General features: G+C 43.7%; 1 protein-coding gene across 1 annotated transcript; it reads left to right on the top strand.

Annotated features, from left to right (window-relative positions):
- Positions 1–53363: 53363 nt before the first annotated feature.
- On the top strand, positions 53364–143705 carry ORC5 (origin recognition complex subunit 5). Its single transcript, XM_056846993.1, has 14 exons — positions 53364–53474; positions 58262–58354; positions 59050–59247; positions 66229–66303; positions 70337–70448; positions 73472–73602; positions 75455–75503; positions 76526–76616; positions 81278–81327; positions 81423–81535; positions 86023–86070; positions 89480–89590; positions 138448–138560; positions 143157–143705. Exons 1-14 carry the CDS (start codon positions 53364–53366, stop codon positions 143200–143202), a joined length of 1341 nt encoding a protein of 446 aa, XP_056702971.1. The 3' UTR covers positions 143203–143705.
- Positions 143706–144179: the final 474 nt, after the last annotated feature.

Here is a 144179-nt window from a genome sequence, read left to right as displayed (position 1 = left end):
CATCTTGGATGGACATTATAAACAAAAGCCAAGGGACCAACGCTTATGTATTTGTTGTTTGTATTGTTTTATCAAAATTAATTATTTTTAGGTTGTGGCAGGCATCTCTCTCTCTCTCTAAAAATAATTAATTATTTTTAGGTTGTGGCAGGCATCTCTGAAGATGCCTGCCACAGCTGCTGGCGAAACGTCAGGAAGGAAAATACCAAGACCACGGTCACACAGCCTGGATAACCACAAGAACCAATATTTTTAGGTGGTTTATATTATTGTAATTCCAATTTTATAGCCTGACCTTTATTAGGTAAGTTATAATGTGATATATTTGCTGATGGTGTTTTGTAATTGCCTATGACCCTATACAAATAAATTTATTCTTTTGTGGGACTAATCTCCCTGGAGAGAGAGTTCCAGAGCTTTGATGCCATGACCAAGAAGGCCCTCTCCCAGGTTGCCACTCACCTAATCTCAAAAGATGGGGGCACCCAAAGCAGGATGATCATAGTGGTCAGGGAGGTTCATAAGGGAGTATGCAGTCCCTCAGGTATGTTGATCCCAAACCATATAGGGCTTTAAGGTGAAGACCAGCATTTTGAATTGTGCCTGGAGACAAACTGGGAGCCACTGTGGATGGGCTAAGACTGGACTGATATGGTCCCCAGCACAAGAGGTCTCCCATCTTTTCAAGCTTATGAGCACGTTTGGAATTCTGACCCAGGGTGGTGAGCGCAACTACAAACTGACTGCTGCAGCAGCCAGAGCCAACAATAAAACGGCTGCCACAGCAGGTAGAAACAACAACAAAATGGCTGCCACAGCAGGCGGACCCAACCACATAATGGCTGTAAGTAATTTTTTTAAATACTGAAAAACTGCTCTGGGGAGGAGGGAGCGGAAGGGTTAGTTTCCATCCAATCAGCACAGTGCACAGCTGGTTTCTGCTGCAGACAAACAGAATTTTTGTTTTGTCCTGATTTTAAATTATTTTAATTGAGAATTGTTGTTTTAGTTAATATTGTTTAGAGTGAATGCTTTATTGTATTTTACCATATTGCTGTTGTTACCTGCCCTGAGCCCGGCCTTGGCCAGGATAGAGGGCTGGATATAAATCTAAGAAATAAATAAATAAAAGTAACATTTGATTAATATCCTGAGCTTGGTTTGTAGGAAGAGTCTGTGTGTAAATAATACAGTGGCATCTTAAAAACTAATGATCAATTTCTTTATCTCTGACACTTTAAACACCCATTTCTCTAAACATACACTCAGGGCAATTACTACGTAATATAACATATAATAAAAGAAAACTAATAAAACACTATCTTTTGCACCAATGCCAATACAATAAAACCAAGTTTAAAAACACTGGGACCAAAGACACTTCACAACCTGCTTCAAAGAAATGTGCATCTAAATAATTCAGTCTGATATAGCCTCCCAAAAAATCAATAAGGTAGGGACCTTCTTGGCATTCTCAGGCATGTTGTTCCACTAGCTCAGGACCACATCAGAAAACACTGTTTAGAGCTGACATAATTCGAACCTGCCGGCATGACGGTATCTTCAACAGGCTTTCTTCTGCTGATCGAAGCTGCTAGAGTGGAGAGTATTGTGAGAGATGGTCCTGTAGATATGTGGGTCTCGGCCATGAAGAGCTGTTGCCAATCAGAGTATAACTCAGTATAAGGCAGTTCATGTGTTCAGTCAGTCTACTCCTTGGAGGAAGAATTGGTTGCAAGCCTGGTGGACAAACCAACAATGTCCATCCATTGAAAGTTCTGCAATATAAATGGAGACACTGAGCTTATGTTTGTATGGCCTCTAGCCTGCCCCTAAATATGGCTGCAAGTAAGTAAGTCATAGTTGGATATAAAAACCAGCCAGGAAGTAGTTATGGCCCACAGCATGATATTTCACCAGTAGTCTCTCTTCCGAAATTAACATGTACATGTAGCACAAGTTCTTACTTCATTTTCATGACACGGGGAAGTGGAGCCTTTGAAATGCCTTTATAAAAGCAGAGCTCTCTTCATTATTCATAAACATATCTAATCTTTCCTTGGGACTACTGGAAATGTGGCAGTGGCATATTTCTCAGCTCTGGCTATTTTTGGCTGCTATGACATTTTGTGGTTTATGAACACATCTATTTAAATTGGTCTGAGGTTTTTCTAACTTGTGCAGAGCTCATCTTGATGAAAGCAGTATAATCCAAATATTCCTTAACTTCAACCTTTTCAGGTTTGGGATACACTTTTAGCTTTCAGTTGGCAGCATATGGCCCCCTGAATTAGCAGGACATAACAAGACAGTCACGTGTCCAGAAGAGGGGGGAGCCAGAATTACCTCACCTGGGCCAAGCCCAGGAACATGGGTAGTAGACCAAGAGAGAGCGGGACAGGAAGCACAAGCCAAGCACCACGAGGCACAATATAGTGACAAATAAGCTAAGGGTGAGCACTGTGGAGGAATAGTCTCACAGCTGAACAACCTTACCTTGTCATCTTGCTGTTTTTCTCAGAGAGTATGTAAAGAGAGACATAGTGCCTTTGCTCTCTACATATGGTCACTAGTAGCAGGTCCTTCGAAGTAGTAGCTAAAATTGTCGGCTATGTAGGGGCTTGAGATCTTCACAACCCATCTAAGCCTGGCTTAACACATGTTTCTTTTTGACTTGTCTCTGGATCAAGAGCCTTAACTCATGAAGAACCTGGTGCTGTTAAATCAATAAAGAGACTGTCTGCAGCAGGACCATTTGAGGCCTGGCATGAGGACTTCGTCAAGCCCTGTTTCATCACAGCCATCCTGGCCAAGTCCTCCAGCAATGTCACAAAGATTAAGAAGAGCAACATGGACTCATCTTTTCTTCAAAAAATGTAAGAACATTGTAAAGCACCTTGGGTGCCAATATAGGCAGAATGGCAGGGACCGAAAGTAATTACAGACTTCTTGGAGTGACTGTAGCTCCTCACTCATGAAGGAAAGGACCCCTGCACATAACTGTCTCCTATTTCCAGGCACTAGGATGGAACCCTGATGTTGGGAGTCCAAGCAGGAGTTCTGGCTCACGGTAAAGCCCATACCCATAAACACTGAACAGTTTTGATATGTTCTGCTCTTGGTTCATCCATTGTTAGATGTTTAAAGCACCCCCCTAGGGTTGCCAGCTCTGAGTTGGGAAATATTTGGAGATTCTGGGGGTGCAGCCTGGAGAAGGTGGGGTTTGGGGAGAGGAGGGACCCCAGCAAGGTATGGACTGGAGTCCACCCTCCAAAGCAGCCATTTTCTCCAGGGGAACTTATCTTGGTTGTCTGGAGAACTGCAATAGCGGGAGATCTCCGGGTACTACCTAGAGGCTGGCAACCCTACATAGAGTCCACATTCTAAAGTAGCCATTAATCCAGGGGAACTGATGAACTTAGGCATCTCATGAGAAGGAGGGCAGGAAGGGATGAGCCAGTGCTCGGCTCTCATAGCCCTTTCATATATGCCCAGGGCAATGCCAACTGCCATTTTGGGGTCAGGAAGGTATTTTCCTCCAGGCCAGATTGGCCAGGGATCTTGGAGGATTTTTTGCTTTCCTCTGGGCATAGAGCAGGGGTCATTGGGGGAGTGGAGGGGGGAGGTAGTTGTGAATTTCTAACGTTCCACAAGGGGTTGGACTAGATGACCCTTGAGGTACCTTCCTGCTCTGTTTCTATGTTTCTTTTACCCGGAGACCAGTTGTAATACCGGGAGAGCTCCAGCCATCACCTGGAGACTGGCAACCCCATCCCCCCCTCATATTATGTTCAGTTTTCTAGGCCCAGTTGTTGTAAACAGTCCTGAATGCTACTTACACAAAAATGGCTGGATATTAATCTGCAAGCCTCTGTATTAACAAGCTATGAAGAAGTAATAAGAGTGTAAAAAGACCAGAGACCCATGGAGCGGTGTTACCATCACCATAGCAACAGAGGGGCTGCTTGCTGATGAGCGATTCCTGTTGATCAATAGGACTTAACTTTTGCACCATGTCTCTTTTTTGTTTTCTATTATCTCCTGGTCCTTCCACTGTCCCTATTCAATAGAAGGGCAGGCTGATGAGATTTCCTTCCCCACTGATGGGAAATGACATTGGTGCCTGTTTTTGTATGGTAGTTCTCTGGTACATATCTAAGGCAGGAGCAAAATTATTATTTACAATGTCAGTGTAATGTGCCATCATAGCTATTTTGATTTCAGTCTTGGAGTGATAATAGTTCATTATGCTTAGCAATTAAAAAAAACAGCAACAGAAAAGGTTGATCTGACTGGCACACTGATCTTGAGCTCATTTAATTAAAAGTAAGTCTCCCTGGCTTATTTCTGAGGGCAGAGATAAAAGGACACTCCCAGAAACAGAAAAACAATGAGATGATTGTTGGGTTAGCATGGGAAATAGGGGGACACCAATAAACAAAGGAAAAGACCAGCTATATATTAAAAACTACCCATTTTTAAAAAAGTTTGTATTTTGATTGAAACAGCACTAAGTCTGGTGACATCTTAAAGACTGACAAAATTTCATTCATTCAGAAGCTGTCATGGACTACAGCCTGCTTCTTCAGATCAATGCATAGACACAAGACTGATCCCCACTATACAAATGTTTCATATGAGTTATTTTAAAAAGTGGGAACAAGGGGGCCATAAAATGCAGGAAGTCCAGTATGAAATTTAATTTGTAAATTTCAAATTTAATCCAGAAAAATAGAGAGGTGTAGTTATGCACAGCCAGGTGGGGAGTCTTGAAGACAAAGAGTTGGCTTTTATACCCCAATTTTCTCTAAAAGGAGTCTCAATCTGGCTTACAATCCCCTTCCTCTCCCCACACTAGACAGAAAGATAGAATAAAGCTGCTGTATGAACATATTTGGTCCAGTCTGAAAGATTACATTATGCAGTCTTCCACACATTCCTTCTCCCAAGCTAGTGATAAAAACAGCTGCCTGTATTCGCATCTTTTAAAAACCAGTAAGTGAACTGATGCTAACCTAGTAACTCAATACTGACAGAAGCTGAACCATAGTGACAGCCCAATTAAGATACTCCCAGGAGTCTCCAGAGAATTCTGCTCCCTTTTAATTTTAGAAACAGCAAGCGAGAATGAGATGACACTGGGTGAAAGGACTCACTGTGCTTCACAAAGGAAAGGTTTCAGTTTTGGTCCCTGGGCCATGCAATCTCTTTTGACAAAGACAGCTTGGAAATTACCTTTATTGTTACTTACATCCAATAGCACACTTGGCTGGAACCGCACTACAGCACTTCTCTGGGGAACGAGGCAGGGCTCATAAGAACCACCTGGAACTACCAAAACAGAGTTTGGATGATACAGAGTGAATTAGTGCTCCAAGCAAACCAGGAGGGATGTCATTAGGTGGCTGCCATTTTGTAGAATAGGCTCAATCCTGTGCATAAGTGGTGCTCAGTGACAACAATTTCCTTTCTTCCTATCCCTGCCCACGCCAAGTCCAGGAGTGAGCTAGGGTGGTCTAAAACATCACACCCTGCTCTATCCTACCCTAAATTACTGAAGACTCTACAAACATCATATTGGCCTGTGCTGGTTAGCAGGAGTGGACTGAGAAGTGAAAATGGCACATCAAGCTGAGCATCTCCTGTGGTGCTAAAACAAGCACTTCAGGAAACGCTCACCTCTGCAGCACCAAAAATGAGCATTAGCTCACCTATTGCTTCCTCCACAAACTGGCAGCAGTGCAGGAGGAGACAACTGGTGAACTGGGACCACCAAGAGCCATTGCCGATAAAAGGTCTGAACCAAATGGACCCTGAAGTTTTGGAAGAGTTGATAGTGCTTGGCTGTGTTTCCTCCTGGCTTCCATTGGGAAGCTTCCTCGTAAGTTAAATGGCCAGTCCATCCCTGTTGGTTAAATATCAAAGTGGCTATAATATATGGGTCAGTCTCACTGGGCCATTCACACATGCTGGCTGCACAGGTTTGTTGCAAACTGACATAAAGCCAGAGGATAAAGATACCTTTATTCCTCCTTTCCTTAGGCTGGGATGATTTTGCTTGAATGCAATACGCCGGCTATTTCTTTAACCCAGCTTGGCATCTTATAATAGCCTCAGACGCAGAAAAGACTGATCCTTACCAGATCTCTGCAGCGCTCAGCCTAAGCATTTCCCTTGCATATGAGATTGATTAGTTTCCACGAGATATTATGGATTGCCTTCCAGAGCGGACAACCAGGGATGGCAGTTGCCTGAGACAAACTGTGAAGAATTGATGCCTGCCAGCATGGAATCCCTTACAAAGTGTTGTTTAAGGTTTTGTTATTCTTGGCTGGCCCTTGAGAATCGTCACTTGAACGAAGCCTCAAATTCTCATTTAATTCTGCTGCTGTGCCCTGTACTTTACAATGCTGCATCTCTCTTTATAAGGAGAACCTATAGCCTAGCTCTTACTAAGGCTGCTTAAAGATGTGGGGTCAAAAATATGCATTCCCACCACAGCTGCAGAAAATAGTGCAGAATTCCTACACCATTTGCTCTGCTGCACCCCCACTTCTCCCTGTCACAGTCACACACACCCCCCAACACACCCCTTAAAGAGAGCAGGCATGGTTTAGTAGTTAGTGGGTCAGATAAGGATCGGGGAGACCCAGGTTCAAATTCCCAACTCTGCCCTCCAAATATCTCATTTCCTCCAGGAGAACTGATTTCTGTAGTCTGGAGATCAGATTTAATTCCCGGAAAACTCCAGACCTTATCTGAAGGATGACAATCCTAGGGTGTAGCCAGATGAAAACTCCCATCACAGCCACCCTGCACATTTCCCTTTGCTCTGGAGAAATTTAAGTTTGTATTTTCTCCAGAGTAAGTAAAGGGCATACAAACAGGGGCACCATTGTCTGGGCATTCCTGTTTACTGCAGACATCTCTGCTGTCCATGCAGAGAAAAATCCCCATGTGGAAGCTGCTTGAGGTGGTAACCCTGTGTTTGGACTGAAGGTGTGGGTATCACATGTTTGAACATTCCTCCATACAAAAAAAAAATCCCTTCACAAAGAAATCTAATATGTCAGGGAGAACGATAAGCTAAAAACTTAGTTTTCTAAATACAGGCACTTTTTCATGGAGGAGTATTCACTTGAGAGCCCACTTCTACAATCTGTAGTACTGTCCAAACTCACACTTACCACCTCAGTGGGTACTCGGCCTTTGGCTGCAGTTTTATTTATTTATACCTCACTTTTCTCCCCAATTGGGACTCAAAGCAGCTTACAATATTCTTTGTGCTGAAAGACCAACATCACCTTATTTTTTTCATAAAACTGAAAGGATCAGGCAAATGACCAAAGGTCACCTATCAAGCTTCATGGCAGAGCAGAGATTTGAGCATGGGTTTCCCAGATCCTAGTCTGATACCACTACACAACACTAGTTCTTGTTTAGTATATTCTGTTAGCAGGGCAAGGGTGCCAGTTTCAATCACCAAAACAAAGAAGAGATTGAAGGGTTAAGCCACCTCCTTGCCTCATGATTCTAACGCAAGTTGAGGCTACTTGGCTCTACAATTTCCATTTTATAGACAGATGGAGATGCATGATTTTCCTCAAGAATGTTTGAGCCCATGAGAGATGGTGGATGGATGTCTTTCTGCAATGCACTGAATTCCGAGTATGTCTCTAGCAGCAATCTTAAAATAACTTACCTGGAACAAAACCCCATTTTTTAAAATGAAGAGATCTGAATAAACATGTTCTGTTCTTGAATTTGAAGCATAACTATTCAGTCAATTCTCTAGATAGGGGGAAGTGATTGAACATTCCCCTACTACAGAGGTTTGCTTCATGAATTTTTAACACACAAATATAACTTATTATATGGTTTAATGTTGGAAATTGCCCTGAAGGCTCTGTTGAAGCATGCTGGTAGGACAAAAGGTAGAAAAACAAACAAATATAGCTTCAATATAATAGAGGAGAATTGCATTGAGTAGAAAATATGTCACTGAAAAAATCTGTACCCGATCTTACTGTTACTGTTTTTAGAGGAAACATTAATCACGTTCAGGTAATTAACAGTACATGCAAATAACTTACTAAATTATCAGCTTGTAACCATTAACTTAACACTATACTACAAATTATGTCTGGGTAATAGTTCCCACAAATCCTTAATAAGTGGTCTATCCTGTACTTTACAGGCCCAAGGCTTATTAATATCCCCACTTATGCCAAGATCCCAATCCCCATAACTACCTTAAACCTTGAATTCATTTGCTCAATTAAGAAGAGTAACAGTACAAAGCTATGCAGAGTTACACCTGTCGGAGTCTACTGAAGTAAAAAAAACACACAACAGGGAAACCAAATTTGGCTTTTGCAATTCAGAGCATCTACCGATATTGATGTGAACAAAAGCACATGGCCAGATTCCACTAGGATATTCTACTCATGAAAACAAATTGAGGGTGACATTAATTTGACAAAATAATGCCAAATTGACAACTTAGATGCACCACCATCCAAGATACCATAAATAAAGTAACCTTGAGAAAACAGCCATGAATGTACGCAGATGAACCATTCATTTAGTCTATTGTCCTGTCTTTACTTTCCTGCAGGTATAATTGAGATGAGTGGTATACAAGTAGTATTCCGGAAAATCCTGAGTTTCCTTGTAAGCTTTCCAATTCCATAATGGTTGAAAAGCTTTTCTTATACATGACTTTCTCTGCCATGACTGATGATCCTCTAAAATGCACAACAGGAAGAAGAGCGTGTTGGGGGAGGGAGGGGGTGATCCAGAGTGCACCTTCAGTTCGTGGGGAGAACAGCAACCGCATGAACTGAGCATATACTCTAGAACACTTCTCAGAATCCTCTGCGACACACAAGAGTTCCATGATAGACTTGCAGCTGTTCCAAGCAGACACCTATGTGGAAATGGGTTTATGAAGCTAGGAAGTATGAGGAAAAATGCTCTAGATAATGTTCTAGTGATCCAACAAAATGCATCTTTTGTAATGGAATAAAATTATATCACAGCCATCGGCCCCATTCAACATCATATTTACACTAATAGTAAAACATTCTGATTTGTAGAGTTAATAAAAACATGTGTAGTACTGGGGACAAAAAACAGCACCTCTCTAGGGATGCACAACCAGATATTGTGCTATCATTTCACTATAGTAAATCATTCACAACTGGATTTTCCTGTGTGGAAAAGACCATCCAGTTGCAAATGATCGATATATCCTAGTGACAGTCCAATGTGCAACTTTGTGCAGACGCAGGTCACAAGTGTGAACAATCTGAGGGATCTATTTGTCAATATCAACACAGCAAATAATTTATGTAGTTGTTATGAGTTTAAAGAAAGATTAAATATGTAAGAGACTAAGAATAAGGTTCAGGTAACAATTTGTTAAATAAATTTGTCTTTTTTCTTTATTGAGATATTGGAAGAAAAAAATCCTGGACAGATAGATCTTTGAGAGATAGGACCAGTGATACTCAGTGGCTCTTTTGAGCATTATTCTCCACTGGAGAACTTGTCCCATGTTTCAGGAAATTAGCAAGGCCCTTGCCCATTGAGGCTTGTGGTTGGTAGGTGGTTCCACTCTTGAAACAGCAACCACTGTGGGAACAGGTAATTTGCAAGCCTCATACCAGGGATGGAAGTAAAGGTGGCTCTTTTTGGTTGATGGTAATTGTAAAAGTGGCCACGGACTGAGCAACACTACCATAGACAAATCTGGGAAGTTCTGTCATGTGTTTCATACTTAGGACCAATGCCAATTCACTTAATTGTACTGTGCAGAATTTATATTAGTGCAAATGTATGTGTAGAACAGAGCAGGGGTGTAGACTTCCGTTTCTGGGGGCGGAGGGGTAGAACCAAATCTGGGAAAGGGATAGCTTCAAACCCCAGAACAAAGGCCAAAATTCAACAACACCTCAAAAATAATCAAGAAAAATATACATTTAAAAAGTTTCATTATAGCTAACTAGAGAGCAGCTATAAGAAGAAACAAGCAGGGAGCCCATAAGGAATTCATGGGAAGGGGGATTTCCATTGCCTCACTTGCCCCACTTCCACCCTCCTTCCACTACTGCCTTTCTCCCACCCAACCCTCTCATTGCCAATATGGCCTCCTTCATCTCCTGCTTTCCTGCTGCCTCTTCCCTCTCTCCCAGCCCCCACTCCAATTTACACTGGCTATAGGAAAGGTCATCATTTATCACCATTGATAGAGATGAGTCAACACACCAGAACTCTGAAGTCAGCACTTTAATTCCTTGGTTTCTTTACAATGCCAACTACCGAGGTTAATCACCACCTGTAGCCCAGCCAGTTCATTACTCCTAACCTCCACCTGCTCAACCTAGATGCTAGGGCAACTTTCACAGCCTGAATGCTTCTCCAGGTTCATTAAGGTCCTGTCCTGGCTGATGCACCCTTCCTATAGCTCTAAGCCAGGGGGTAGTACATCTACCAGGGTCAGGTGGGAAAAGTTCCTTCTGGATCCCATGGGACCAGGAATTAGGTCTTCTGAGGCTCCAAGAGCCTCCAACGATGCCTTCTGAGGCTTGTCACTCTCTCACCACAAAGGCCCCAAGCTTGTCTCCCTCCAGCCAACTGCCTTCCCCACTGCCTTCAGCTGCTCCCAATTATCCCTCTTCCCCTAGCCACTCCCAGTTCCTGCTTCCCCATTCCTACTCCGTTCTCTACCCCAAAGGAGCCTTTGCTCCATAGGGAGCTAGTACTGGTTGCCCTCCCCATCTGCTAGGATGGAAGTCCAGGGACATGGTAGGCGCCATCAGTAACGGCATTGTTTTACCATAGAGTTTACAGCCATCCCTAGAGAAGACTGACATCATTTCTAGGTTCATGCTGTTGGTCTAACTGAAATTTTGTTTTGTTTATTTCTCTCCCACCACTGCTCAGAGAAGCAGTGGAGGGAGGCCTGGCAATCCTACAGACTGTTCCTCCCTTGCTCTTGCACTGCTTTTAACCACTACACCATGCTGGATGCTCATGGATGCAAATCTCCCCCCACCTCCAGTGGCTGCTTTTGACCCCCTCCAGAATATAAGGCTTATGCTGGGAGCGGGGTCAGGCAAGCCACGTAAATGGCCTGGAGCTCAGGGGACTGCAGTGAACAGAGGGAATTGGGCAAAGCTGCCTTCTATAAACAGATAATCCAGAGATATTTGTAGGGTGTGTTACAAAAAAATGTGCACAATGTATTCTATACAGTTACTACACTGTGTTTTACTCATGGAAAGAAACAAGTGGTTCCTCAGTGGAACAGCCTTCTGTGGGAGGTGGTGGGCTCTCCTTCCCTGGAGGTTTTTAAGCAGAGTCTAAATGGCGATCTGTCAGCAATGCTGATTCTATGACTTTAGGGAGATCGTGAGAGGGAGGGCAGGAAGGTTTGCATCAGTGTTTGGCTGTCATGGCCCTTTCTAATATGCCCAGGGTAGTGTGGATCACCACTTTGGGGTCAGAAAGCAATTTCCCTCCAGGCCAGATTGGCCAGGGATTCTTGAGGTTTTTTTTGCCATCTTCGGGGCATGGAGTAGGAATCATTGGGGGTGTGGGGAGGTAGTTGTGAATTTCCTGCAATGTGCAGGGGGCTGGTCTAGATGACCCTGGTGGTCCCTTCCAACCCTATGATTCTATGATTTGATGAATTATGTAAGTTATTGAAACGCCACTACCGGAAATCTTGCTCAGCCTCTTTGCCTTCCAAGATTTCAGCAGGCATTCCTTTACTGCTTTCTTCCAAGCATATCTTTGCAGCTATGAGAGCTAGAAACTGATTTTAAGCAAAAGAAAAATTAAAGGCTGAATCCTGCATCAAAAACCACAGTCTTAATTTGTGTCTGGGAGGTTTGGTAAGTAGGAAGTGAGTCTATCACTATCTATCAGGTTTTTAATTGGTGGCAGGCTCAACAGCTGCTGTTCTGATGCCTTATAGCAGGGGTCCTCAAACTAAGGCCCGAGGGCCGGATCCGGCCCCCGGAGGGCTTTTGTCCGGCCCGGGGACCAAGGAAGCCAGTCCCCCCTTGCCCCCCTCCCCAGAGCTTTTCTGGGCTTCCTGGCTGTGTACGCACAACTGGAAGCCTCCCTCCCGCCCCAGTCGCCCCCTTCCCTGCTCCCTCTCCAGCCCAAAACCTCTTTCCTGGGCACACAAGGCATCTTGCTGCTTCGCGTGCCGCCCGGTCGCCCCCTTCCCCCTCCCAGGCCCAAAACCTCCTTTCCGGGGTGCGCGAGGCGTCTTGCTGCCTCACATGCCGCCCAGTCGCCCCCTTCCTGTCCTGGCGTTCCTGTTTTGGCCACAGTTGGCAGCGTTCTCACGGCTCGGGGCTCTGTCTCCTCCTGGGGGTATCCTTGTGGCCTGGAGGTAATTGTAGGGGCCCCTTGGGGGGGGGGGCTGGGCATATCTCCAGGGAGAAGAAAAAGACTTGTGGCCATTTATGCACAGGAGGTTTTGCCTTGGATTTGCCGCTCTCCAGATGCACATTTTCCCCATCCGAATTCTCAGAACTCAAAAGTAAATTCCCCCCACCCCCACCCCAGGGGAGAGTTTGGAGAATTCGGATGGGGAAAATGTGCATCTGGAGAGCGGCAAATCCAAGGCAAACCCTTCCATGAATAAATGGCCTTGGTTTTTACATGCCAACTTTCTCTACCACTAAAGGGAGACTCAAATTGCCTTACAATCCCCTTCCCATACCCTCCCACAACAGACTCCCTGTGAGGCAGGTGGGGCTGAGAGAGTGCTAACAGAGCTGTAACTTGCCCAAGGTCAGCCAGCTGGCTTCGTGAGTAGGGGTGGGGAAACCAACCAGGTTCACCAGATTAGCCTCCACTTCTCACGTGGAGGAGTGGGGAATCAAACCCGGTTCTCTAGAGTCCCCGCTCCCAACCACCACTCTTAACCACTACAGGGGGAATGCCCGGGCTTGTAAGGAGGATGCTTTTCCGGAGAGCCCCCTCGCGCCGCCTCCTCCTCCCCCGAAACAGTCCGGCCCCCAACAGTGTTTGAGAGACAGTGAACTGGCCCCCTGTTTAAAAAGTTTGAGGACCCCTGCCTTATAGGAAGGAAACATGTTAAAGTATTTGACTTCAACTTCCTCATGGCTTCACTGTGTTAGCCATCCTGACTGATGCCTAAAGGAGAGAGAGCCATTGTTAGGGTAAACTGTTCAATTTAAGAAGTTGTGTTTCATTTCTCCAGTTAATGTTCTGTTCCCAGATGGCTCCCTTGGTCAGACTGCACATTCACGAGGAACATCATATCAAGAAAAGCTGAAAGAGGAGACTTGTGCAGCTGAATACTTGGTGAACTCAATGAAATGTGCTGAAGAAGAAACACCACTTTTGGCAGAGTCTGCCTGTTTAGTGCAAAGATAAATGTTTTAGCATAGATACGCATACATGAGTACTATCACAGGCAGCCTGGAAAATGGGAAATTCCCTTCTCCAGCCATTTTTGTTGCAACTGGCATCAATAACAGCTATTTAGATGACTTGCAAGGAGGAAAAAAATCATGTCATGGCTGTCTTCAAATTCATCTTTTCTGAAATGTATACACCACTTTCCCATCCTAAAGTCCTTCCAAGGTGGCTTAAAATGCTTAAAAACACATTAATAAAATAAAAGCAGCTGACAATAAAAGTACAAACTTACAAAAATCAGCAGCTGTAAAAAAAAGCGAGCATTGTGTAGTAGGTAGAGTGTCAGACTAGCATTTGGGAGACCCGGGTTCAAGTCCCATGGCAGCTCACTGGGTGACCTTGGACTAGTCATATACTCTCAGCGTAACCAACTTCACAGGGTTGTTGCGAGGATAAAATGGAGGAGAGGAGAATGATGCAAGCTGCCTTGGGTCTGCCTTGGGGAGAAAGGTGGGGTATAAATGAAGCAAATAAAAATAAATAAATAAACAAACAAATAAATAAAAGGCATACAAGTTATTTCCTGCTAAAAACTGGTCTGACTCAAATAGACTAAATGATAGTAATGTTCCTTTAGCTCAAGTAGTGGAGTTTTAAAGATTAGGTCTGTTTTTAAAAGAAAGGAAAGGAGGGGATTGAAGAGACTTGCATTGTTCCAGTTAGAATTGAGTGCAGCAAGCTATTGTGTGGTTGCAATTGCCTAAGGCCATGAATACAGAGGAATATTTCCATCAGTTTGCACAATGGACAGGAAAGGTGCAACAATAGACTGCACCTGAAATCAAATGAAAATCTGTACAGCTGTGCATGTAGTAGAGCAGCAATCTTGAAAAACCTTCTACATTTTCCAGAGATGAGCACTGAGTGAAAAACATGAGTTGGCATCCTTAGGTACGAATCTAGAACACAAGCCCTTATAAAGCCACTTTTTTGGTTTCTCTGTAATTTGGAGGGATCTGCTGCTAGTATCCATGAGTAGAAAGCAAGGGTGCCATGACTCCCATTTCTCTTGCATGGCTGTTGAGAAGAGCAGCAGAAAAGCAAGGAAAGTCAAGGAAGGATTCCTCCAAGGCTCTGCCTCCTGTTGCTCAATATGATGCATCTCCTAGTGTGTTAACTGTCCCTGACAGTCTTAGTCTGCTGGCCATGGTCCTGACTCTAACATCACTGAGGTAATAGATCTGGCTCTTTGTCATCCTTTCACAGGGCTCTGATATCACGTAGCTTCCTGTCAGATGCTCAAAGCTCAGTGGACCTCATGTGGAATGGCCCTGGATGTAGAAAGACTAAAGACACGAGTTGTGTCAAATCCAGCTGTCAGGCTTTTTTGCTTCCAACTTCAGATTGATATAAGTCAAAACTATTCAGTTTACAAATAATGCAATAGCTTCAAATCAAAGACAATTTAGATTTGGTCAAAATGCCTAGTAGCTATTTTGTTTCAATAAGGATGATAATGCTGGCGACAAGGACACAAAAAACAGGATGATTGATTTGCCAAATTAGCTATGAATGGTGTTCAGATCTCTGGATTCAGAGAAAACTTTCCTTAATGGAAAATGGCATATGTATACGCAGTGAAACTGCAGAATACCACTCCTCACCTATTATCCTAACTTTCCCAAAATATTATTTCCCACCTATTCTCCTTAGGAGTCTTGACACAGTTGTATCCCTGCTTCAGCAGCACAGTTTTATAGACTTCCAGACTTGTCCTTTTTTGCCAAATTTTCTTCAACAACAACCCTTTTTAAAAAGAGGTCCAGAAGGGAAACAGGAAATTGCAGTTCTGATCCCCATATCTCAGAAAAGGTCATTGCAAAGCTGGCAAAAGTATAGAAGAGGGCAACCAGGATGTTGAAGGAGTTGGACCACCTTTCCTGTGAGGAAAGGCTGAAGAGTTTGAACTTTTCAGTTTAGAAAATAGACTAAGGGGAGACATGATAGAGGTTAGAAAATTGCGCGCCGTGTAGAGAGAACAGACATAGAGAATGTTTCTCCCTCTCACAAAATACTAGAACATTGGGCCATCCAATGAAACTGATGAGCAGTAGATTCGGGACAGACAAAAGGAAATACTTCTTTACACAATGAGTGATTAGAATATGGAATTTGGTGCCCGAGGATGTAGTGATGGCCACAACATAGGCAACTTTAAAATGGGATTAGACAGATTCATGGAAGATAGGTCTATCAGTGGCTACTAGCCATGGTGATTGAAGGGAACTGCCACATTCAGAGGCAGTAAACCTCTGAATCCCGTTGCCAGGAGGCAACATCAGGGGAAAGCCTTGGCCTCTATGCCCTCTTGTTGGCTCTCCAGAAGAACTGGTTGGCCACTGTGTGAGACAGGATGCTGGACTAGATGGACCAATTGTAAGCAGTCAGATCCCTCTTCCCACTAAGCAGTACCATAGAGGCACAGGGGCCAAAGACTGGCATAAAAGCAGGACACTGCTCCCCACAAAATGGATGCCACTCAGAAAGTTTTGGAATCCATCTTGTGTGTCAAGTCTGGGCAGGAAGGAAGTTGGCAGCTGAACTTTTCCCCTGGCCCTAAGGTGTGCCTGGCCGGATAATGGGGATATCTAATCCCCATTGTGTCACCCTAAGGTGATTTAGTCAGTGCTCCAAGCAGACCATAACTTATCCTATATGTACCCATACCTGCAATCAATCAGTATTAAAGAGATTAGCCCAGGCATTCTCTTGGGTCCTGATGATCCATCAAGCCTCTCCTACCATTTTGTTGAAACCCCAGAAAAGCAATCAATTCTTTGCCTCTGGCTTTCTTGCCAGCTTAGTTCATACTGCCTCAGGACCCATTTTGGGATATAAATATTAGTCCTTCGGCTATTCATAGTGTGTGTGTGACTTGGATCCATACACCCACCCCCACTTGTGTGTGGGGTCTTCCTTTGCTCCTGGAAATGCTGGTTGTTTCCCCTCTCAGTGCTGCTTTCCCTGAATGTCCCATCAAGACCGGTAATTATCACCCATCCCTGACACCCTATCCAACTTTCTCCCTTTTTTCTTAGTCAGCTCTTGTATGCTTTGCATGTTTATTTTCATTGCTTTTTTTATTGTTTTTACTATTTTTTTGTTTATTTTTTGTTTATATATTTATTGTTTTTACTATTTTTATTCTTTAATAAAACCCATTTCAATTATACAATGGCCTGCTCGTGTAAGAGTTCTCACTGGACAATCCTGGTATACATAGGTTATTGATCCCAGTTACCTCCTCTCACTCTGTCTCTAGCTAATTCCCCCTACTTAAGTGGACACTGTCTGCTGAGGGTAACACACTGGTCTCACCTGGCAGGGGTTGTATATTCTTATGAAGGTTCTTGATGGTCAAGATCACAAGATGACCCAAATACTAGTGGGTATGGACCTTGCTCTCTTTGTTCAATGACTTCTACAAATTGCTAGCACTGGTTTTATAAGCACTACTTTTCATTTTACTCCCCTTCCCAAGCATATGATCAACAATTTTCTGCACTTATAAGAAAAACTGCATGAAAGAGCTCACCTTGTTTCATAGGATGGTCTTGTGAAAATGCCTCGGTGACACGTTCCATCCCTGTCCAAGTAAAACTATTCATTTGTGTCCATTAAGCAGGCTTCACATCACCATCAAGTTGCACTTAATGGCACTTTCCTGAGATTTTCACATCAAAGTGGTAGATTAAGTAAGCTCCATGGGTTCCACTCTATTGTTCTGAAGGAAGCAAAGCACTTTTGGTAAGCAAAGTACTTCCTCATGGAAGAGTTGCTCTTATGAAAAATAGCAGGGTTTCTCACCTGACTGAAGCACTTACAAAGGACAGTGTTTGTCCTATTGCTCCAACATCAGTACTGACTAATCCATGCTGTGTGTGTTGATCTTATGTTTTACGTGCCATTCCCTCTGACCACTTCCTATTTAGTTATTTATCAGTTGAAAGGATTTCTACCCAGCTCGTCCAATAAAATGTCCCAGGGTCTCACAATTGTGTGATAAAAATACAGCAACAACATATAAGCATCTGACCACATAAAAGTGAGGAGCTTTAAATAATACATTAAAGTAGCAGCACAATAATCAAAATATCATATTGAAAAGCAATGGCAAGAATAGAACACAGCAATAAAACACACCTCAATAAGACATGCACACACACACACACACACCAATAGTAATTAAAATATTACTTTACATAATTACAGATTTTTATAGCAGCCATCAAAGCCTAGCAGCAAAAAAAGTCCCAAATTGAATTCAGAGTCAAAATTAAAACACTAACCAAAAGCCAACTGAAATTTAAAAATAACGCCAACAATGACAAGAAAGGTGGTGCTAGGTGACCCTCCTGGGGTACATTGTTTCATAATTGTGGGGCCACCAGTGAGAAGGCCTGGATAAACATGGAGTCTGTTTTGCAGCTGATCAAAGCAGATGTAGATAGCCAGCTTTATTTTCCCTCTGGGGAAAAATAGACATAATGAAAATGAATGTCCACTGAAGCCTGGTATATATCATATACCAGGGGGCTCCAGGAGAGGCTTGACGAAGAGGCTTATCTCTACCCCGAGAAGTGTGGCTTTCAACAAGGTTCTTCCACCATAGACCATTGTCTGATCCTCCTCCAATTGGCCTCTAAGTATTCTCTTCGCCCAAGGGGATGCTTATATGCGGCCTTTATGGACCTAAGGGCTGCGTTCGATTCCATCTCCCGATGCAGACTTTGGAGGAAATTGATGAACACTAGTATAGACCGTAGACTTTTGGCTTTGATTATGGCTCTTTACTCTAGAACATCTGCCTCAGTGCGGGTCGATCCTATTGGAACACTGACGGACCCATTCCCAGTTCAAAAGGGGGTAAGACAGGGATGCCTGCTTGCTCCCTCCCTGTTTAACATCTTTATTAACGATCTGGTGCCACGTCTCAAGGAGGGAACTAAACACCCCCCCCCCCCATCTTGCTGGCCATCCCATACCACTTTTACTATATGCGGATGATGCGGTTTTGTTGGCGACATCTGAAGTGGGATTGAGGTCTACTGTTAATCTCTTTCTGGATTACTGCGAGCAAGAAGAACTTACCGTGAACTACGCTAAGTCAAAGGCCCTTCGTTTTTCTGCCATCAGGAGAAGAGGTCCTCAGTTTTTTAAGGTGAAAAATGGTCAGCTTGAATGGGTTTCCACCTTCCGTTACTTGGGCATTGTCTTCAGCTATAATCTATCTTGGTCTGCCCATCTGGATCATGTGAAGAAGACATCAAGATCCACTACTGCAATGGTGGAGAAGTTTTTTCGAACTAAGGGGGCCAAGCGTATTCCGTCCGCCATTGAAGTGTATAACGCAAAGGTGGTTTCCCAAATTTTGTACGAAGCAGACATTTGGATCTCTGGTGTTGATGAAAAATTGGATTCTTATTTGAATAATTTCCTTAGGAGAATTACTGGAACTCCCAGGTGTGTTGCTGGGACTCCCCTCCTCATGGAATTGGCCCAACCCTTTCTCGAGGCATGTGCGTGGAGGACAATTAAGCTAAGGTTTAAGTTGTCCGACGCCAGTCTTCCGTCCCAAGAAGGGTTTCTCCATCTTATTCTCAAGGATCCCGCCCCAAACCCTTGGCTGACTCTTCTAGTGCAAAAATTAAAAGCACTGGGACTCCTAATTTCCGCTCCTACTGATAATCTTGTGTCATCTGAATCAGCTGTAATTTTGAAGAAACTGAAGGAGTTAGATTGGGCCAGCACGGTTTCGCGGGCTAGACGTACTTGTTCCGGTTTGGCGCTGGGGCTCCCTCCACCAGAGAAGCTTCCAGACTTTCATACTACGATTCCAATTTCTTTACGCCATCGGCTTTTCTCTTGGCCCGCCTGAATGCGTTTCCTTCTATGGTTATGTTGGGTGGGTTTAATGGGATACCCTATTCAGATCGTCTCTGCCCATGCAATATGGGTGAAATTGAAACCTTGGACCATTTGATGCTTCGTTGTCCTCGCTGGTCTCAGGACAGAGAGGCCTTTATTGCTCCAATTCTTACCAACTTGAACCTTCCTTCACATTCCTGGGTGTTGTCATTTTTGCTTGGCGATTCAAACAATGGTTTGGTAACATCGAATGTGGCACGTTTCTGGCCAAGGTTGCTGCTCTTAAGAAGAAAGAATTCTCAACTCCTACCTTTGGTAACCTCTAGTCAGTTTGCTCTGCCCCTAGTCTAGCTTAGTTAGGAAATTTTATTCCCCGGGCTGATGCCTGGTTTTTAGCATTGTTAATCTAGTATTGTTTTTATGCCTTTTATGTTCCTCTATGTCTTTTATCCCTTCTCTGTTTCCCTGTCCCTCCCTCCTTTCTTGGTCCAAGACTGCGGTCATAGACCTAATAAAACTGAAAAAATTGAATATCGTATGAGTCCTGCTGTTATAGATCCCAACTAAGTAGCTTGATAGCCAGGAGGATAGAGATTTTGTTATGGGCAACAAAAGGACCTAGATTTTCATTTTAAAAGATGCAGCTTCTGCAAACAGAAACAAAGTATAATTTTCAACAATCTGCCAGTTTATTGTAAAGTCCCTATCTTAATGCAAATACAAGATGGGAAACATCAGCAACCACAAACTTGAAATCCTGGGCCAAACTGGAAGTCCCCCAACTCCCATAAATCTACAAAAAAGGTAGACAGCATTTACCACAATAGTAAGAGGCTGCATCATATTTGTTTTATTTTATTTCCTTTCTTTATAGTCTGTTTTTCTCACTGAGAATCAAGGCAGATTACAGGATAAACAAAGAATTCCCTCTCCCCCCAAAAAACAGTATAGACAGACAGCATAAGACAACCAGTGGACAATACTATAGGACTAGGATTACAGCATTAGGGAATAACAATTGGGAGCCTGCTAGGACTCGCAGGAGGCATCTCATTTTCCTCTCACCCCACTATTTCCTCTTTTCCTTTCTTGAAAGCCCCCATAGTCTCTCTCCTTTTCTTGCTTCTCTTCTTCTAGGGTTGCCAGCCTCCAGGTGGGGCCAGGACTAGACCTCCTGGAATCACAACTGATCTGCCAACTGCAGAAATTAGTTCCCCCTTAGGGTTGCCAGCTCCAAGTTGGGAAATTCCTGGATATGTGGGGTTGGAGACTTGGGAGGGTGAAGTTGGGGAAGGAAGCAATCTCAGCATGGTATAATGCCATAGGGTCACATTCCAAAGTAGCTGTTTTTTCCAGGGGAACTGATTTGTCATCTGAAGAGCAGTTATAATTCTGGGTGGTCTCCAGTCCCCACCTGGAGGCTGGCAACCCTAGTTACCTTGGAGGAAATGGCTGCTTTGGTGGAGTCTATGGCATTATACCCGTCTGAGGTCCCTCTCCTCCTCAAAACCCACCATCCCCAGGCTCTACCCCCTCCCCACAAATCTTCCGGTATTTTCTAACCTGGAGTTGGCAACCATATCTCCTTCCCATTGCACAGCCAACCTACACTTATCTGCCCCTCTGTCTTCAGCTTTCTCCCTCCCCCCTCAGCAGCCTCTACCTAGGAAAACTGGCCCAGTTTTGTGGTGCTGGCCACTGGGCCAGGTCCACTCTCATTGTAGGGAACCCTTAAGGATTTGTGGGGTGGCACCTCATTTTCCCTTGTACCCCCCTCCTCACAATATTTCTTCTTTCTGCCCTCCTAGCAACTTCCATATTCTCTCCCCTTTCCCTGCCTCATTCTCTCCTTTTCAGCCATTCACCAACCTACCTTTCATATGCCTCCCATCTTCAGCTATATTTATTATTTATTAACTTCATTTATATCCCACAGTGGAGACCAAAGCAACTGATATTATTCTCCTCTCCTCCTTTTTATTTACACAACAACTTTGTGAGGTAGGCTAGGCTGAAAGTATGTAACTGGTCCAAAATCACTCTGTGAGCGTCCACAGGAAGATGGAGACTCAAACCTGGGTTTTCCGTACTTACTCTGAAGTCTAACTGCTTTCATAAGGTGGCTGCTGTTGAAAAGTAGCAAGCAGCCAGGCCTAGCTGAGTCATGCAAGTTGGGTGGTATCAAGTCACCCAGAGTTTGCTGCCACACCTAAAGTTACCAATCTTCAGGTGGGACTTGGAGATCTCCCAGAATTACAACTGAACTCCAGGTGACAGAGATCTGTCCCCCTGGAGAACATAACTGCTTTGGAGGATGGACTGTATGGCATTATATCCTGCTGAGGCCTCTCCCATCCCCAAATCCTGCCCTTCTCAGACTCCACCACAAAGCCTCCAGGAATTTCCCAACCTGGATCTGGCAACTCTAGTCAAGCTTTCCCCCAAGGTGCCCTCCCTCAAAGGCCAACATAGGCCTGGAAAGGACCCTGACCCCTCCCTCTGACTTTTCCTCACAAAAACAAAGTCTGGAAATGCTGTGGTTGCCTAACAATAAACACTGAGGGGATCGCTGCTTAAAGCTACAGGTGCTCCTTTTTTAACTTTTGGGTTTTTTAAACCCCCAGTGTTTTTTTTTATTTTTTAGATTTCACATTTTTCAAGGAGAATCCTGAGTGAGGGAAGCAAAACCAGTAGTCCTTCCCTGAGGGAAATCGCTCCAAAGAAAAGGGGGTGGTCCCTATCAAGTTTTAAAGAAGAAAAATTTGTAACTTTGTATTGTTCCTGCTTCCACACAAATCTTAGAAATTTTGTATCAAAGAAGCTTATGACTGTTCATTTAAGTAATGACTGCCAAGTGATCTCTCTCTCAACATTCACAAACACCTGTGGGTCGAAACCATCCGCTACATCCTAATAACAAATTATCTATTGTATATAGTTATGTGAAGTTTCTCTCATCCCTGTTGCCTTTTCATCTGCCAAGTTTAAACCTGAAACCTCTCCCTGACAATCTGACTTGATCACTACCCCAAAAGAGAAAAATAAAACTGTTTTTGTTTTAATAATTCACTCAGCCTCTCGTGTGCCATATTCAAACTTATAGTAATAAAGGGTTTCTCGATTCCTCATCTTCCCGTGTTTGAAACAGAATATGGATACATTTCCTTTCTCTGAGATGTAGGTGGTAGAAAGGCCATACTTCACCTGGAGGTTGGCAACCTCATTTCACCCCCCTTTCCTATGCTAAGTTGGCAATATGGAAGAACTTGAGGATGGTTGGGCAACCCTTTCTCTGGACTTCTTGGGTCAAGAGTAGGGTTTCCAACCTCCAGGTGGGTCCTGACGATCTCCCTGAACTGGTCTACAGATGACAGAGATCAGTTCTCCTGGAGAAAATGGCTGCATTGGAGGGGGGGGGACTCTGTGGCATTTTACCCTGCTGAGGTCCCTCCCCTCCCCAAACCCCACCTTCCCCAGGCTCCACCCCCCAAAATTCCAGGACTTTCCCAAGACAGTGCTGGCAACCCTAGTCCAGAGGGAGATTTATATGCTGAACCAGGTGCTAGGTCTGGGTAATAATTTGCTTCCTTTTGGTGATTTGCAAATGACCTTCCCAATATTTACAATTGCAGCATCTGTTGACTAAGCAATGTGGCCAGCAGCAGCATGCAAAGTTTCAGAACCCCTGAACCAGTACATTTTATTTTATTTGGACTATATCTATGCTGACTCTTCAGAGTCCTGTTCAAGGAGGCTTACAATTAAAAACCCAGTATAAAAACAAGCCATTAAAAACAAGCAATTAGACACAAGCAGCATAAAAGCTGTCCATAAAACAAAGCAAACCCATGAAAAGATGATAAGAAAAATTAATTAAAAGCCTGGGTAAAAAGACGTTTTAGCCTGGTGCCTCATTGTAAGTAAAGTAGTCACCAGGTGAGCCTCAAGGGGGAGGGCATTCTAAAGGCAAGGTACCGCCACAGAAAAATGCCCTGTCTCTAGTTGCCACCCTCCTCACCTCTGAAGGTGAAAGAGAGCAGGGCTTGAGAGGCCAATTATAGCTGGATAGTATGGGAGGAGACAGCTCTTCAGGTACCTTGTCCCCAAGCCATTTAGGGCCTTAAAGGTAAGAACCAGCACTTTGAATTGTGCCTGTAAACAGATGGGTAGCCAGTACAGCACAGGGGTAATACAGTTCCCGTAGCCAACCCTTGACAGTAACCTCTGTGTGTGTGTCCGTGTGTGTGCATGTGTGCTGTCAAGTCACAGCTGACATATGGTGACCCCATAGGGTTTTCAAGGCAAGAGAGGTTTGGAGGTGGTTTGCCATTGCCTGCCTCTGCGTGGGATGAGAGTTCAGAGGGAACTGTGACTGGCCCAAGGTCACCCAGCAGGGTTAATGTGGCGGCATGGGGAATCAAACCCGGTTCTTCAAATTACAGTCTGTCACTCTTAACCACTATTGGCGGCTGCATTTTAGACCAATTGAAGTTTCCAAACCATTTCTGAAAATGGCCCTCAAATGCATCATCTGACTCCATATTGGCCTTTGTATATACTACAGCAGCAACATTGTTTCAGTCGTAGATTGTTTTTAAAAATCTATGGAGATCCCCAGTAAACCAAGGAGCTGAATGGTCTTTAAAAAAATGGCATTATACCTCACTAAGGACTCTCCCCTCCCCAAACTCCACCCTCCTAAGCTCTACCCCCAATTCTCCAGGAATCTCCCAACCCAGAGTTGGCAAACCTATAACCTTCTCCATCTTAGGCATTCTGTGGTCTTCTTCTGCCACTCTGCTATGTTGCCAACCACAACACAGGGGTGTTTAAGCACTGGTGAAGGGCCAGCAAGCCACAAAGGAAAATTCCCTGAAGTCTGTGAAACTGCTGTATGGCGTTCCATGGGCTGCACCACCATTTTTGTTGGTGTAAGTTCACACCGGCAAAAGGGGTGTTCCTGGGGCAAAAGGGCTCAGGGAGCTGACTAATGTCAGCCATGCCCCCGGGAATGCTTCCTTCGGTGCTGGCACAAGCCCCTGCGCCAGAGGTATGCTGCCGCAGTGGCTACACCGGCGCCCATGCTTGGTGCTGCCACACTGCCCCCCCAACACTGGCATAAGTGGCCTGGTGCTGGCGTAAATGCCCATGTGAATGGTGCAAGTGGCATTTACTCCAGAGTTACACCACCTCCAAAGCGCTGTCTCCCCCCCCCCCTTTAAGATTGCACTGTTAGAGTGTCTTTTCTTATGGCACAGTTAAGATGTGCTTTTTTAAAAACAATAAAGGTGAGGGGTTTTTTTCCAAATTAAATGCAATGTTTGCAAATTGAAATAAATGAAACTCTCAGACTCATAATTTTGTTGTGATATCTATGGTCACGTTTCCCTTGGCATTGCCTGTACGTTCACCAATAAGCGAAGCAAAAAAGCAACGCACCTGCCAGCTGTGTTTATTTCCTTCCCAGCATAAGTAATGCCCTTTCTGAGAGGGTCAATGCAAATGATGTGACTCGATGGTTCATGTATCACACAGGAATAACAACATCTCCAGATCCAATTCACATTAATTAGATAGTCACGCTTACAGAAATTGGCTTCAAATAGGTAATCAGCATGGCTGGCTCCCCCATTCCCAGTCACCATGTTGGAGATAATCAGAATAGATGGCACTCGTCAAAGTTAGCCGCTTTCCTCATGCAGCACATTTTGATATATATTATATTTAAATAAGTCCTCATTTGTTGACTGTGTTTCTCCCCCACCCCAGCACCTCTGCATCTTTGCACATACTCAAAGGTCCACATATAAGAGCTAGATAAAAAGGTTATGAATTGTAGCAGGGATGCTGTTCTCGTGGTACATCACTGTTATCCCAACTATGACATAACAAGAGGCTGAAAGGGCTAAAAGAGAGTGTAAAGAGGGTCAAATACCTCCAGGATGCCTGGAAGCGATTTTAATCACAATATTTGCTATTCAGAATGTATTGTGTATACAATATTAGGACAGGTATTACCAAATCAAAGAGGATGCCAGTGCAGTTAACATGAGAAGTCATCAGTGTCTAGAAGACTTATTTTAAAAAGTGTCAGTGTGGTGTAGTAGTTAGATGGTTGGACTAGAATCTGGGAGACCCAGGTACTCTGCCATGGAAGCTTGCTGGGTGACTTTAGCCCAGACACACACACCGATGCATGGGGTGGAGAATGTGGCTAGAGGGAGCTTTTTCTCCCTCTTCTGTAATAGTAGAACTCAGTAGGGTTGCCAGCCTCCAGGTAACCTTGTGAGGTAGGTTAGGCTGAAAGGGACTGAGTGGCCCAAGGGCACCCAAGCAGTTTTTATGGCAGAGTGGGGATTCTAATCTGAGTCTCCCAGATCCTCCCCGCAGCACCAAAATCTGTGTAATTATGATACAGGTAGAGAAAACAGGGAGTAAAATACAGCAACTGGCTGTTCTGGGCCAAATGTGGTCCAAAGAAAACTGCCTACTGATTGCTCATCCTCAACCTGGGAGCCTCTCTCCAGCTATAAAGGAGTGGGGGGGGGGGGAGAGACAGTCAGTGCTTTTCACCGAGGTTCACACTCTCACTTCTATTTGCAGCTTATTTCTCTCTAAAGATAGGGAGAAATCATATAACTGAAATAGCTTGTACACAGGAATAAGACACTTTACAACACTTCATGAAATAACCAAGGAAATCTCATGATACCAATGTTCTATAATTCGTGCTCAAGATTTTACCACACTGTGGATTTAAAATCCTTTGTCATGGCCACTAGATAGTTCCTATTTCATAACATACAGGTAAATACTTCCAGGCAACGGGAAGTTCTGTGGACAACACTACAGGGCCTAATTTTCTTTGGACTGGAGACATGAGGCTTTTCAAATATTTGCTTCAGATATACAAGTACAGCATAGTGGAATCAAATAGACACTTCTTCCTCAGATAGCAGATCTTCAGATAATATAGTCTGTGTACACACCCTAGAAACAAAGACATTTCTATCCCACACACACATACTGTCTCAAATCCCACATACCTGCAGAACATTGATCTAACCGCTGCAAGTGAATTACCCATTTAAAGAATCATCCATAGTCATTTAGAAACACTGACCTTTTTTCAGTGCCTGACCACTCATTAACAAGAGAGTCATCACTCACAATAAAAATTAAGGCCCTACCTGGAGGGTTTTTGATTAAAAGGAATAGCTTCTGTTGGGCTAGAGTAGGTAGCAAAGATACATAACTGGGAATATCAGTATATCTAATTCGCAACATGGCTCCACGCGTAGATAGTTAAATCCAGAGACTGGGACCATGGACAAGACAGATCTTTTTACAAAGCTACGAAAAGTCCCAGGTTTGCAGAAAAATTTGAAATCTAAAAAAGGGGGAGGTTACCCCCCTCCCCCGTGATAGAAGCAGGTACTGTAGCTTTAAGAAATGAATGCTCTCAGTGGTCATTGCTAGGCAACCATAACAGTATTGCCAGAGTTCAAACTTTGGTTTCTTTTAGTAAAAGGCAGAGGGAGGGGGCAGGGCTCTTTCCAGGGCTGTTTTGGCCTTTGAGAGATAATTCACTGGGGGCCAAGCCCAGCAGCAACCACCAGGCAACTTGCTACCACACAATTCCATGACTCACCCAGGTCTGGCTCTTGTTCAACAGCAGCCACCCCACAAATCCAGTGTGGTGTAGTGGTTAGAGTTTCACATTAGGATCTAGAAGAGCCAGGTTCTACAGCAGGGATTCCCAACAGGGTGCCCATGGGTACCATAGTGCTTGCTGACACCTTTTCTCATGCTTGCCAAGTGTTTTTAGGAAGTTGATGGGGCCAGGTAGGGCATTTGCCCAGCAAGGCTTCTGACTGATTTCTAAAGATTTGATAGGATGTGCAGATTTTTTAAAACATTGCTATGTCAGCAGCTGCCACCACAGCACAAGGATCTACACTGTTACTTCAGTTAAGCTGTGGCAATCATTTTGTGGCTGGTTCCGCTTCCTGCAGCAGCCATTTTGTGGTAGCCATTTTGTTGCTGCACCCACTATGTTGTGTCAGAATTCCAAATGTGCCTGCAGGCTCAAAAAGGTTGGGAACCCCTGCTCAATGTTATACCCTTGATTTAGGTGAAATCCCTCCCCCAAATTCCCACTCTACAAATTGCCCCAAAATCTACAAGAATTTCCCAGGGCAGGCTGGAGTTGGCAACTCTAGTAGGTAGTAGAGTGTCCAACCTCCAGGTGGTGGCTGAAGATCTCCTGCTATTACAATTGATCTTCAGGCGACAGAGATCCGTTCCCCTGGAGAAAATGGCTGCTTTGGCAATTGAACTCTATGGCATTGAAGTCCCTCCCCTCTCCAAACCCCACCCTCCTCAGACTACACTCGCAAAATCTCCAGGTATTTCCCAACCCAGAACTGGCAACCCTAGTAGGTAGGGTTGCCAATCTCCAGGTAGTTTCTGGAGATCTCCTAGAATTACAACTGGTCTCCAGACAATAGAGATCAATTCCCCTGGAGAAAATGGCTACTTTGGAAGGTGGACTGTATGACATTATACCCTGCTGAGGTCCTCCCCCTCCCAAACTCCACCCTCCCCTGACTTCACCCCCAAAATCTGCAGGTATTTCCCCACCCAGACCTCGCAACCCTACTAGTAGGTACGGGGGATACAGGGGAAAGTGAGGTGCAACTAGTCTATGTGGGGCCACTGAGGATAGGGTGCAACTAGTGCACACTACACAACTAGGGAAAAATACTTATGGCCAAAGCCATCAAGTGAGACAAGCAGCAAAACCAAGTTCAGAAGCACATGAATGCACTCATGCCATTTCCAGTTTTGGGCAGAAATTACAAACCAGGGTTAAGTAAGCCTATCTGACGTAATACCATACCATGAGTATTTGAAGAGAAACGTGGAATTAATGTCTGCCTGCAAAGTTACAATGTGACTGACTGGTGTGGGAAGACAAAAACGTAAATTATTTACTCTGCCAACAGCAAATTGCTCATAACCCAGGATAAAACGCTGTCCCTTGCATTATTAACAATCCTGACATGGACTAGCACTCACATAGTCAGTTATTTGGAAGTTCTTCCTGTCTCGTTTTGTGATCTGCATTTTAAGTGCAAAGGTTTATTGATAGTAAAGTGTGCAGCTCAGAGAACTATGGAGCACTTACATAACAGAGAAGCCTATGCCATGATTGGGGCTGTTCCTCTTTAAGGAAGAGAGAAGGAAGCAGTACCCTGAAGCACTTTTTTGTAAAAGATGTAAAACAATATGTTGCGATCCACTAAGGAGTAATTGCTGAGGAAAGTTACAAAGCTAGCTGTTAGGAAGAGACTGTAAAATCATTCATTACTAGAGCTGCAAGAGTAGCTGAGTAACATTACAAACTATTTATCAAAGCATTTGTCATTCTCCCTTTCAAAGTCTGTGAAACAAAATAAAAGTCTAGTAAAGTTCATGTCTGTGATAGCAGAGACTCAGAACTGAACAGCACAGACAGATGTGAAAGCCATCTAGTCCTTATGACTGTGTGGGATTACTTGGTTGCAGCAAAGGTCTCGATCTAAAAATAATAATAATAATCAGGTTTGAAAGCTTTTTGTAAACTCGTCCGGTTTTAAAGTGTTATATTTGAAACAGCTGCCCCAGCTCTATCTCCCTATTGTCATAACTGTCAGGATTCTGTGCTTTTATTACCATGGTTCAGGTTAGATTCCAAGTCAAAGAAGGACTCACAACATGCAGCAGAATGTGGTGGCAGAATGGGCCGTACCATTTCAGGCTGTGGGGGAGTAAATCGCACGCTTAACTATCGTTTAAAAAAAATCATTGTAATTTTTTTTTTTTAATTAGCACACCAGCGAGAAAGGTCTGCAGGTAATGAAAGCATCATACCGCCCTGCTGTGGCATGAGGTTTGGTGCCCTTGTTGAGCAGGATTCCTGCTTAAAGAAGGGCAAAGCAGGAGGTGCTGAGCAACACGTCAAAACTGTCACAGGAGATAGATGTAGTAGCCAACAAGTCCCTGGAGGGCAGATGCACTGGAAGGAAGGAGAAGAAGAGTTGTTTTTATATGCTGATTTTCTCTACCTTTTAAGGAGAATTTACCCAGCTTACAATCTCCTTCCCTTCTTCTGGCATGGGGCTGGCTGGTGTTGGATGGAATAGCCACTGAGGATTCAGCCTTAAAAAAAAGACCAAGAATCGGAGGGGGGGGGGGAGAGGCACAAGGAGGAATGCTGAGCTGGGGTTCTAGGTAAGTGTGATGGACAAGTTAGGTTCCACCGCTCTTTAAGCAGGGCTAATGGGAGATGATGGAATGGTGGTGATAGAGATAGTTGAAAACAGTTCAGTTGGACATAAGGTTGGCTGAGTGAAGCTGTGGAATAAGAGAAACTTAAAGCTGACTGGGGAAAAGTCAACTTGTAACAAAGAATCCCAAATGGCTGTATGGGGAAATAGTTCAAAAGTTCAAATTGAAAGACAGGCTCCCAGCTGTGTAGCTAGAAGGGCCATTTGTGCTGGGGGGGGGGGGCGGGAAGCAAGGACGATTCTGGGGGAATTGGCCCAGCTTTGCTAAAAGCCAGGCAGCTATCAAGCAGCTTCCTGTAGCCTGGCTTTGAGGGGCTGGCCCAGAGCGGTAGGAGACCTGGAGCCCCAGGTTTCCCTCTGGTCCACAGGTTGGGTTGAAAAGGAACGGACAGAGGGTGGCATGCCATTTGGGAACTCTTGCTCAGCCAAGATCTACAGCAGGGGTCCCCAACAGGGTGCCCATGGGTACCATGGTGCTCGTTGACACCTTTTCTGATGCCTGCCAAGTGTTTTTAGGAAGTTCATGGGGCCAGGTAGGGCATTTGCCCAGCAAGGCTTCTGATTGATTTCTGAAGATTTGATAGGCTGTGCAGATTTTTTAATACATTGCTATGGCAGCAGCTGCCACCATAGCACAAGGATCTGCACTATGTTACTGAAGCTGAATTGTAGTAACCATTTTGCGGCTGGCTCTGCCTCCTGTGGCAGCCATTTTGTGGCAGCCATTTTGCTGCTGTACCCACCATGCCATGTCAGAATTCCAAATGTGCCCACAGGCTCAAAATGGTTGGGGACCCTTGACATAGTGTGTCAGACTAGGATCTGGAAGACCTGGGTTCGAATTACTACTTTGCCATGCAAGTTTGCTGGGTAACCTTGAGCCAGTGACTCATTCTCACCTTAATCTACCTCACAGGGTTATTGTGAGGATAAAATGGAGGAGATGAGAATAATTTAAGCTGCTTTGGGTCCCCATGACAGAAAAAGGTGGGTTATAGGTAAATAATAAATGAGGTAAATAAATCAAAATTGATGGGGGCGGAGTGACCTACTCTAGCCCATCCCAAATAGCACCTCTGCAGATAACAACTTGCTGTCAAACATGGAAGGACAGCGAATAAAATTAAGGCTGTGTTAACTGAATCCATTGACTCAGAACCAAATCCCACCGAGTTCAATGGAATTTACTCCCTAATATGTTAATTTGGGGTTACAGCCTTAGTCATGTGTTAATTTCATTCACTCTTTTCCCCTGTTTGACAATCCTAAACATATTTACTAGGGAGTAAATCCCATTGAGCCCAGACCGGGATGGGGCGGGCTAGTCTGATCTTGTCAGATTTCAGAAGCTAAGCAGGGTCAGCTCTGGCTAGTACCTGGATAGAAAAGTACCAAGGAAGCCCAGGGTTGTTGTGCAGAGGCAGGCAATGGCAAACCTCTGTTTGTCTCTTGCCTAGAAACTGTACGCAGTTGCCATAAATGACGTGACAGCACTTTCCGCCACCAAGTCCCATTGAACTCAGTGGGATTTACTTCTGGTGTATACATGCTTAAGACTGTACCGCATGCCTTCTAGTACAGCTGAAGCAAGTGCCATTCTAAAAACTAAGGAGATAGATGAATATGTTTTAGAAGAAGTGAGTAAGATTTTATAGAGGATAGGAAAATGTTCAAAGGAGTGAAGAATTTAATAAACATCTGAGAATCTGCAGGGGAGTTCCTATAATCAGGGCACCAACTGCCAGCATGCATGAATGAGCAATTGGCTGGAGCTGCAAGTGCTGGCTGTACCGACGAAAGGCTCGTTGAAAGTCAAGCATATTGCAGCCATTAACAGGGCTAAGGTGAGCTTTGAGAGGCAGCTGACTCCAAAATTATAGTTCTCATGGAGGAAATGGAAGGATTACCTTAATAAGAGAGACAGGGAAGGGGGAGCTAATGGCACACCTAGAGGAATCTCTTGGCCCCTCAGTCAGGCCTTTTGTCTAAATGCAGCTGAGCAGCAAAAAATAATAATAATAACTGGGGCCAAAGAGGGGCTTGTTGACTAGACAAGGAGAATCCAAGAAGCTTAAAGGGATCAGGATCAGGCTGGTAGTAGCAATGAGAGGGAAGAAAGGAACAGAGATCTTGTTCCCTTGCAATAGTAACTGCCAGTTTTAAGGGCATTTTGGAAGGCTTGGAGTTGAGTGTTCTAAAGTAACTTCCATTGGAAAGATCTCAGAGGGCTAGTTCACAGATGCATGAAGCAAAACCAAAAAAAGGTGGAGTGGGGGAAGCAAAAACTTCAACCCAGAAAAACAAGGCAACCAAGAGTTTGGGGGAAAAGCCTAATAACTGAATAAATTCTAATGGTTTAATTTAATATGTCAAATTAACAAAGCAAATGTGTTAAATTTACAAAGTTAAATTACCAAAATTTAATATGTTAAATTAATAAAGCAAATGATTTAAAAATCCCAATACAAATAATTTAAAAATCCAATTAAAACCAAACGTGTTTTAAACACAGTGTTTCCAAGGGTGTAATTTACACTATACAATGCCTTGTGGCATAATGTGTATAGAAACTACCACAAGATCAGTCAAAATATGTGTAGGTGAGCATAGAAGCTGTATCAGACTGCAAAGAATGCAGGCTCAGCTAGTAAAGCACTTCATGGCCTTGAACCATTCAGATAAATAGTGTACAAGATGAACGGAGATGGTTTGCCATTGCCTGCCTTTGGGTAGCAACGCATTCCTCCCCTTTTAATAGGGAGGGGAGAAAGCTGGATGGGCTGAGTAGAAAGGTCTACTTCTCTGGGGCTCTGGCTTTTCAAATAGCCAATTATAGCACAATAATGGTGTGACCAGTTAATCTTGTGGGTCTGTCTGTCTACATACTTAGATGTATTTCCTGAGGACAAAAAAGCTTTGGACAAGGTGATCCAGGCTGAGGGTATAAAGTTAAGCAAGCAGCAGATCAACATGGCTAGACAATCTGCTGAATGTGCTAGCCAGACAATTGACTTTCGCAACCAGCACTCTAGTGGCATAGGAAAGACTAATATATTTTTATCCTACCATTAGCTTTCATAGATTACAGCCCACTTGATGGGCCTTCTCCCAGAGGGATGCTTTCAAATGGGAGGCCCTTTCATGCCAGGCCTTGGAAATTAATGTTATGAGATTCACTCAAGCATAACAGTCGCAATAAATGCTCGTCTGGTTGTGCCATTTGGATATCACATTTGGTACATTTTTTTGAAGAGGGCCATCGAGTCAGCTCACCAACCCACAAAGATGACAAACTTAAAGAAAATCCTCTGAAGAAACTCTGCTCAGAAAAATCCTCCTCAGAAGAAAACAATGCTTGAAGCTGTAACACCTCCTACCTCCGCGGCAGCAAAGGAAGGACTGAGAGAAGGAGCACTTCTGCCCCTTGGTCATGTCTCAGTTTAGGCAGGAAGATCCAAAACAAGCAGAGGGGAGGCAGAGCATTCCTAGCACTGTAGAAAGTGCTAGATGTTTTCCCTCCATGGCTGGCTTCTGCATGTACAGTCCCATGTGTGCCACAAAGATGAAACCATATTATTGGACTGATTTTGCAATCCAGTTTTGTTTCATTTTTTGTTGTTTGAATTGTACCTTTTAATTGTATAGGTGGTATAGTGTTTGCTGTGCTACTGTAATTTTCTAATCCTGTTTTATTGCCTTGTTCACTGCATGCATACTGTTCTGATTGCATCTTTTCTGTGTAATTCACCTTCAGTCTCAGCAAGAAAGGTGGACTGTAAATAAATAAATAAAATAAGCACTGCACCACCACCAACTTCCTACAGTTAGAATGAGGACATGAGAAACAAAGGAGATCGGCTGGTGGCCTTGAGGCAGTTCTCTGATGTAGAAAAAAAAAAAGAGTTCTTCAGCAATGGTAGAATAGAGAGCCTAGAAGAAACAATCACACCAACCCTATAACTGTAATGTTTTTTTAACCAGTGAGACAATGGAAATCCTTGTACTTGACAGTTGTCCACCCTTTACTACTGTGCTATTTTTAGAAGTGTTGTTGATTGTTCTGCATTCCTTTATCTCTGTCCTCTCATTTCTATACTGCAATAGTGGAGGGAGTTTTCTGGAATTAACTTTTTTTGGGTCTCTATCTTTCCCCTCCCCCTTGTTCCAGGCTTTTTGCATTTTATTTTCTCTTGCACCTTTCCTCCTTTTCCTACTTTTCACATTGCTTCCTGGTAAATATCAGTCATGATTCAGCTCCTTATGAAAGGATGCATACACATGAACAGAAAGTCCTTCAGACTTGGAGTAATATCCTGGTTTTCTTGAATTTATTGAGCTTAATGACCAAAAGTGCACACTCTCATCCTCTGTGTCTTTTTTATTTATATTCCATCCTTTTCCTGATTTAACAGGTGCCTTTTTTCTCTTAACATGTTTCTGTTCTCCCACTTATTTCTCATCATTTGTGGCTTTCCAGTTTCCTCCATAGCTGATGAGTAAGTGGCTTCCAAGTATGATTGAGACATTCAAGGGTATCTTTAAGTAGAATCATCGTATATATGCTGATTACAATAAGCCACTTTAAATTTAGATTAATTTACACCTAAAGGTGTAACAAAGTAGCGAGTGACCTTGTTGATTCAGAGAGCTCATAGCTGGAAACTAGCAGGAAAGCAGGGCTGCCGTTCCTTCTGCCTTATGAAAGTTATCTAGCTGAGTGGGAAAGAAAGCAAATGAGCTTAGAGAGGGCTTCCCAACAAAATGGAGGGGTGTTTGTTTTTTTAGGATTTATTAAAATGTACCACCACACATGCAGGATTATATGATTCCATGGCTGTCCAAAGAGCAGACATGAGGGAAATGTGTTAAAAGATTCCTGTGCCAGACAAGTTTACAAACCAAAATGGGGTTGGAAGACTTGCACTTCAGCCTAGCTGAACGAAGAGTTTTAGTATATCCATTGCATCTGTGAATGAGGATAGGGATTTTGCCTGCAAACCTGAAACAGCAGCAATTACAGAGGAATAATAGCATTGTGTGAATTCCAGGAGATACACTGGAACTCCCTGGGTTGTGCAGAGAGGAATGTAGATCCAGGAGGTGGTTATTTTCATACTCCTAGAAGCAAACAGTGTATGTATTTTCAATGGCATGGAGCTGTTTTTTGTGCCTTAGGGTTGGCTTCAAATAAGGTATTTCCTTCAATGCATCCTGCATATAGCTGAAGGACTCATTACCCTTAAGGAGTCAGGGCTGTATAGTCTCCAAGGCTTCACTGTCAAGATGCCTGCAGCAACCTTCAAGAAAGAAGACTTTCCTGGCCATATTGTTAGGACAGCCAAAGATCAGACCATTACTCAGAGGATGGAGTAAGAAAGACAAAAGGAAGAATTTTACCCAAGAAATAATTAAATAATGAAATCTGCTGCCAGTGGATGTAGTGGTGGCCGCTAGTATAGTGGCTGCAGACAGAACTGCATCAAAAGGGAAATAATTAGAAAGGTATTTGGCTGGATGAGGCATGCTGCTAGTTTCAGGGGCCCTCCAGCTGACTTGGCCCCCCCTAATTTTGTTGTCCCACCCCCTCAGCAGCCCTATCTGTGAGGCCCTCAGATCCTTGGTTTACCAGGGAGCTGGGCGACATGAAGTGGACTAGAAGATGACTAGAGTGACACTGGCGGAAGACTTGGGATGAAACAGACAGAGCATGTCATAAAACCCATTTGCAGTACTATGAAGTGGCAGTGATGGCAGCGAAAGAAGACCTTCTCTGCCACTATTCCATCAGCAGAATCTCAGCCAGCTCAATTGTTCAAAGTGATTCATGACCTGATAACATCTAAGTCCAATCCTGTGGACAAAGAAAATGTGTCTTGTTTGTTCCAAATTGGAGGCGAAGTGGAGGGCAGATCCAGTTCCATACTGGACAAGCAGGCACTTCTTTTAGTTTCAGACTGATCCTGCCTATGGATGCTGACAGGATCCTTGGGAATATGAGGGCCACCACTTGTGATCTCGACCCATTCCTATCACGGCTTTCAGAATCTTGCCAGGAAAAGATATCAGAGCCATCATCATCCACTTCTTCCTGATTGGGAGGGCTTCCCCTAAGTCTTTGAAGGAGGCAATTATTAGATCTCTGCTCAAAAAACCTTCATTGGCTAGGAATTAGGTGGCCAAGTACAGGCCAGTCTCCAATTTACCCTTTCCAAGGAAGGTGATTAAGTGTGGCTGAGTAGCTCCAGGGTTTCTTGAACATCTGCCCTTGACTCTATGCTTCTGATTCTATGACCCATTTCAATCTGGGTTTAGGCCTGGGTTAGGAACTGAGACTGCTTTAGTCACAATCTGAACAGCTGAACAGTGAAGTGGGGCCTCAAACCCAGCCAAGCACCCATCCATCCTTTCATCCATCCCATTTGAGATCATGTCAGTCAGAATGAACAATACTGACTTGATAGACTAATGATCTGACTCAGAATAAGGCAGCTTCATGTGTTTCTGCTTTTCATATAACACTTAAGGTCATAGGCGATGTGAGAGAATTTGCAGTTTGCAGGTCTATTCCCCCCCCCCCACCGCTTTCAGTTTAAGAGGGCTCATTGAACGTGCCACCCCAAAATTTAATTTTTAAAAAAGGATATCTGCAGTTGCCTTCTTAGAACTCCAAACCCATTTAATGTATTTCACTCACTCAATTGAAATATTTTAACAACCAGACAATGCCATGACCATCTTTTCCATTTCTGGAAAGTATCTAGAGGTATGTGGAAGAGTGAATGGTGAGCTAACTGTCCCAAACGCATCCACACTCGGTTCAGCAATGACAGGGATGGACAATCTCTGAACAAAAGCAAGGGGCCAGCATATGCCAAAATTAAAGCCACAAGCTGAAATGAGGCCATCCTATTAAAATAAAATGTGATCTGTCTTTTCCACTGTGTTAAAATCAACGCGCTAACAAGTAGGGAAGTAGGTGGCAGGTGGAATTATGCATCTTTCCAAAAGCTTGATTACCAGCCTGTCAGAATATGCCACACAAGTCATGGTGAAGCATCCATTTCTGATTTCTTCTAGACCTGTACAGTTTCTATACTTCCCAAAAATTGTTATAAATGAATGATATAATGCATTGTCTTTTTTTTTTTTTTTTGCTGCATGAGGATATGGGTGTGTGGGATTTTCACTGCAGTATTCTAGTGTGACAAGAATAGAAGAGCATTTATTTCCCTTTGTCTTTCTCATTATTATGTGTCTGCACTCTGTCCTTCAGATTTCTATGGTAGCAAAATGATGGAATAAAAGTAGGGGAAAGGAGATCTTTCTTTTTCAACCCTCCTGCCTGAGGAAGCTGGAACCAAACTGATCACAACATGCTTTCGGGTTCTCCAGTATGTTCATTGGTCCTTACCAGTCTTTTTTGTCTGTGTTCAGTCAGTAAAATATATTAACCAGGGACTGTGGTCTGGGTCACAATAATGTCACAAAATAGACTTTTATTTGCTGGATTTTAAGAGATTTGATCAGATAACTTTCCTGCCGGCCAAATCCACTTGGCAGTAACCTGTCTATTGAGAAATGTATGTGTGTTTATTTTAGGCTTGGCTTATTAGGCTTGGCTTATAAGTGATTTTTGCCTTCATTCCCATTGGTTCAGGCTCTGCACCCTGAATGTACCATAAGAATTATCATTACTAATGAAGCAGTGATGGATCAGTCTGGATCTTAGACGCTTGGTTACAATCAGAAGATATTTTCAAATGTCTCTGTAGCCTAAGGCCAGGAAGTCATGATCAAAACAAGGAAATTATGAATGTATTTCATCTGCCTGATGTTTAGATCCTTATCAAAAAGAGAAAGGTGAGGAGCCCCAGGCTCTTTAAGTTAATGACTGGGTTTGCCTTCACGTTGTAACAGAGCAATCCATTGCAAGCGTTAAGTCCTCTCAAAGATGTAGCTGTGATAAATGCTTCATTGGCATTGACAGAAATGTTATTCTCAACCACCACTGCTGAGGAGGTGCTGAAAGGAATGTTGCGACCTCAATTACAATCTGCAGGGGTGGCTGATTCCTATCAGAGGAAGTGGCTCAAGAATGATTTTACATAGAAATTTGATCCCTCAACCTCAGAGACCTATATTCAGAAAACTGCAGCCAGCTGCTTAAAGCTTAAATCTAAAGGTAACTGTGTCTTCACGAATGTGGACAGACATGCTTGCCAGGGGCCGGCATGGGTCAGTATTTAACTCCTTAAAAGGTAAGCTGCCAGTGGATGTTTCCTTTCTCCAGAGATCTGTAGGGAAATCAGTAGGTACATACCAGTAAACTATGCACATCTGCTAGGGTTGCCAGCTCCGAATTGGGAAATACCTGGAGATTTTGGGGGTTAAGCCTGAGGAGGGCAGGGTTTGTGGAGGGAGGGACCTCAACAGGGTATAATGCCATAGAGTCCACCTTCCAAAGTGGACATTTTCTGCAGGAGAACTGATCTCTGTCGCCTGGCAAACAATTGTAATAGAGGGAGATCTCCAGCCACCACCTGGAGGTTGACAACCCTAATATCTGCAGTGCCCCAATTGTCTCTTTAGTGAGGATTCAGTCTCTGATAGGAAAGCTCAGCATATTCACTCTTACACGTGTGTAGGGTGCAATCTTTATTGCAGTTTTACATCAGTTTTACATCTGTGTGATTAAGCAAAACACACCTGCTTTTCAGACAGCAGACACCTGCTTTTTCATCCAAGAAAAAGAGCACACTGTTGGAGAGAGCCATAATACATAAAGTGGCATTGAACAGCCAGGCACTCAGAGTGTGATAGCCTCTAGCAACCTACAAGCACAGGATGCTGACCAGTCCTTCTTGGAGCCCGAGAAACCAGTACAAAGTAGTGTTGGGTCCCTAGCAGACCAAAACCAAAGAAAATTCACAATCAAGGATTGTAAGGAGTGCACAAATGTTTGGCAACAGAAACAAGTGTACGGATGGTGTTGTGAAATATGAGGCCTGAGAGACAATCAATGGAAAGGAATCCTGGCCAGAGTATCAGACACCATAACCTTGTGAAATTTCATGAATGGAGGGGGCACAGATTACAACCCAAAATGTCCTCATTCCACAGTTGGAAGTGTCGCTTACTAAAAAAACAATAACAACAATCCTATTATGAATTAAACACCAGGGAAGTGCAAAAAATCAATGAGGGGTTCTATCTCTGTTTGTAATATCTTTAGAAATCCAACAAGGAAGAGGAAAATTTAGAGAGTTTTTGTTACAACCAGTGGCCAAAACATAATCAACAGCGCAAAATGCAGGGTCCAAACCCTGTTACAGACTCAGTAGAGACTCTTTTCCACTTAGACGTGCAAGATCTGGTGGTGAAGGAGTGGCATTTGCCACTCAAAAAAAAAAAGGAGGCTACTGCTACAAAGCAGGAAAGGAGCTGATCAAAATTACTGAAGTTGTCAGTGGGAGTGAGAATAAGCAGATCTGCACCATAATAATGAAAGCCAAGAAGCAGGCCGGATGTGGCCAAAGAAAGTATGGCTGGCATGCACCATGAATGAATGCCATGTAGCTTGCAGAGCAATATGTGCAGCAAAACAGCCAGCGAAAAGCCATGAAAACAGATTACCTTGCCGAGGGATTAGAACGGCATTCCCCGATGATGGGGGTCCTAATAAAGGACTTATGCCACTGCTTCTGTCTGGACATTTTCTACTGGACGCACAGAACTACTTGTATTTTTGTCTGCTCTATCTCCTATACCACCTTTGTTATGAGACTACCACTTTAAAGAATATACTCAGTTAAGAAAGAAGACTTTGGTTCAGCCATTTCCCATGCTCTGGGAATACAGCCTGGAATATAGAAATTGATTTATTTCTCATTAGCACATTAGCAACAAATATTCTGCAATCAGAACTTCATTAAGGATTCTGTTGCTGGGTAAGCAAGAAGAGCCTGCAGTTCATTCTACCAAGATGGCCTCAGCTCTGCATTCCTAACAGGGGAGCAGAAGAAAATGGAATGTCATTCAGATATGCCCCAGAGAGCAGATCAATGGAAGAAGCTCACAGACCAAAGTCTTTTTCTTCTTGAAATCTTCTTGGAGCGCTCAACCCACAATGGGAACCAATGAGAGCTATTGTAAGAAAGGATATCAGGAAAAAAAGAGCTACTTTGGAAAAAGTAGGTCAGACATTTTTATTCTGACCAATTCATTAGGCGGCTTGTAGCCATTATGAATTCTAGAGGACAATTTGATGTTTGTGTTATTTTATTAGGGTGCTTTTAATTTGTTTGCTGCTTTGGATGTTCTGTTCGAACAGAAAGGAAAAAATATAAATAAACATTCTCAGATGTCAATATGTCAACAATATTCTGCAGCCTCTAGTAGACCATGTGATGAAATGTCAGTTGCACCTGACTAGGCTACTGCTTAGGTAGTGACTCACTGGCCACCATCCTACCAGCTCCTTCTGTCACCTTTTGATTGCAGCCTCTCAGAGCTTTCTGCCATCCAAACTGGTGATATGCAGAATCACCTTTTTTCTGTCAAGCAATGAATGTACATGTTGAAAGACTAAGTGTAGTGAAGTGGTTAGAATGTCAGAGTAGACTCTGGGAGAGGCAGGTTCGAATCCCTGCCCTGCCACAAAAGCTTGCTGGGTGATCTTGAGCCAGTCACATAACTCTTACTTAGCCCAACCTACTTCACAGGGTTGTTGTGAGAATAAAATGAAGGAGAGGAGAACATATGATTTTCCCCCCATTTTGAGGTCATGTTTAAGGCAACTTTGAGTGCTTGTGTAACTTTCAGTGTTCACTGGTGTATCTCTGGGTTTGCAGATAATGTCAGCTTTCACATGCAAATGTTGACATTGCCCAGTTTTTAGACATTGAATCCCCTTAGAGTTAAAAATTCTCTTGTAGTCTTTTCTTATTAAAAGCATTCTCATGAAGAGCCATTCCCACTGGAGCATCTTCCCACTGCTTGTAATGCTTTCAGTGCCCGAATGTACCCAGAACAACAACAGGAAACAGGGTCTATTCAAGCCCAGAGTCCAGAAATTTTGAAAGAGTTTCAGTGGATTCTGAATCTTTAATGACACTCACAAGCTAAAAGGCAGATACCAGTGGCCTAAAACATTGATGGAGCAAAGATGGATAGGATGAGAGGCTATTTAAAATAGTAAGGAGAAATAAAAAAAAAAAAACAGAAGTTAGCAAAGCAACAGTATTGATCAAACAGAAATCAGACAAGAGACAAAAGATATCACAGGATATTTTAAGAAAACCTGTTAAAGTATGGAGTCCACCAAGTCTGATGTATGTAACAAATCTACAGGCCCAGAGACTGACAGAACTAAAATTTAGGTCAGGCCTGGTGAAGGAATTTTTTCTATTCATTTTCAAAATGCTGATGTAGCTTGTAATGATTTTGTGCCTTTGTCTCAGTACTTGCTCTGTATATGACTTGGCCAAAGCCTGTTCTATTTGCAGTGACCCTGGCCAAGGAGCACAGGAATATTGTTGACACTGAAGAAGGTCAGAGAAGCAGAGAACAGAGAGGTGCAAATACAGCAGGTTTGAGAAGAAGGATAGGAAAAGCATGGATGAGACACATGAAGCATTTGGTTATGATTTTTAAGTGAATAAAGAAGCATGACTGCCTCCAAAGAGAAAATCTCACTTGTATTAATATTGTTCTGAGAGTTGTATTGTTTGTACAATACAAAATGGCTAAGGTACTCTAAAGTAAGTCAAGTCGAGGAGTTAGGAACTAAGAGACATAAGGAAGATAGGGGTTTGGCACCCAGGGTTTCAAATATTCAAAGGAGTTCAAAATAGGGGTGTGCATTCAGATATGCTGAAATGGAAAAAAATGGCACCATTTGAGTGGAGCCAAGCAAGGCCTTATTTGAAAAAGCCAACAATTTTCAGCTTGGTGACTCTCCTTAGAAGAAACCCCGAGTTTGTTAAAGGTTGTGTCAAGGACCCAATTTTATTGGCCCCCAAATGGAAGAAAAATGGGGCCCAATAAAATTAGACCCCCTGACCCAATCTTGACCAAATTCAGGGGTTCATGTTAGGAGAGTCACCAGCAGCTACACTTAAAATTTGGTGCCTCTACCTTTAAAAACTGCCCTTCCAGAACCCCACAATAATTCCCCATAGACTATACAGCTGAAAATTTTCCCCACACTTCATTATTGGATATGGTGGGAAATCTTTTCTCACAAGATTCTCCAGTCTGACATAGATTAATTGAAGCCTATGGGGCATCTTTGTGGGGCTCTGGGGGGGGGGGTTTAAAGATAGAGGCACCAAATTTGCTGCATAACTGGTGATGATTCGCCTTACACAACTCCCCGAGTTTGGTAAACTTTGGGTCAGGATATTGTCGAAGGCTTTCACGGTCAGAGTTCATTGGTTCTTGTGGGTTATCCGGGCTGTGTAACCGTGGTCTTGGTATTTTCTTTCCTCCTGTTTGGGTCAGTCCATGTTCAGCCACTGGGTCAGGAGGTCAATTTTATTTTATGTTTAGGATATATACTGTGAGGCCATCCATACTGATACTACTTCCTGGTATCACTTCTCAAAAGTCATGGAGCACAACCACTTGTGGTATTGTACTTAGAGTGTTGGATTAGGATCTGGGAGAGCCAGGTTCAAATCCCCATTCTGCCATGGAAGCTTGCGGGAGTACCTTGGGCAGCCATACATAGGGTTTCCAACTCTGAGTTGGGATATTCCTGGAGATTTTGGGGTGGAGCCTAGGAAGTGCAGGGTTTGGGATGGGGACGGCGCTCAGAAGAGTATACTGCCATAAAGTCCACCCTCCAAAGCCTGCATTTGCTCCAGGGGAACTGATCTGTGCAATCTGGAGATCAGTTGTAATTCTGGGAGATTTCCAAGCACCACTTGGAGATTAGCAACCCTAGCCACACATTCTCATCCTAACCTACTGTCAGACCTCAGCACCTCGTCGCGTTTCTTGCATTGGGAACTTCACTCCAGACGTAGTCGCAAGTTTAAAGTTTTATTAAGAAAGCCAGCAAGTTCAGCAAGTCATAGAAACTTAAGGCTAGAATACAGACATGGGGAAATACTGGTACATTTATAGGGTACATACAATGGGGTTGATTATGTTCAGGGTACAATACAAAAGGACGAGGAGCAGCAGAGTTGTCTTAATAGTTCAGATACAAGGAAACAATACGGAAGTAAACTTCCGGTAACTACTTAAGAAAACGCATACAAGAATTTAACGTGTGCAATAGCTAGACGATCTCCAGGGCTCCCAGGCATTGTTCTGCAGGACCTGGTATCATACTAGCGATTACTCGGGCTGGTCTCCATTGTGGTGCAGATGCCAGGCGGGGGACAGAGTGCAAACGGGGAAGGACGGAGCAAACTAAAACTCCATTTTGTTTATGTGAGGAACCATCTTGTTTTATCCGGGATCGACAGAAAGCCTTAGCTGACACCTACCTCCCAAAGGTTTTGTCAGGATAAAATGGAGGAGGCAAGAATTATATAAGATGGGGTACAAATGACATAATGCGTAAATAGTTAACAGTTGCCGTTTTCTTAGACAAATTATACAGGGGAAGGCCTCCCTCTTCCTCTGTCCTCCCAAGCTACAGCTCTGATTTCTCTGCCCTCCTTCCAATCCTTGCTTTCTGTATCACAAAGCAAAAACTTAAAAAGCCATTACCTCTAATTACATGAAATGTCTTTAGTAAAATATTCTGGGTTGGATATGTCACATCTGCTTTAGATATTGCTTTCTGATTATACCTTTTAAAGTAAAAAAAGAGGAAATTTTTATGGAAATGCTTGTTGTGCCCTAGGAAAAGAGGCTCATGTAGTAATAAATGTCAAATATGTACCTTATAAAAGTGACTGTACATTTGCTCTGCCTTCCTGCAGTGTCTTGGTTCCTACCCACCATAGACTAGTGACATATTCACTCAGCAAATGGGATCACCTGCTTTGCCTTATCTACATATAACAACAACCTGAGCATTCATTATTATACAGAATGGTCCAAGAGAGCATTGGAATTGCACCAAAGTCTCCTTCCATTCCTGCTGGAAGAAATGTTTTGTATTTCTTGGGCAATTCCTTGACAAAGTTAGCCCGATAAAAACAAATTATTTGCTTTTCTTTGGAACCATCACTCTTGTAATTTCAGGTGCTCTCCCAACAAGCGCTACTAGAAACCTATACTTTGAGGATAACGTAAAAAGAGAAAGTGAACTGCATTTCAATTATTCATTTGCTTCTGTGGGAATCCTAAATGCTGAGAAGGTAATGGCCTTTCTGTCAGTACTGACTGGGAAATAAGGTCGGTAAAATGAGTACCCAGTTTGCTGGGGGTAAAGTGTAGATGACTGGGGAAGGCACTGGCAAACCACCCCGTAAACATAGTCTGCCTAGTAAACATAGTCTGCCTATTCGGGATGTGACGTCACCCCATGGGTCAGGAATGACCTGGTGCGTGCATGGGGTCTAGCTTTACCTTTACAGAGGTGGAAAGTTTAAAGTATGTATACCTTCCTGAGGGCTGGTGCCCTCCAAGTCTGTCCCTGATGCCATTTTCAATAGTTTTTAAATCTCCCCAGAGAGTGTGAAAGGGACTCCATTATTAAAGGTTTACTGTAAACACATCAGTAGCACTTTCTATATGTTAAGATTTTTATTGTCTCTTTGGTAGAGGCATTTCAGAAAGAAAATGTATTCCGAGACCTCCATCGATGTTTCCGATGGTGAGGGAGGAGGATCTATTTGATCCTGCCCCTGGGGAGGTGAAAGAGGTTTGTCTCACCCCATTTTGTCCTCACAACAACCTTGTGGGCCACCACACATAGCTGGTGAATTTTGTCTCAATGGTTTCCCTTCATTGAAGGACTTTGGCACCTGGTGATAGAAGGTGGACCAAGGAAGAATAAAAGTGGTCTGGAAATTGGCAGGCCCGAGGAAGAAGAGAAAGTGTAATTAGTATGTTTTAGAGCAGCATTTTGTACTGGTGTCCTACAATGCAATGTGGAAGGAGGGGCACAACAGAAAAGAAAGTTTTGTACGCTTAAAAAAATCAGAACTCTGAAATATGAATTCTGTGCTGATAAAAACAGGACCCTCAGATCTGTGTGACTTATAGAAAAATAAGCAAATATGCATTTTGTTGTGTATGTATTTAGTAGGGTAGCAAGCAAGGGGAGATTTAGGAGCTTGAGTTCCGCACGAAGGATCCTAAACCCTGCTCGCCCTATTGGCTAAGCAAACGGATCCTATTGGCCCTAAGCCAGCATGTCCCATTGGTCACCGAGAGGGTATTCCTCCCCTATCATGGATCAGGGGGGGAGTGGCCGCAGGCGGCCAGGGGGGCATATAAGCAGGGCATGTTCAGTGTGTAAGTTAGTTAGTGCTGAAATCAAATAAAGCTGTGTTGTTGAACTCCGTCTCTGATCTCGTGAATCCTTCTCACGCGGACTTAACAGTGGCGATGAAGACTGGGGAGCGGCCCAACTGACCTGCTGACTCACTCCGCCGTTCACAGTGACCGGTAGGCAGCCCGATCCACAACGCTGAATCACACGCTGGCTGACCCGCAGCTTCCGCCTCGCTCCGCGACCTCGCTGTGTCCAGGCGGCCGGCCCGATTGCTGATTCGCTGGATTCTCGGGAGAGACGACACACGCCGCACGATGACCACCATCAGCTCCGTAGAAGCCTTCGACATCTCCCGCCCCTGCGAGTGGGAGAGTTATGTCGACCGCATTACTTTCTTCCTGTCCGCCAACTCCGTGACGGACACCGAGAAGAAGTGCGACGCCTTCCTCAGTGTTTGCGGTCCCTAAGCCAGCATGTCCCATTGGTCACCGAGAGGGTATTCCTCCCCTATCATGGATCAGGGGGGGAGTGGCCGCAGGCGGCCAGGGGGGCATATAAGCAGGGCACGTTCAGTGTGTAAGTTAGTTCTGTGCTGAAATCAAATAAAGCTGTGTTGTTGAACTCCGTCTCTGATCTCGTGAATCCTTCCCACGCGGACTTAACACATTTAGTGTCTTATATTGCATAACTTCAGGGCAAACTACGTGTTACTAGTTACAGGAGTCTGTCAAGGGGAACTGCAGCCATATTGCAGCTGTGAGTTCTGGGTGATAACTCTATTTGAAAGTGCCATGGAAGCCCAATTCAGACTGGAAGCAGATGAGAGTTTCTCACTAGAGTAAGCTGGACCTAGAGATGCTATGGTGCTGCTTTGAAGGGCAGCATGAATTGCTTACGAGGGATCTGCTGTCTGCTGTAGGAATGCCTGTTTGCTTCCACCGTGTCCTACTTCTCCTGAAAATATTTCAAAGACATTATCAGTCTCAAGCGTTCTCTCATCCAAAGAAAATTAACCTGTCACATTGACCCCTGGAACGTCCAACCTTCAAGGGAGTGAAGGAATAAGTAATACTTTGACCACAACAGATGACCTCATCCTAAAAATAAATACTTCGTATAATTACAATAGATAAAGTTACAAACCCATGGCAATAGTCCCTCTCCCAACTTCATATTAAAATCTGTCATCCTGATGCAGCAAATGGCAAGGGCATGATTCCTCTGATGGATCAGGAAGCACAGGATATGGATGCCCATCCAGCTGCCCATCCACATTATGATGCACATCTGAATGCAAAGTATCCAATGAAGCCTCAACTCATACTAAACAGGGCAAATGGGAATGTTTCGGTCTCATACTACAATGCAGATTAAAATTTACATCTACAACCCATTCCTACAAAAAAAACTTCCAGAAAACAATTTACTGGATGGATTTTGTTCCTCTATATATTCATTTCTTGCCTTTATAGATATATCTGTTACTTGAGATCAAAGGCACTGATTCCACAACAGTTACAGAGATGCTGGAAGAAAGGATGTCTGAACTTTTTTTTAATCCTATGATTGATCTTGTCTCCCTGTTGAGAATTAAGGACATGTAAGAAACTGTATTGGATTTTGCAATTCCAACTCCCATACCATGAGTTAATGTGCATCTGAACCATGCTGTCAACTTAATTCACCAAGCGTCAAAAGAATGGATTCCTTCAAAGGCAAAATAATTCATAAGGAAAACATGATTTACTATAACATTTTTATAGGAAAGACAGCTTTGATTTTATAAACCTTGAGGTAGTAAAACATTCTGACTCCATCTATATTAAGCTACTGCCTTGTAGCTTGTTGCTTAGATAGATAAACTAGATTTATTCATAGGCAGAAAATGGATTCATGTAATCTGAGACTGAAATATTAACGATTTGGGGGGAAATGTGTATACAATTGTATCTTTGGTTGGCCAGTCTAGCTCAACATATTATATTAGACATATATTCAGTCATGTTTCAAGGAGTGGTTTCTGAAAGGTCTTGAGAGGTTATGATCTAAATCTCTGTATGGGGGAGGGGAGGATTCAGTCCAAAAAGGATGCCTACCCTTGATGTAAATCCTAGTTCCTAGTCTGTAAAGGAATCAGATAAATGTGTGTGAGAGAATGTTTCCATCCCTCCCCCACAGTAGTGGGCTTGCAGGAGCCCAGTTTCTGGCTCCCATAGATCCATCTCTGCCTGGGCAAATGTACCCAACCATCCCCCCTCTCAGGCCTTGCCAAAACTGTGATGGGGTAACGGCAGCTAGGTGTGTGCATGGGACCAAGGTATGCCATACTCACCTGCTGTGGTGCACGTCAGCAGACTGCATGGTATTCATTCTAAGCAGGCCTACTCAGAATCCTACCCTGGGCTATTCAGTGGGGCTTACTCTCAGGAAAATGTTGTTAGCCTTGCACTATAATTGGGTTACAGTCAATGATTTCCTTTTCATTCGCTCATGGGTTTGACATGATGCCTTGATTCATAAGCAAATTACATGGGTGCAACCTGGTATTGCCTTTGATAATTTTTGAGTGACATAAAACACGCAGCATGCCTCAGAACAAGCAAGCAACACGGAGGGATTGGATGACTTGGCAATGAGAGCTAGGCAAGCTTCCAGTAGAGCTTCAAATGAGTATTCTCAAATTAGGCACCCTCTACAGATGAACCAAAAATCAGTTTTGCAGAAGCTTCTTCGTTTGATACAACTGTTTTAACAGTCCAGATGGAAGTAATCACACGGGAAGAATGTTAAGATGCTGACTATAGAATGTTAAGATATCATTATTGAGGAGGGGGCCAGAGTATGTGACAATTGGGCAAATGTATTTACCCTCCCAAGTTTGCTATGTAAAGAAGCAGTCTTTATTAGAAACCTTTTAACAGTAGTTTTCAAGATTATGCATCTGTTCAGTGTGACAAGTATTTAATCAATCTGAAAACAGTTTACCTGGAAAAAATGGCAGCTTTGGAAGGTGGACTCTATGGCATTATAACTCATTGAGGTTCCTCCCCTCCACAAACCCCACCTTCCTCAGGCTCCATGCTCAAAATCTCCAGGTATTTCCCAGCCTACAGCTGGCAACTCTAACCTATGGTAATTTATAGTCTGGTTCATCTACCAAGGATGATAGAATTCTGTCATGTGGTGTATGTCTAATTATAGGTGCAGTATTCAATATAAGAATTTATTTGCTGGATCTTCTAGTATCCATTTTCACAGCTATTTAACTATACTTTTTGTAACTATGTTTCGGAAAATTTTGTTTTATCCTCTCCCCCATCCCCCTTAACAATCAGCTAAAATGATACTTGCGAGGTGGGACTCGGTTTTTAATCCAACAGATACCTGGTCAGAATTAGGACACAGCAAAAACTTCTAATGTGTTTGTTAGTTTAAGAGTTAATACTGAGTTCAAACAAGTGTATCAAATCTGAGCCAAATTTTGTTTTGAGATTTTAAACTATCGAATGCACCATATGTGTTTACATGCACACAGGCCTCGATAATAGGTATTTTAAGGCTATTTCCCCTGCAGAGAATTATTGTTTTGCCTGGTAATGAGTTCCAAATGAAAATTTAATTGCAGCTAATTACATGAAATCTGCTGCCAGTGATTATTACACTAACATTTACAATGCTATACATTAATCTTTTTTTTTGTCCTGTGTCTAATACACAACGTTAAGTAAGATTAGGAAGAAACTAACAACGCGATCCTAAACAATGGATTTAGAAGACTGTAATTTCTTTCAAGATTGCACTGTAAATTTGTTTACCTTCAGTGACAGAAACCTGCGCTGGTATCCATTCAAACCCAAATGAAGGATATTCCATCTCATGTGGCAATGCCAAGGGGCCAACAGCTGTACATTTTCTTTTCCTTCTTCCTTTTCTTTTTTCTATATATCCTCTGTTGACCTAGTACAAAAATATTTTTCTTCCTTACTCTCTCAATTTGAGCAACCATGCCTATAAGTAACAGTATCAATCATCACAATTAGACAGATGGAAAAGAGCACTGTCCATTTTGAACTTGTAGTGGATGACTAACAATCCTGTAATCCACATCTTGCATGGCTTTACTAGCAGCAAAGAGGAGAACCCTGAGGGGCTACGGTTGCCACCCTCAAAATGAGGCCTGGAGATCTCCCAGAATTAGATGATCTCCAGACTACAGATATCTAGGGTTGCCAGCCTCCAGGTACTAGCTGGAGATCTCCTGCTATTACAACTGATATCCAGCCAATAGAGATCAGTTCACCTGGAGAAAGTGGCTGCTTTGGCAATTAGACTCGGTGGCACTGAAGTCCCTCCCCTCCCCAAACCCCGCCCTCCTCAGGCTCAACCCCAAAAACCTCCCGCCAATGGCAAAGAGGGACCTGGCAACCCTACAGATATCAGTTCCCTGGGAGAAAATGGCTGCTTTTGAAGGTGGACTCTAAGGCATCAAATCCCTGCTGAGTTCTCTCCCCTCCCCAGGTTACGCCCCCAGTCTCCATGAATTTCCCAACCATAGTTAGCAACCTTAGGAGCAACTCCTCATTTAAACATGTAATTCTTCAGGGAAGTGAAATGATACAGCAGAGGTCCCCAGCATGGTGGCCGTGGGGGCCATGATGCTTTCTAACACCTTTTCTGGCACCCCCCAAGTGTTTTTAGGAAGTGGGCAAGGCCAGATAGGACTTTTGCCCAGCAACGCTTCTGATTTGACTATAGGAAATTTGATTGGCTGTTCCAATTTTTTTTAAAAAATATTAATTTGACAGCAGCTGCCACCACAACACAAGGATCTGCACGGTTGGGGACCCGTGGGATGCAGGAAAAGACTTTAAAAAAGACATCTCTACTTCAGAAGAACCACTGATGACTCCCATAGTATCTCTGCAGACAGAGAAGTCCCAAGCTTCTAGCTACATGGCTGACCGGAAGAGAACAGTAGGAAGTGGCAGGAAGCAAGCATGAGAATGAAGAAGGAAAAACAATAAAGCAGAATGAAGAAGGGGGGCACCCAGCTTCCAGTCTAGATTTCCCATTTACTGCCCCCTGCAGGAGCTTCTTCTTTACATTTGATATTGTATTCAAACCAACTTCCAAAGCGGTTTTTCCAACTACTGTCTTTATTTGAAAGGAAGATGACCTTGAATGTAAGACAACACCCTCAAAAGTTTTTATTATTACAAATACATGTAATATGTGTGCAGGTTTCAGACAACCACCTCTTTTTATGGCATGCCTGGGGAAAAACTTTAGTCTTGCATTTGGGTAAATACTGTGGCAGCTTGTTGCTGTGCAAAGCTGCAATATTAAGCCAGTTGATTGTAACTCGGCTGCAGAGGATTACGTTTCAGCATTATCACCTTGCTGAGGTTTAAAATATGGATATTGGCTTAAATTCTTGCTAACTTTGAAGTTTTTTTTTTAAGTTTGTAATTGATGAAGACAGATAAGTGCCTCTCCTTATGTGGTACGTAGCCTTGATAAATGATGCTTAAGGGATACTTCAAAAGGCTTTCCCCGGTTTATCCCTATTCCTTCTCCTTAGCGGGTAAGCATTGTCAACAAGGCAGATGCAAATGTCTCAAGAGAATACCTGTGGCATTGATATAGTAGTGTATTAGTTCAACAGCATATGTTGCACTTAGTTTTTAAAAAAGAATTCTTCTACAGAGGGTGGCTGCATAGTTGCAGGACTATAGAGAGGGAAGGACCGGGGGACAAAATCCCAGGCCCTTAGTCACTCTGGGGGCTCAGGGAGCTTAGCAAGGCATGTCATATCCTTTCACGCAGTTTTGAGGCTGGGTCTGGTGATGTGTGAGGGAGGCCCAGAGGAAATCTCTGTGTGTGTGTGTGTTGATGGCTCTTGTACTGCCATAACCAATGAGGGGAAGAAGTGGAAAATGGTGGTGTGTTTTGCCATGTGCTGGGAGGGGAGAAAGAAGCAGATACAGGGGCCTGTAAACGCAGTTCTAAAGAGGGTACCATAATGTGTACTTCGGATTGCATCTTTAGAAACTACTCAACGGTGTGATTTCCCATTACATTGTACACATTTTTGTCTCCACTCTGTCAAAATCCTAAGATGGTTTGGACTAGAATCCAAGAGTTATTTTCCGTGCACCTGTTTTGTTTTCCTAACATCCAGCTCGATGAAACATCCTGTTGGGACCCAAAAGCTGGCACACTCTTTTGTGCTATTTCACTTAGTCTTCAGAAAGCGTGGGAGATGGCTTTCGTTTTGGAATTTTGTTTCCGACCAGCGCGGCTACCTGGAAACCTTTTCTCGTTCTCTTCCAGCGTGGCCTGTAGGAGACTGGATTTCTCTCAGACCACAAACTAAACAAGCCCATAAAACAGATACACTTATTTCTTCTGCATCTCTCCCCCGTTTCCAGTCACTGTGATCAAACTCCTTCCACCAGCCGGCCAACCGCGGCAACAAACGCCTCCCCCCCCCCCCCGTCCTTTCTGTGTTCACCTTCCCCTGAGCGGCTCCCGCCCCCTTCAGGGGAAGTCAGGGCACCGGGCACAGCCCCTCGTGGTTACAGAAGCCAGTACTGCGCATAACCGGCAGTGACGCCTTGGCCGGGAGGGCCGCTTGCTGTGTGCGCATGCTCAGCGGTGGCAGCTCGTATTTGGAGTGGACGGCGGGAAGGCGCGTGGTGCTGGCGGTGCTTGTAGCCATCCTTTGTCGCGGAGTGGTAGGCGAGGCTCAGACGGGGGAGGGGGCCGTGCTCTGATGTCGAGGAGTATTTGGATCGTGTGTATGAAAGGAATGCGTGTTCGCTCCCTTCCTAGTCTGTGGGCTGCGCAGAGCCCGTTTGTAGAACAAGAGAGGCCAAATTAGGAGACAAACTGGAGTGCATGTTTGTTTATTTAGACTATTCCTACCCTGCTTCCAAACTAATTCTCAAGGCAGCTGACAACCTATTAAACAAATTAATACAACCGATAAACGCTGCATATTAAAATATCCGCATTTGCTTGAGAGGAAGATGACTGAACGTAAGATGACCCCCCCTTCCCCAATGTTATACACACAAAAAAAGATATTGGATGCAACTGTAACTTCTGTGCAAATGTAAGACAACCCTCTCTCTTTTCTGGATGACATTTGAAAACCTTTGAAAAAACCTTGTCTCGCATTTGAGTAAATACTGTGGAAAGTAACAACATTAAAATAACAGCAACAATTAACAATAATGGTTGCAGAAATATGAGAACTTGCAGTATCAATTAACAAAAAAGGGCAGCCTAAGGCAATGGAACCAGCAACAAGCTTTTGGAGAGTAGCAAAAACTTAGGGAAATGGATGTTTTCAGCTATCCCCAGAGCACCTGCCAGGTGAATAAATGCAGAAATGAACATAAACGAGGTGCCACGGTGGGAAAAAAACATAACTCTAGTAGCTGTGTATTTGAGCTCTGGATCTCGGTGGGGCAGGCGGTCCTTGAGGCATGCCAATCCTGGGTTGCTGAAGGCGCCCATGATCAGAACCAGCCCTTTGAGCTATGGCCAGAAATTGTCAGCCAAAGGAGTTTGCTCTATGCGGGTGAAAGATATTTTCAGTAATTGTTACTTGCCAATGATTTTGCAACTAGGTTCTGACCCCACTGGAGTTCCTGAGCAGTCGTCCATAGCAGAGAGTGCCTTATAACAATCAGATCTAAGTGTGATCAGATCAGGGAGAACAGTGGTCAGATCTCACTTTTCCAGGAAAGAATGCAGCTGGTGAACCAATAGAAGTTGGTTTAAAGGGGCCACAAATTATATCGGAACCTCTGCAGAATGGATCTGAAAGCTCTGCCAAGCCATGAACTTCCTCTTTCCATGGCAAACGGAAGTCTGTGTGACAGGCTGACTCCAGAATCACAACATGTCCTCAGTCTTGTCTGGATTAACTTCTGTTCATGCATTTATAATGCAGAAATATGCAGGTTTATATGTACTGCAGTTTTTAATTAGGATATTGTGAATACAGACGTTTTGAGGCCTGATGATCTTGTTATAATTGTGTAGGGCTTAACCCTATATAGTCTCAGGCTTCAAGTGAGCACTTAAGAAAGCTATAATAGAATTAATTCCTTGACTAAAAACAGGGTGGTATGCTCTGTGTGTGTGTGGGGGGGGGGGCTTGCTTTATACTTAGGTAGTTCTTTGAGAAATCCTTAACAACAACAGTTTCATTTTCCAGGTCCATTTTTCTTGTATCTTGGGAAGTGCCAGGTGAGAGCACTTTGCTACAGGATTGGGAAATTAAAATGCAATCTTTCAAACACCTGAAGTATCCAGAAGAGGCATTGCTCCAATTGGAAGGCCTGGTACCCTGCCGAGAATCTCAAGTGTCAACCCTGTTGTCGATCTTCGGAGAGGTAACTTTTTGTCTCTTTTAAAACGACTGCATTCCCCCCCTTCCTTTTTCTCATTGTCCTTAAGATACTTGGGCATGTTTTGGGCTGCGATCCATTTTTAAGGTTATCGCTTTACTTGCGATTCTTCTCTTGACAGCTGGCAGCAATAAAGGAAAGAGGGTGTCAGAGGAGTGGAAAGACCTGGGTTGAAAGGTGGACAGCTATGATACTCACTAAGGCAGCAATCCTAAGACAGTTTTCTTGGGAGTTAGCTGCACTGAAGAAAGTGGGACTTACTTCCAAGTAGAGATATTCAATTTTGGAGGAAAAAAAGAAATGTAAAAAAAATATTGAAATACGTACTGTTTCTATTGGACATAAACTACATTTGTTGAACATCAATTGCATCATGTATAACTTAATGTATGCAATTGTACTATTTGACATATTTATGGAATTTTAAAGTATCAGTGTTATTTTCTATGAGAAAAAAGTGCAAGCATACCCTGTACTTGAGAAGGAGTTACAAACTGCTGTACCCTGTGCTATCATAGCACAGGGATCTTAATTTTGGCTTCTGAGAGATAGGAATAAATAAAAGTTGAAGGTAAAAAACAAATTCCGTAATAAACAAAAGAAAGTTTATTATGTGGACAGAAGCACTCTCAGACGGTAACAATATATAGGACTGCCAGCTTATAATACTGGGGGTTATCGCACTTGTATTCCCAACGATGTATTAAGAGTTTGAAAACATTATAAAAAATACTGTTCGCACTTCGTTTGGCCCCTTTAGCTGTGAAGACTTCTTCCAACCATTTATAAGCCATGGTATCCAAAAACCCTTTTAAACCCTTTTAAACGTTTTTTATAACGTTTTCAAACTCTTAATACATTGCTGGGAATACAAAGTGCGGTAACCCCCACTGAAAACATTGAACTCTTTAACAGTGTATTATCAATCAACACATAACAGCATATTAATTGTTTCCATAATTTATATTTAAACAGAAAAACTTTAATTGAAAGTAGTGCATACATCTACAATTCACACAGGAGTTGTCATTGATTAACTATAAATGGGCTTACATAAAAATGTTCATCTTACACGTTTTGAGTAAAAACTTGTCTTTCGTATCACTCATTCCCAAGTGGGTGGCGTTGGTTGGATTTTTTGTTTCAGTTTCATCAAATTTCAGTTTTTCCATCAGAAAAATGAGGACTTTTTCATTCCATACATTTTGAGTGAGAAAAGCCTTGTCTTAAAATTGTTTAATACATTCTAAAAGAGAACTTATTTCATAAGGGTTTTCCACTGGGAAATTTAAAGAACCCCTCAGACTTCTTTATGTTATATGTTTTGAGGGAGAAAACCTTTGACTTAAGAAGCATTTCACTCATTCTGAAAGAGAAAATATTTCATAGGAGTTTTTTCCAGTGGTCCCCCAAATTTTCCATTTTTTCTGCTGGAAAAATTGAAAAAGTTCTTGGGGAAAAAACCCGGGAAAAAACCCAGGAAAAAAGCCTATCTTTCCAGTTTTTCTGGGTTTCCCCCCTCCCTAGGGCTTTTCATTATTACTTCCAAGTAGATCTGCTTAGCACTGCTTCGTTAAAGGGGCAATCATAAGCAGGTCTACTTGGGAGTAAGTTCCATTTTATTCAGTGGGGTTTACTCCCAGGAAGGTGTTCTTTGCCTTGCAACCTAAGTCTTAAGTCATTACTCTTACCCCCTGAATTAACTCCTTGTGAAAATACAGCGGTGTTAGCTCTATTTATGCCTTTAAGTCCTTTGGAGAACATGAAATTGTGATAAACAGTATTTTCTGTAATTTTTTAAAAAGTTTTCATATTGCTACTCTCTTCCTCTACCAATCAAACAAGACACAGTTTTGTTCAGTTTTGCTTGATTGTTGCCCTTTAGAATTGATCGGTAACAGAGTACGACCTTCTTCTATGCTAATTGATGGTGTGCATAAACATTACATCTACTCATTATAATAGGTTGATAACAACGAATGGTAATATGACATAACTTTCCTGTAGTCTTTTTCTAAGCTTGGAAACTCCATCCCAATACTTTCTTGTATTAGTTTTTTTCTGCCTGCTCTGCTGAACCTTGGGATTCTTTTGAAACTTTTCAGAGTTTGAAACCTTCAACGATAAAATCAGTAGACAAGATTGTTCACCAAACTTCCAGCACTATCAATCTTCTTCTAGTGTGCAGCCATAGGAAAGTGTTAGATATGCTCTAGGAATGGATTGGGCAAAGCTGAGGACCATCCATTACACCCAACTGCCACGTTGGATGGTGTCTTGACAGATATCCTGGGCTTCCTTGGCAGATAAATAGATTTGGGAAGGATACTCTTTGTTAAAACTTAGTCAGAGGAGCCCAGCCTTGAGCCTGTGGGCATTTTTGGAATTTTGAGAGAGTATAGTGAGCTCTGTGCCCCGACATGGATGGCCCAGGATACCCTTACCTCGTCAGATCTCAGAAGCTAAGCAGGGTTGGCCCTGATTAGTACTTGGATGGGAGACCCTCAAGGAATAACAGGGTCGCTATCCAGAGGAAGGTAATGGCAAACCACCTCTCTTACCTTGAAAACCCTGCTGGGTCACCATAAGTTGGCTGCGACTTGATGGCACTTTACATGTATACACAGTGACCTCTGCAACAAAATAACTTCTCGAAGCCAAGTTTCCTCCTGTGGTGGGAGGGCACATCTCCTCTAGAGGACATCTGAAGCATCATGTGTTCCACTGAGGTGGAAAAAAGCTGGAATTGGTTATTTGCTTTGAGGAAAAAGCAGCTGAATGCCAGGAAATACATTACAGGGCACCATGGTGTCAATGGGGGGCACATCAGAAATTATAGGTGCAGTGGCTTGGGTAAAGATTAGTGACTGAGGAGTGGAGAATTCTTGACTTGCAGCTCGTTTTCTGTACAATGTCAGGTTTCTTTCAGCAAGCAAATGCTCTGTTTCCTGTATAATTCAATGGTATTAGCAATGCATTCAGTGGGGAATACTACGGTATTCCCCCGAATATGTTTTATGTAACAGACATTTAACTTTCTTGATTAATATGGACTGTGGCACAGACAGAGTTGTTACCTTTTACCTGCACACTTCTGTAATGAAACATAATATTTATACAAGCCCTTGTGGGAAATAATGGTGTCATTCAGTTCATAGTATGAAAATTGATGTCAAGTTTGCTCCTGCTGCATTGAATTTTGTCAGGAGGATGTCTAACAGTTGCACCATTGAAGCATTCAGTACAAGAGCTAAAAGTGCAGATTGGTTTTTAAATGAAAGCTTTTCATCAGTGGGGCTGAGTTTTGATTCACTCCATAATTTGCAAGGTCAGCTCTGTTTTTGTTCCTGGAGGATGAATTTTTTAACTCCTGCTTTCAGGAAACATTGCATGACTTGAAGGTGCAAATCCTAGCAGAAGAGTGACTGCTTAGAATCGCACTGCTCCTGGTGTGCTCAGACATTCATTTTAGTTTAGTAACCAAAAAGAAGTCGATGTTCTGAAGTGCAGTCATAAACGTGAAGTGAGAAGTAAGTGGGACTTAATCCCTAGTAAGTGTGTTTAGGATTGTAGCCAGAGTCATCCAAAAGTCATCTTATCTGGAAAAGCTAGAAAACACGTGCACTGTGTTTAGCATTCTCCTCCCCCGCCCCCCAAAAATCAATGGATGTTGCATTAGATTCAGTTGTCCTTTATTGTTTCTTAGGTGATGGCAAATCACTGTTGCCAAGATATATTTTTATCATTTTTGGGCCACTTATGACAACTCAGTGAATATCTTAACTAGAAAATTCTGTGAGTTTCTTAACCATTCTATATTTAGTACATTTCCCCTTTGTTTGGCTTTCGTTTTCTTTCATTTATTTAAACACACACATTCTTATGGGGGGGTGTGTGTTAGTGAAAATAGATTTGTAAACAGAAATATTGGGTGTTCTTGGTTTAATTGGACATCTGTAGCTTACCAGAAGTTTCAAATTTTTATTTTGTGGGTATTGTTTTCAAGCATTTATTAATGCCACGGTCACACCAACAGCTGGCCACCACAGTGCAGGCTGCTCTCAGGATTGCACTGCCCGTGTTGCAAAAAATGAAGCTGTTTAGTGTTCATGATGGCAACTGGTTTGCCGTTCGCTATACATTAAGAACACAGCTTCCTTTCTTCAAATCCTCCTGCAAAACGCCCCTCTGCTGTGAAAACCCCACAGAATTCCTGGTTCCCCACCCAACTGCAGGTAGCTGTGACTGCATTCATTTCTTTCTCTATTCTTGTCTCATTTTCAGACTTCAGTTTGTAAGCTCCCATGGGGCAAGGGCCTTCTTTCTCTCGTGTTGGGAAATAGAGTTTGTATTGATGGTTCTGAATAAATAACAGAGCAGTTAGTTGCCTAAAGACTCGTCCTACCTGCACTGCCTGAAAGGGTAGCTCATTGAAAAGCAACCAGGTCTGAGTCTTCTGGCACAAGAAAACTTGGCTTCTGTTACCCCCACAAGCTCTAATCATGACCATTCCAAACTTGTAATGTCTTGGGAGTTTTCAGTGCTCCAGGTCATTGGTATTGTTGAATCCTATTCTCAAGTAGTTGATGGACTGTAAAATCAAGGGGAGAGGTTGCCTTGGAGGTCCTTAATTGCTGTGAGTCCCTTCATTCGTCAGCTTTTCATCTAGCAGAAAATTTGATGAGTCAAGGTTATATTTATCTTTCAACTGAAGAAAGGCCAATGCTTTGAAAAAAGACTAAATATATATTTATAAATCTTTCTTTGTCTAGCGTCAGCATTTTAGTTTTCCGTCCCTTTTCATCTATGGACATGCATCCAGTGGAAAGACTTATGTGATGCAAACTCTTCTGAAAACCTTAGAGGTAAGACAAATAATGGTGCCATACTTTGCATTGGAAAACGCTTTGAAATTCTGACCAAAAAGATTTGTGATATGTTGTTTTGTAGGGTCTAGCTGTGTTGAGAACAATGACACTGATATCAGCCATGTGCTGGTAGGCATGTGGATGGCCTGGTAGTCCCAGCTAAGCATCCCTGCAATGCTTAACCCCAACCCACACAATTAGTGTTGATTACTTTAATGCCTGCATGCACTGTAATTGTGCATTCCAGCCTGAATTTAGTTCCGTCTCCCAATCTGGCCTATGATCTGTGTAGTCCTGTCCCCTCTGGTGATTTGTGGGCCCCTGTTTTTGTGTTGCTGCAGCTATCTTCTGGCTGTCAGCCCTAGTGCAGAGGACAAGAGGAGTAACTAAAATTACACTGGGAAAGAGGGGTGAGAGAGAATAAAACAAACACTGTGGCAGCAACTGCCATTGAAACTGTGTTATTTTAATCTGCAAAGCCAATCAGATCTTCAGTGGCATATCAGAAGCCCTGTTGTCTGAGAGTCCCACCTGGCCCCACCCACTTTCGAAAAACACTTGGTGAGCACCCAAAAAAAGTTTCAGTAGATGCCATGGTGGCCTTATGCATCACTTTGGGGTCCCCTGATCTAGACAGACTCTTGTAATGTTATGAGCACAAGCCAGCCTGAACTCATTCTTCTCTTTGTCAGCTTCCCCATGTGTTCGTCAGCTGTAATGAATGCTTCACCTCAAGACTGCTGCTGGAGGAAATTCTGAGACAGCTCCAACGCCTTTCCTCTACAGGAGAAGATCTTGCACCTGCTTCCTGTGACTCGTTCAATGACTTTGTTCATTTATTTAAGCAGGGAACAACGACGCCCAGTCTACAGAATCAAACTATATATGTTGTAAGTCTGTAAATCCTCTTGTGAGCTAGTATTTAAATAAGAGCTAGTACCTCATAGAGTTCTATTAATTGCTTCTCGTGCTGCTTTTTTTGTGTGGTAGAGTCCCCATGGTGTCAGTTTTCTGAGATTACTATTTTATTGTAATATATTTTTATTTGGCAGGATAAGCACTGAAAACTGAGTTTGCTGCTTATGCACAAGACTGGATAGCAAGTCTGTTCAGACTCTTTGTGGGGCCCATCTGTACAGCCCTTATGGGGAGATGTTGGATCTCATGGAAGACTCTGCTACATGATCCCTGTCTGCTAACAGCCCTGCATACTCCTAAGATACTTTTATGGTAGCATCCATAAGTAGGAATTATCTCCAAGTTGAATATAATGGGGTTTCAGAGAACAATGCAACTCATGCCATGTGCCTGTTTTCTCATTGTGGGAAGGTCAGTGTGATGCCTTGCACCTCCCCATGGAAGTCCAGGAAAAAAAGGGGTAGAGGAAGAAGAAACACCACTGCAGCCGCCTCGTCTCCTGCCTGGAATGGGGGGGGGGATTATTTCAGGCTCCAAGCCCTGCCACACCTTTGCTGGGCCTCAGATATGGAGGGGAGGGAGGTTCAAGACATCCAGTTCCTCTTCTTTCTGTTGGGCTGCTCCAGGCCCTCCCTGGTCTCTCTGCACCTTCCTCTTCCCTTGCTAAGAGAGGAGCAGTCCTGACTGCATCCTCTTTGGTCTGAGGCGTAAAGGTTTTAAACAGACCAGCTGGGACTACCTTAGCCCTGCCTTGCCAGTTCCTGTCTTACGAGGCCCCCCAGCCTCATGAGCCTTACTGCTCCTCCTTGGGCCTCCTCCAGGAGTGGATAAGTGCTCCCCAGTGGCCTGAAAGCCCATTGCCTCTGAGAGGTGTGCTTTGGCTGACTGTATACGGCCTTTTTTTCTTGATCTTCCAACAGATTTAAAGCAAAAGTCCCGTCCAGCAGAAACTGCAGACACTTCTCTTCATACAACGCTTGCAAGCAGTCCAGACTCATTCCTGTTTCCAATTTTCCTGGTTTCCTGAAAATGGCCAGCATTTATCTTAAAGGGCATTTTGAATCTACTTTTACTTTTGCCCTTTATCCCATTTTTATTCCATTTCCTTTGAACCACTTTCTCTTTTTTAATAATTTTTAAAAACTTTATAATATAATAATCACTACAAAAAGTTACAGGAAAGATACAGAATATAGAAAAACAATCGAATACAATGAATTACACTGAGATTACTACTATCCATAATATTGATTTCACATGTTTATATCCAGCTGCTTAATGATTACCATCTTTAGCATCATAACTGCCCTCTTTAGCATTAATAAAACCCAAATTGTGTGTGTGTAAAGTGCTGTCAAGTCGCAGCTGACTTATGGCGGCCCCTTTTTGGGGGTTTTCATGGCAAGAGACTAACAGAGGTGGTTTGCCGGTGCCTTCCTTTGCACAGCAACCCTGGTATTCCTTGGTGGTCTCCCATCCAAATACTAACCAGGGCTGACCCTGCTTAGCTTCCGAGATCTGACCAGATCAGGCTAGCCTGGGCTATCCAGGTCAGTGCAAAAACCCAAATTACTACCCGTTAATTTCTTAATAACCTACTACAACATAAATGTATCATTGGTTTATGTCTACTATATGATCATGAACTGCCTCTTATTTGGTTTTTCTTATTTATAATATCTTAACATCATACAAAACAGATAATCTTACTTCATCTGAAAACTTTATCTGTCTGATCACATATGTCACAGATCTCATCTTCCTTCTCAACCCAAATTTTGAGAAGAATATATGTAGTAGAGTTTCCATTTATCCTGAAGTTCTTTAATTGGCCTGTTCATGAAGCTTGTCAGTTTTGCCATCACTACATATTCTGCTAATTTACTCTTCCCATCCTCGATATCTAGACATTCATCTGATTTCCATTTTGCTGCTACTGTGACTCTGGCTGCGGTTGTCATATATTTGAACAGCTTTTATAGAGCTTTTGTGACTCCTGTTGGAAAACATGTTTTTCGGTTCCATTGGGAACATCAATCATAAAATTCTATGCATTTCATTATGAATTTCTATCCAATACTTCTTTTCATTTGCAGGACCACCACAAATGATAATAAGTCCCATCATTCTTCTTGCATTTCTTTGAACTCCCTGTTCATTTTCTGAATGTCTTTGGGAGTTACATGCCATTGATAAAACATCTTATACCAATTTTCTCTCAACGATTGACTGGCAGTAAATTTTATCGCTTTCATCCAAACTGTCTCCCATTGTTGCAACAAAATTTCTTCTAGATTTTGCATCCATTTCACCATACACAGCTTTGCCTGTTCAGTTTCTGTATCATATTTAAGCAGTAGTTTGTAAATTCTTCCCAATAAGTGATCCTAATCTTGTATTATTAGATTTTCAAAATCAGTTAAATCTCTTATCCCTTCTTTTGAAAACTGACAGTCTTTCTTTAATCTTGAGCATAATTGAAAATATAGGACACATTGGAAGTTTTTCACTTCTTCTCTTGCCTTGTTTTGATTTCTCCTTGAGTATTGATCATATCCTGATATATTATATAGTCATTGTATTTCATTACAAATCTGTCATAGTATTCTTCTGTTGGAGACATTAATGGTGAAGGCATCAATGTGCAGATGGATAGAGAAAGTTTCCCTTTTCCAAGTAACCACAGTATAACCATAAACCTTAAAACTACCCTAATAGGCTGTTCAAAACCCTGGCTGTGTGTGAAAAGGCAGAAGAGCCTACAAAGTGAAGAACAGAGTTTCTGAAAAAATAACATAGGAGTGGACTCTTACCACCTTAACCTAGCACCACACCATGCTGCTGGGAGAGAGAGACCCCAAATGATCCCCCCCCCAAAAAAACAGATCTCTTACCACCTAGGAAAGGTGCCAGGGCTCTCTAGTCAGTGGCAGTGGGTCCGGTCCCACTCTGGTGTCCTTAATCCATCCCACTTCTAAACCAAAGTGATGGAGATAACAATCAATTTCAGCTGGGTTCAAAGAAGGAGTCCATATCAATAATAACTGCAGTAGAAACTCTTCTTTTTTGATTGATCATGATCAAAGAAAGTATCTATTCCTACAAAAGTTTGAGACACTAATGCTGTTAACATTGTTCAACTTTGGTACTTATAGCAAAGTTTATATCACAAGAATGCAGCAAAATATAGCCAATCAATGAATGCCTACTCAATACTCTACCAAATCTCAACCAATAGAACAGCAATGTATACTTCCTTCTCAACATACTTTTAAGAATTCTATTACCTTATCTACCATAAGCTACAAGCAATACAAGAACTGCTGACCACTACAGTTAAGAAACCAAGATATAGGTTAAAAACTAGTTTGCCCATATAAGGCAAGGAATGAAGACTTCTGCAGACTTCAGCTAAAACACAGATTAACAGTGCTGACTCAGCAGTAGGTCAAAAGCTTCCTTCAGTCTTTTACTTGGCCTTCACAAACATGGCTACTCAATAGCATGTTCACATTTCACCTTTTCCCCCTTCACCCTCTTCCGAAGGCTTATGAAGACTTTGGAAAGGCATGGCCGTATGCTTGCCAATGTTATGACAAGTAGAATGGGAGGTTAGAGAAGTAGTGACTTTTCTTTCGAAGGAGGGGTGCTGTTCACATTTAATTCCAGGAGCTGCTTCCCCATGGCAAGATCCCTTAGTACAGTAGAAAGCATCAGAGCTGGGAGTCTGGGATAATTCTCACTCCTCCTTTCCATCCAGTCATTTCCCTGTCAAGAAATAGCTGAGCAGTTGGCCCATCTGGTGTTATTCCCATATTCAGACAGTTACTATCACAGTCTGGAATGTTGCCATAGTGAAGTGATGCCCACACTGCTACTGGGGCCAGCCACAGTTAGAAAAGTTATTAAAATGCCTTGTCTGAAATGTACCATTATGCATCTAGCTAGAGTACTTCTAAGAAAATAACCCTCTTAAACAAAAAGTAAAACACTGTCCTAGTACAAAATTCTGATTGAAATGTGAAAGATTCGGTGTGGGCTTTTAGAGGAGGCTACTCGTTTGAGAAGATCAGTGAACTGGTTTCCGTTGCACTGTTTGCAGTTTACATTATAAATGTTACTTATTATATTATTGGATGTTACTAGAAAACAAATGGTAAAAATACTCGGGTGGGGCCTCCGATGCCGCAGAACAATCAATTGTATTGACTGCTAAATCAGTAGAATTAAGTGTTAAATTAGAGCGTCTCACTCTGCTCTGCATGAAAAGAGACCAGAGTGGGGGGAAATCAATTTATGTGAATTAACCTGTGTCTTATAGATTTATTATGGGACAGTTTAAATGGAGATTGATGTAAGATCTTTCGTTCTGGTAGCGCAAGCTGGCAAAACTAATTTATTCTATTTCAGTTTCATTGGTAAATAACGTAAGATATTTCAGCCTTAATTAATTCAGGGAAAATTAAGATAAATGGATGGTTTCTTGCAATGGCTTCTAAATGCTTCTCTTAGTCCAAGCACAGGTACGGAACGGTCATGATTAATCATGAGGCGCAAAATGATTCATTCTCCCCAGTGAAGGATGGTGCCAATAAAACTTTGTGTTTATGCCTGCGTTGAGAACAATGTGTCCTTCATGTTTCTTCTCTTGTGTGCTTGGAATTGTAATGAATGTGTTATGTGTCTTAATATATAGTGTAGGGTAATGGCTGAGAGTTTGAGCTAATGGCCATAAATCCCGCTGTCTTTGCTGTGACCTTACTAGGTGGCCCTTACCGCAGCCATACTTACTCACTCCCCCCATCTTCATTATGCAGGGAATAACACAAATTTACGAAGTTGGTGTAAGAATTACTGTGATGGTGTACATCAGGTGCTTTGAACATTGTAACATTTTGCTTAAATATTTATTGGTGCCACACCATTGTAATCATGCCTTCATCACTTTCACTTTGGCAATGGATATTAATTTACCATAAGGCCCTGTTTCTTTGAAAATACCATTCTGTTTTGTCGAAGGCTTTCACGGTCAGAGTTCATTGGTTCTTGTAGGTTAGCCGGGCTGTGTAACCGTGGTCTTGGTATTTTCTTTCCTGACGTTTCGCCAGCAGCTGTGGCAGGCATCTTCAGAGGAGTAACACTGAAGGACAGTGTCTCTTTGTCACTGTCCTTCAGTGTTACTCCTCTGAAGATGCCTGCCACAGCTGCTGGCGAAACGTCAGGAAAGAAAATACCAAGACCATGGTTACGCAGCCCGGATAACCTACAAACACCATTCTGTTTCTTGCGGAGTATGGAATTTAACTCTGTGAAGAGAATACTGTCCAAATATTATTAGAAAGAACAAGCTGAGAGCCTGGATGGCATTGTGGAAAGTGAAAGAACTTGGATATCCCCCCCCCTCAAAATCTAGCCCCACTAGAACCAGCGTGGTGTAGTGTTTAAGAGCGGCAGACTCCAATCTGGTGAACCGAGTTTGTTTCCCCACTCCTCCACATGAAGCCTGCTGGGGGACCTTGGGCTAGTCACAGTTCTCTCAGAACTCTCTCAGCCCCACCTACCTCACAAGGTGTCTGTTGTGGGGAAGGGGAGGCGATTGTAATCCGCTTTGAGAGTCCTTAAAGGTAGAGAAAAAGCAGGGTATAAAAACCACCTCTTGTACTCCACCACCACCAAGCCTGAGCAGGAAGTTTTCTGCACCCCCTTGCCCCTTTATCCTTTAAGTTGTGCTTGGCTGCCCTCAACAGTCCATCCCTTCTGGAGCATTTTTAGCCGCTCTGAGCCCAGCTTTGGCTGGGGAGGGCGGAGTAGAAATGTAATAAATAGTCTTCATTAGGATGTTTTTCTTTCTGTTTCTGTTGGTTAGTTTACAAAGTCATATTTTTACTGCATACTGGGAAGCTCAAGCACCCCCCCCCCCTTTTGACTGTGCTGGGCCTGGATTTTTGGCTTCTGTTATCCACATAGGAGCCAACTAGTTTTTTGTTACAGTGAGATGAATACCCAGTTTTTAAAAATAAAAAAATGGAGGCCTAAATACATTAAGAAGTAAACTAGTAAAAAAATTGTGAAATAACTTCAACCAAAAGGGAGACTGCAACCAAGAAATCAGGAGATTGAGACTGGGAAGGGCAGTCATGAAGGAGCTATAAAAGATTCTTAAGTGTAAGGATGTGTCGCTGGCAACCAAGATAACTCATACCATAGTATTACCCATTACTATGTATGGGTGTGAAAGCTGGATAATGAAGAAAGCTGACAGGAAGAAAGTTGATTCATTTGAAGTTGATTTATTTGAAATTTGTTGGAGGAGAGTTTTCATATACTGTGGACCACCAAAAAAGATAAATTAGTGGGTTCAAGATCAATTCAAGTCAGAACTCTCCCTATAAGCTAAAATGACTAATGTGACTAATGGTCACATTATGAGAAGACAAAAATTACTGGAAAAGACAATAATGCTAGGAAAAGAGAAAGACCCAACCTGAAATGGATAGACTCTATAAAGGAAGCCATGGCCCTCAGTTTGCAAGACCTGAGCAAGGCTATTAATGATAGGATGTTTTAGAGGTCATTAATTCATAGGGTCACCATAAGTTGGAAGTGACTTGATGACACTTAACATACACACACATACACACACAATGTGTGATGTGGTAGTCATTTTGTTGTATGAAATGGCAGCTGTTGGTAGGAGATAAATTTTTGTCTCGTATAGCATCATAAAGACTAACAAGATTTTATACCAATATAATCTTTTGCAAACAAGGGCCCACTCCTTCAAATGCCACCAACATACATCTGAAGATGGAGACTGTAGTCCACCAAAGCTTATGCTGAAATAAAGTTGTGTTGACCTTTAAGATTCTACAAGACTATATTTTCTGCAACAGATTAACATGGCTACTGCTCTGGAATTATTACTGTGTAACACAAACCTCCTCTCTTTAAAGGTTTTGGATAATGCAGAGCAGCTCAGGGAGATGGAGGCAAACATCCTGCCAGGTTTTCTTCGACTACAGGAACTGGTAAGTAACCTGGTCCAGTGATCTTGAGTTCAAGCTTTTGAGTCCCTTTTGGTAGGTAGGCTCTTAGCAAACACATCTCTAGTGTTGACTGTATTGTTTTAGTTAGCCTATGTCAGAAGTGATGTCTCAAGTTCCATAATGTTTCCCCACTGTGCGTTCCTAAGGAGAGTTACTCCAGTCTAAGCCCATTTATTTCAGTGGGCTTAGAATGGAGCAACTCTCCTTAGGAATGCACTGTAAGAGTTGTAATTTTGGCAGACTTCAAATTGATAGCTTATCTTGTAGTGCTAGCAAGTTTAGTGTGCGAGTAGTCCATGCATCTGTTTAGTATTTCTTTGTTGTTGTGGTAACTTCTCAATAACTGCAAAGTCCACAGTATTGATTTGCCTGCAAGTATCTTACCAGCGCTCTGGGTTGTTTGTGGCACATCATCTACCTGAAAGAAGAGCAGGGTTTCTTTCTCTCTTATATATAAACTTGTATCTCTGGTCACGTGGATGCAGTCCTTACCACTGTGGCTACTAAGAAACCCCATGGGCCCTCCAGACAACATTTCCTCTATTGCCTCTCCCATACAACACAGATCCAATGGGGGGCGGGGGGAATCACGTCTTGCCCATCTCCATGGGCCCCGGCCTGATCAGGGCCCATTGAATTTGATTAAAGCAGTCTATCTCTTCTTAGCAGCTCAGCTTACCATGGTGGTTTTTTTGTTTTGTCTACTGCAAAATAGCACAGGTATTGCTCTGGATACAAAATTCTGCTACTGCTGGGCAGGTCTTTTTTTTTTAATGGCTTTCCAAAGAAGAAAACACCTTAAGAGAATTGCTGTTGAGGTTTCTACAGAAACTGTACTTTCACATCATTTTAGAGGTTTTAGGGAGATTCTGTTCAATTTGGTTACAGTTTGCATTGCAGTTGTGTGGTTGACCTAAAGAATATTTGAAAACATGTTTGATGCCAGTTTAGGTCATTTTCTCTTCTTGGCTGAGAGGTGTTCCTGCTAAGATTCGGAGGTTGCCTTGAGCCTGGTTCTTTAATGTATGAAGAAATGTCTGCTGTTTCCTACCTTTATTTACTTCATTAATACCCTGTCTTTCTCCCCAGTGGGGACCCTGAGTGGCTTAAATAATTCCTTTCCTCCATTTAATCCTTGCAACAACCCTCTAAGGTAGGTTAGGCTGAGCGTGTGTGACCGGCCCAAAGTAATCCAGCAAGCATCCGTGGCACAGTAGGCATTTGAACCTGGGATCTTCCATGATCCTAGTCCAACATTAACCACTATACAACGCTGCAGTTGTTTCCAGCTGGAGTTAGCAGAGCCATGGTTCGTTGAGAAGTCTGATATTGGGCCTGGATGAAATTGACCTACTTAGGTCAGAATGCAAGTCCGGAGTAGGGGCATGTGTCAGAGCAGAAGCTGAAGCCCAGCGAGTCTGTCATGAAGAAGCAGGGGCCGTTGTAAAGGAGTGAGGAAGAACAATCAGTGCATGAATGAGTCACTAGAGGCAGGTGAGAGCCCTGAAGCACAGTAAGCTTGGTTTCTGCTGCATTAATTGGTGCAGAATAAATCTTGAACAGAGCAAGTAGAATATCAGTCAGGAAAGGTGGTAGATTAACATATGTCCAGCCTGGGAGGGAAACGGTTCCCCAAATAAGGCTATTTCACAGTACCAGCCTAGTCGTATTTGCAATGGAAATGACAAGACCTAGTGACATCCATCTGCTCAGGATTTGAGTTCCCTTTTAAACAGAAATGCCTTCAGATATGCATTTGCTGGCAACAAAAGAATCTCCCTTCTTTCCCCCTTGAAACTGGTTGCCTAAAACATTTGCTTCATTTTACTTCACATGGCTAGTTTGGCTTCTGCTTTTTGGAGGTGGGGGCGTTAAGTGTCTGTTACTGGAGCATCCAGGGTGCTAGTTCAGGACATTTGGAAACTGGTGACCAGTGCTGCTTGGCTTCTGTAGCTGCATGTTCATCTCTGGAATTGAGCATGGTTGTGCCAGTTGCTTTGGCACTTCCATGGCGTTTCTCTGCAGTAATCAATGAAACAGAGTGTAACAGATGAGCGGCTCCGACTGGAGGGAGGAATGTGTATTTTCTTTGCACAGCTTGACAGTTTTTGCAGCAATTGAAGTGGATCAGAAAAAACATATTGCGTGATTCCAGTCTCCTGCTAGTGGGGAGAGGCAAATGTGGTTGCGGAAAATCAACAAACCGCCTGTCTTTTATTTGAGAATGAGGAGAGTCCTTCCTATTGCCAGTTTCTAATTATTGAAGCTATTATGGGAAAGGTGTCAGCCAGGGCATCCATTCGGGCCCTGGATAAGCATATGTTTAGTATCAAAGCCACTTCCTTTCCCGTGGGAAGTTGAGGAATCGGTGTGAAGACCGGAGGCAGCAATCTCCACTTCAAAGTAAGCTTTCCAATGGTAAACCTGCTATCTGCTCTCGAGGTGACAAATACTCTTCCTTTGATGTAACTTACCCTTTCATGTCCTACCAATGATGTAACCAAATGTATTGTATTTTCCCTATAAAGATACCCTGTATTCCCCATACCTGCATTCTGACCTTAAATTCGTTAGACCTACTGACCCGTTAGCTTTTCTTAATAAATCTTTAAACTCTCTGCTACGTCTGGAGTAAAGTTTATTGCTGAGACGCGATGGGGTACTGAAGCCTGACAAAAGGATCCCCACACAACTATCATTTTTGTGGGATTATGAATTATAAGAATAGGCCAAACAAATTACTGCTGATCTAGAAAAACATGTATACAACTATATTCTACTTCTTGCTATGTACAGTAAGACTGCATAGCCCAAATGGTTCCATTGCATATAATGACAAAAATCCTTACTGCTGTCACGGTGCTCGAGAGCTGGATTATGACCACTGTCTTCCAATACTGGTAGCTGAGGCAAGAGTATTAAAAAAAACCTCCCTTTCCTTTGCTTTACTTTATTGTCTCTAATTCACAGTGGGTAGCCGTGTTAGTCTGTTTGCAGTAGTCAAAAAGGGCAAGAGTCCAGTAGCACCTTAAAGACTTAACAAAAATATTTTCTGGTAGGGTATGAGCTTTCGTGAGCCACAGCTCACGAGAGAAAGGTGTGGGAGAAAGGTGGGAGAAAGGTGGGGTTGAAATGAAATTAATAAAATAAATGTGACTGAGGAACTTATCAGTCCAATGTTGCAAACATGCACCATCTTGTTCAAAGTGGGACTTCTGTCTCTGCAAGTGCAATATTAGTACATCAGAAGCTCTGTAGCCCAGTTGTTTTGTGATGGTGTACAAACATTGCATTGGTTGCTGTTTTGCATGTTTAGTGGCCTAGTTCAGACAAGATGATGGACGTGTGTAACATCACATGTGTAACGTCTCTTGTTTTTGTGCCACCAAGTCACAGCTGATATATGGCAACCCCATAGGGTTTTCAAGGCAAGAGACAAACAGAGGTGGTTTGCCATTGCCTGCTTCTGCGTAGCAACCCTAGACTTCCTTGATGGTCTCCCATCCAAGTACTAACCAGTGCTGACCCTTCTTAGCTTCTGAAATCTGATGAGACTGGGCTAGCCTGAGCCATCCAGTTCAGGGCAGGTTAATGTTACCTGAAGGTATGTCTTTAGTTGCAGCGGTTTACTCTGGAATACAAAATATTTTCTGAATAGGCATAAATGTGCTTGACATGGTGGAGTAATGGCAGTAATTTTCTAGCAAAAGCAAGTTGCCATCCCATGACTATTAAGGTGTGTAAGCTCACAGTGCCTCAGTATTAAAAGTAAAGAGAAGCAGAAGAATCTCTGTCAATTTTTTTTAATCTGCAAATATTTTAGCTGCTTGATTAGGCTGCTTAAGGCAAATGATTATGCAAACGGTTTATAATAAATGCTGAATCAGATTAATTTGTTTCGATTAAAAAATCCTTAATAAGCCTTCCTTGGACTATAAATATGAACGCAAGGTCACCTTTCCCCTCCCAACTACCCCTCCTGCCCCTTTCGATTCCTTTGTTTTCTCCTTTACAGACTGACCGGAATGTGACTGTGGTTCTCCTTAGTGAAATTGTGTGGGAGCTTCTTCGGCCAACTACGGGATGCCTTGAGCCAATGCCTTTGTATTTCCCAGACTACAGCATAGGTAACATGCATTATTCTCATACATTGTTATCTGTACTTGATTGTGAGGCTCCGCCCTGCCCCGCCTGATTAGGCTCCGCCCCATTAGGGTTGGCTAGGTGGCCGTCTTCACTCCGGAGGCTGTCCCCTCCTCTAAGGCAATGTCCCAGGCGAAGGATAAAGCCTCCCTCCTTTCAAGTGGCGCACAGGCTGACCTCAGATTAGGGTGAGGGGTGGTTTACAGCACTCCCCTGTTACACCCTTTTCAGCCCAGGTCTGTCCCTTCTCTCTCTCTCTCTCTCTCTCTCTCTCTCTCTCTTTTTTGCCTGGACCTCTGGGCTTCCACACTCCTCCTTCGCCTTGCTGCTTCTTAAGTAAGGGATGCTCCACCCTTTCGCCCAATCCCATCTCCTCAGAACCCCACCCCCAACCGAGTCCATTAGGGCCGACTGGTTTCCCCTCAGCTGTTGGCCCTTTCCTCCTTGCTGGCTCCAGCTGTGACTGCCAGTTCACAGGATCAGGGCTGGGCTTGCCTGGTTTGCTCGCCGCTCCCCTGGGGGCCATTGCGTGGCCCCACCTTCTCCCCTTCCTCCCACAAGGCGAGAAGCAGTCCTGCCAGGCCTCTCTGGCCTCATGCTGGAGCGGGAAGCCCGTCTGCCCAAATGGCGGTCAGCCACAGCACCGGCTTGCAGGCTCACTGGCAGTTTTCCCGTGCCTTTCCAGCTGGCCGCTCTTCTCTGGGCCTGTCGCCCGGCTGTTCCTCTTCGGCCTCACCCGCTCTGAACTCTGCTGGGCTGCCAAACCTCCTCCAGGTGAGTTTGCGGGCGGGGCCGTTGAGCTCCGCGGTGTCTGTCCCTTCGGGGGGTGGTTGGGAAGGCTAGCGGTAAGTCCCAAGATGGGGACCTTGGAGGCCTCGGCTGCACCCGTCTCGGGACGCATCCTGGGCACAAACAACTGGGAGCAACCGATACGGCTTCTTGTGAGCTCTCAGAAGCATCTGGCTGGGCTAGTGTTACAATGATGGACTATTCCAGCAATAATTTATGCCGCTTTGTAGAATATAGAGATCCGTAGCTTTATTTTGTATTTGGGCAGACAAATGCAAACTCACCTTGCATCTGTGATTTAGATCTCAGAAGTGCTATCCGTGGGTTCAAGAAACCAAGCTGCTTCTGCTGGAGTAAGTGCCTCTGCTAGTGCAGCAGAGCCTCAGGGCCCATCTTTGATTTCCTCTGGGGGTAGGGGAAAATCACACCAGCCCAGTCACTGCTTTCTTGCACAGGCTGTTTTACTGCAAGCTGACCAGTCCAGGCACCTGAAGGCATGGTTAGCTTCCACCATGGTTAGAGCACATTACAAGGGAGAGGTACCACAATGCTGTAACCTGCCTCTTTGCCTAGGAACCGTCCTGAGACAACTCCTGTCGATCTCTCTGGCTTCTTCTTCTCCCTTTTCCTCCTGTCTGGCTTGGTTTCCCCCTCTATTCCTCTGCCTCCTGTGCCTTCCCCCACCAGCCAGCCTCCTCCCCTTTCCCCTTCCTCCTTTTTGATAGCCCAGCTCCACACCTGGTACTTGTGCTAATTTCCATCCTTCCCTTCTCTGTTCCCTGCTCCTTAGCCAGCCCTTGCTGTCCATGGCCATGCCCTGCCTTAAACCACCTGGGCCCAGAGAGCCATTGCTCTCCTCTCAAGACTTGCTCACTGCCTCCACACCTTCTGAGCTTGACAACCATCCTGCTTTCTGTCCATATGGCCAGGCTTATGGTTGAGGCCAACGACAGTTCTCCCAATAAATACTGGCCTCCCTAATCTTTCTCCCCTCCCCCACTGCTGAGCCCTTTCCCCCATTCTGGGGGGAGGTAAGATCCAACCATCGAGCTGCAGGCAGCAATTTCTGTGATTTTAGCACCATCAGGGGGAGTATTATTCCCCTATTTATTGAACTGATTGGGTTATTTTTAAAGTGTATTTAAATTATATTTTAATGGTTTTATTAACCTGGATTTTATAAGCCGCCCTGAGCCCGGCCCTTGGGCTGGGGAGGGCTGGGCAAAAATGAAATAAATAAATAAATGCACTGAAGCTCATTCTTGACACACACACCCCAGTTATAGTATGTTTTAAAACAGGATGATTGGATGCCTTTACTATCAAAATCTGTCTCATAGGCTTACTTTTTCTTTCCCACTGATGTTTGAATAAAGTCAGCTTGTCAGTTCTGGCTTACAGCACTCAAGAACAAGTCTACACTTCAAATGCTAGGAAACGTTTTTGTTACCTCAGTAAAGCCTGCACTGCAATCAGTGGATTACAGTGCAAGATATCTATGATATCTTTTTAAGCAGAGTTCTTTAAATATCCTAATACGACAATGATAGGCCTCCGTGGGATCTCATTTCCAGCCATATCCTGAGTCTCCTTGCTTGAGAGGATTAACTTGGTATTTAACAGGATAATAAAACCCAGTGCTGCAGATTAATTTTTATATTCCTTGTGGGAAATTTCATTCTGAGATTCTGTGCTGGATACAACGGTAATATCAATATTGGGCTTTGTTCTTCAGGGGGTACAGGAACCCAGAGATTTCAGGCTTATTTTCATTTTTGCATAATCATAGAGTTGGAAGGGGCCATATAGGCCATCTAGTCCAACCCCCTGCTCAATGCAGGATCAGCCTAAAGCATACCTGACAAGTGTTTGTCCAACTGCTGCTTGAAGACTGCCAGTGAGGGAGCTCACCACCTCTCAAGGCAGCCAGAGTAGGCTAATATGCTTCCAGTTATTGCTCTTTAACATGGGGTGCCACAGCGTTCTTGGGGCTACTGTTTTCAGGAACTGGCTAAGGGGATTTAATGCCTGACTACCCTTAGAGAAGTTCAAACCAGGAAGGGTGCTTCCTAGGGTGGTTCAAGTATGAAAAAGTTAGCATAACTACATCCTGCAAATTAGTTTGTTGCTTGTTTTTTGCTTATTTGTCATGTCCCAACAATATAGTGAGGCAGTAATCAGTTTTTAAAGTATGTTGTTCTGATTTTTATTTCAACAGGGCATCTGCAAAAGATTCTGTCCCATGATCATCCTCCAGAGTATTCTTTTGACTTCTATGCAGCATACATAAATATTCTTCTTGGTGTCTTTTATCCAGTCTGCAGAGATTTGAAGGAGCTCCGACATCTGGTGAGGGACCTCTTGGGTATTTTTCTTAACAAATGTGTAAGTAGTCATTTTGCTGTTGCTGTTGGAATTTGCAAACTATCTAACAAGCATATCATGGGTCCTGTGTTATATCCTGAAACGTAAGCTATGTAGGTAATTAAGGTTGCAACACTAGAAAGCTGCAAGCAGGCCCAAGGGTGTGTGCATTCTCAGCAGGATTTTAATTTTTTTTTCTTGGAGTGGTATCTCTTTTTCCTTGCCATATCGCACACCAGTGTGAGCTGTTAACTGAATTTGGATTTGTAGTTTCAACTGCTGTGGAAATCTTGGTTCAGTTTCCCCAAAGGAGGTGGCAGTGGATAGATAGATTCAATAGCTAGCACCGGAGTTCACTGGCTGACTGGTTAGATCATCACACTTCCATGGAGTGTGGGGATTGGTCCCAATCGCGCCAGGTTTCTGGACAGTGAGTGCCTTCTGCTGGCCAGCAGAGGAGAGGGGATTAGCGTTCACCCATAGCTCTCCTCCTCTCTCCCTGACTCCTCATCCTTCTGAACAGATGCCAGGCAGCTCTTCCCAGGCCCTTTATAAGCAGAACGTGGTAGGAAGTACCCGCCCAGAGGGGATCTCCAACCTCCCACAAAGGTAGCAGCCCTAGGGAGAGAGTGGCATGGCTGTCCTCTTTGCTAGCATGTTGTGTCAGAAGGGCACCCAGCCCATTCCTCTTTCCCGTGGCTCAGAGAGAGATGAAACAGCCACTGCAGTGATGCCTGGCCCACTTCCTTCCATCTGCCCATGAGTCTGGATGTGCTGGTGGTGGTTTCTCCTCTGGACAGTACCCTAAATATCCAGTAGGATATGGAAAGCCTTTCTAAAGAAGATAACATTTGGTCAAGTTGAATTGCCATGTTTTTGGGGACAAGACCACTTTCCTTAGAAAGAAATGATGTGATGCTGCACAAATGCTTCAGTGATCAGCTGCTTTGCATCAAAGCCTTATGAGGCTAAAGTATGTGACCTGAAGGCTTCCACTATTGCAGGATCTGTGTCGCTTCCTGTGTCAGTGCCTGTTGCATTAGTGAGCCCCAAAAGAAGACCTTGAATCCCAGGCTGCTGAATGCATCCAAATGCAAATCGTATCATTCTGCCTTGCCATATGCTGACCCTCTTAAAATTAGACAAAGGGATTTACATTGGTCATGCCTTCCCTTGCCATCTTTGCAATCCTAAACTGATGATATGGGATTCTGACTGCCCTAACAGGGCCTGCAACCCCCATATGTGTTTGTTTTACCCTAGGGAAGGGGTGGGGAACCTCCGGCCTGCAGGCTGTTTAAGGCCGCGACATGATTTGCTGCGGCCCGCAGACTCTCCCGCGGAAGCCGCCACCATTGCCGCCACTGGGTGAGCGTCTGCCAGTGACCAACATGGCTACTGGGGCAGAATAGAAGCCAAGTGCCCGCACTTGGCGTGGCCAGCGGCTTCTCCGGCACCCTCTGGGCCTGTGCGGATGGAGGGGTGTGGCCAGCAGGTGGGTGCGAAGGAGGCTCTGCCCTGCCCTGCTCACCTCTCGCAAGCCCGCCGCCACACCCCGATGCAAATGTTGCGATCTGCCCAAATTTGTATTCTAAGCCTGGGGATAAGGTATTTTCGCCACCAGGTTTGCCTTCAGCTTTTCTAGTTCTTCTGCTAGTGCCCTTTTTATCCCTCTTGTGTGTCATTGACTAATCTGTTCCGTATGGGTCTGTCTTGGTTCCCTTACTGGGGCAGAAGTTGACATCTTTTAGAGAATGAAGGTGGTGATACCTTTCAGCAAACAAGGATGTGGGGATTTAAATTATACTAAATAATATCTCTTCTTTTTGTCTTGTAGGCTGTGATTAATTTTTCTAAATATTGTGAGCCTGTGATTCAAGGAAAAGGTGAGTGTTTTACATGTATGGGAACAAATAATATCCTTCTCTTTCAACTCTGCAGAGCTGACTTGGGTCTGAATCACGGTACTTTTCTTACCAGTCTGGTGCAGACATAATGCTACCTGATAACCTAGCCATGGTTAGGAAATCTGGAGTTCCTTCCTTCTTCCCTCCCATAGGCTTGAAGGGCAGGGGCCATGGCTCATGGGTAGGTCATATGCCCTGCATGCTGAAGGTTCCAGGTTTGATCCCCAGCAACTCCATTTAAAAGGATCAAGGTAGCAGGTGGTGTGAAAGACTTCCACCCGCGACCTTTGATAGCTGCTGCCAGTCAAAGCAGGCAATGCTGACCTTGGTGGACCAATGAATTTACTCAGCATAAGGCTGCTTCGTATGTGTTACAGTCTTCCTCTCTTTCAGTTTTGGAGAACGTGTTCAGCTTTATGTCTTTATGCCTTTGAAAGGGCTGTAAATCTGAATTATTTGGGATGTAGCATGGGGCAGGCTGAGCAGTGTCTTCTTGGGCTGTTGCAAATCTGGTTATGGCTGTATAGTGTGGATTGGGGCTACATTGTTAAAGTTGGTACTGATATAACACTAAACATAGTTGGCGCCAAAAATGAAAGAGGGTGGCGTACCCGGGGGGAGGGGGAGTATGCAAGCCTGTAGAGAAATCCAGATTCCCATCTGTAATAAATTGATTGAACTGGATTGCAGCAACACCCAGTTGTCGAGGCAGGACAAGAATTCTGAGAGAACTGAATGAGAGAACCAGCTACAGATTGTCAACAGGTTTTCCAGTATGCAGTATTTTTGCATTTGCAATGTAGTGGATAGCAGACCTATAGATTGGGCACACATCATTTTCAGTACTTGGCTCTCAAAAGAATATTGTGCTTTTTACTCTATTAAATGGCCTAAACACCATGGACAGCTATTCTATCAGCTGAACCCTTTTTACTTGATCATATTAACTGATTCTCCTCACTCTTCCTGTTCTTTCTTTTGGGATGGGGCTATTGGTGCAGCAAATGAACGAGACACACGTCGTCTTTGGAAAAATATTGAATCCCACTTGAAGAATGCCATGCAGACTGTTTACCTGCGAGAAATATCAAGGTAATTGTATTCCTTCTTCCTCCCTCTCCATTTAAGAAAGTTGCATCTGAAGAGCCTTTCATAGAATGTTAAGTATGAGTGGTAGATAGTATCCTTTCCTGTCAAAAAGGATATCCTGCCCTTTAAAAATTGCTTAACTTTAGTTTATGCTATTGCTGAAAAGAATAAGTGGGACTTCATCTTCAGTCTTCGGTGCAGCCCCACATGTGGGACTGCGCCTGCACGCAGGCCTGCCACCGGAAACTTTTACTAGCCTCAGACCTCTATCTGAGAATGCCCCTCCCCTCAGCAGTGGCCAGCTTCCCGCCGAACCAACCGCGTGCTCCTGGGCAGGGCATCCCCTCCCTCCTCAGTTCCTTCTTTGCCTCCGCCGAGTACGGAGCTTCTCTAGACCTCAGGGTTAAATACTTCTTCATAGTTACTGTCGATATTGTGAGGGTTCATTTGTGAAGCCTACCGCTTGGGTCCCTAACAAACCCTTCAGCGTCTCTTGAACCGAGCGCAAAGTTCTGTCCATTGCCTCGATCCCCTGGCCGCGTGCCGAGGGCTGGCATGGCCCCCAAGATGCCTTTTAAGCTATGTCCTAGGTGCCCTACAAAAATCCCGCACACGGACCAGCACGATTTATGCTTACTCTGCCTGGGTGAGGGACATAATGTCTCCCCGTGCAAGATCTGCCAGAAATTCTCCACCCGCGCTCGCAACGCCCGTGCTAATCGCCTCAACGTGGAGCTATGGAAGAAAGCCCTGACGGCGCCTTCCCCCTCTGCTGATCCTGGAACCCCTCGAGACGCGCGTTCTGTTCACTTGGCCCCGACCTCTCGGAGCCCCGGATCTGGCTCGGATCCGAGACGCTCGGATCCGACGCATACTTCAAAGAAGCACAAGCATAAGTCCAAACTTAGAGAAAAGACTGGCAGTGCTAGCTGCCCATCCTCTCGACTGGCTACGCCCGCACTGTCGACTTCGGATCCGACAATCCTATTGCCGGATCCGATCCCGGTACCGAAGACCCCGTCCTTCCACTTGGGATCTCCGCTCCATTGCTTCTCGGATGTGGAACTGGATCCGTTGGACGATCCACTCCTGCCCCCGGATCCGAACCCCTCAGGTAAAAGCTCCAGGTGTGGCGTGGCTTTTTCCCAGAGGAAAAGTTGGTACCTGCCCATTATTGTCTGGTAGTTCACAATGCGGAAGTTTAGGGCTGCGGAGATATATGCCTTCCGGCCAAGGTGGCCCATCCTCCTGGTTCTGAGACGCCTTCTGAGCTGTCCACTGAGGTTCTGGTCTCTGAGTCCTCAGGTTCAGACTCAGTCCTGGGACTCCTCTGTGTGAGAGGATGAAAGGGTGAAGGCAGTTGTGAAGTGCCGGAGGTCAAGGGTTTGCCCTGTAGATTGACCCGCTTGAACCTGCAGAATTCAATCCACTCTTGCAGCAGCGCTGGAGAGATGGATGGTTGAGTATCAGGAGTCAGATAGGGTTGGACAATCCAGGGCCCAGGGCTCTTCCGCTGCTCTTCACAGACAGGTTCCCATCCAGGAGATCTGTAAAGCAGTGACATGGGCCAGTGAGGACACCTTCGTGAGACACTATGCACTGGACCTGCAGGCAAGACGCGATGCTGCAGTGGGGAAGGCGGTCCTCCAGACATTGTTCTCCTAGATCGACACCCACCTCCATTCATGGTAAGCTTGCTAAAATCCCACATGTGGGGCTGCACCAAAGTCTGAAGATGAAAACAGAGTTGCAATTACTTGTAACTGCTGTTCATTGACGTCTTCGGTGCAGACACACATCCCTCCCTCCAACCCCGCTGTCGACCTACAAAGAAAAGAAAAGAGAATAAATAACCGTCTTGAGATATACGAGTCTTAACGACTAAGGCCATGGTGAGATAGGGTGATGGCCATGATGTTATGAGGGCTAAGGCCCGGTATACAGGTTGGCAGCGGGGGAGGAACTGAGGAGGGAGGGGATGCCCCGCCCAGGAGCACGCGGTGGGTTCGGCGGGAAGCCGGCCGCTGCTGAGGGGAGGGGCATCCCCAGATAGAGGTCTGAGGCTAGTAAAAGTTTTTGTGGCAGGCCTGCGCGCAGGCGCAGTCCCACATGTGTGTCTGCACCGAAGACTTCAATGAACAGCAGTTACAGGTAAGTGCAACTCTGTTTTCTCTATACTCAAGACTTTAGGAAAAAAGCTTATCTGGGACATGTAATAGATGATGACTCATCTGAAAAATCGGCTGCAACAAACCACTCCCCACCCAAGGGCTATCCAGTCAAAAATGGCATTTCATTATATTTTAAATAGATGTAAACCTTGCCCCCCAAAGCCTAAACTAGTGTCCCCAAGTCAAAGAAAAGGCCTCGGGGTAAATGTGGATGTAGACACATAGCATGGTGAGGCAGTAGGGAGGTGCTGTGACCATGTTTAGATCAGGTGTGCCTTTTCCTCCCCAATGTTGTTCTGAAGAAAGGGCAGCAGCAGACATCTGCGGGCTGCATGGGTTTGCTCTCATCCTCATTGCCTAGAGTAGTGTAGTGGTTAAACGCGGCGGACTCTAATCTGGAGAACCGGGTTCAATTCCCCACACCTCCACATGAAGCCTGCTGGGTGACCTTGGGCTCAGAACTCTCTCAGCCCCACGTACCTCAAAAGGTGTCTGTTGTGGGGAGGGGAAGGGTCGGAGATTGTAAAGCCGCTTTGAGACTCCTTAAAAGTAGAGAAAAGCAGGGTATAAAAACCAACTCTTCTTCTTCCATCTCTGAAGAAGTTCTGCACAAGGGGTTGCAGAGCTGGCAAAGCTGTAACAGCACTTCCAGTTTCTAGGTGAATGGGACAAGGTGCAGGGCATTTTATGAAGGAGGGACGGGGGTCACACACACAGCCATGTTCAATTCAGAGCAGACAATGGTGGTGTTAGAGCTTCATAAAATGTATGAACCATCCTTGGCAGAACCAATGTTTTTTGCAAGTATGAGTGACTATTAGGCTAACTGTCAACTCAGATCACATAGAATCTGCTCCATTTTCTGCTTTAATGTTGAGTAAAGGACCACTTATCCCAATATGAACTCATGGGCCAGTTGATGGGTTAGCCCTCCAGGTGCTTTGGGTGACCCTTTGATCTGATAGGTTCCCCCCCCCCCCAACCGCCACTTTTAGAACAATCTTCTGGAAGAGGTTTTGTGATTAATGGGTTTACAGTATGTCTGCTGAGCATTGTGGTTGTGTGGGCTGGTATAATTCGTTTTTATTGTTAGCTGGTGACTGCGTATAGTAGTATTGTAAGTAACTCTAAATGTAGGAAAGAAGAGGAAGGACTTAGTTAAATTAAAAAAACGAGTCTTCAGTTTAGCACAGCGCAGAAATCTTGTAGTGTATTATAGAGGCTGGTGTGTAAAAAAACTAGTGTTGTAGTGGTTAGAGTGTCAGATTAGGATTTGGGAGCTGCAGTTTCAAATCCCTGCTGTGCCATGGAAGCTTGCTGGGCGACCTTGGGCCAGTCACACACCCTTAGCCTAACCTACCTCACACAACTGTTGTGAGGATTAAAATGGAGGAGAGGAGAATGAAAGAAGCTAATCTTTGGGTCCCCATGGGAGAGAAAGGCAGGGTGTAAGTAAATAAATTGTAAGGAGATAATGAAACAGGCTATGGCCACAATACAGTCAACGTTAAGTCTTGTGTATTTCAGCAGGAGAATGAAACATGAGCTGACAGGAATCTGTGTTGATTTATGTTTATTTTTTAATGTTTCCCCATTTGTTGTAGTTTTAGTGGATTTTTAAAATGTATGTTGGCTTTTTGTCGCCTATGATATTGTAAACATTTTGCTTTGGTCAAACAATACATTTGATTTGTTTTGCCCTTAAGACTTTGCCATTGAAATCAGTGAGATTGGACTGGCTGAATGCTGCACAGCTGTTGGATTCATGTCTGTCTCTAGTATGAGTGCGGGTCAGAATCAAATGGTAAAGCCTTTTCTGGACCATAGCTGTTCATACAATTGGGGGGGGGGTAGCACACTTAAATCTCTCCCCCCTCTCCGCAAAAAAAATTATTCTTGCACTTAGGAAAATAGCAGTGCTTTACATTGACAGCTGGCACAAAGAAACATCACAGTGCAATCCTGTACAGTTATCCCATTGAAATTACTGGCTAGAACCATTCTACATAGGATTACTTTGTTAGATGCAATGTTGTGCCTGCCGCCGTACCCGGATGAGAGGATTGTACTGGTTAATATTTTACTGGCAGGATATTGATGTTTCTGGTCCTTAAAAAAATCTTCTAGGAATTACCAAGCGTTTGAAATGCTTTGGAATCCTGTAGTGCAATATTTTCAGTATTTCACTCTGTGGGTAAGATGGTTCTTGTTACAGGCCTTCTATAAATAACCGTTAGTAGCTGATCGTTCTGTGGGGTTGGGGAGAAATTTGGTAACAACTGACTGTACCTCTTTTAGTACTGGTGTAGCCAGTGAAAATCTGTTCTTTATGTCTATTTTATAGAGGCACTATGTTATCAAACGTGCTCCCCACATTCTGTTAAACGATTTAATTGCAGTATGCTTTTGATACGAAGGTATTGCTTTTAAAATTTCAGAAGTGCCCTAATTTTTTGGCAAAGATTCTCTCTAAATGGTTTAATTTTCTTTTAGCTCGCAGTGGGAACAATCACGAGAAGATGGAGAATCTGGACAGCTGAAAGGTATCTGCATACATGTTGGCTTACCTGGAATCATGTTGGCTTACTTGTAAGTCTGACCAGTTCAAAAATATTTTTTATCTATGAATTTTCCCTAGGACTTTCAGCCCATGCTCACGTAGAACTTCCGTATTACTCCAAATTCCTTCTAATAGCAGCATACCTTGCTTCTTACAACCCTGCCAGAACAGATAAAAGGTTCTTCGTTAAGGTAATCATGTTTGTTCTTTGTGTAGTAATCTATGTGAAGGCACACTCAATTCATTGCTAATTATATTTTATGCTGAATAAAGGTTGATGGGACTTTTTTATGTCTTTTGTAAGCTGATGTGTGATTTTTTTAAAAGGTGCTATGCAAATCCCAAACACCAAGATCTAACAAGAAAAGTTACAGCTGGTTCAGGGTGTACTTTGGGCTTTTGTGTTTCAAACACTGGCCTAATGCTACATGTCAAGTTGCTTCTTGATTGAAACAGGAAATTTTCTAAAGCAGTTTTTTGGTATGAAACTTAGGAAGCTGCAGTGTCCAAGTTAAAAATGGTCAGAAATCCTCCTGGGCATACCTGAAGGGAGCTTTTTGGTTCCTAGCCCATATATATAAGCATGTTCTATGTTTTTACACGTGGGTATATTTTCAGTTACAGTCAGCAATGTCATCCTGACCAGATCCTGGCCGGATCTTCTAGAATAAGGAGAAAAAGTGGGTGGGGGTGGGGATTGATTCAAAACAAAGACCAGCCCAATCTTGATATTGAGGAGTTAACCGTAATTGAAAAACCTGACTAATCACTATTTAGCAGGTCTATTAAATATATACACTTTGAATGACATCTGGCACAGAGATACAAGGATAAGATCATTAAAATGTAACAGTATGGCTTATTGCATAATATAATGGAGATGGTTCTAGGTACATTATTCTGTTTATATAAATAGTGTCACAAACGCATTGTGGTATCTTCCATACCTGTAGAGTAGTGATCCCTAATGTGTGGCACCCATGAGAGCCACTGTGCTCACTGACATGTTTCCTGAATGCTTGCTTGCTTCTTCCCAAAAACACTTCTTCAGCAATGCAGGAACCAACCTTGGCTTTTCTAGACTTCCTTGGAGCAGGAGGTGCTTCAGGAGGCATCATTCAGAAAAAGTTGCCTCCATCATAGGAGGATGCTTGGCTTGAAGCTTCCCAATCTTTTGTAATTACCTCCCCATCGCAGCCATGTTGTGATTAGCTCTGTCTCTCGTGGCAGCCATTTTGTGGTGGCACCCATTACCCTTTCTCAAAATTCCACTAGCGCCCCCTGACTCAACGAAGTTAGGGATGCAGGCTGTAGAGGGAGAGCTACCATATTTGGCATGGGTCACTTGACCCTCTGTGGTAATGAACTTGAAACCTGTACCATGTTGACTACATCAGCGTTTCCCAAATGGGATTTGTTCTTTCTGTCTGGTAGATAGCGAGAGTTTGTAATGTCTGAGTGCAGTCTCAGTTGGAAAGGGCAGCTTCTTCTGAGAGCTGGTAGTTCTGTCTCTCTCTGCACTGGGAGTGGTTGATTGAACCACTCACAACAAGTGCAAAAACAAAGCAGGTACCAAATGCAGCTGATAGGAGCATGTAAGAACAGTGAGTCACGTGGAAATGCAGTGGGCATTGTGCCCTGTAAGCAGTACTTAAGAGTCATGAGAGGCTGCAAGAACCTGCAAGCTCTACCATTATCCTGCCTTATCTTCACAATGTGTTCAGGCACTGCTCCTTTTGGGTCTTGTCTTCTGCTTTTCTTCCTTGACATCTTTGGCCTAACTCAGAGATAGGCAACCCAAAGCATGTGTGGCGATACATCAGACCATTTTGCTTGCCGTAGCAACTCCCTCACTCCTCCCCCAAATGCAGAGGTGCTGTCTAGCCATGCTGGACCAGACCACAGCTCCTTGGCTTTTTTGAGGACCTGGAACAGTGATGTCATTAACAGTAAGTTCCAGCAACCCCACCCCATTGGTTGGCAGTGCACTTTGCAAGCAAGCCATGTTGCTGCTTTAGTGCACTCAGACGGTCACGGAGGGGTGCAGGCAGGCACACATGTGGAGTGCCACCGCCACACTGAACAACAGAAGCACCGCTGCTGTCCCCCTCGTATGTAGCTGTGGCCTACACAGTCCATATCTCTCCTCCCATTTGTTTCCCATCATCTTCACAGGTAGATGTTGAGTTCTGTTCAGCACTCGTACCAAGAAAGGCTACCTACACAATTTTCTTATTTTCTGATCTTCTTTAAATGGATCAGCTTTTCTTTGTTCAGACTTGTACCTTTCAAAGTGACAGTTTTGCCATAACTCTATCTTTGTGCTTCAAAAGTTATGCACACTAAACTGTCTAGCATTTTATCTTCATTTTTCAGATGTCAGGATGCCACTGCCAACATTATTTGATAAAAAATGTTTTAACACTGTCAGAATTAGTCACTGATATGTATCTATTATATTAACACCCACCAAGGTAACCGTTTGATGGAGCGCAAATCAAAATGAGAAGAAATTCTCCATCTGAGCTGTGGACTGATATTGGTGTATATAGGAGAAATAGTTTAATAGCTTATGGGTAACTATTTTCCGAAATACAAAGTTCTTCATTGCTTTCTGATTTAATTTTGTTTTGCCCCCCAGTTAAGCTTTTTTAATAAACTTACCTTTTCAATGGTATATGCTCTCTGTCTTTTTTTTTTTTTTAAGGTTGCATTGTTTTCTGGTTATACTTCATTGTTTGGTGTTGATTTTTAAATTCATGTTTGAGTAAAAAAGACAGTCATGCTAGGAAAAGTTGAGGGCAGCAGGAAAAGAGGAAGACCCAGCAAGAGATGGATTGACTCAATAAAGGAAGTCACAGCCCTCAGTCTGCAAGATCTGAGCAAGGCTGTCAAAGATAGGACATTTTGGAGGACATTGATTCATAGGGTCACCATGAATCGAAAGCGACTTGATGGCACTTAACACACACACACACACACGTGTGTGTGTGTGTGTGTGTGTGTGTGTAAGGGGGGGACCAGATTCAAGTTCGTACTGTGATACACAGGGAGAGGGGATGATGGATACATGTCAATCCAGTAACCTTTGAGTATGATCTTTGCTTCTGATAGTTCTTGCCTTGTGAAGAACAGAGTGACCTTGAATTATTTTCATTTTCATCCTTGGATGACCCAACGAAGCCTTTTGATTTTGACTGTTTCTCTGTTGAGAGCCAAGGCTGGAAACATCTGATTGTTATGGGATGCTCTTGAAAAAAATTGAGAGAAGGTTTTGTCAAGAGAGAAGCCATCTTAAAGGAATTTCCCAGCTTAGTTCACTGTCCCCTGCCTCTCTGCAGGTATTAGCTACCCTGACACTGGCAGTTACTCCTCAAGGACATCTCAGGCCTGTTAATTATCTCATACGATTCAGCTGTGAATCTGGTAGGGGATGGGGAACTCTCACCCTGGAAAGTTCCATGGATACTGCCCAATGATTGGTTGAGGAGGTCAGAAGGTTATGGTCAGCAATTTTCTATAAACATAGCTAGAGAGAAGAATTCTTATCCCTTTACTCTTTCTGTTCTACTCCTCCTTGCTGCCAAGAAGATATTTGTATTATGCTCTGGAAACTCTTTGCCTTAAGAACTAACGGCACTGTGTTAGGACTCCAGTAAGTAAGATACCTAGTCAACTTTGTTAGAATAGGATAGAAGAACGTGGATTACAGTGTTTTGTATATACACAAACTCACATTTTTGTAAATAAACTTTAAAAATATGTCTGTCTTGAACATGGCCTTTTAATATTTGAACAAACATTCAATCAAGTACAGTTATCATTTTTGAAGTGAGGTTTAAGCAGGAATAATCCAGAGAACAGAGCTGTTTCAGAGCAGACTTGATTGCTTGCAACTGCATCTCCTTGGAAGGGCTCTATGCCACCCTCCCACTGTGCCATTTTCTTGAAGTGAAACAGCCTGGGGTAACTGCTTTTTCTCCTGTTGGGGAAACTTAGCCATCAGAATATGTGTTTCCCCAAGAGAGCAAATGGCATATCCTCAGGGCTGTTTCAAGTCAGAAAAAGGGTATGGGGGGCAGGGAGGCTTAAGCCCCCTCTCCTCACATGCGATGGTGCCAGTTCCAAGGCAGAGAATTCCAGAGCACGTCTTTATAACTTATGAATTAGTCCTTCATTTCAGAAGGCAAGTTTGGGCTACTAAAGGCTTATGGTATGGTAAAGCTGGTTTTATATGGTAAAGGTGGTTTTAGAGTAACTTGATGTAGGGGGAGGTACATGGCATCATGCCAAGATTGTGTAGTGGGTAGCATCTTGAACTAGGATTTGGGAGACCCAGATTTATATCTTCACTGTTCCATTGAAGGTTGTTGAGTGACCTTGGGCTAGTCACCTCACAGGGTGGTTGTGAGGAAAAAATGGAGGGGAGGAGAACATGTAAGCTGCTATAGGTCTCCAATGGGGAGAAAAGCAGCCTATAAATGAAGTAAGTAAGTAGTAATAATAATAATACTATTGTGACAGTAGGTATTCTATGAGGTCCATGAGGTCCATATGGGGCAGAAAGACTCTACCTTACCTTGCAGATACATGAGATACTCTGTCTGTTTTCTCTCTCTCTAAATTGTATACCACTGTTAGCATTGCACAACTGATTGCTGCTTCTTTTCATCCACAGCATCGTGGAACTATTAGGAAGAAAAAAGTTCAGAAGAAACAAGAAAAGGTATTTGGCTCACTATTCCTGAAATATGGGTTAATTCTCTCTGTTCTGGTCTGTAATTAAAAACATAGCATCAAGAAAATATAGCTGGGTTCCAAACATGTGAAAGGCATGTGGGATACGTTTTGTTGTTTTTACACAAGGAACTTCCGCGATCAAAGAGGCAACTCCTTTTTAGTTTGGCAGTGGCTTGCCTCTTCAGCATGGGAAAGGGCTAAGCTGTAATCTTCCCAAACAAAATTCTGGTTCTTCCCCGTGCATCCAGTATTCTAGTGGAGAGGTGTTGAACTTTTGTGTCCCACATGTCTCTCTTCACCCCCTTACTGATGGAAGGATTATAAATGTGTAAAATAAGAAAATTTGTGCATATCTGATTTTTTTTACATAGCTTATGCTGCTTGTAGAATTTATCTGCATTGATAGCCTACAAAATTCAAGATGTGTTTCTAGTTCTATTAACTAAAATTGCAATAGTGTTTTTAACCTTTAATATTGAAGGCTGAAGTGTCATATGGATTACAAGCAAAGTAGAAATGTTGAGTTTATGGAGACAGATCTCCTTCCAAAAATGATTTCGAAGTATGCTTTCCCTTCTGAAATCTTAATTTGAGTCCAGGCTGTGTTGCCAGAAAAAATTAATCAGTGCATACTGCAAAAAAGGAACACTGACATGAAATACTGGCTTACGTGAGAAACTAATATTCCCATGTATAAAATCTGGTACTTGGTAAATTAAATCCCCGCAACTAATAATGGGCAGCTGTTCCCCCCCATGCAAATCCATGCAGTTGAATGGGCTGCTTCTACATCTATAGGGTTCTGCAAATCTAGGAGAATGCCCCAGTTTGCCAAAAAATTAGTTTGGGGTATACTCCCTGACCTGGATGGCCCAGGCTAGCCTGATCTCATCAGATCTCAGAAGCTAAGCAGGGTCGGCCCTGGTTAGTATTTGGATGGGAGACCACCAAGGAATACCAGGGTTGCTGTGCAGAGGAAGGCACTGGCAAACCACCTCTGTTAGTCTCTTGCCATGAAAACCCCAAAAGGGGTCGCCATAAGTCGGCTGCGACTTGATGGCACTTCACACACACACACACATACTCCCCCAAGTTAATAGTGATACTTGTGTATATGCAGACCCCACAAAAACCAAAGCGTCAAAATGTGGGCAGCATTTGGAGTTTTGTGGCAACCCAAAATTGCATGGGAAAAGTGTCTGTAGCAAGGATAACGAAGAGGAGCCAGCGGCAGACCCTTGGAGGGGAAGGTGGGGGCAAGGTGGCCAGAGCTGGAGGGAGGTCAGCCAGAGCTGGCAGTGAAGGCCGTGGAACCCATAGCCAGTGAGATGAGGGACCAGGAAGAAAATGAGATTTCCCCTTTCCCAATAGTTCCCGTGTGTCCCCCTTTGAAAAACTGTAGTAGTAGAACAGCCACACAAACTTCTAAGTGGTAACTACTGATTTTTTTAACCTCACATATAAAATTAATTTATCTTGCTAACCTTGTTGATTTTTTTTTAAAAAATAAGACTTTTGGACACTTCCCCAAAAGTTTTCTTGTTGAACTGAAATATGCAAAGGACCCAAAACCTGTGTATATTTTAAACTGCAACAGCAGATACCACAAAAGTATCGTGCAACTTTAATTTCTCAAATGTGATTATCAGACTCCTCACTTTGTACATTCATTGCAGTCCATGTACTTATTGAGCCCTCTAGCCACAGAAGCAGAGCATTGGGCTTCAGTCCTGCCAGGGCCTTGAGGCATGAACAGGGGCGCATATGTAGCAGGGCTCCTCCCCTGCCCCCCCTCCTCATCACTCACCTCTGGCAAGTAGCTCCCTGTGCTTTTGCAAGGCTTATGTGAAAGTCCCTACATTTAAAAAAGCAGTTTGTTTGCTCTAATTTGGAGTCGGCCAAAAGCTCTTCTGAACTCACAGCACTTTCTGGATCCCAGCCTTGGCTTCCATTGTGGAATTCATGCCCAATCACCACTGCCATCAGCCACAACACTGTACATTTTTGCACTCTTCAGTAATGCCTTGCAATACCACAATTCCAGCAAAAATTCAGAACGTAGTTACACTTTTCTCTATCTATTCCTAAATCATGTTCCTTGATTAATGACAGCTTGTAGATTTCTAGCTTATTTCAGTACTGTACATGGCCACGTGGTTTTATTTCTGTATTCTGCGGTCCTGTTCCAAGGAAGGCTTCAATAATATTAAGAACAATTAATTACCAAGCCTGTGAGTATACGTGGCGCCCTTATTGAAAAGAGGAAGAGTGGAAAAGTTGCTACTAGGTTCTCCCTCTCCGCTTTGTGACTTCATGAGAGAAGAGATAAGCCTAGGGCAGTGAAATACTTTTCGACAAAAGACTGAATTACCATTTATACTAGAATAAAGATGTTAAGAATCATACATTCATTGGCTTTTTTCCCTTAGCACAATGCAGTCCAAATTGCAGATTCTCTTCCCCTACAAGTTTGGCTAGCTTACTAGTGACTTTTAAACTTATTACTTAAATAGGGTAATATAGAGATAATGACTGTGTCAGTAGGAAAGAGAATTGGCTTGGATGCTATCTAGCATGAGCAGAACCACACTTTTCCCTTCCCATTGAAGCCCATTGTTCCTGGGGTCAGTGTATCCCCAGGAACTGTATGGGCACCCAAGTGGGAGGGGGAAAGTGGTGAAAACCGCTCTGTTCAATGAGTGGATGTGTTTTCCATGAGTGAAAAGGATCCAAGGCCATGCTTCTAATTGCTTTTGATAACTCTGCCTGTAAAACGTTCTTCATTTAATTTTGTTAAATTAAAATTTGAAGCTGCAGGAGTGTTTACTTCTGTCTCAAGGAATATGTGTCCTTCCTCCTGAATTATTTGTGTATGAAAGGGTGCTCTTTTTTCCTTGGTATCTGTGCCCATTATAGAGATGGCACTGTTGTTGGAAACACTCCTATTTCAGTTACTTCTGCTGAATGGAGTGTAATCATCAAAGTTGAAGGGAGAAAATGATGAAAGAGAATCTTGGGCTACCTTTCCATGGGGTTTAATTGATCATTATCCACTTGATATGGAAAAAGTAGGAAATGAATGTGTGTGAATTGTACTGGCAAAAGGACCATTATTGCTAAACCCTATAAAATCACTACTGTTTGTCATTGCTTATTTTCAGTAATTCCTGAGGTAGATATCAAAAATATAAATGACCTCTCCATCCTTTTGGGGATGTTCAAAGAACTGTGAACAGCCTTGTGTTTGAACTACCCTTATGGAATAAAAGGTAAATTAAAGGAAGGAACAATGTGGTAAACAACCAAACAGAAACTAAAAGGAGCTGATTGTGTTTCACATAAAGTAGTAGAAGCTTTTAAAAAGGACATTAAAAATATATATTGCCTTTTTATAGACCAGCAATCACCTTCTTGGGCCAAAGGCATTTCCCCTGGACAGGTTGCTAGCAATATTACACAGCATTATTGACAGCAGAGTGGCTCCAACTGCAAATATATTTTCCCAGGTGAGCTAAATTCTCTTTTTGCTATTTAGGTTCTTAACATAAATTTCAAACGTCTGTGTTAGTAGGTTTCTCTACGAAATAATCACAAACTTGGATTGTCCTTAGCTTTTGTGCCCTGATTAACCATTTGCAAAGTTCTTTCAGGTATGCAAAGAGAAATTGAATATGTGTCAGCAGTTTCAACTTCAAGGGTTCATCCATATTGTGTGTTTTGCCCCCTTTAACAGCCAGCCTTGAGTTCCAAGTGGGAACAAACACTTTCTTCTGGGATGTTATAAGTACTAATTTTAGCTACAACTGCAGTATTGAAGTGTAAAATCTGGGTCTGTGCTGAGTTCTTTTATAAACTATTAATTCCTTAAAGATAGTTGCCATGATATAGCAAGCTGAAGCGCAAGTGGTCAGGTAATGTTTTTGTTTAATCCTTAGGCATTAAATCACCTTTTAAACAGTCTCAAATGTAAAATGCAATTTGTGCATGATTTTTGGAGGGGTGTGTGCATATTTGTGAGATGAAGTCCTGCCCATTTCCTGGAAGCTTCCTGAAAGCTACCCTTTAACCCTGTTCGGAATGTTCACTGAACCAGTAACAGAAAATCAGTGGGAGGAGAATTGGGGGCAAAAGCAGATAAAAAACTTCATTTTCATGGCTTCTGTGCAGTCCTACATGGGGACCATGCATGCATAGGCGAGCTGAGGAAATTAAGTTTCTCAAGATTTCTAGCTCTTTCTAAGGCTGTTGGATCACTCTACCTCCCCTCTGGCACATGCTGGAGTTTTCCATCCAAACTAGTATGTGACAGAGGCAGGGAGAGCCCTCCTTCCTCCCTCATTCGCCATTGTGGAGATAAGAACCTCTCTGTCTAGCTCTTATATTTACCCCAAGAAAAAAATTGATGATAGAAAACTTTTTATTTAGTCAGGAATGGCTTTGTTTAAGATGTGTGGGGAGTGTGGGACAAAAATGGCCCAGTCTGACAACCATGAGCATCATCTCACTTGTTTGGGTGAGTCCCATAACATTGAGGACTGTCCCATATGCCGTCAGTTCACCTCCAGTGGGTTTTTAGTTAACCGAAGGAGGCTGAGGTTGCAAATAAAATTCCAAAATATACTACCCCAATATTTATTTGTATATATATCACCCAAATTTATAACAGGGGAAAGGAAGAAAGACACTGCTCAGTTTATGGGGGAAAGCTGTTTTTAATGGAATCCCAAGCCCCATCCTCTGACTCCCTTCAGTTTTAGCCCCTGCCCCCCCCCCCCTGTTGCTACAGGGTGCTGTACAAATTATTCACATAAAACATATTCCATTATGAGAAAAGCAGGAAGGCACATTTCTTTGTAGCAGTAACCGTCTTCCCTTTTATTATCACTATACTTGTGACAAGTGGGATCAAGAAAGGGAAATATCTCCCAGGACTGGACTCACCAAAGGAAGAGATGTTAACTGAGATACGTGATAGATGGTACAGGGATATACTTTAGAATTTTAAACAAGGGTGTAGTCATTTAAATCTGGGCTCTTTAAATGTGTGATTAAAATAATGAAAAGGCTAATTTAAATAATTGATCAACATTTTCCATTGTTTATTGAGATGCTTTCTGAAGTATACTATGTTGTTATAACTGTAAAAACATACTGATTTCCAGGTGTCATATCTGCTTTTGCCTGAGCCTTTTCCTTTGTTATTTCCTCAGCTGGCCTGTGCATTCATGGTCCCCATGTAGGACTGCACAGAAATCCTGCCTCACTCCCACCCCAATTGTATAGACAGATTCTTGGAGGGAGAGGTATATTGGTGGCTACTAGCCATGGTGACTGAAGGGAACCTTCAAGGTTTACTGCCTCTGAATCCCAGTGTCAGGAGGCAACATGAGGGGAAGGCCTCGGCCTCTAGGACCTCCAAAGGAACTGGTTTGCCACTATGAGACAGGATGCTGGACTAGATGAACTACTAGTCTGATCCAGCAGGGCTCTTCTGATGTTCTTATAATGCAAATAATCTCAGAAGCAAGGTCAGGGAGTAGTTACTGTGTTGATTAGGAGTAAAAGGTCATGTTATGTTATGTTATGTTATAGCTAAAAATGGCAGGGGGAAGTCTGTTTTTGTTTAAATTAGGTTACCCCTGTATTAGACTAAAAACATCTTGACCCTCCAAATGGAAAGGCCAAGGACTGGTGGCACCAGAGTATCCCTTCCTTGATAGCACAGTGTGTCTTATATGTACCACAACCATGATTTGCAGAGGGACTGAGTACAAAAAGCATAGGCAAGTCTTTTCTGTGCAAATGGGGCAACTGTTTCACTCCTACCAAGCAGATATTCTTATTCAATGATACTGACTCCCCCTTCATCCTCCCTTAATATACTGAATATGTGGGAAGTCATTCAGTCTCTCACTTTCTGTTCTTTCTGTGTGGTGGGCTGGAAACACTATTTCTCTGTCTCCCCCGCCCACACACACACATACACACACACACAATTCTGCGTGTTAGTCTATAAAAAATTATCAGGCTCACACACAAAGGCATGGATTCTGCCTAGGCTTTTACAGATGCATTGGGGGATAGGCAGTGTTAGCAGGAGGGATTGGTGAAAATCCTGAGGAGATAATAGGTGAGACCCCACCTCTACACCCCTTCAACTTTCCCTGTCCGTACGGTCTTTTAACCCTTGTATCCACTTAGGAACTCTGATTGTCTGACATCTGCTCTCCGCTGATTTCAGGAATTGACTAGATAATTAGCAATTGTCCTAATTTGCTAAATATAACATTCCCTTGGCCTTCTCAGCAAGAGAGGACTTCTTTTCCTAAATGAGTAGCCTTAACTTCACAAATGTTCTTTACAGAAGCTCTGCTACTTGATACTTGGACTTGGCTTTTTTGTATGTTCAAAAACAAAATAACAGGCTAATAGCAATTAAGTGAATTTTCGCTAGGTGGCAGCATAACCTAGTGAATATAAGCAAGGTTGCAGGGACCAGCAAAGCTTGGTGACAGCAAAGCTTGGCTTTCCCCTTAAATAGAGCCCACACACCTAAGCATACTGAAAGCCACTTCCCATGCAGTATTCAACTGCTGTGTGCATAAGTCTTATAGAGAGCTGCCATCCTTTCAGTAAGATGGTTTATCTGCCAATTATTCTTGGGCAAGGATCAGATGGTGCCCAGTTTACCTTTTAAAAGCAAGGACTGCAGAGAATGTGGCATTCCCACATCCATGCTTTTCGCAATCTGCTGTTTCAACTGTGGCTGTTCCTGAGGAAAGCTGGCTGCTATTGTGTGTCCTTGGTATCATCCAGTTTGGCCTATTGTAGCCTGCTCTGAGTGGGGCAGCCTTTGATGATGGTCCAGAAACTTCAGTTGGTTGACTACATGCCAGCCAGAATGCTAACTGGGGCTTGCTGCAGTGAAGATGAGACACCAATTCCACACTACAATGAGTTCCACTTTGTTTCCTGGCCCAGCACGAAGTGCTAGTTTTAATCTTTAAAGCCACAAATGGTTAGGTCCCAAAGAACCTGAAGGACTGCCTCCCTCCACCTATATTTGCCTGTGGGCCAAAAATCCTCTGAGAATGTGCTTCTTTGGAAACCTACTTTGTCTGAGGTATGTCCTCTATATTCTCAAACTTCCTTCCCTAGGAATTGGCTTTATCCCCCAATCAGTACTGGGCTTCCAACATGTAATGCTGCTTTTTTCAGAAGGCCTTTGTGTTAATTAAACTTTTATCCTGGTTTTAGTCTGTTTTAAAATGTTAACATCTTAATATATTTTGACTTTTATTTTTTATATTTTTTTAGTGTAAGCTGCTTTGGGCACACAAATAAGCATGCCTCTTGGCTTTTCCTGCCTTTGGAGTAATTCTCCTTAGGAATGTGCTGTTAGATATAGCTCTTAAATGTGTTCAAAGTGACTTCTAAACGTATATGGTGTTGACATCAATTGTATAAGATGGTAAAAACTGAAAATGCGTGTAACCTCATAGTGCAGCTACACAGAAGATAAGAAGCATTTTCTGGCATTTGATCAAAACTTGTCATATTAATTTTGTTATCGATTTAATAGAGTTACTGTGGTTTTTACTCAGAATGGTTGCTTAACTCAGGCTTACAGTATTTTGCTGTGCTATTCCAAATAATGATTGATTTTGTTGTAGCCACTTTCTGTCAAGTGGTGGGGATGAAAATTGTGATCATGAGTAAAAATTTCCTTTTCCTAACAGCTTAATGTACCCCTTTCCAATATATGGTGATATGTAGCTCAGTAGTAAAGCATACTCCTTGTAAGTAGGAGGTCCCAGATTTAATCTCTGGCATATTTCCAGTTAAAATACCTTATGTTGGATGTTGGGAAAGACCTTTTGCAGTCTGAGATCCTTCTAGATGGAAGTCTTGATGCTGTATACAAGCTGTATACAACCATACATAGTGTGGTTGAAATCAGTTTCAGGTAGGTAGCTGTGTTAGTCTGTAGTAGTACAACAAATTCAAGTCCGCTAGCACCTTAAACATCAACTTATTTTCCAGGGTACAAGTTTTCATGAGTCAAAGCTGACTCATCTGATGAAGTGAGCTGTGCCTTACAAAAGTGTATACCAAATTTTGTTGGTCTGTAAGGTGCTACGGGACTCAAATATTGTTGAAATCAGTATTACCATATATACAGTAGATGGCAGCCTTGTCAAAGAATGCTCAATTTCTGTTGCAGTTTAGGAATATTCTTTAATTACACCAAATTGGGAGGAGTAGTGAATACCCTGGAAGTGACAGAATCCAACAAGATATGAACATACTGGGACAGTGGGGAGGATGTGAACAAGATGCAATTCAGCAAGGCTAAGTGCTGAATTCTACATCTGGTTGACAAAAATGAGAAGCATGCATACTGGATGGATACACTTCTGGGTAGCAGTGTGATTGAACAAGGTCTTGGGGTAGGCGTGGACTGTAAGCTAAATATGAACAGTCAGTGTGATGGAGTGGCAAAAAAGGCTAATGCGGTCCTGGGGTGTATCAACAGGGGCATAACATTCAAATCGCAAGTTGTCATAGTTCTGGTGTAAACCACATTGGTCAGGCCACACCTGGAGTATTGTGTGCAGTTCTGGAGGCCTCACTTCAAAAAGGATGTGGACAGAATAGAATGGGTGTGGAGGAGAGTGACAAGGATGATCAGGAACCTGGAGACCAAGCCCTATGAGGAAAGGCTGACGGACTTGGGAATGTTCAGTCTGGAAAAGAGGTTGATGGAGCACATGATTGTTCTCTTTAAGTATTTGAAGGGCCGTCACTTAGAGGAGGGCAGGGAACTGTTCTTGCTGGCAATAGAGGATAGATGGCCTTTATGGCTCCTTCCAACTCTATGATTCTGTCCCCTTCACACATAAGGCTGTATGGGGAGGGGGACCCCATTTTCAAGTATATGTGTGTGAATACTGCCCAATGCGTGGGTCTTCCAACCCAGTTGCCCTGCAGACATGAAGGATGGCAAGCAGTATTTGGATGACAAAGGCATATATGAACACATTGAATCCAATCATCAATTCATTAAGGTCAGTATTGTCTACTCAGACTGGCAGCAGCTCTCCAGCGTCTCAAAGAGAGATCTTTCACATTATCTACTGCCTTTAAAAAAAAATGGAGATACCAGGGAGGGAATCTCAGGCAAACCAGAGGCTCTTCTACTGATCACAGCTCTTCCCTGCAACACTACCCATGCAGTCACTCTATGATACGGCTTTGTGGGCTAGCACTTTAGGGAAGTGGTTCCTGGATGAATGGATTGTGGGAGGTGATGTTCTGCCAAGGCAGGGGTTCTTTTGGATTTGGAGGCAATAAATACACCGGTAGGTGAAGGAAAAGCAATGCTTTATTTACAAAACAAAGCATTCAGCAGGCACACAAAATAGTATTTATACCTTACAAGAGCTTATCTCCCCTTCAGCTGCTAGGAGCTCCGAGTACAGCAGCGAGAGAGACCCCGGGTTGTCAGTCAGTTTACACAGCATCCGGATCCTGATCTGTGTTGAAGCTCCCCCTTCCAGGTTTTCGACCTTGGGTTTTTATCACTCAGGCCAGATACCTTAATAGGTTGATTCAGTGCACCTGGCTCACAACCCGTCATTCCTGATCATGCTTATCACCTAACTCTTGAGCTAACGTAATGGTAAACAACTTAGAAGCCTAATCAATCTAAGATTACACCTGGTACACAGTGCTCCCGTCTCGTAAGGAGGAAAGAAAACAAACTATGCTTAATAGATCAGCATTCTTTACAGACGGGTAAGGGGAAATGAGACATGTCAAACTGAACTCCTCGCAATACAGTAACCTTCCTCATGTTTCCAATACAGGTGATGCATGAGAAAGAGTGTGTTTGTGTGAGAGAGAGAAAAATAGTATGTGATTGTGCTGCCTTCAGTCAACTCAGTCCCTTAGATAGAGCCAAGTGACCCCAGTTGCCAACCCAAATGGACAGGGATAACCCCAGTTCCTTGGAGAGAGGGTGGGATAAAAATCAAATAAAATGTTAGTGGAGGAAGAGCTAGGCAAAATGAAAAGTCCCTTCTCCAGACTCACATATGTGTTATCTTTTCACTTTTAGAAGGGGAGGTGTGCAAATGAAAGGAAGGAGAGGTGAGACTTGGTCTCCCCAAGATTTTGTTTTGGGGGGTGGGAGCAGGTTCATGCCTGCCTTGCCTGTGCATGCTTCAGTTCTGTTCTGCCATTCCTTAGAGGAGGGAGGGCCACACATTGTGATTTCACAGAGTTACTGGTACCTAGTTATTCCTTACTGACAAGCAGTCACCTTCAGTTTTGCCTCCATTTACTGAGGAAAGGAAGCAAAGAAGAACTAGTGAGGTGTGGTAGTGGTTAGAATGGGAAACCAGCTCCTGAATTGTGGGGAGTACTCACTGTCCCTCTCAAGCTTCTTCCTCAAAGTGATCCTACAGCATAGCCAGTTCTTTACCAGGGCCATTCAAATGACTTAAGCTCTACATGTTGAAACAGTTTTGATCAGAAGTACTGTTTTTTGTTAGTAACAATAGGGTAACATGATTTCATGTGGCTTTGGAAGCTCTTGCGGAGGTGCAATTAAGGATTGTATATGAATCTATTCTCACCATACATTCTCAAGAAGCACAGGCTTCCTGTTAGGTTGGAAGTTTATTAAATTCCAGCTGAATAAAGATAATGACTAGGAAAGGGTGAATGTAAATTCCAGGAAATATCCTTGATAATGTTTTGATTCTCTCATATCTCTGCTGCATTTCTCTCCAGGCAGAAACTCTGCTCATTAGCTTTTACTTTTCTTCTTGAAATGAGCTTCTTTTATAGTAGATAATAAGTAGACTAGCAAAATTTCAGTTCATTGTTAGTTTTGAGCTCTTGTTGACATTTTATTAAACTTTTGAGCTATAATTTATCTAGATGCAGTCATTTACCATTAGTCTTCTCAGGGCTTCAGTAAAAGGACATTGTTCTAGAGAGTAAAACGTTAATTTATCTATCTTAATATGAGTCAGGGTTTACTATGATTACTAAAATGCATTTCACAGATCCTTTGGAATGAAATCAATTTAGTTAGGAATGTAATTTAACATTTCCTGTTTGTTTTTTTGTTTTTTAATTGTCCCTCTTTTGCATTTTTTTTTCATCCTCTGCCTTAAATGCTAATAATGTTTCATGGAAATTAATTAACCTTCCTCTTGCATCTCTCAGTGTGACTACACTACCTGGTTTTATACTGCCGCAAGTAAACAAAAGCTTGTAGACTGTCAGTGTAAATCTATGAGAGGCTCTTCTCCAAAGTCAAGCATAAAGAGGCATTTTAATTCTTCCATGCCAAAATTCCATCCTTGTGTAGCTTGCTCTGTGCTGAAACGCTGGCATTTATTATGAGGTACACATCATGTGTCCTGATCTCTTCAGATCTCGGAAGTTAAATAGGCTCAGCCTTGGTTAATATTTGGATGGGAGACCACCAAGGAATACTAAGGTCATGATGCAGAGGCAGGCAATAGCAAACTACCTCTTTTGACTTGAAAACCCCACCAGGTCACCATAAGTCAAATGTGATTTGATAGCAAAAAAAAAAAAAAAAAAGTCATGTTCCATGTATTGATTGTGATATGCAGAAATGTCCCATGTTGAGATTTTTCTAATAATTAATGTGTATCGGGTCCTTACCTGGATGGCCTAGGCTAGCCTGATCTCAGGTTGACCCTGATTATTACTTAGATGGGAGACCACCGAGGAAGTCCAGGGTCGTGATGTGGAGGTAGGCAATGGCAAACCACCTCTGATGGTCTCTTACCTTGACAAACCCTACCGGGGGTGGGGGGGGGACACACCATAAATTGGCTGTGACTTGACGGCATTTTACACACACAGTGTGTATTGAACTTTGGGTGTGTCAACTTTCTGCTTTCTCGGTGGCCTGGAAATACCTTAATAGATAGGAGGTAGATTTTGAGGAGGCAGTGTACAATGAAGATGTCGCTGGGGATGAGGGCGGGTTATACATTTGAAAAATTAATTAATTAATTAATTGACAAAAATACTAGCTGTTAATTTCTTGTTTTTTTTCTTAAGTGCTGTTAGTGTTATTCCTGTAGCATCTTCCTGTTCAGATATTTTCTAGCTCTGTTTTTGATGTATTTGCAGCACTGGCTTGTGTATGGGTTAATCTCTCTCATTCTGTGCACCAAGAACAAGCAGCTGGGTTTCCAAAGGATTATCACAACCCTTAGTCATGAACATGAGTGCACCATCTAATTACCAGTTCAGCAGTATCTTGGGCTTGCCTCTCTTGCTCATGGCAGGAAGGGTTTCTCAGTGAGGCCAAGTGTTGGACATCATGGAAACTTGGCCATGAGGTATAACTTAAGCCTTTGATTTGATTAAGAATACATTTTTCATATTTATAGCTGTATTTCTTAGACTGATAAACTGAATGCTAATCTGATGTGACTCAGTCAAAATAATGAGTGATATTTTCACTGTGCTTCCAGCTGGAGAGTGCCAAAGGGACTGAGTCTGAATAACAACCAAAACGTCCTCCTTCGAAAGCCCAAACAATGTGACAGATTATTCCCCCGTCATGTTTTTTTCTCTTCTGTCTCAAATAGATTGGACCTGGCAAGCTCCAGTTGTAATGTTCTTAATTATTGCCCTAAGTTTGTAGGCTGATTAAACACAGTGAGTGTGTGTGAGAGAGAGAGAGGTTTCATTCTCTCTGCAGTTTCAGACCAAAGGGCTTGATGGTTTTAGATAAACTGTTGCTTTCAAAAGAAGGCCTATGTTTTGGGGGTTTCTGTCCCATTTTCCTATGGCAAGAGTCTGTGGAGTCTTCTGTGTAGATTGGGAAGGAACACGGCTTCTCTCCTGAAGGAATAGGTCAGCTGTGATGCTGTTTGAGACTCACATTCTTCTCCCAGTCTCGGTCATGACTGTAATAATACTTGTTTGTTTTTTACTGGTGTGGCAAATTACATCTCAATTTGATTGCTATTTCTTGGTAAAGTTCTTCTGAACTTTAGGGAAGAACGTGTGTTTTCCCTGTCATTTTCATGGGACTTGAAGGAAGAACTTTTAAGGGGGGCTGTGCCCTCTATAATTGTTTGCCTGCTTGCTTCGTTTTTTAAACGAGGCGTCGTCCAGAGGAATGGCTTGCCTCTCAGTCACTGTTCTGAAAAGTATAGGGCGAACTGATTGTCTGAGGGACTTTTTTCTCCTTCAGTGTTGACACTGTTCATATAATTGTTGGGCAGTTTCATCCATTTGAATGATTTTATTAGAGCAGACATGGGCACGCTCTTAATTGTGCAAGTGCTGTACGGGTTCTTGCCTTTCTCTGAAACGAGGGCATTTCATGGAAGTCTCTCCATGGCTTTGACAGCTGCTCATATAATCCACCTCCTCGGCTGGCCAGAACGAGGCGGCACCACCTTGCTCAGTCTAAGTGTACCATGTACTTAAGGGAAGAAATGAGTGACAAAAAAACTTTTGAAAACCCCTACTTTTCTTGTTTCTTTAAAAACTTTCACTCATGACAAATATGGCAAAAACATTCAATGGAAAGTGGGAATGGTGCAGAAAACACAGCATGGTCGCTTTGGTTAGCACTTCAGCATGAAATGTGGCACTTTGAGGGAACCTGCTGTTGCACTCAAGAAAATGAGCGGGCTGTACTTTTTATAGCAAATTACTGATTTAGCAACGTCAAGGCTTGCCATTGGTGTGAATAAAAAAAAAAAGGAAAGCAAAAGAAGCACCCTCATATTTTCCATTAAACTGTTATTTATGTGTTTATCTTACAAATGAAGGGTGATAGGACACAATCACTAATAAGTCATGCTAATTTTAACTGATTTAAAACATATTTTTCTTCTGGAAGTAGAAATCATTTTTGGTCTTCATTTTGTGGATGAATCTGATTGTATTGGGTTCATTGTATTGTTCTAAAATATTGTGTATTTATGGCTTGTTCTGTTCAATATGTTAGTGTTGCTGCCTTGTATCTATTTTCTAAATCATTACCATGTGTGATAATGTGTGTTTTTTCTGAAGGTTTGAGTAGAAATTTAAAGTGTTATTATGATTAGTTGATTTCTATGCTGCCGTTTTTTTCAAAGGAACACCTAGAGCAGTGTACAATGAATAAATAGATGACAGTTTTCCATAAATAAAACAATAAAAACAAATCAGTAATTAACTGAAATACTAAAAGTGGCTAGCATGCTAAGTAGTTATAGATTCAATGCATAAAGTACAAATATTTCAAATTACTTCCCTTGAGAAAAGCATCCTCAAGAATGTTTTTATTCATTCATTTATTTATTTGATTTGTATCCCACTCTTATTTATTTGATTGTATCCCTCTCTTCCCAATGAAGTTAGGCTCAGAGCGGCTTTTGAGGATATGTAAGATAATGTTTAGGAACCCCGTGACGCAGAGTGGTAATCTGCAGTACTGCAGTCCAAGCTCTGCTCACGACCTGAGTTCGATCCCGATGGAAGTTGGTTTCAGGTAGTCGGCTCAAGGTTGACTCAGCCTTCCATCCTTCTGAGGTTGGTAAAATGAGTACCCAGCTTGCTGGGGGTAAAGGGAAGATGACTGGGGAAGGCACTGGCAAACCACCCCGTAAACAAAGTCTGCCTAGTAAATGCCGGGATGTGACATCACCCCATGGGTCAGGAATGACCCGGTGCTTGCACAGGGGATCTTTACCTTTAAGATAATGTTTAGATAGTATTTGGTTTTATGAAAGAACAGGATGCATTTTATTAATTATGGAGGAATATAGTTTTTAAAAAGCCAAGTAATATGGAGGAATAATTAGAGAAATGGTTACATCAAAGCTTAAATACCTACGTAGTCACAATCCTTGACTGGCGCTAATAACATGCTGGTTTATGCTTTGTATTTTTTCTTTGTATACTAAACTCATATGAAATCTGGGAGCTATAGCATGGAGTCCACAGCAAGAAGCCTTTTATACCAAGTATGAGTGTGGGTAGTGAGGATATGTTTTAAAGGGCTGACAGTGTAAAAACAGGTATCTGAACAGGTAACCTAGACAGAAGTGCTGTGATACAATTTATAATTTAGAGACATCCCCTTATGTTTTACAGTGTTAAGGAGTAGGTATTTTATGGACTTGCCCTAAGATCACCTAACCTTCTAGAACAGGAGTCCCCAATGTTTTTGAGCCTGTGGGCACTTTTGAAATTCTGGCTCATACTGGTGGGCACAACCACAAAATTGCCCCTGCAGGAGGTAGAACTGACCATAAAACATCAGGGAATGAGGTTATGCATAAATCTAATAACTCTTCAACATTTCAGGCAGAAATCCTGCCTTACAAGATTTCTTTTAAAATGAACATATTGTTTAAAAATATTTTCTTGCATACACACAGCTTACCTTCAGTCTAACAGTGAAGATCCTTGTGTTGTGGTGGCAGCTGCTGCTGAGGCAGTGTGTTGTTTTTTTTTAATTTGCACAGCCAATTAGAAGCCCTGTTAGGCAAAAACCCCACCTGGCCCCATCCACTTTCTTAAAACACTTGGCAGTCACCAGGAAAAGTGTCAGCAGGTGCCATGGTGCCCACGGGTGCCAGGTTGGGGATTCCTGTTCTTGAACAAGGCTTAGAGGGCTGCAGAAGATGATTTACAGTGAAATCCTGACCAGAGTTACACTCTTCTGAGTTCATTTAAGTCAGTGGGCTTAGAAAGGTGCAATTCTAGTTAGGATTGCACTGTTAGTTGCTCTCTATAGTAAAATTGTCTTAGCCATTCTTCTTCATATGAGAGCCAGTGTGGTGTAGTGGTTAAGAGTGGTGGTTTGGGGCAGTGGACTCTGATCTGGAGAGCCAGGTTTGATTCCCCACTCCTCCACATGAGCGGTGGAGGTTAATCTGGTGAACTGGATTTGTTTCCTCACTCATACACACAAAGCCAGCTGGGTGACCTTGGGCTAGTCACAGCTCTCTTATTCTCTCAGCCTCACCCATTTCACAGGGTGTCTGTTGTGGGGAGGGGAAGGGAAGGTGATTGTTAGCTGGTTTGATTCTGCCTTAAGTGGTAGAGAAAGTCGGTATATAAAAACCAACTCTTCTTTATCTGTGGACCCAGAAATCTTACCATAATTAAATAAAAACCTGCCTCACATAAATTCACAGTTTACTATTGATTTTTATCTCTTTTGTTTTAACATTGAGGTCGCTTCCAATTCTTTTCCCTGGGACTTGAGCAAGAGTAGTTCCTCCTGTAGACGATCAAGTGGCACCTGTAGTTTGTACATAAAGCAAATCCGTTGAAGCTTGTTACCAATTGTAATCCAGATATTCTAGGGGGAGAAGAAGAGAATTAATCTTACTGTTGCATAGGAACGCCTATTGTTTGAAGATAAATAATCGGCTCATCCTTGTAGAGATGAGGGGGAAAGCCCATAATAGCACATCTGTTTTATCTTTTTGTAGAGCAAAGATTAATTAAGCTGTTATGGTGCAATGTCTCTTAATAACTCTGCTGTGTAAAGCAAGCATGTAAATGGGAATGTTTTAAGAATATCTGCCCTTTACATGCCTGTTGTGATTACATGGACAGTTTGTATGCTGAAGTTTTCAACTTTCAAATTGTGGTGCAGGGGTGACTATTTTTGTTTGTGAGCTGGGCCTAAGCAAATTGGAAAGTTTCCTAGATTTTTGTAGGAGCCCTCCAGATTTCCTTGTGTCTCATAATGATGGGGAAGAGTGATAATACTTTAAAAGGTTTTTATAGAATGGACCTTCGAGTTGATGTCTGTTCCAAGGGCCTAGCAAATTATGACCCTTGTTTTGGTAAAGGCTAATCAGTGCATTTAAACACTTTTATATGTGATCTGTTTGTGTGAGGGTGTTTTAATCACAATAACTTTCGTTTTATTCTTTCTCTAAGAGACCCAGCATGGTATAGTGGTTAAGAGTGGTGGACTCTAATCTGGAGAGCCGGGTTTGATTCCCCACTCCTCAAAAGAAAGCCTGCTGGGTGACCTTGAGTAGTCACAGTTCTCTCCGAACTCTCTCAGCTCCACCTACCTCACAAGGTGCCTGTTGGAGGGGGGAGGCAATTGTAAGCCACTTTGAGACTCCTTAAGGTAGAGAAAAGTAGCGTATTAAAACCAACTCTTCTTCTAAGGTTCCAGGCAGCAAATGCAGTGTGCAGCATAGAGAATAATGTAGGTGATCCCCTGCTGGGTCAGAGCAGCGGCACCTCTGTTCTAACATCCTTTTTTCACAGAGTGGCCAACCGGATTCCACACAAGGGCTACCATACAAGGCAAAGAGGCAAAACCCTCCCCCTGATGTTGCCCCCTAGCATTGGCATTCAGAGGTTGACTGCCTGGAATGTGGAGGTTCTCACCATAGTTGTCACTTTACTCACCATGACTAGTAGCCATTGATGAACCTATCCTCAGTGAATCTGTGTATTCCTTTTTTTAACGCCATCTACACTTATGACCATCACTGTATTAAATGGCACAATTTAATGATCCATTGAGCCAAGAAGTACTTCCTGTCTTGAAGAAGAGTTAGTTTTTATACCCCACTTTTCTCTACCATAAGGAGTCTCAAAGCAGTTTACAATCACCTTCCCTTCTCTCTCCCCCCACAACAGGCACCTTGTGAGGTAGATGGGGCTGGGAGAGTTCTAAGAGAACTGTGACTAGCCCAGGGTCACCTAGCAGGCTTCCTGTGGAGGAGTGGGGAAACAAACCTGTGTCTTCAAATTAGAGTCCACCACTCATGTGAGGAGCAGGGAATCAAACCCGGTTCTCCAGAATAGAGTCCACTGCTCTTAACCACTGCACCACACTGGCTCTCTTGGAGCAAGCTGGAGTGTGTTGTGATGTTATAATTGATCGAAACAAGCAAAACAATAGTTGTTTGTTGTTGTTGTTTTGGGGGGGTTGAGTTTGGGGTTTTTGTTTGTTTTGCCTGATTTGCAGTGCCTGAGGCTGCAGACATCCTTGCTTTCACCAGGTTGCAGTGTTTTTTATTGCCTGACAGTGCAGGGTTATGCAAAGTTACTCCAGTCTAAACCCATTGATTTCTGTGGACTGAAGTTAACTTTGCATAGTCTTGCACTGTCAGGCAGTACAAAGCACTGCAACTTTTTCCAAGCCAGGATGTCTGCAGCCTCTAGGCTCTGTCTGAATGGAGAAGGAGTAGGAGAAACCAGGAGTGAGTGCCTGCTCTCTGTGGCACAGGAATTGCATGTGAGCAGTGGGAGGCAGCTGGAGGCACCAGGAACGATGGGAGACTGGTTGCTGGCTCCAGACAACCACCAGCTGAGGGAACTGCCTCACTTCACCTTATTGCAAAGCGGGCTCTAGGACTGTACAACAAAACACACCCATGTGAAGCTCAGCCCCTGCTGTTACTGCTATGGTCCTCTGACCCCCCAAGTCTTTCTTTTCTCCCCAGCCCTGGCTACAAGCTCCTCTCTGTCCACACCTGCTTCACCTGTTGAGACTATATTTTGAGAAATGACCTTGACTTGTTTCCCTGACCAGAGATGCATCCACACCTTTCTGTTAGATGTCTTAGAATTCCCCCACACACCCAGAAATGTGAAGAAGGCAGGGATATTTCAGTGACTTCAAATGGTTAAAGGAACAAAGCAACCCTGAGAACTGATTCATAACAGCATTTGGTGCACATTTAACAGCTTAGATATTCTTAAACTAGTGCTTTAATGCTCAAATGCACAGAATGTAACTGCTGCTTCAGCATTTGCCTCTCAACATGTGATTGGTTTGCCTAAAATAATTGAAGGAAAATTATCTCACTCATCCTGATCCTATCCACAGACAGAACATTATTAACAGGTGAGTAGAAATAATTCTGAATTTAAATCTTCAGATTATAGTATTCATTCCACAGACCTGCATTTGTTATTTCAATGTGTGATTAAAAGTAACTGGTATTAAGGCAGAAGGAGAGAGGATGTCACCACGAGGCCCACTGGTATGTGGAGTCCCTTGGGGGAGATCGTTTTTCCAATGTTATTTAACATCTACGTGCACCCCCTTGCCCAGCTGGTCCGAAGTTTCGGGCTGGGTTGTCATCAGTATGCTGATGACATCCAGATATATCTGTTGATGGTGGGCTGTCTGGATGTTGCCCGCGATATTTTGGCCGGGTGTCTGGAGTCCATGGTGGGGTGGTTGAAGCAGAGCTGACTAAAGCTAAGTCCATCAAAGTCGGAGGTCCTGTGGCTGGGCTGGGGAGATAGGGGTGTAGGCTGCCAGCTTCTAGCTCTTGACAGTGTGCAATTAACAGTAGCTGCATCTGTCAAGAGCTTGGGGGTGATTCTGGATCCCTCCCCTCTCAATGGAGGCACAGGTCACTAATATAGCCAGGGTGGCATTTTACCAACTTCGCCAGATTAGTCTGCTGGTGCCCTCCCTCTCTCGCAGTGATCCGTGAAACGGTCACCTCCAGGCTAGAATAGTGTAACTCACTCTACACAGGGCTTCCTTTAAGGCTGCTCCGGAAACTTCAACTGATCCTGAATGAGGCGGCGGGGGTCCTTACAAGGGCCCTTTGGAGGGCACATGTCCAACCAGTGCTCTGCCACCTGCACTGGCTTCAGATTGAGTAGCGCATCAGGTTTAAGGTTTTGGCACTGACCTTCAAAGCCCTAAATGGTGTGGGACCATCATACCTGTGGGACTGCCTTTCCCGATACACCCCATAAAGAGCACTTCACTCAGCTGGGGAAAACATACTAGTGATCCCTGGCCCAAAAAGCATCCATTTGTCCTCGACCAGGGCCAGGGCCTTCTCAGCTCTGGCCCTGGCCGGGTAGAATGCAATACCCAGTGAGGTTCGGGCCCATGGGACTTGAAGCAGTTCCACAAGGTCTGTAAAACTGAGCTGTTCCGCCAGGCATATGGTTGAGCACAGCAGCAGTTTACATCTGGCTGGCCTCTCCTCCTCCTCCCCCTCCGCCTCTGTTTATAGCTCCCACTATTGTTATTATTGTGTTGCTGCTGTTGTTGTTGTTACTGGACGTGTTGCTGCTATGCTTGAAGGTGCCTGGATTTTATTATGTGCATAATCTTAATGAATTTGTGGATTTCGGTTCTTGTAGGTTATCCGGGCTGTGTGACCGTGGTCTTGGTATTTTCTTTCCTGACGTTTCGCCAGCAGCTGTGGCAGGCATCTTCAGAGGAGTAACACTGAAGGACAGTGTCTCTCAGTGTCAAGTGTGTAGGAAGAGTAATATATAGTCACACACTTGACACTGAGAGACATTGTCCTTCAGTGTTACTCCTTTGAAGATGCCTGCCACAGCTGCTGGCGAAACGTCAGGAAAGAAAATACCAAGACCACGGTCACACATCCTGGATAACCTACAAGAACCGATGAACTCTGACCGTGAAAGCCTTCGACAATAATTTGTGGACTGGTTTGTAATTGTTTTAAATGGTTGTAATCCACTCTGAGCCTGAACTGGTCAGGAAAGGGTGGCCTATCAGTCAAATAAATAAATAAATAAATAATATTGCTTGATGGCTATGATGTGATGTAATAATATGTTTATATAAAATGCTTTGCATTAAGTAATATGGTGTGGATATCTGTTTGGTGTTTACTGTGCTCATAAGCAGTGTTTCCATGTAAATCCTGTACCTGAATTGCATATATTATTTGGAAACAAGCTGTTGTTTTCCAAAGCCAGTTGAGTTTGTATTGATCCTAAAGTAGAAAATAGAGGGGGGGGGGAGTAATGGTGGAAGGTGTAAATTTAGTTCACATACATAGGGATGTCACTTTCCCAAGAAATTCATTGGTGAAATCCCAATGAAATGAATGTGAGCACTGGAAGTGCTTCCTTTTTTTTGATTAGTATCCCATCCTGTTCTGCGGCTTCTTAAATGGCAGTGTGTTTCAAAACAAAAATGCAAAATATACAGGATAGGGCCGGAAAATAAATGGTCCTAAAACCCAGCAAGAAGCAAGGCATCCAACTGATGCAGGTGTTCTAATAATGCAGAAACTCAGCACAAATATGGAAAGCTCTTGTGGTATTTTGAAAGCTGCTTGGCACAGTTTTAAGGATGAATCGACAAAAACCATTGAGATGATCTAATCAGAATTTTCCCTCATGTGTATGGGAGGAAGTTTAATCAAAGGTAGCTTGTCTGGTAATCATGTTCATGTCAAAGTTCTTAGCATGCCTGGTACTGTTTCTTGTAGGAATTTTGCATATATAGTACCCATAAACTATAAATATGCCTGCAACAAATGCATATTTACAGCTAGATAACCTTGCAAGTGTCAGGGACCTGGTACATGTACATCCTTACTACACGTATATAGGATGGCAAACTCATGTATTATGTGATACAGTCCTTTGGCACACATGACAAACACAGTTTAGAAGACAGATAACGAACACCTAGGGGACATCAACTTTGGGATATATGAGAATTTGTTTACATTTAATATGGAACCCCTCCCCTCCAAATAAAGCAAAAGAGGGGCAGGGAGAGGATAAAACTTCTGTGCTGGGTATGTTGGGATGAAACTGAATGCAATGCTTCTGGGTAAAACTTTTCTCCTTTCTGCAAATGGGCTTTTGAGGACAAGCTCTGTGTTTTCTAGAATGAGATGACCTCTAACAGATGGGTGTTTACACAGTGATGAGCTTCAAAAAATGTGTGAGCCAAATGTTTAGGGGAAAATACTGGTTTGATAACGCTTGGAGCCTTTGTTTTAGGACCTCAAGCCTTAATTACTCTGATTAATCAATTAGACACTATTTCAGAATGCTGGACATGACTTACGAAATGGTGAAATTCACAAAGAGAAGCTGATGCATGATCTCATTCCTGTGCCATTTCGGGTGCCTCTCCAGAATGGAGTTCCTTATAGCCGTTGCATGTATATTGCTTCTACGATTCTAGTTTGATACTTTCCCAATAGATTAGAACAGAGCCCCTAGCTGTAACTTTTATGAACGTATGTATTTAGTCCTTTGTAACTGAAGATAGCTTTATCATGAAGATAAAGGTACCATTGTCCAAGATGTGTACAGTGATGGTTGTGTTGATAGAGTCACTGCGGAGTCCCATAAGTCTAAATAAAATTCTTGCCAATTTGTATCTCTCGCTGCTCTCAAAGTTGAGGAAAAAAATAGACCAGGTTGGCTATTCCTAAGGTGATCTGGAATTGTAACTGGCTTACACATCTTGCCTACACACTTCTATCTCTTTTGTAATTCCTACAAATGTTTTTAATTTTATTCATTGTATTTGCCAGTCTGGGAGACTGGACCATTGCCTGAAGCTGCCAGTGGCTGTAGAGGAAGAAAGAGAGGGCGAGAGTTATAGCGCCCTCCGCATATTTTACTCTTTAAAATAAGCAAAACAGTCAGGATCCTGAACCAAGGAGCTTTGGACTTTTGTGGGGGTTGGGCTCTGTTAGAATAAAGAGTCAAGGCAAGGGTATTGTTGGGACGGCATCATTCATAGCTCTTCAAATTGCTTTCTTTTCCTGGCTATTGACAGACAAAAGTCATGATAGGAAATGTCCATGTTGTGTCCCGCAGAAGCCTCTTTAGTTAAGTCCTTTTTATAGCTTTTATTGTGCAGCTTGCTTCGTTCTGCCACCTGCCGGCTCCACACCTGCTTTATTCAGATGTCATGCATCTGAACAATGTGTCCTTCCCAGCCGAGTATCGATTAGTACGGTCTCGGTGTTGACGCCCTTAGTGCTCTTCCACTGCATTGCAAGGGATCTTGTCTTTCTGATAATAGAACGTAAGGAAGGCAGGTGTCTTTAATGAGAACTCTGCAGCCGTCGAATATGTCTCCTAGAGTGTTTATGCTTCCAATTGTTTCAGAAATAGATGTAAAAGACAGTGAGAACAGCCTTTGTCTTCGCATTTGTTTGTTAATTTGCTAAAAGGCGAGAATGTGGGTAGTCCAAATTGGTACCAAAATCAAATGATTCTGATTAAGGAAAAACAGTTTTGAATGCTGTGAATTTTAATTAGGGAAAAATAGTTTTTAATACTATGAATGTGTCTGAAGGGTGTGGAGAGAAAATGTCTTTAAATTTTCTGTCTATTTTATGTGATCTCACATGGTATAAATTGGCAAAACGAACTTCTCAGTTCACTGGCAGGGCCAAAATTATGTAAATTCTCTTCAGAATAGGCATTAACCTTGATCCATCCTTCCTCTTTTCTGCATTAAGTCCTGCCTTTGGTACAGTAATTGCAACTAAAAGAGACTATTTCTTAATTAATCACCTGCTGCATCACTCCCAAACAAATAATTTAGTTTCTTTTTCTAGTGTATTGAACTAATTGTTGAGCTCCCAAAATTGCAGTATTGGGTATTTAGGCGTAATTACATAATGGTGGCATTTGGAGTAGGTGTAACCTTAAAATGGGTGGATTTCTGTATTAAGAGTATTTAGTTTATTATGCTACAGAACTCAAAGAAGTAACTGAGAAAGCAGATTACAAGGAAAACTCATGAATGAGGACCCATTCTAAGCCAAGTTTAAGTGTGTGTGTGTGTGTGTGAGAGAGAGAGAGAGAGAGAGAGAGAGAGAGAGAGAGAGAAGTGTCATCAAGTCGCTTCTAACTCATGGTGACCCTTTGAATTAATGTCCTCCAATATGTCCTCTGGCTAACAGCCTTGCTCAGGTCTTGCAAACTGAGGACCTTGGCTTCCTTGATTGACTCAATCCCCTTCATGTTGGGTCTCCCTCTTTTTCAGCTGCCTTCAGCTTTTCCTACCATGATTGACTTTTCCAGTGATTGTCTTCCTGGACACTCAATTTTCAATTTCTTCCTTATCAGCATCTGTAGTTGGGGTATAAACTTGAATTTTGGCTATATTGATAGGCTTTCCTTGAAGTTTGATTGATACTATGTGGTCAGACTTTGCATTATAGTCCCTGACTGCTTGTGCTATACCTCACCTCACTGTTAGAGCAACTTCTTTTTTCCTGTTCGTCATTCCCTGAGTAAAAACTTCTTAATTTTCTGACTGAAAATGTCTTAATCCAGTCCACTTTAGTTCACTCACTCCCAGGATTGCAAAGTTTAAATGTTCCATTTCTCTTTTTATGATTTTGAGCTTACTTCGCTTCATACTTCTCATGTTCATGTTCCTATTATTATATGTGTAAAACAGCTTTGGACTTTCCTTTTGCATCCATTCACACCAACAACTGAACATCCTTTCGGCTTTAGTCCAGTTGCGTCATTAAGAACAGCGCTAGTTGTAGTTGTCCTCAGCTCTTCTCCAGAAGCTGACCATGTGCCATCTGACCTGGGGATTCCATCTTCCAGCACTATATCTTTTTTTTTTTTTTGGACTGTCTCATCATAGGGTATTTGATGTAAGAGATGATCAGATGAGGTAAGAGATATCAGAAGCTTTCTTCTGCATAGTACTAACTAGGGTTATCTGAAGTGGCACTGCCGTTGCCAACAAAAGATCCTCCACCATGTCACCTTTCCACTATTGCTGCTGCCCATTAGCCACCCTTCTAGGATCCTTCCTCCCCATCACCAATGGAACTGTCTGCTCTCTTCTGCTGATGTTGATCCCTGAAGGGGGTGGATGCATCTTCGTCTGGTGTCTCAGCTGTGACCATTCCACTTTGAGTAACTCTGTTAGCAACGCACTGCTGCTATTTTCTGTTTTTACTTTATTGGTATCGTTCTTAGTTTGTGCAGAAGTAATAGCTGCAAAGGACTGCTGTAAAAGTAAAATTTTCTCAGATTTTTAAAAGTTAGTCTAATTTTACTAGCAGACCACAGTTTGAAACAAGCCTCTTTTCAGTTGCTGGTGTCTCTTTAAAACTCAAGTGTCCAAACTAAATACAGTCTTTTCTTTTCATCGTGTGCTAAACAAAAGCCTTTACAGGTGTCTGAAGAATGACTGCCAGGGAATGTGCCACATACAGCATTCAAGATATTTAAATGTGAATTGGTTGCTGCTCTGCAACGCAATCTTTTCAGATGTGCCCACATGTTGACTGTTCTATAGTCAGCAAGTATATAAGAATATCTAAGCACAGCTGGATTCCAGACCTATAATAAACCACTAGGCTGGTTTTAGTGAATATTCATATGCATTGCTTCTTTATTGTTCTACACTTTATATTCTTTGCATGGATTTTGTCTTAGTTGCATGGATAAAGAATAGCCCATGTTAAGTACATCTGGAAGTGCAGAATTAAAATAGCATTAAATAACCTGTGGCTATTCCAGATTTCACTGAAGACGAAGCCTTTTCAGTTAGTCACTGTAGGACCATTTCACACATTCTATAGAAGCTCAGAGGCAAAAAGAGGCAACTTATACAAGATGCAGGTTGTGGGCAATGCACTTACCCACTTAACAGCATGCACACAGAAATAAGGGAAGCACGTATTTTTACAAAAATTAAAATGACATTTCAACATATGTGGACCTGCACACAGGTATGTGGTTGCCCCACACCTAGTAACTTATATAAATCTGCAGGAATTTTGCCCCTTCTTTTCGAATAAAGACCTAGAACTGAATCAGACATGCAAAAGAATAAATACTATTTTCTGATGTAAAGCTGCCTTCTACTGGATCATTGGTCCATCCAGGTCAGTATTGTCTACTCAGACTGGTGGGAACTCTCCAGGGTCCCAGGTCAAGGACTTTCACATCAGCTACTGCCTTTTTTAGCTGGAGATAACAGGAATTGAACCTGGGACCTCCTGCCAAGAAGATGGTTTGCTGCTGAGCCTTGGCCACTCCCTGGCCTCTCCTCTGTATAGTTCTGAGGAACCAAGATTCTCTAATTAATGAAACTCTTTTGTTCTTGCAAGTAATTGCTGACTTCCATGCTGTTCACCTAAATATATAAAACACTTCCCAAGCAGTAGGTTGAAGGCTTTGTTTTGGCAGCTGCAGATTATATAAATTTGTAATTCCAATTTGCTGACTTTATTGCTTCTTTTGTTGCTCTTTCTACTAAAGGGTTGTTGAGATGTATGTAAAATGGCACAGACTACAAATATTATTTGGGGGCTTTTAAAAAATATGCATAGTGGTCAATACTCCCTTGTTAGTAACTGATTGGTCATACCCCTTTTTGATGACAATAAATAAGCTGATAACAGAATTTACATTCTCAGTCATGTAGGGGTGGGTTCAGACTGAGATTGTGGTGCGTGAGGAGAGGGGGCTTAGGCCTTCCTCCATGCACCATTTTCCCAAGCTGAAATGGCCCCAAGCTGTTTGCCCTGTTGGGGAAATGTATGTGTACTAGTGGGCTACATGTAGGATTCTCCAGTGGGGCAAATAGTGGCTCCCAGGGTCTGTGGGGAGAACCCCTTATTCCCACTCTCCCCACATTCCACAGTTCCGATCCAAATTGGCCCTTGCTCACTTGAGAATCTAAGTATCAGCTGGGAACTGACAGCATGTCTCCTTGACTGGACCTCAACACAATGTGCAGTTGGCTTTCTTTTGAAATCCTATGGAGTCCTTTAGCAAAATGGATAGCAAAATGTACTCTTGTTTGTATCCTTGATGTAGACTCACTTATGCCTGGGTCACATGCTAGCTTTTTAATGAGGCCCTGTGTTGACAGAAATCCCTCTGTCCCTGTACCAATGACCTGCAACTATAGAGGCCACTTTTTGCCCTGCCCTCTCGGCAGTTTGAATTGATTGCCTTTATTTTTTATTTTTTTAACCTAAAAGCTATTTGTGTCAGCACAAATTGGCAGCACAGCCCATCTGCTTTCAGCCGGTGGCACAAGTGTAAGCATCAACTTTAAATGCAAAACTTGCCTCTCCCTCCTGCACACTTTTTGAATCAGTCATTATAGGGCCTTGATTTACATAAGTAGTGTTAGAAGAGTAGCATGGCTTGAAATGAAGCCCTAGCTGTGTTTCATGCCTATTTATGTGATGGTAATGGCTTGCTTTCATCAGAACGAAAATGCTGGACAACTGATAGCAAGTAGATTGCTTTTCAGCGGGCTTTCATAGGCTAGACTTTTCTCCACCTTCTTCCAATTAGTTACGTGTTGTGTGTTTATTTAAAGGGATGAGAAGGTTAAGCTGCTATTAATATTACATGGCTAATTAGTACAAGCGGGACCAGGAACTTTACATCATGGAATGTGGTTATTGCTTTAGAAGTGGCTATTATTAATGCAGACCCCCTGCAGCATACATTTGTACCTTAAGAAAGGCCTGATTCCTATCCCTGCATGCTGATTTGTAACCAGGTCTGCTCACAAAGACAGGTTTTTGCCCAGTTCACAGCAGAGTAATTGTACAAGAGTTATTTCCTTTGCTGGGGGTGGGGGGGGCGGTTTGCATAAAATCTTAAACCTAATTACAATGTGCAGGCTTGAGCTTGTGTGTGTTTGCCATGGATGGAACTTGTATGGTTTGGCATCCTGCTTGTCCTGCCTTTTCCTAGCCTGGCCTTATCTTTCCATTTTAAAATGGTGACCTGTCAGGCTGTTATCTCGGTTTCTCTGTTGCCTCTGTTCCTTTGCTGAACCGTCCAGACTTCAAGGACGACTCCACATACCAAAGCCTGGGAACGCTACCCCTGGGAAAGTGCTCTGTTTATGCTTTGTGTGCTCTGTAATCTCCCGCCGTTTTCAAGCTTTATATTGCCAACTAACGAGCAAGACCCTCATAGCTGTCATCTTATCCTATATGCACTGTACTGCCTATTTGACCAGTAAAAGCCATCTGCTTGGATTCTAACTGTCTCTGTGGTGATTTCTGGTTCTTTGGGTCAAGAGCTGACATTATGACAGCTATATCTACAACTCTTCTTCAACGATCCCCTAGTCAGGCTAGATCCCTGGAGGGTTCGCCTGCCACTCGGATAGGAGCTAGGAGGTTGCTCTCCGAGTGAACCGGGACTACTTCTTGGAACCCTGGAGTCCTCATGTGGGGACCCTACCCTTCTACAGGACATAGTCGCTGAACTTTTTAGGACCACTCTAGAGACTTGCCGCTTGGAGGGACTGGTACAGACACAGTGGCAATCTCTAGTGAAAGTTCTCTGGATGTTAACCTCGGATGATACTAATACTCGATTAGATCTCCAGGATTTTGATCAGTTGCTGGATCATGCCCGGCTGGCAACTGAGGACTTACAAGTACTAACCGGATTATTGGACGAACTTATTGCCCGTGAGTCTCTCCCGTTCACGGCCCCTACTACCCTGGGAAAAGGTACCATGGCAGGAGCCTCAGGTCTTTCCCTGATACCCGATGCAGCTGACTGTCAAGCTGAAGCCAAGCGGGTCGCTGTCCATACGGCCCTCCTCTTTGCGGATTGTACAAAGGATACTCCGGTAGCCACCTTGGCCCAACGTTTGACCTCAACGTTTGGGGCCGACGCACCCGCTATCGCGGTTCGGATACAACCATTGCTGGGCGGGGAACCCGACCCCATACTCTCACTCCTGGAAGCGGAACTTTTACCGCACGTTACCGCAGCTGAAGCTCTGAAACTTGAAGCCCGAAAAGTTCTCGAGGATAAAGAAGCTGCCGATGCGGCTAAGGCGGTGGCCGAAGCCCAAGCCGCAAGGGATAAGGAGTTACAATTGGCTGCAGATCGTGCGCGGACCGGCGGTCGCCCTAAGGACACTGTAAAGAGTGGCCCTCCGTTAGGTCTGTCTTTTTCCCCGGTGTTTGTCCCGTCGCGCACGACCCAACGCGCACGTCGCCTTGCAGACCGACGCCAAGACTCCGGAGAGTCTGCAGACGAAGACCTATATGGGGACAGTTCTCAATGGGCCACGAGTTTCCGGACAAGTAAACCTCATCGTACCGGTGGCCCAGGAGAGGATGTTCACCTGTTACGAGCCCAAAATCTAGAGTTATCTGACCGTGTCGATCAACTCCAAGAGCTAATGGAACAAATGCTTCAGGACAACAGGCAGTTGCAGAAAGCCCTGATAGCCCAGGGACAGCCCGTCCCAATACCGGGTCAGGGGGGACCAGTCCAACCTCCTGCACCACCTCCACCTCCCGGAGGTCCCGTTTTACCTGCACCCGGAGCACCTGTGCAACCGGGTCAGCCTGTGCAACCGGGTCAACCCATACCCGGTCCTTGGAAACAGCTCAAGTTGAAAACTACGTATGATGGATCTCTTGAAGCCCTACCCTGTTTCTTGCATCAGGTGGACAGTTATATGCGAGAACAGGGACAATTGTTCCCTACCGAGGACAGCCGGGTGCGCTACGTAGCTTCCCTTTTGACAGGCAAAGCGGCCGACTGGATGGTCCTCCAATTCGACACCCGATCCCGCTCTATCCGTTCCCTCAACAATTTCATGACTGCTTTACGTAGAAGGTTTGAGGACCCCTTTCTGGGGGAACGGGCCAAAGCAGAGCTGCTACAACTAAGACAGGGCTTTACTCCAGTCCGAGAATTTGCCGATGAATTTCAAAGACTGGCGAGCAAAATTGTGGGCTGGCCCGAGGCCACCCTAATTCACCATTTCAGGGAAGCCTTACACCCCGACGTCCTGAACTGGTCGTACATGCGGGGCGATCCCGACACTCTCGAGGATTGGATTCTATTAGCCGAAGAAGTGGAAAGCCGCCGGCGCTTTATTTCCCTTGTCCGCCAAAAACACAAGGAGAAAAGCGCCCAAAAGCCCCAGCCCAAGGCACCACCTCCCGCTATACGGAAGCCGACACGTCCACCCCAGGATCGCGAAACCTGATTTCAAAGGGGTGCCTGCCTCATTTGTGGGGAACAGGGCCACTTTGCAGCGGTCTGCCCATACCGCCCTGAACCCTTTCGTCCCAGCACGACAACTCGAGCTAGGGGATGACCGCAATGCAGAGGCACCGCGGCCACCCGCAGCGCAGCGCCGGGAAGACCCACACCCTCTGCACTTCACGCTGGAGACTCATCCGTTCTGCCTGCATCAACTGACCCAGCCGGGTCCCGGATTACAAGTGCCCCATTGGGGGACAACTTTCCCTCTTCAGACGAAGAGAACCCATGGACTTCTCCGGCTTTAAACCTGGAATCTCCCCTTGATTTGTCAAAAAACGGCTCCGGTCTGTGGTGAGTGGAGCGTCTCCACAGACCTCTGCAGATTTTCCTGCTAAACCGACAGCTCCCACCAAAGTAAAGGAAGTAGAAACCACCGTTTATGTAGACGCCATTCTACAACATCACGAAGGGGGCCCCCAACTACCCGTTAAAGCACTTATTGACTCTGGTTGCAGTCGCACTCTCATAAGCGCAGCCACATTTGCAGCACTCAAAGTCGAGTCCGAGGCTTTACCAGCCCCCGTCCAATTTGCCCAAATGGATGGGAGCCATTTCAAAGGGGGTCCAGTTGATCATCGCACTATAGGGGTGGCGATGGGAATTGGCTCCCACTGGGAACAAATCGACTTTACCATAGCCCCTATTCGATTCGAGGTAGTCCTGGGAATTAACTGGATTAAAGGTCATTGTCCCAGTATCGATTGGGACATGAACACAATCTCTCTTGACAACCCTAAATGCGATCAGCACCGACAGCAAGTTGCGGTGCTGTCTCCACCCGCTTCGGCATTACTCTCCGAGGTCCCAGCAACACCAGCCCTCCCTGAAATATACCAAGACTTTGCGGATGTCTTTAACATTAAAGAATGTGATGCCTTACCCCCTCACCGGGCTACTGACTGTGCAATTGAAGTGGTAAAGGACTGCACATTAACCAAAAGTAAAATCTACCCAATGAGCACTTCCGAGCGCACTGTGCTTCGGGACTTTTTGGACAAAAACCTTGCCAGAGGGTTCATTCGCCCATCGAATGCTCCCAACTCAGCCCCCGCGTTTTTTGTCCGGAAAAAGGAGGGCGACCTACGCCTCTGCATTGACTTCCGAAAACTCAATGCAGTTACTCAAACCAACGCCTATCCTATACCACTAATTTCCGATATCTTGGGACAACTACAAGAAGGACGTATTTTTTCTAAATTGGACCTAGTAGAAGCCTACTACCGCGTCCGCATCCGAGAGGGGGACGAACCCCTTACTGCCTTCTCTAGCTGCTTTGGAATGTTTGAATTCCTTGTGATGCCCTTCGGGTTAAAAGGGGCCCCGGGGGTCTTCATGCAACTCATCAATGAAATCCTTCATGATTTACTATACCGCGGAGTAGTGGTTTATTTAGACGACATTCTCATTTATTCAAAAACCATGGACGAGCATGTCACATTGGTCCAAGAAGTTCTACGCCGCCTACGCAACCACCAACTCTTCGCAAAGCTAGCTAAATGCGAATTTCATCAGAGCACAATAACTTTCTTGGGATACATAATCTCCCACCATGGCCTTAGCATGGACCCGGCCAAGGTCCGTTCCGTCCTTGAATGGGCACCTCCCTCCAACCGCAAACAAGTACAACAATTCCTGGGCTTTGCTAATTTCTACCGCGGATTTATTCCAAACTTCGCCCAAATAGCACTGCCCATCACCGACCTTCTAAAAACCAAAGGTAAAGAAAACTCTGCCACATTGCCCTCCGCTAAAATACTGTGGATTGATCAATGCCAAACCGCCTTTGTAGCTCTCAAACGCCTTTTCACATCGGAACCGGTGCTACGGCACCCAGACCCTAATCGAATGTTCATTGTACAAGTCGATGCCTCCGACGTAGCTATGGGGGGGGGCCCTGCTGCAAAAAGGACCTAATGGTCTCCTTCATCCTTGCGCTTATTTCTCTAAAAAGTTTGCGCACTCCCAATTGAACTGGCCTATTTGGGAGAAAGAAGCCTCAGCTGTTCACCATGCTCTTACTCTTTGGCGACAATTCCTAGAAGGGTCCAAAGTCCCCTTCGAAGTTTGGACCGATCACAAGAATCTGGCCGCCCTCACAGGAACCCGTAAGTTATCCGCAAAACAACAACGTTGGGCGGAATTCTTTGCTCAGTTTCATTTTGTCCTGAAGCATGTCCCAGGAAAACAAAACGTTCTCGCAGACGCTCTCTCCCGATTGCCTCAATACCCGACAAAACTCGATCGGCCAACAGACTCTTTATTTACGCCCGCACAAAGAGAAGCCTTACCCGTATTGGCTGTACAAACCCGATCCCAAACGCTACCCCAGCGATGGCACACGGTCACCAACGGGCAAACTCCTCCAACCCTACCGGCTGCCCTGCTGCCTACTCAACGGAACACCACGATGGCTCCGGCTCCGGCTCCTCCAACCCAACCAGCCGCCCAGCCGCCTGAAGTCTGCGCACCGCAACACGTAAGCGTTTCCCCCTCGCCAACCCCCCTACCTGCTCCTACTTTGAAAGAGGGGGGGGTTCCCGTCTCCGATTCTTTCTTAAAGTCCCTGCGGGAACACTGCCTTATGGAACATTCCGATCAAACCCTGCCTCCTGGTGTTATTGAACAAGGGGGCTCTTGGTACAAAGACTCAAAATTGTATGTACCCAAAGCGCTCCGAAAAGACGTCTTACACTTGGCCCATGGAATAAAAACCGCAGGGCACTTTGGGTTCCTAAAAACCCTTCACCTGTTGAGCAGACAGTTTTGGTGGGGGGGAATGCGTTCTGATATTGACTCTTTTATTCGCAGCTGTCCTATTTGCGCCACAGTCAAACGATCTCAAGGCAAGCCCCCAGGACTACTGCAACCGCTTGAAATACCCTCCAAACCCTGGGAAGTGATTGCTATGGATTTTATGACGGATCTCCCTCTCAGCGGGGGAAAAACTGTACTATGGGTTATCACTGACTTATTTTCTAAGCAAATACATTTGGTTCCATGCGCGGGGATCCCCTCCGCTCAGAAATTGGCCCGCCTCTTTGTGTCACATGTCTTTAGACTACATTCGTTTCCGCGCAAAATAATCTGCGACCGCGGCAGTAGCTTCGTTGCAAAGTTTTGGAAAGCTTTTCTCAAATTGGTGGGGGTGGAGCAGGGGTTGTCTAGTGCATACCATCCCCAAACGGATGGCCAGACCGAACGTGTTAATGCTGTGCTTGAATGTTATTTGCGCTGTTATGTCAATTACCACCAAGATAACTGGGTAGAACTGTTACCTTTTGCAGAATATGCTTACAATAATGCTGTACATCAGTCCACTGGTTTCAGCCCGTTTTATGCAATATATGGACAGGACTTCGGTCCTATCCCCCCTGTGGAGGATATGGAGGGGGAGGGGGATGCCGACATTGCCTCTTGGGCACACACCCTCCGCACCACATGGCCCTGGCTGATTAGCAATCTTGCCCGAGCCAAGCGCATATACAAAGCACAAGCCGATAAGCATCGGTCCCCTGGTGGGGACCTACAAGTAGGTAACCTGGTATACCTATCCACCAAAAACCTGCGTTCCACCCGCCCGTGCCATAAGCTCAACGCTAAGTACATTGGCCCATTTCCCATCACTCGCATCATAAATCCTGTCACGGTGGAACTATCTCTCCCCAAAACCTTAAGGCGTGTGCACCCCGTTTTCCACATCAGCCTCCTGAAACCCCATTTTACTTCTCCGCAATGGCATCCAGAACGGCCTCCCGAACAGCCCATAATGGTGGTGGGGGGGAGAACATTTCGAGGTCTCCAAAGTCCTAGATTCCCGTATTCACCATGGAGTTTTACAATACCTAATTCGCTGGAAACACTTCCCCCCTGCCTATGACGAGTGGGTTCGCGCACGAGATGTCTCCGCCCCCAAGCTCGTCAACGCCTTTCACACTGCCTACCCAGACAGACCAGCCCCCTTACAGGATGGGAGGGGGCCTTAAGGGGAGCAGGATGTCAGGCTGTTATCTCGGTTTCTCTGTTGCCTCTGTTCCTTTGCTGAACCGTCCAGACTTCAAGGACGACTCCACATACCAAAGCCTGGGAACGCTACCCCTGGGAAAGTGTGCTCTGTTTATGCTTTGTGTGCTCTGTAATCTCCCGCCGTTTTCAAGCTTTATATTGCCAACTAACGAGCAAGATCCTCATAGCTGTCATCTTATCCTATATGCACTGTACTGCCTATTTGACCAGTAAAAGCCATCTGCTTGGATTCTAACTGTCTCTGTGGTGATTTCTGGTTCTTTGGGTCAAGAGCTGACATGACCCTGTAGCTCCTTGTTGGTTTCATCCACTCATTTTTTAAAGCCAGCAGCATTATACTGTTAGATGGCGGGGGGGGGGGGCTCTTGTATCGAGGGATTTGTGGCTACTGCTCTTTGAGAGTGCCCAAACTCGATTTTGAGTGCCTGCCAACCAAAGATGGTATTACTGGATATGTGCTTGTTGTATTTCCTGTGTTTATTCCTGTTGTGTTTAATCACACACAGTGTGAATAACACGCACAGCCCGTCACACCTCTTCCCTAACCAGCTTTTCCTAGGTGGTGGTTCTGCATTCATTGTAGAGGTTTGTGATTTGTGTGATTCTCAGTTTAGATGTTGTCTTATTACCTGGTGGAAGTATGGTTCGTTTTCGTGGCTTCTGCGCAGGCCAGCCACGGAGATTAAAAAGCTTATGGAAGAGTCGGCTCCCTAGGAGCGCTCCCCCTCCCCCCTGTCCGTTACCAACCTTAACGGATATAACTGTCTATGCGTCAATTAAAAAGGGGGGGGGGAGCACCCTTTCCTCAGTTCTTATTCTGCCGCCGCGGAGAGAATAGTGTTTAAAGGTTGTTCCTGGCGGTATTCCTGAGGTAAAATCTAGTTATAGATTTTTCCTCGTACTGTTCGGGAAGACCTTTGATCTGAAGAGTATAACTGAACATGACGCTCTTTAAGAAATGTCACTCTTGCGGCACTAAGATGGCCACTTCTGATGATCACCAAGATTGTCTAATATGTTTAGGAGAGGGTCATATAGTATCCTCCTGTAGATCCTGCTCCTTATTTACTGACAAGTGCCGTCGGGATCGCGCTAAAAAACTTAAGGCGGCCTTGTATGAGAAAGTATTCCAACCAGAGAAAGGGAAAGTTCCTGAGACCCCCTCCAAGACAAAGAGATCTAAGGAGGTTCCAGGTGAACCTAGAGCTCCGTCAGAACCACCCGCAAAGAAGCATAAAGAGAAGAGAAAGCATACCTCTTCCCCTAATACAAAGCGAACGGGCTCTGAAGGAGGGGGTTCTGAGCGTTCGGCGCCGGCAGGATCATCTTCAGCCTTAGCGGCTGAAAAAGGGCGGAGAAAAGCCTCCCGATCGCCACCGCTGTCATTGGCTGGCTCGTCCCCGAGGCATAGGGAGCCGTCCAGGGGAGGCTCAAGATCGCTGAGGAATAGATCAAAATCCCCCCGTACCGCCTCTCCTAGTGAGCGGGGCTGTAGCCCTCACAAACGCCTGCAGACTGCGGCAGCTACTGCTTTAAGGCGTCCTCTCACCCCATCGCCATTGGGAGTAAAGGTTGGTTCTTTGTCTTCGGAAGAAGACTTTATGGGGGCTCCTGATATTGTGGAGTCTGGTTCAGAAGACCTACCGAGTCTGGGACTGTCGACCCCATTTCCAAGATTGGAATCCGTGGGGTTTCTGCCCTCCGCCATGGTGTCCGCCTTTTCCCTATGGAGGGTACCCGTATGGCGTCGGATAAAACTCGCCCATATAATACTCAGTCTCGACCTTATTATTTTAGCAAGTTTAACAAGAGCCAATCCTGGGGCTATCAGCGGCAACAACAATCACAGCCGCAATATCAGGCAAACTCCCAGCAGGGTAAAAGGTATACCCCCAGGGGGAAAAGCAGAAAGGGGGTTATCCTTCCCAGGAGCAATCTAATAAGAAAGGGTCAACATGACTGATTGTCCTTCAGTTCCTGTATGTTCTGCAGTTACAATGTTTGTCAACCGTCTGTCTCAATTTTACAGTAAATGGTCTCAGATTTCGAATGACTCCTGGGTGTTGAATATAGTACAGCAGGGATATTTCATTGAATTTTCCTCTCTCCCTGTGGGTATGTCTCAACCCGTTGGTAAGGGGGTATCCCAACAAGAATTGTTTGAGGAGGTCAACTCCCTGCTGCAGAAAGGGGCTATTCAGGTTGTCCCAAGCAATGAAGACCAGACAGGCTTCTACTCCCGTTACTTCTTGATCGACAAGAAGGGAGGGGTGGAAAGACCCATACTGGATTTGAGAGCCCTGAACAAATGGGTAAAAGTGCGTAAGTTTAGAATGTTGTCCCTGCAGCAGGTTTTGCCTCTGCTATCGGGAGATATGTGGTTTGCAGTTTTAGACTTAAAAGATGCATACTTCCACATTGCAATCCATAGGGCTTGTAGGAAGTACCTGAGGTTCTCATTTGCAGGAATCAACTATGAATATACTGTATTACCTTTTGGGTTATCTCCAGCTCCTAGAGTGTTTACCAAAGTCATGGCCGAGGTGATAGCTTACCAGACACTACAAGGGTGCTGTATATTTCCGTATCTAGACGACTGGCTGCTAGTCGCTAGTTCCTATCAGGATTTGACACGATCAGTCACGAAAACTACCAGTACTCTTGCAGAACTGGGGCTGGTCATTAATTTACAGAAATCACGACTCACCCCAGTGCGAGTTATAGATTTCATAGGTGCAGTATTGCATACTGAACTACAAGCTGCCTTCCTGCTGTTACCCAGAGTTAGAGCAATACAGAAACTGGTGACTTTTTTCACACGGCAGAGGTTCCAAAAAGCAGTTACGATTGAGAAGCTTTTAGGACTGATGTCCTCGACCACAGCTGTGGTTCCCTACGCAAGGCTCCACATGAGACCACATGAGACCACTTCAAAATTGGTTCTTAAGAGCCTTTATGATGAATGTGGACCCTCAGGGGGAAAAGTTGTCTATTCCCAGGGCAGTTATCAAATCTCTGGGTTGGTGGTTGGAGGAACATAACCTCCTCAAGGGTGTGAAATTTGGAGTCAGTTCTCATGACATTCAAATTTTCACCGGTGCCTCATTACAAGGTTGGGGCCCCCACACTGATTCCCTTATGTCTAAAGGACGGTGGACCCCACGGGAAGCTAACCTACACATTAATATTTTAGAGATGAGGTCGATTAGATACGGCCTTTCTTCTTTTTCAGAATTCCTTACAAACAAGGCCGTTCTCATCACCATGGACAACACCACGTCAAAATTCTACGTAAACAAGCAAGGGGGAACCAATTCACTAGCTCTTTGCCTAGAGGCAACCCTTATATGGAAATGGGCAATCAAGCATCATGTGTCCCTTTCAGCCATTCACATTGCAGGCTGTTCCAATGTCACAGCAGATGCCCTAAGCAGGGACATGTCGGGGGACCACGGGTGGTCCATCCCCCTACGTTTTTTACAACCTATTTTCCAACAATGGGGTTGGCCAGAGGTAGACCTTTTTGCTTCAAACGAGAATGCAAGATGTCAACAAGAGCAGCGACAGAGCTCGGGTCCCTAGGGGACGCTTTCCAGATTCATTGGTCAGGGAGGCTACTGTATGCTTTCCCACCCATTCCCTTAATACACAGGGTAATAGGGAAGGCCCTCCAGGACAGATCACACATGATATTAATAACGCCTTTTTGGCCAAAGAGGCCATGGTTTGCTATCCTATGGAACATGACCAAACACGATTACATCAGTCTTACAAGCTCCCCATACCTCCTAACAAAGGGCGGGATACCTCACCACGATCCCACCTCATTGCACCTGGTGGCTTAAGTGGACAAAGTTCTCAAATTGGGCTATAGAGAGAGGGCTGGATCCACAAAGATGCACTTTGTCTGTGGCGTTTGATTACCTTCTGTCCTTAAAGGATTCCGGTCTCTCTAATTCTTCGATCAAATGTCATTTGGCAGCAATTTCATCATTCCGTGATGGAGTGAACTCTGCTTCATTATTTTCTAATAAATTATGTAAAAAGTTTTTGAAAGGATTGGAAAACTTATTTCCCCAGGTGCAAGTTCCTGTCCATCAACAGAGTCTCTCCTTGGTGTTATCACACCTCACTTCCAAACCCTTTGAACCTATGGTTTCGAGTGATATTTCTCTAGTATCATACAAGACGGCATTTTTGGTAGCCATCACATCGGCGAGGAGGGTTAGTGACCTCAGGGCGCTGAGGGTGGACCCTCCTTTCACCAAGTTTTTTCCCAACAGAGTGGTTCTTTGGCCTAGCTTGACTTACCTTCCTAAGATGGTGTCCAAGTTCCATCTCTCACAGGATATTAACTTACCTATATTTTTTCCTAACCCAGACTCTCCATCTGATAAGCAGTTACATTCACTTGATGTGCGCAGGGCACTGCTGTTTTATTTAGATAGAACCAAACCATTCAGAAAGGATACTAACATTTTTATTTGTTTTAGGGCCCCCAACAAGGGTAAGGTAGTGTCTACACAAATACTCTCAAAATGGGTAGTCTCGGCCATTAGATTGGCATATCAGACAGCAGGTGTAGACTGCCCCCTTAACCTGCATGCACATTCCACAAGAGCTCAAGCAGCGTCAGCAGCCTTCGCTTCTACGGGCGACATCACCGAGATCTGTAAGGCTGCAACGTGGTCCACGCCGATGACCTTCAACCAGCATTATGCAGTGGACGTAGATTCCAGAGCTGACGCGGCTGTGGGGAAAGCAGTGTTGAATACGTTATTTCGCTGACCATCGCACACCCACCTCCACAGTAAGTGAGCTTGCTATTCTCCCATGTGGGACTGCACAGAAGCCAAGAAAACAAAAAACAGTGTTGCACTTACCTGTAACTGTTGTTTGTTGAGTGGTCTTCTGTGCAGGCACACATCCCTCCCTCCTTCCCCGTTGTGGGATAGCACCGTAAAAGAGTGTACTCCCCGCGGCGGCGAATGGAGAACTGAGGGAAGAGTGCTCCCCCCTTTTTAACTGACGCATAGACAGTTAAATCCGTTAAGGTTGGTAACGGACAGGGGGGAGGGGGAGCGCTCCTAGGGAGCTGACTTCCATAAGCTTTTTAATCTCCGTGGCTGGCCTGCGCAGTCCCATGTGTGCCTGCACAGAAGACCATTCAACGAACAACAGTTACAGGTAAGTGCAACACTGCTTTTATCCATAATGAAATTCGTGGCTAGTCTAATTAGCCCAAAGCTTTAAAGGTATAGAGATTCAATCTTGTCACTAAAATGGAAAGTCTTGGTTAACATATACACCATTTCTCCCTCTCTCATTTTCTATGCCATACTTTTCTTGATGCTGCAGCGATGAGCTACTCCAAAACCCGGGGAGTTAAAAAAGTGTAGTCATTTCCATCATGAACTCTTTTGAAATGGCCTGAATAAAGAACTTTTGGAATTCATAAGTATTGAGCCCAGCTTGGTATTTTCACCCAAGCTTAGCGGTGAAGAAAGGCCTTTCTCAGTAATCCTTCATTTTGATATATCTTTCTACCTTCTCATTCTAGTAAGATATTTAATAAGGGGATCAGTCCAAGGGGATCAACTTTCACCAATGTTTTTCTCAAGAGATAGCTTAGATGGCTTGCTCTTGAAAGGGCCTCATGCTCAAATTCAGGATCTCTGCTGGGACAGACAGGGTGATTCCAAATCTTAAAGCAGTTCTTCCTCCCATGGCTTATATTTGTTTGGAACTTCCAAAGAGTCTTCACAGTTTGACAGTAGTAGCTGTTGAGAAACATTCCTGACTAGCATATCAAATAAAACACTCTGTATGCCCGCAGTACCAGAGGAAAAACCTCATAAGTACAGAAAATGTGCAAGTTCTTTAGATACTGAAGGGACCAGAGTGAAAAGAATGTCACAAAAGTGTTGGTCCTCAATCACTTCTAGGGAGAAGCAGGCCAGGGCTTTGGATGTGATGTACTAAGCACTCTTTCTGGATGACCTCTGTATATGTCAACAGGACTTGGATGATGTTGCAAGTTAATTTTTTATGAATGTTCAAACCACAAAAACTGTTAAGTCTGTAATATGCCAAACACAGTAACAAAACTGCCTTTCTGGAATTGTTGGTAATTTCAATGATAATTTCAAAATTCTTTATCCTGACTTTCCACAATTAAGGTCTCCCAGGAAGTTTACAAATATATTGGAAGAGTTTTCACAGTCAGTGGGGGGTAAGCTTCCACATGCAGAGCTAGGACAATTAATAATTAGAACAAGCCAAAATCCCTTTCCATATGCCCGATAGCTTCATCAGGTGGTTGTTCTAGAGAGCCTAAACTTGATTTTGAGTGCCCGCAAACCAAAGGTGGTATTACTGGATATGTGTGTGTTGCATTTCCTGAGTTTATTCCTGCTGTGTTTGTTCACACACAGCTTGTCACAACTTTTCCCTAATCAGGTCTGATTCCAGTTGTGGTAGTAAAAAGCACATCCAGTGGGTAAAAAGCACGTTCTACCCAGATGTGTCCTCCCTGATCCAGGAGCAGAGCAGGGAAGGGAATCAGGGATGTTCCTGCCACACGGTTCTTCCACCGACAGCTAGCTGGATGGCATTTAGCCTACACACAGCAGATGGGCTTTGGTAGGATTGCCTTCCACCCTTGTTGATGACTGGTGTGTGTGTGTAAATGCTTTCAACATTGTCTTCATAAATCCCTTGCGTTGACCACCAAAATACAGAAGTTGTATCATAAGAGGACTGCAATCCAAAATATGCTTATTTGGGGACAAGCACTGTTAAATTTGGTGGGACTTGAATAATTGGAAATATGATTAGGATTATGCTTATAGATAAAAGTAATATTGCAGAAGTGGTTCTGTAGAAATTGAACTGTGACTTTGCTTATTGAATGTATTGAGGTGGATTCTACCCCTATCTGACCGCTCCACTGAGCAAAATTTGAAGCCTTTCTTCAACTTAAGTGGCTCTTTTGTTGGAGGAAAAGCCACATAAGTTGGAGCTTCCATAGGCTGGAAGAAGACACTTGGAAGATGGCTGGATCTGTCAGAACCCAGTCTTGGTAGGGCAGGGTTTGACACGTGCATGCATGTGTCTGAGGGGCATTTTCCTACCTCCTGCCATAAGCACATAAGAAGAGCCCTGCTGGATCAGACCTAAGGCCCATCTAGTCCTGCATTTGCACAATGGCCATTCAGCTACCCCTAGGAAGCCCACAAACAGGAAGACTGCAACAGCATCATCCTGCCTGTTCTCCCCAGCAACTGATTTAAAGAGGCAGTACTACCTCTGGTACTGGACAGAATAGATATCCATCATGAATTGTAGCCATTGATAGCCCAGTCCTCCATGAATTTGTTCATTCCCCTGTTAAAGCATTCCAAATTAGTGGCCAAGACTACATCCTGTGGCAGCAAGCTGCAATGTACCTAATTTCCCCCTACACCCACATTCAACTGTTCAGATCATGCTGACTCCTAATCTGTTTTGGAAATATTGAGAGATTCTCAATATGGCATGTTGTGGTTTTATTTTTAAATGTCACGTTTCAGACTAAGGTTCCACATATTGTGTGTACCAAATCCTCTCCTAAAATAGTTTTTGGAAAATGTGTGTATATATTTTGAAACATATATAAGCAGACAAATCCTCTTGGTGTGTGGGTGGTGTTTTGTAATTAGGCATGATTAATATCTTGTTTCCTTGTGCCAGATTGGATCAATATCCTTTCAACATTTAATTATCATAATCCTTTAAAAATAGACACCAATTAACACATGCGTTTCACACTTAAAAAAAAAGAAGGAAGGAAGGAAAGTCGTATACCTTAAGCTTGATTTTTCATGAAAAAATATTTAGATGTCTCTTACTGAAGACCTAATATTAAGGAGCTTCTCCAATATTCTGTAGTCAATTAATTATGTTGACCTATAAGTGCTTTATAAAAGGCAGATTGATGAAATTACTGGGGAGATGCATCATTGCATTCAATTAGAAGCTAGGTTGACATTCTTAAAGAAACGGTGGTCTACATTTGAATTTTTGCGCACTCAGCTTCATTTAAAGCTAAAACTAAAAATCATCAGGGTACCTCTTCAGATAGCAAAAACTGGTTTATTCTGACCATTGAACATATGGGATCCCTGTTCTTGTCATCTAGTCTCCTTATATGTATTTTTAAATCAGGAATTAAACGTCTAAGGAAACTTCCCGGGAATGAAACGTCTAAGTGGTTTACTGCTCCAGATGTCTGAGCCACTTGTCATCTAACCATAGTACTCTTTTACTTCAAAATACAAAATAGCCAGATGAACATACCTTATACCAAGTCATATCATTGGTCTGTCTAATTTAGTACTGTCTATTCTGACCAGCAGTGGCTTCCCAAGGTCTCAGGTAACAGAGAGCTCTCAACAATAGCTGTTACCTGAGATCTTTTAACTGGGGATGCCTAGGATTAAACCTGGAACTTCTTGCATACAAAATCTACCCCCACAACACTTTTCACATGTATGTCAACAGTATGGCTGATAATTTCTGATTAAATGGGAACCATCCCTGTATCCTGGAATTCCAAGATCAAAGGAAACCATCATGCAGCAACAATTTCTATACAATGATCATAGCTGAAGTGCTTCTTGAACCGTCCGTATGGCTTGGAGTCCCTTTGCTGACAAGGAAGAGAAAGAGAAGTTGAAGAAGGATGATAATTGAAGTTGAAGAAGGATGATTTGTGTAGGATTGTTACCTGGGTTTGTAGGCTTCTGTGGGGCAACTGAGCTTCTTTGGTCACTTTCATGGGATGCTTCAAAGATCTCTGAATGTTTAAGCAACCTGAATCATTGCTCATTAGGGCACAGGAAGACTTGATGTTCTCCATAACAAACTTTGTAAACTTATTCTGAAGTATTATGAGCAAATGACTCGACATTTTACTGCTATTATCTGAGCTATGCTTTTCCTTTTATAAAGCTCCCTTCCGTTTTACAGATAAGAAAGTAGCAGCACAGAGGGGAAATGCCTTTCTGACACAGTGAAAGAAAATGGCACCTACGAAAAAATTATAAACTCTGTATATTGCTACAATATCCAGTTATTGTTTCAGTAGAAATAGATAAGGAAAGAAATTTGTAGCAGAGTATAATCTGGCTAATGTGCACAAATCTGAGAGAGCTACTTGCATGCAGGGAGTTGACTAGCAGGGCCCTCAGGTCCTCCTCAGAACTGGTTCACACACGGCAAGGCCTATCTGTTTTCTTCACGTGGGTGCTGTGAACTGAGTAGTGGATTATATCTAGCTATCAGTCATTGCAAGTTGTTGACGTGATCTTTCCCACAATTCCCACCCACCCCAAGAAGTTCCATCCAGACCTGGCATAATTGATTGAAGTGGTCATAGGACCTGTGTGGAATAATAGCCATGCAGGGCCAGGGGGTTGTGCTGAGGAGGTAGAAGGGAGCAAAATCACCCCTCCAACTTCTTCTGCCAGTGTATCTTCAATGTTGAAAGAGATGAGGAGGAGGAGTTTTCCAGCTTCCTCCTCCTCAGTGTAGCCCCCCTGAACCATGTGGCTATTCACAATTATCCTGTTACTCTGGGAATCAACTTTCCTGGGGTTTGACTGCCTTTGGGCAAGAAATTGCAGGAAAGATCTGTGATCCTTTCATCCATGGATCACTGGATCCAAACCAATATATGAAGTAGTGACCACGGACAAAGGGGGGGCAAGACTTCTTTGCTTTTAATTGTTATGTAGAGTAGGGAACTTCAGTACAGTCTTGGTGTACTGCCTGATTCATACTGCCTCTATACATAATTTCACAGGTTAAATTTCAGAGGTTTGTGTGTGTGTGTGAGCTGGCCATATGGTTCTGTAAAGAACTGAGAAATCTGGCCATGGCATTCTGTCATTGGAAAGTTATAGGACGACAGAGGTGCGGAGCCCAGAGAATGTCGAGGAACACTAGCTGCTGCTTCATTATGGGACTCTAAGCAGGCATTGACCTGATCAGTAAGTTGAATGGGAGATCTTTATAAGAGCAAAATATGAGAATAATAAATATTTTAAAAAGAAAAGTAAGCAAGTGTAGAGTACGAATCAAGATGAGTTAATGCTAGCATCCTCCAGACATTATGAAAACGGGGGCTTTTTCCAATTTTCAAGGAGTGAAGATACAATGTAGAAAGGATAAGCACCATTAATAAGTGAAGAGGTTTTTTAATTAATAATGATTCAAAAATGATTGAAACTTTGGTACTGTACTTTTTAGTACTTGTACTTTTTATGAGAGAAAATGAACAAAAGTAATAGAGGAGAGCAAAAGACGATGAAAAACTTAATGCATCAGTAACCCATAAAAATCAGGTCCCCTTGGAGTGGAAAGTCTACATAGATAGATCAAGATAGTGAGACAAGCAGGATCTTGAGCTAGTATATGAAGCTTAGCATAGTGGGTTAAACTGACTTCACATGCACTTGTAGAACAGCAGCAGTTTTCAGTAGACATACAGTGTATAGAGCTTATGAGAGAATCTGTCTGACTTCAAATCCTATTTCAAAGTCCAGTGCTTTTGGCTGGTGAGAGAATGTTTGTAGTTGATTGCCTTTTGTGGTATATAAAAAAGAATGTGTGATTATCTGCAAGGTGATGAGATAGCATCTTTTTTCCTGATTTGGTGAATATCCATGTGAAAAGGGATTCATCTTTGCATGAGTTTTACCATAACTAGGCTTAGTTTGTTACTAGAGTGTGGAGAAGCCAGAGGATGAGCGTAGGCTTGGAGGGCAAATAGTGCAATTCTATTGAATGGTGCATGGGTCCTAAAATGGCTCATCTGCCTTCATAGGTTGTGAAGAAAGGACGAGTCCATCCGAATTTTTTTGCAATCATCTTTGTGAAATGAGAAAAAAATACAGTCATCTAAAAACAAGTTTACAGAATACATTTGAAGGAAAATCAGTAGATGTTTTCTCAGTAAATGGTATGTATAATGTTTGGATCTTAGGTGGCTGATGACAGTTTTTTGTTGTTGGGCCAGTTTGCTCTCTGACTGCAGATCCTGCTTTGTCCACCATGTTTTTCCTAAGAATCCCTTGACACCCCCCCAAGGGGTCCTGCGGGTTGCAGTAAGAGTGGGGAGGTGGAGAATAAAGCCCTGCATCCTGCCAGTGATGGTTAGGATCCAACCCTCTCCTCTGTCTTGGTAAACGAAAGAACACTCATTCATATTAACAGTAATTAGGGTCTAGTGACATGTGAAAACTAATAGATGGACCGGCCCATAAGACTAGTAATAATAGTTAATAAGACTAATGGAGTGGGTCCTCTCTATTCAGGCATTTATAAAGAGATCTACATTACATCTGACAAAGTGGGCTCTAGTCCATAAAAGTTTATGGTGGAATAAAAGCTCATTAGACTTGAGAGTGCCCTGAGTCTCCTGGTGTGTTCGCTGCAATAGAGTGACATGGTTGCTTCTCTGGAATTCATGTCGATATTATACTTTGTGTTTGACAAAGTTGCAAAAGTTAGCATTTTGAAGAAAATCTTGAGCTTCCTCCTTCTCTTACCACTCTGCCTCACACATATTCTGTAACTTCTGTTATTTCTGCAGTTTTTAGAATACAACAAAATCATTTTATCAGCTGTAGGATCTAATTTTGAATTTGACCCTCCACTGAGATTGCTAGCAATGTCATTCACCTCCAATAGTAAACTCTAACTGATTTCACAGTTCCCACTTTAGCAGCACAGTCTGATTAAATTGTCCAATAAGTGCAAAGCTCAACTCTCAATATAAAAGGTACTGAACCTTTAAACTGATCTAACCAGTGTTGCAGCTACAGGTGAGTATTAAAAAGTAATCCCTTGCATCTTCAGAATCTAAATTTGAAAAAAAAATTGTTTACCTCAAGTAAGAATAAAACATATTCAACAATTATTTCAAAATGTACTTCAAAAAATGACAACATCCAGCATCATACATTGCCTTAATGGCAATGCCGAAGTATAGATCTGTGCAAAGATTCCAATGATTTATATTCTTATTATGAAAGGGAAAAGGAGCTTGAGCCTTACAATCTTCAAGGCTCTTTAAATCATATTTGAAGTTGAGGTTTGACAAGCTGTAAAAGAAAGATTTGATCACTTTGCTGAACTGCACTTCCATAGTGTTAAGGTGGAAATCATATCCTGAGGCCTCTGTGAGTGAAAAGAACTTTTCAGTGGACGTGACTGGAAATGCCTGTCCTCCACATCGTTTCCACCTTCCAGGCCCTGATTGGGCCACACAGAAACACCAATACAGAGTAGGAGGCAGAACTGCAACCAGTTCCTGCTGTCTTTCTAACATGAAGGATGCCGAGATTTCAAACAGTTTCCCTTAATATAAGGCATTTTCTACCTTTTTCTTTTTACCCCTCTGGGATTCCTTACAAATCTTCGTGAAAGCAAACTAGGCATTTAATTTTTTTTAAAGCGATCTCTCCCCACCTCACAGACACAATTAGTAAAGGTGATTGAGCACTCTTTTTTTGGATTGCAGTTGTGATCTGCACCCTTGAACATTTGAAAACTGTTTCTTCCCTTCAAATGTTTAAAAATGCCAAGAATGGGATGAGCGTGCACAGTCTTGCAGTTCTTTGCTGTGCTGCCCCCCATCATTGTCTACCTGAAGAACCGCATATCAGCCTACAAAACAGGTTCTCTCTCAATTATGGTGGCGCTCCCACAGCCAGGAACTTTTCCTTTCCTTTGAGGAGGGTCTATAGTTCCCAAAGGCATGCACCTCTTTGGCTAAGAAAGGTCATGTTCCTGAATATATTCAGGGTAGCTTTGCTGCCAACTACATGAGCAGCTTAAAAAAAAAAAAAAACCAGCCAAATTTGTGCAAGGGTCATTGAATTTAATTCTGTGGGGCTTGTTTTCCACATTTTGTCTAAAATGTGTTTTCAAAATGACAGCTGGTTTTCACAGGGCCTTTGTTACATACAATTGGTTTTAACGTCTGTATGAATTTAACTACCAGCAGTAGTGGGGTGTTGTTGTTTTTTAATATGAGCAACCAAAATAAAAGAAGCTCTGTTTTGTGTTTCTTTCCTGAAAACAAAAAAGCTGCATTTTGGTTAGATGGCTAACAGTTCTAAGATGCTTTTGAGTGAGTCAAGACACTGAACAAGCAATGCTTTACAGCACAGTGTATTTCAGAAGGTCTGCAGGCTTAGAGTCATGTTGTAAACCAGCGGCCTTAAATGTGTCTAGACCCTGGACCCAACTTGAATCCCAGGCAGCAGCGTGGGACACACTGAGTTGCAAGTACAGGACAGGCAGTCCTGTGACAGGCAGAGCTGTGTGATATAGCAGTCACATGATAAAAAAGGAGGATCCAGAGTTAGGACCTTGCATTAGACCCGTAGGCAGCAGAGCAAGAGAGCCAGAAGCAGGAAGTGCAAGCTGACTGTCAGAAGGTATATGTCATAGTGAAGAACAAGCCAGCACAGGCAGGTCAGACCCTTCTTCCCCACAAAACTCTCCCTTGCCTTCTTTTTTCTTCTGATCTACTGGCTGCCTTTCCATCTCATTGTTTTGGCCAGTGCTCTTTGCCTATGCTTGTACCATGAAAAGTCCCTCACCTATGAAAGAGGGTCTATGTGGCATATGTCAGTGATTGCTGGATGAACCAAGAGAGAAGGCAAGGAAGAATTGTCATGGGCCAAGCTGGCAGAGGCAAGGGAGAGCTTCTGCAGAAGGGAGGGCATTTCTTTGAACCCGCCTGTGCTAAAAAGGGATCCCCTCCAACTCTGAGGGAGTGCATTTCACCATCCTGCTGCTCCTCTCGCTGTATGTGTAAAGAGGAGCAGGAGGGCATGATTTCTGCACATGAGCACCAGCAGCTTGTCCTCCCAAAAACATCAAACAAACAAAAAAGCTCTGTCATGGCTAGCTATGAAGCACTTGGGGTGAGGGGGCACGGCAGCTCCTGGCTTCTCCCAACCACCAACCTGGCTGGCTGAAGGGTGGTGGTGGCAATGGCTCCTTGCTCCTCTGCACCCACCTACACTACCACCATCTTGTATGTGGAGGTGGCTCTCTCTGCTCCTTCTGGCCCACTGGCACACAAGCTTGCCTGGCTCCTCCTCCCCTCAGCTGAGTTTATGTTGTCTGTGCAAGTGTTTTTAAACAGGCACCACAGATATATCCGAGAACCAGTCGAAGCTGGTAAAAGCCCTCGTGGCCACAGCTGCCACCTGCTTATCCAGCGGCAGGCCTGGGTCCAAGAGCACCCCCAGACTACGGACCTGTTCCTTCAAGGGGAGTTCAACCCCATCCAGAATGGGTGAGACCTTAAATCCCCGGTCAGACTTCTACCCACCAGTAGCACTTCTGTCTTGTCAGGCTTAAGCTTCAGTTTATTAGCTCTCATCCACTCCAAAACTGCCTTCAGGCACTAGTTCAGGGGTTCTACAGCCTCCCTGGAATAAGCTGGAAGTTTGAGATAGAGCTGATATCCGCATATTGGTGACAAGCCAGCCCAAATCACCAGATGACCTCACTCAGCAGTTTGATGTAAATGTTAAAGAGCATAGGGGCAAGATGGAACCTTGTGAGAGACCAAAGGCCAAGGAGCTGAACAGTCCTCCAGCACCACCTTCTGAAACCTACCCTCCAGGTAGGACTGGAACCACCACTAAGCAGTGCCTCCCAATCCCAGTCCAGATAGGCAGTCCAGAAGGTCGATGTTATTGAAAGCCACTGAGAAGTCCGGGAGCATCAATACTCCCTCTCTCCATCTTCTGCAGAGTCCTTCCATCTCCTGTAGAATCCTTCTGCTAGCCCAGGTGCTTCCTCCAGAGGAAGGAGCCTTCCTGTGGTGCAAGATGCTCCTAAATGGAGCCTTGAACCTGGGAAATGGGAGATCCTTTGCTTATTGGAATTCAGAATATTTCCAACTTTGTGAGATAGGTGCATCCTCAGGAGAATTGTGGGGTGGTAGCAACTGAACAAACCCTTAAGCCTGAGCTTTGACCAGTCTTGATCAGAGTTTGGTTCAAGAATTGTACATTTGTTATTGTTGTTTTTAATCTGTTACTTTTCACAGATGTTTGCCTATTACATAATTACAGCAATGCTTTAAAAAAACACAGCAGCCTCAGTCAAACAAGGCTGAAAGAAGTTTGTTTCCCTAGCTTCTGAAAGAATCTCATGTGTGAATGGGGTATAATTTATTCTCTGTGTGTGGATTGTTTGAGGCCTTTGTTATTGGGAAATTGTAACATGAGACCAAGTGGCTGGGGCTGCAGTTTCCCAGGTAAAAGTCCTTGTCTTGTCTTCAAGTGGTAACCCATGGCTTTGTATCTGCTGTAGCATGTTATTCTTACAACATTAATCAGAAATTTGATATCTAGCCTGCCGGCCATTTTAGATTTATAGCCAGAAGGTTTAGGGAGCAATTTTGCTGTACTGACCTTCTGTTCCATTTTACTGCATTTTGGAGAAATTGGTCACCATTCGTTGTTAATACAGTGGCTGGCATATTTGTAATGCTGTGGCAAGGTCGTTTTTTAGTTCTGCATCCTCCGTAATATTCAGGTGGGTCCAGCTCTAAGTCATCAGAGCTTCTGTTGTGTTCACCGGGAGTTTTTATGAGCCTTGTGCCATTCCTGCTGTGGAATATGACCTCTTTTCATTGGTAGTCTCTGAGTGTAAGAAGCCAGCTGCAAGCATACCCAGCAAAAAATGATTAGCCAATAATAGTGCACTGGGGTGTAAAAGAGCGGTTGTAATAACTGATTACGCCATTATGCTTCATCGTTGACTGAATAAAGGGCCTGAGTGAATGAAGAGCAATTCTCCTTAACTCAGAGGGGCTCATAATATCTGAAAATAATTATTTAATCCTACAAAACTGGGGAGGGGTAGTGGAAAATATCTATACCGAAGGTCATTTTTGAATGGCAGTCTGGGTGCTTTTCCATTTATTTTCCTTTTCTAAAGTGCTTGAGACATAGAGCGTTTAGTTTTATTTTGCAGATAGTGGTCTGTAGACCAGAGTAACTTACAGTGTAGTTCTAAACAGAGTTGACTCTTCTAAGTCCACTATTTCTAGTGGTTTTACAAGAATGTAACTCTGCTTGGGATTGCACAGTTAAATTCATAGCTATAAATGAGCCTGTGAGCAAAATTGTTTTAAAACGCTAACATCTGGATATAGCATCGTACTTAGCAAGTATCAGATTATTATTATGTATTCTGCCTGTATAAAGGATATTCACGTGTATTTGTTTTGACTAGTATAAGCAGGCTCGTATAAGCTTGTTCACACAACCATTTTGTAAGGGGAAGCACAGTGTTCCCATGTGTTTTGGTTGGTCTCAACACTCTGTGTGGTAAGATTTGCTGTTCTCAGTTGCTGTAGAACATTGCATTCCAGTTCAAACCAAGTTGGCTGTGATTATGTCCTAGTGAAATTAATGGAACTTAAATCAGCCATGACCAACGTGTCCCATTCATTTCTGTAGACCCTAAGCACAATTAACTTTTATTGGATTGGAATTCACATTTACTGTTGAAGTTGATTGCATTCTTAGCACATAATGTTGTTTTCACAAGACTGTGTTGCATCCAAATTGGGGACTTCAAGAGAATCCTAAGTGTGAAAATAGATATGTAACACACAAATAATACACACAACAAAATACCAAACTGAAGAATGGAATGAAAACCTTCCAGGGTGACTTGTGATGTTACCGTGTGGATATTATGTGTAGCGCACAGTAGTGAAATCAGTCCTATTACAGTACACTCCATACATACTGAGACAAAGTATAATTGTTTAATGTAAATGACAATGTGTCTATTTTTATACTATCTTCCTTATGTCAAACGAAAGGGTCCATACTAACAGTTTTAGTGAAGACTGCAGCACCCTATTAAGGTGGATGATGAATCCACGTGCCTAATATAAAGGAAGTGCTAAAACTGGCTGGTCACACAGCAAATGCTAGAGCTACATCTACATGTCATTGAATACTGTCCTGACACCTGAGACAAATGTACAAGCTACCGAAATCTTTTGGTCCACTATGAGAACGCACACCTATCTTACTTGATGAAACTGAAAGGACTACAAAGGGTCACTATCAGAAACAAAAAGAAGCATATTATTTCTTCAGATTAAAAGGTAATGGCCTGCTTGGTCTGTGAAAGCAATTGGGCACCATTTTCAAAAACAGGGAACTCTTAAGCTTAAGCTCTCAGCCATTATGGTGCAAACAAGCCATTTTATGAATCAGAAGGCCAGCGTCTTATCAGAGAGATTGTACAGTGCAGCAAAACATGTTACCTAGTTCTCTGAGAGTAGCGTGGTAATGGACAAGATTTCCATGACTTGAGAAATGGCTTCAGTAATAGATAAAAAAAAACATAACATGGAGAGATTGTGGGAAAGTTATGAGAGACAGTATTCCATATCATCCAAAGTGGGATCTATCCAAATTAAGAGTCAGATTATGAAACTTTTCTTTCAAGTATGATCGGTAGAAACACCAGTCACTTTTCCTGTGGAAGCTTGAAGAGGTGGTGATCCATCTACCTACAAAATAAGTGATAGGTTTATGAATTTTTGTAGTCACCACCTTTGAAGACACCTCAAGAAACATAGAGCTTGAAGAGACATCTAAGGTCATCCAGTCCAACCTCCTGCACAATGCAGGAAATTCACAACTACCCCCTCCACTCCCCCAGTGACCCCTGTTCTGTCCAGAGGAAGAGTTAGTCATATGTCCAGAGTTAATTGCATTGCTTGGCCAAGACTCACACATTATATTGCTTGAATCTTTGTAAACTATCTTAATCAGTTAGCTTCCCTAGTCCAACAGTACTTAGCTGCATTTGTTTGATTATCACACTTCTCCCTCCCCATGGCAACTCAACCATGTGAACATCGACTCCAGCCTGCTAGCTGACACCAGTTGCCAGAGCTGGGAGGTGCATTATACTTAAATTATAATGTTTGCCCTTTTAGTAGTTTGATTTAAATACAATAACTAGACAGCATGAACAAGGTCACTGTTTTTATCAGGGAACAGCACCCAATCCCTGCCTGTCAAAAAAATCAATCACTGCGGTCCCTGTTGGACTCCCTGCCTAGTCCAGAATACCTTCTACCCCTCTTGCAGAAGAGCAAGAAAAAGTACTGCGACGGCTGCTTGCGTTAAGTGAAACTTATAGTGTCTCCGCTTACTTTGCTACACGTGCCAGTCATTGGTCATTTTGGGGCGTTAGAATACACAGAGATGGAAATGGCAGATGTGGCACAAGATCTTGCCCAAACAGAATTGTGGTTGGTAAGTCTATTTATGTTTCTGCTTGTGCATCAATGGATCCAAGCCAGTGTGTTGAAGAAGCTAGCCGATGTGGGAAAGTATTGCTGCTTGCATTGGCAAACCCAGTTCCTTTTTCTCTCCTTCCTCTTTAGATCACGTCACTTGTGACACTACAGCTGTTAACCTTGGTAGGCCACGATGACCCACTTAATGGACCAAGATACAAATGCAGTGTGTCTCTAGATTTCATCAGAGGTATTTCAAGGTAAATCCTCTTTAACATCTACGAGTACTGCAAGCACAGTATTGTACTTCACCTGTCTACCAGATTTCCAGCTGTTAAGAGAAGTGACTCTTAGGGTAGTCAAGAATGAAGAAAAGGTGGCTATGAACTAAATAAATGGAAGAGAAACTGGTTGTGTTGTATTTGAGTCCCATGGACAGCATACACCAGCCATGTATTATGGTCTGTCAAGTGCTTGTTCTTGTAGCCCCAGCAGGCTGCACAACATGGATGTTTGTTGAGCCCCCAGTGGGCTGCATTATATGCCTGGTGGGCTGCATTCAGCTTCGCTGGTCATGTTGTGCAGTGCTGCTGTAGAGGATCTGTTCATAATTTAGCCTGCATTGTATTATTATTTATTTACACAGACCCATCAGTATATACTTGGTGTTTTTTATAGAGCTGTATAAGCAGAAAAGTGTCTCCCCTACAGAGCTTATGGTTTACATTTGGGCGATGGGAGGAACAATCAAGGAAAGGAAAGAGTAGGAGATGCAAAGGAAGGAGAGCTCAATATGACAGTGGGAGAACTGTGAGTAGATCTGGGTGGTTTATTTAAAAAAAATGCAAATAGCAAGGGTAGGATGGAGAGCTGACTAGCATTGGGACCACAGCGCAAGGACTGTGGGATTTAACCCTTTCCCTCATGTTGTTGTCACTGTCTTAATCCTCTTCCTTGCCATTTGCCCTGCAGGGTAACATTCACTGACACCTGTATGGTACCTGTTTGGTTTTGCCATGGAGCAATGAGCACCCTCCCCTTTGGGGGATAGCAGAATTAAGACTGAAAATGACTCAGGGGAAAAGAATCAAGAAAACCCCTGCATCATAGCCAAGATCCTAATTGGAGGGTGCCATGGCTTCTGTTCACAGTTTAGAAAGCAGTGGGAAGTCCCTTTAGGCATAAATGTGACCAAATGCAATTACATAGGCTTTTGGGAATGAGGACTAAGGCATTCTTAGAGATTCTAGGCAAGCACATCAAACAGCTAATGAGAGAGAGAGAGATGCTAGGCAAAAGACTTTTTTATCCTCCAAGGGGGCCATTTCACACATTACTCCAAGGCAAGACCAGGTTTTTCACTGAGTGTACACTGAGCAGCAGTCCCTGGTGAGTGAATTCATGGTATGTTGTGTGTGTTTGCTACTTTCCGCTTGTTTTTAGGTATCTATTTAAAGCATCTTAGACATATGCCTAAAAAAAACAAGGTGTTAGGAAGCCCTGAATCTGCATCTTTCCAAAAGTCACACAACTGCATTCATATAACCTCTGTAGCAATTAACAGTGATAAGCACAAGATTACACTTCCGGTGCCCCTCATCAGTCATGGTGTGGTGGAACACAGGCAGGATGGTGCTGCTGCAGTCGTCTTGTTTGTGGCTTCCTAGAGGCACCTGGTTGGCCACTGTGTGAACAGACTGCTGGACTTGATGGGCCTTGGTCTGATCCAGCAGGGCCTTTCTTATGTTCTTATGTCATGGGTTAGCATTTGCAATGTTAGCTGTTAGTTTACATTTCTGGGAAATCAAATTCCTCACAATTTCTCCTTTGAAGCTGTTTTTAAAAATCCATGTTCTTTCAGAAGGGGAGGAAGCCTCTTTCTTGGCAAACCTGTGAAATGCTTTCCTTGCTGTCCAAAACTTAGAAAGTGTGTAGACAAGGGCGTTGCTTGCTTGGTCCCCTCCTGCTTGTTGTGTTCTGAGCATGGTTCATTTGTGCGTAGAAGAGTCACCAGATTTATATCTGGTTGAAGATATAAGGCCCCAGGTTCAATCTCCGGCATCTCCAGTTAAAGAGCCCGGGCAGGTAGGTGATGTGAAAGACCCTTGCCTGAGACCCTGGAGAGCTGCTGCCGGTCTGAGTAGACAATACTGAATTGGATGGACCGAGGGGGGGGGGGTCTGATTCATTAGAAATCATGTGTTCATGTGTATTTTGGAGGGGGCTGTGAGCTCAGTGGCGGAGCCTCTGCTCAGCATGCAGGAGATCCCAGGTTCAATCCCCAGCGGCATCTCCAGTTAAAGGGACCGGGCAGGTAGGTGATGGGAAAGACCCTTTCTGCCTGAGATCCTGGAGAGCCATGGGGAGGGGGCTGTGAGCTCAGTGGTGGAGCCTCTGCTGGGCATGCAGGAGGTCCCAGGTTGAATCCCCAGCGGCATCTCCAGTTAAAGGGACTAGGCAAGTAGGGGATGGGAAAGACCTCAGCCTGAGACCCTGGAGAGCCGCTGCCGGTCTGAGTAGACCAATACTGACTTGGATAGACCGAGGGGGGGGGGGGTCTGGTTAAGCAGAAGGCAGCTTCCCGAGGAGGGGCCCGTGGCTCAGTGGCAGAGCCTCTGCTTGGGCATAGCAGGAGGCCCCCGGTTCAGTCCCCGCGGGGCGCCTCCACTCCCACCCTGGCCCAGGCAAGCCCGGCGCTGCCAGGCCTCCGCCTCCCCCCCCCCCCACTCGCTGCACGGAGGCCAGGCGGGGCGCGCGGAGAGCGAGGCCGGATCCCGCCGCCGGGACGATCCGCCCGGCCCTCCCTCCTTCCCTTCCGCTCGCCCAGCCTCCGTGCAGCGGGGATCGCCAAGGAGGAAGTGGGAGAGGGGAAAAAGGAAGGCCGGGGGTGGGGGGGGTAGGCCTGAGGGGGAGACGCCGGTTTCGCCCGCGGGGGGAGGGGAAGCCGGGGAGGGGGGAGGGGAAGCCGGGGCGGGGGGAGCCCGGGCGGCGAAGGAAGCCAGGCCGCGGGTCTGCTTACCTCCAGCGCCAGCCGCCCAGGAGCCCAGCAGCAGAAGCCGCCCCAGCACCACCATCTTTGACCCCGGCCCAGGCCTTCTTCTTGTGAGGACTCCCAGAAGGGGGGCGGTGGGGGTTTAAACCTCCCCCCCCACGCTTCCCGGCCCTGAAGCGCCCCCGCCCAAGCTGAGCGAAGGCAGCTTCTCCCCCTCAGGCCTACCCCCACCCACCCCGGCCTTCCTTTTTCCCCTCTCCCACTTCCCCCTCGGCGATCCCCGCTGCACGGAGGCTGGGCGAGCAGAAGGGAAGGGAAGGAGGGAGGGCCGGGCGGATCGTCCCAGCGGCGGGATCCGGCCTCACTCTCCGCGCGCCCTGCCCGGCCTCCGTGCAGCGAGTGGGGGGGGGGAGGCGGAGGCCTGGCAGCGCCGGGCTTGCCTGGGCCAGGGGCGGGTGGGAGCGGAGGCGCCCCGCGGGGACTGAACCGGGGGCCTCCTGCTATGCCCAAGCAGAGGCTCTGCCACTGAGCCATGGGCCCCTCCTCGGGAAGCTGCCTTCTGCTTAACCAGACCCCCCCCCCCGGTCCATCCAAGTCAGTACTGTCTACTCAGTACTGTTGTACTGAGTACAATTCCTCAGTTCCTGAGGCTCAGGAACGGGAAGCGCACGGGGGGAGGGGAGGTTAAACTTCTCTGCGCTGCCTAGGCAGGCTGCGCAGAGCAGTTTAAATACCCCGCCTCCCAGCTGGCCGTCCGGGCAGGGAACGCTGGTTGGCGGGAGGGGCGGGGGTCCGCACATTCGCTCCATAAGACGCACCGACATTTCCCTTCACTTTTGAGGAGGAAAAAAGTGCGTCTTATGGAGCGAAAAATACGGTAAATATCTAGCAACTGTTAAGGGGGTTTTCCGATCCTTATCTACAAGGAAAAACTGGACAATTTTTTTGAGATGATAAGTTCACATAACCTATTAAGGGGGAGGCTAGATCGTATACAAAACAAGGACTTAGGAAATGATGCACGATCTAGAGAAAAGTGGGTATAGCAAATAAGAGGTCCAATTAGATACTCTTTTCAACATGTACTTCTCAAGTGTTCTATTGTTACTACTAGTAAAGTTGGTCTCACACAAACAGGAAACTACAATGTCTGAATCATAATATCGGACAATTGAATACATTTGGGAAGGAGAAAAAATCCTTTGTTTTCAACTCCACTGATGTATCATTCTTCATTAAAGGCCAAAGAAATACATTCAAGTCTTCTGTCTATTGAGTATTCTTAGATTGTTCAAGTGTAGTTAAAAAACATGGGTTATCTACTATCAAGATTGGCAGGCTGCAAATTAAGGAGCTATGTTGAAACAGGTGGTTTGGAAGAGAAACAGAGTGTTCAGTGGCAGGGAAGAGCTCTGCTTTGCATCTCTAAACAGTGAGCCATGTATACTAGACTTTTTTACTAATCCTTTTATTCTTAAGCTACATTGTTTTACTATTTAAATGCAGCAAATAAAGGGCTCCTGCCTTTCTCCATGTACACACAATCAGTCCCATGATCCAGGTATTGTATGTGGAGATGTATGGAGGGGCATTTCTTTGGGCATTTCAGCCCAAGGTGTATGATTTTCATTACTCTTCGCTGCAGCAGGAGTAGGATTTTGGGGACTGTTTCAGGCTGCCACAGGAGAGGAAAGTTGCACCCCAAAGGCAGAAATCCTTGTGCCTGCAAAAATATGACATTGGATCCACCCCATGAATGCAAAAGGACCAAACTTTCACAATCTTCTCCTCTGGTTTTTTGAAAACTTGAGTAATCACTCAATATCTGACTTTGTGTGTGTTTGTGTGTTTCTTTTGTTTACAGGACAGTGAGCTTTGACATAACAAAGTACTTGTATGACTTCTTGTGAAGACCCCATGAACTTGGTGGCACTGACTAAGGCAAGCTCTGTTTTTCTGTTGACTTGAACTGTCCAGGGAGAGGAGACTTTGGGCTTCACCGGATTTGTCCAAAACAGGTGTTGGCCCAGCATGGGATCTGATGAAAACACTCAAGCTAGTCTAGATGGATCTGAGCAGAGGACTATTTACCAGAGGCCCCTGAGTCTTTGGGAAGAATGTGTTAATTATAAACAGCAGGGTTTGAGCACAATCTGTTCTGCTCTTAATGATGTTATCTTAACACTAAAATTGCCTGAAACCCATTTGACTAAGGACTGTCTTTTATACTATATTGAACTATCCCCTGTGCTTTGAACATGGCAGCAGCCTTGTTTCTATGCCCAGTCTTTTCACTTCCTCTCCATGGGAGCCTTTTAAAGCTGCCTGCCAAAGCGCTCAATCCTATGGCCACAGTTTAAACGAGATTGAAATAGCAAATATGATAAACATAAAACTAAGGTGGTGTGTGCTTATCTTTCTAAGCCCTGGCCAGTTATTCATAACTGTAAATATTGATAATTAAAATCTGTTCTTGAAAAAAATGTATCACTTGGGCCTTACATTACCTTGAAAGACAAGAATTCACTTTGGCAAATTACTCCCTCACTTAAAGATACCATGATACCTTTTAAAGGAAGCATAATTAGCGTATCTAACTTCCAGATCAGACATACGAACTCTTGCCACATATGGATCTCCTATCTGCATGTAAATTTACTATGAGGATTAAAACACAGTGCAATTCCAGATATCTTTAGACATGGGAATTGCATGCCAGAGAGTACCCAAGTTTCTGTGAGTTGGTTTGTTTTTTGGTTGTTGTTTTTTTTGCTATTTTATATAAGTTTTTAGACTGATGTTTCAACTTTATCCAGACTCTCTTGATTTCTTGACTGTTTTTGTTTCATTCCTTCTAGAAAATTCATTTATTGTTGTCTTTGTTTTT

This window comes from Euleptes europaea, chromosome 3 (genome assembly GCF_029931775.1).
Source record: "Euleptes europaea isolate rEulEur1 chromosome 3, rEulEur1.hap1, whole genome shotgun sequence".
Taxonomy (NCBI): Eukaryota; Metazoa; Chordata; class Lepidosauria; order Squamata; family Sphaerodactylidae; genus Euleptes; species Euleptes europaea.
The sequence above is the reverse complement of the archived record's forward strand: the minus strand, read 5'-3'. Positions and strand labels throughout refer to the sequence as shown.

Excerpts from the sequence above, each read along its gene's own strand:
- ORC5 (XM_056846993.1), top strand. The coding sequence starts at position 53,364 with ATGCAATCTTTCAAACACCTGAAGTATCCAGAAGAGGCATTGCTCCAA. Across the intron at positions 76,617-81,277 it reads TACCTGCGAGAAATATCAAG|CTCGCAGTGGGAACAATCAC; the intron begins GTAATTGTATTC and ends ATTTTCTTTTAG. Across the intron at positions 81,328-81,422 it reads AGAATCTGGACAGCTGAAAG|GACTTTCAGCCCATGCTCAC; the intron begins GTATCTGCATAC and ends AATTTTCCCTAG.